Raw genomic sequence first — 121,332 nt, 5'->3', positions numbered from 1 at the left:
AATGCAGAAACTATCAGGCATCTTATCACTGGTGACTGCCTCAACACAACCACGCTGTGTTCTGGTGTAAAAAGTTGATTACTCCGCTCAGCGCTGGAATGCTGCGGTAGAATGGCTTACAATAATGAACGCACAACTGTAGTCTGTGTTGTCAAATGCCACGCGAAATAAACAATTAGAAGACTGCATACCTGACCACCCATATGGTTTACCCGTATTCTTGTACAGGGAAATTGAGTTTTCAGGTCCATATGGCGTACAGCTGTTTCAATACGGGAAAAAAATAATATTTGTGTTTCTCCCTTGTGATGGGACTTTGAAGGATGAACGTTAAGATTTTTAAGGGCGACCAATAAGGTCTGAATTGTTCTAATAAGGTAGGCACTGATAAGGGGTTGATCGGTATGAGACATTATCAGTGGTTATAACTATTCTTTGGGTCTTTCTGTAAAGTCACGTAGATGGGTTTAAAGAAAAAAAAACTACGACGTTTCGATCGCAACATAAGCGGTCGTCATCAGGAAAAGGGGGTTAGCCTCTAAAGGCAAACTGTTTATAGAGGTTTAAAGATGGGTGTAGCCCAAGTGTGTCAGCAGCATGGGCGGGGCAGCTAATGTCAATGTAGGGGAAAACAAACGACACCGACAGTGGGTCTCCAATCAAAGGGCCGCCAGGCAAACATTGCACCTCGCTCCACACTCCGACACTGCTGACGGTGGAGATTGCTGCGAGAGGTGATGGTAGTAGTGGGCAGTGATAATGCTGGTGGTAGGCTTCCACCAATTAAAGGGCTACCAGGTCTAACATGGAAATATTACAGCCAGTTATGACTTAAACTGGTTGATAACTGTGAAGGATGTGATCCCTGACATGCAATACCCCGGCGTCTACAAACTAAGTTGGTTCTGCGGCAGTAGTTACATTGGGGAAACTAAGCGACATGTCTCGGACTGAGTCCGTGAACATAAAGCAGATCTGATCTGAAACACGGTAGGACCAATACCTCGGCCGTGGCTGATTATTGCTTTAATGTGGTGGGCTCACACGAAATGGATTTCTCTAAGGCGAAGGTACTTTGCAAACCCACTGGCTATCAACGAAGATTTGTTCATGAAGCCATCCATATATACAGACATGGGGCCGTCCATAAATGACGTCACGCACCTGGGGGGGGGGGGGTCCAGACATTTGTGACGATGTGTGACGAGGGGTGGTTTGAGAAATGTGACGTCACATCAAAATGTGCAACTTTAAATAAATATAGACAACACGTTCTACTGAATTCGACTTTTTAATAAATGTTTTCTCCTACAACATCAGAGTGCAGCGGCACATTAATTACGCACTACAATGACAATAGTTTAAAGCGATTTGAAGCATGTTTTATTTTTGGGGGGGGGGGGGGGCAGAGCTTTGTGACGTCATATTTGAGGAGGGGTCTGACTTTGTGACGTCGTGTGACGAAGGGGGGGGGGGGTCAAAAATCGCGTGACGTCATTTATGGACGGCCCCCAAGCTTTAAGTCAAGTGGTGATCACCACTGTGGTGGTCACGTTTAAAATGCTAGTACGGATGCGCATAGAGACCCAACCGTGACAACGTAACGCGGAGTCTTGTAAATCGTAGTCTGGATTGGCACGCGGCGCTCACGTGACTCGCAACATGGAGGCGCCGCGCGTCTCGCTCTGAGGAAGCCTCCCAGAGCGGCGGGCGAGGAGGAGGAGGAGGAACGCAGCGCGGGGAGACGGAGAGAGGCAGGGCGAAGGGGGAGAGATTCCACTCCTCGACAGCGCAATAAGGGACACGAGGTGTGGGGGGGGGCTGTTCTAGCGCCTCTGAAGACCCGCAGCTCGGCTGCAGGCGGGAGCTGCGGTTTCGCGTCGCGCCGTTGCCAGGTGACGCGGAGAGACGGTGGGGGGGGGGGTCGTTACCGTGGGGGGGTAACGGCGTTACCACGCGGAGGTAATGGCGTTACCACGGGGTAACGGAGTCGCGGGGAGGTAACGGCGTTACCACGCGGAGGTAATGGCGTTACCACGGGGTAACGGAGTCGCGGGGAGGTAACGGCGTTACCACGCGGAGGTAATGGCGTTACCACGGGGTAACGGAGTCGCGGGGAGGTAACGGCGTTACCACGCGGAGGTAATGGCGTTACCGCGGGGTAACGGAGTCGTGGATAGGTAACCGCGGGGGGAAGGTAACGGGAGTTACCGCAGGGTAAAAGCGTTACGCTGGAGTTACTGAATGTTGCAGTGTCCTACGGCGGGGTAACTGCGTTACAGCGGGAGTACAGAGGGTAACGGTGTTTGTGCAGTGGGGTCATTGCAGTGGGGTAACGGGAGGAGGGGTAACGCCGTTACAGAGAGTTGGAGCAGGGTAACCCGGCCACCCGGAGTGTGGCATTACCACGGCACCAATCAACATCCACGGAGAACCATGTCGTCCGTATATTGCACGGTTGCATTGGTTAACTAATACAATATCAAGCGCAGGTTTCTACAGATCTATATAATCTAAACGTATGCTCCTGACATGAGGACGCTGACGTGATGCAATTTGCTCTTTATTCCCCTCCCTTCCATGGGTACAGTTGTCATGTAGTATCTCACCATAGCAAAGCAACTTATTGAAGTTTGTTTTTTTTGTTAACGTCTTCTCATTGAACAGTTACTTGGGGAAAATGCTGGTGCCCATCTTCACACTGAAACTTGGTCATAAGATCAACCCGCGCATGGTGACGCTGGGATGCTACGATGGGAAGCACCCGTGCCTCACTGCTGCCACCCAAGCTGGAAAGGTGCCCAATGATTGCAATCGTCTGCAAAAGTTCATTCCTTCCTCTTGTCCACTGGATCGATATCTATAACACAGGGAGAGAGGGTCATTGCCTCCAAACATCTTGCAGTCCACCAGACGCAACAAAAAAACGTCTCGGAGTGTTGCTTTTATTGAACCAATAATGCTGAAAGAAGGCCATGTGGCGATGAGATGTTTAAATGATTTACTTTTTGATTTGGAGGGACAGATATTGGAAAGCGACGTTTTGTCTGCTTACTTTGTACACTGGTAATTTCGCTTTAGTTATATTTACATTACTTATGTAAAATAAACAATTTACTTCCGAAGGAAGACATTTTATTTTTGTACATTGATAGAACGTGCACGACTTCCAGTTGGCAGTTGACTCCGCACTCACCATTACTCGAAAATCTGTGCTTGGTTCACGCATTCATGCCCTAGGAAGGATTGGCATGAATTAACATACTCTTTGGTTCTTTCGGTAAAGTTACGTAGGGTTAAATAAATAAATAAAATGGATTAACATGTGACGGCGCAATTAACTTCGCAGGTATTCATTCACAACCCTCACACGCGGAGTGTGGTGAGCGGTCCCCGTGCCAGCCAGGTGAGCTCCGAGTCAGACATCACGCTGCTGAACGTGAACCAGGCGGTGAGCTGTGTGGCCGCGGGCCGCCTCGACCCCAGCCTCTCGTGGGATGTCTTGGCCGTGGGCACCCACAGCAGCCTCCTGGCCTACGATGTGCACAACAACTCTGACCTCTTCTATAAAGATGTACGGAGCACCACGCATTCCCCCCACCGTTAGTATTACGTGAATCTTCGTGCACCTAGCATTGTGGATGTTGAGTCCAACAAGTGAAAATTGAGCGATACCACATACTCCCGCTGTGTGACTTAATTTAAGCTGGCAAAGCAGCAGAAGTACGTTTTAGTCGTGAAAACATGTGCTGTGTTGATCTCATGTTATAATGTAATTTCTTGGCATCACATTCGAGACATTAAAAAATGCATTATCTCGTGTAATTTTTATCTTGGGATTAGATATTACATATCACGAGCCTATTGCCATTGAAAACTCAAGCAGCTTTATTGTGATTCTCTCGTCCTATGCCTGGGCTAGCACATATCCCCATTTTCTCTACTCAATGCCTACTTTTGCATTGAAATATCCCAGAAACAGGAGAACATTAAGCTGATGTGTTTTAGGAAAGAGACACTGCATTGTCTAATTACAATGCCTACAAATCCTGCTTAGCACAATTATCAAGTCAAAAACTTGGTGACCCACATTATTACTCGCAATCGCTACCCATGATTAATTATGTTACCTGTCCTTTCACCCACTATATCCAATGGTGTAATACTCTCATTTGCAGCTCCTCTGAATGTATCCATCTTGTTTTACCTTCCCACAAATTATCTCATAACGAAAATATCAATATTGTCAATGTTGGTTCACATGCAGGTGGCAGATGGAGCAAATGCTGTGGTGATTGGAGAACTCGGCTCCATTGCAGCTCCTATGGTCATCATTGGGGGCACTTGTGCCATTCAGGGTTTCGACTGCAAAGGAACAGATCTCTTCTGGACAGTAAGCATCTCTCACTATGTCAGCTGATGTTAAAACCACTGTCAAACCTCTTGAAGCCAGACTGGGTAAGCCGGAAAGGCTAACTACGTCAGTAATGCAATTAACACTGGCCGATTAAGCTGCACTTCAGTCAGGGTCGTGCAGTACCATTTCTGATAAACTCTTAAAACCTGTGAGAAGGGGCCTCTGTTTCTTGGGTTTAGAATCTGCCTTTACGATCATGGAACGTAACCTGTATGAAACTATGCAATAGTATTTTTTTAAAGTTGTATTACTGTAAATTGTAAATATTAAGTTATATGTTATTAAGTGTCAATTAATTGTGTTCTGTATTACGTGTAAATATAATTATACCTAAGTATTCAATTAATTATTATTTGCATACCTGATGCACCTCATAGTCAAAATGATAAAAATATATATTTTACCAGGTAAGTGATCTGGTCACAAATGACAGCTCAACGAAGTGGCTCATCATGTGGAAATTTATAGGAACCAAATACTCTAAACGTGTGTTTCTAAAATGGGAGGAAGCACCGGGGACACCCGGAGAATTATCCACACGGCCATGGGGAGGACATGCAAACTCCATACATACGAGTGTCAGGGACGGGACCAAACCCACGACCTGCATACCAGGCAGAGATATTTTATTGCCTTCTGTTCTGAATAAGGCCCATTGAAGAAGGGCCTTCTGAATATGTTCCCATTATATTAGATGTGACATTTTTAATTCTGTTCCAGGCTGTTACCACATTATAGATTTCAACTGGGTGCGAATGTTAACTTGCTGTGATGGCCCTGTGCAGGTTACTGGAGATAACGTACGATCACTCGCGCTGTGTGACTTCAGTGGTGATGGAAAAAATGAGGTGAGGCTTTTCTTCACTGCTCCTCTTGCTCTCAGTCTTGAACATAGGATCCATCGACAGTGCTCTCTTATTGGTTGTTTTTCAGTTGTTGTAAGTTTTACTGTTAGCTGCTATTACAATACATTCAGATGTGTTTTAATTTGAATGCCATTCGAGTTTTATATTTTTAGAAATGCAGCATATGCAGTAGCGACTCATGCAACAGTCATCGAAGGCTTTGTGTATGTATTGTATGTTGAACTTCTTTTGCACCGTACGTAGACAACCATGCTAATCAGAAGTGCGGGAACGGGACAGTGCTAACGTGGCCTCTCTTCTGACCTTGTGTTCAGGTTTTTTGGGGGTAGGAGGAGAACGTTTGTTGTCAGCCAGGCTGACGTTGAGTTGTACGCGCCCACACCTTGTGCCCACGAGCCATCGAAAGAGGCGGCCTAGTTGTGTTTGCCTACTTTGTTTTCCCCTGCGCCTACCTAATCCGCCCGTGTGAGAATTGTGGGAGTTAGGAACGACTGCACCCAGTGTCGTGCCTGCCTCGACACGAGACGTGATTTGTCGGATTGTCCCAACTGTGCCTCTCGGCCTCTATCTCTGTCGTTTGAAATCACATCCTGAGAAGGCAGCCGCTAGTAGCACGATGTAGTAGTTTGTTTGAATGATTTGCATTGTATTACACAGCTTTTGGTGGGCTCAGAAGATTTTGACATCCGAGTGTTTAAAGATGATGAAATAGTGGCTGAAATGACTGAAACAGAGGTTAGTACAGCACATCGCACACGCATGCTTACTCAATGGCCCACATGCTCACGAATGCACTCTCCATGTTCGCTGTCACGCACGCATGTTTACTCTCCTGCATGTTTGCTCACGTATATGCTCCTCACTCACATGCGTACTCACACGTTCGCTCACTTGCACGCATGCAGTTTGAGTTAGGTCAACAAAGCTCCACACTCACTTTTTAGTATGAATATTGTATCACGGTAGTTTACAAACTGAGGATAAAAAAAAATCCAGAATTTTTTAAAATATTCTTCACAATTTCTGCTTTTTCACAGACAATTACATCTTTGTGTCACCTGCAAGGCAGTCGATTTGGATACTCGCTGGCTAACGGGACAGTAGGTGTCTACGATAGAACGACTAGATACTGGAGAATTAAGGTAAGATTTATTTAAAAGCTGTAATTTATCATTTAATTCATACCGTTATGCTTGTTTGAACTCTTAACAGTTTTTTTTCATGCTGGTAGTCCTAATGTCTGCTTCAAGCTGTCATTCACTTCCTCCTACTCGTTGTTATGGACACCATGAGTATATTTATAAACACGCAACTCTTATAACCTAGGTTATCACGAGTGAGCGATATTTATACATTGTAAGCTCTATTGAGCATGTCTGTCGTGCATTTTCTACCGAACTCATTAAATGTCTGTAAAGGGTCTCGAACATCATACAGTAGTGAGTTCCAGGACGATGGACCGCTGAGTAGGTGAGTGGGTGTGTGAGTAGGTGAGCGAGTGGGGTAGGTGAGTTTCAGGCCAATGGACTGCTGACCGCAAAGCTGTCGAAGTTCACGGAATGGTCAGGTCACTATGCGCTGACCATGATCACTTTAGCCTCAAAAACTCCTACACTGTATAGGTGTCTCTACCCTTCTGATTGAGTCCCATGAATACATTTCAGATCTGCATAAAAGGGACTGTTGTCTTTTCAGAATGTGCTTAAATTTGGTGTTCTACGGTCATATGAATTAATTTATGAATCTCAACCGTATTGTAAAATGTAATTATTATATTAAAGGAAATAAATAGTTGTAATTTTATAGATCAAATTTTAGGAACAGTTGGTTTTGAGGTATGGTCTGGTAATATTTCTCCCAAATCCAATCCACAGGTGTGTAATTGCAGTGCTGTCACCAGGGTGGTTAACATCTAATATATGGGGTAATAATAAAGCCATGAAGTTTATCCCCTGTGACAAAGTCAGCAGATATCCAATGACTTGTCAAATATCATATACAATACATAGTCACTACACATGTAATTGATAGGTGCCCTGTTTACCAAATATCAGCATGTGACTGGTGCCAAAACGATAATTAAAATATTTTTTATATATATAATTGATGCTTAACGTTAATGGTAATGTCATCAATAAACATGCATACTTTCACAATGGCTTGAACATTTCCTCTTTAGCTATAAGAAGATAATTCTGGCATGGCATGATTTGTCGTAAGACTAAGAGTGGATTTTCTAAAGGTCTGATAGTTCCAGTCGAATTAATTGTACCACTTTTATTATGTAGAAAAGTAGTTCCAAAATAATATTTATAGGATGTTATGACAATTTAATAAATAATTATTTAAACGTTTCTACTATTCCTTGTACTAAAACTCATCAATGAAGCAGAAATTATATTGTTGTGCTTTTTTTTAATTTATTTTTCTAGTCAAAAAATCAGCCCGTCAGTATCCATGCCTTTGACTTGGACTTGGATGGAGTTAACGAGCTCATCACCGGATGGTCCAATGGAAAGGTAAAACGTGTGCAGAATTCACCCAAAGTTTCAAATGGCGATACCTCTCGGATTCTGTGTACCCCAATTGTAGCGCAGAGTAAGATTATACATTTAAGTTCACACAACGTGTTTTCGCTATAATGCGGTCCTTCTATTGGAACACTTTTCACAATGCGGAACATGGCCCGTCATAACGCCGATCACGCCTGTTATAACGCGGTTTACAACTAACTACTGTGTTGAGCTGCGCAGCTGAGTGGTATACTACAGTACGTGGAATGATACAGTACGTGCCAGCGTACCCTCATTTCAGATGCTTGTCTTAACAGTTCTTCATGCTTTCGGAGTCCCTGATTCTGCTTACAATCATTAAGGACCTTCATGATGGTGGGCAGGCCCGGATAAAACTACCTTGGGGTGTGACAGGGACTGCCCTCTGGCTCCCACATTATTTAACATTTTTAGACCACGTAGTTCGTGAAGCTGCCTATGGCTGTACTGGAGGAATCTCCATTAGGTACAGATACAATGGGAGGCTGATCGATGCCTGGATGCGATCAAGGGATGACTCCCTATTGGTCAACCATCTTATGTATGCTGATGATTTGGTGATTGCTGCTCACTCAGAGGATGAGATGGAGGCGCTGCTGCTGAACCTGGAGCATGCCACTAAGATGGAGCCTTACAATCAGTCCCACCAAAATTAAGTAACTGCCTGGGTATTTTGTGCCATCAAACACTCCACTCCCTTAACTCCCCCATTGGTGATGGGGCAGTTGTGGAGAGTTTTCCATAACTGGGCAGTGTACTTATGACCAGCTTCAATTTGACAGCAGAGGTCTCACTCCGAATCAGTCAAGTGGCGGTATCTTTTCATCGGCTGTGTAGCGCTGTGTGGAAGCTACCCGGTTTATCGCTCCACATTAAGCTTCGGGTCTTCTCAGCCACGGTCATGCCGCCCTCCCTTCTCTATGCTTTGCGAAACATGGACCCCCCGAACGGAACATCTTCGTCAGTTAGAAACATTTAGGCTGGCCTGCCTACGATCATCCTGGGTTTAACCTGGCTGGATTGTGTGAGGAAGCTCACAAATCCTTGAAAGATCTTGACAAAGTCCTATCGGTGAGGTCCTCCGGCATGCAAGGCTGCGTTGGCTAGGTCATGTAGCCTGCATGCCCATCCAATGCATGCCTTAACAGCTTTTGTTCGGCCGGATAGAGGGGGCTAAACAGGCATGGCACAGGCTAGAGAGGAGATGGAGTGATGTGGTATGAGAGGACATGGAGCTGAGTGGACTTGCCAATGACTGGTACCAGCGATGTCAATATCGGCCTCTGTGAAGGAGGCTCGTGAAGGACGGTACTGGGCAGTTGGAGGTAGTCGCCCTCCAACAACAACGGAGGGCAGACGAGTGACGCTCGCAACAATGAGCGGAGTGCCGGGCGGCTAAAACAAGGAAGTTGGCACAGGTGGCGCATCGGCCAGTCATCTCAGTCATTCAACCAATCGCACCTGGGTCTGTCCCGTGACTTCCTGCTAGCGGGCGTTTGGCACTTCACGTGGCCTTAAAGTGCATTTGGCCTTGCACAGGCGCCTTGGTGACATCACCGCCACTTCGTGGCAAATGGCGATTATTGCTGTTGCTGACTATAGGATAATTTTACAGTACAAACGTGATTCAGATAACGCATTTTTCGCTTTTAATGCGAAACTGTTCAGGAACGTATATACTCCCGAGTTAAGTGAGGGATTGCTGTACTTAATGAGAATCATGCCTCCGACATCATGCAATAGGCAACGTCACTTTCTTCTGTCAGATTGATGCTCGCAGTGACAGGACTGGAGAGGTGGTCTTCAAGGATAATTTCTCGTCCTCGGTTGCTGGGATTGTGGAAGGGGATTACCGCATGGATGGCAAGACGCAGCTCATTTGCTGTTCTGTTGACGGAGAAGGTAATCTTCGGCTCTGCCTGCATTTCTTTCCCTTGAGACTCTGCTCAATCCTGGGGTATTGTTCAGGTTTTGTTCTCTATATTATTCACATGTTTACAGCTGCTTTTAGAGCAATGTGTGTACATCAGTTTATTAATGATTTTCCAGGGATACCTTTCTCATTCTTTCATGACTTCATGTGTCAGTTATATGTAAACATACATTAAGCACTTGTTATTTATATGGTACTTTAAAAAATACAATTTTAACACTTATTGGTAATATAATACCACCACAGAATAACATTTTGTGTTTTTGTAAGCTTATACTCATTTTATACATATATTTACCATATATAATTTCCCACATCTGTATTGAAAGTTGAATGTCGATTCAGGATGTCGTCTCTCAGCCATAGGTTTGAGCGGCTGGGAAGACACCGATGAGCACGTCGCGAATGAATGAATTCCGCGTGCGGTGTGCGCAGTGCGTGGATACCTCCCCTCGAGCCGCGAGGTGAGAGGCAGCCTCATGGACTCCAACACCGAGCAGGACCTGCTGCGAGAGCTGAGTCAGCGTAAGCAGAATCTGCTCCTGGAGCTCAAGAACTACAGCGAGAACTCAAAGGCAAGCCTGGTGCTCTCGCCGATTTCTCTTCCGCACAGGGAGAGCGGCTGAGGGGCACGGAGGGTGGTTAAAATCGCTTGTTTTATTTTGCGTTTCTGATAACCGCGTATAAATGTCTAGCGATTAACTGAGAAATGAAGGGAGCTGTCACAGTGGTGCATCATGGGTTAGCAGCAGCACACTGGACTTTCAATCCAGAGGTCGACGATTCGATTCCATCTCCTAAAGTGGAAGTTGAAACAATGGGACAAGTATTTTTGAATTGCTCCACCACTCACCGCCTCTTATCCACCCAGCAGTGTAAAATGGCAAGGTCCCATATGGTGGTGCAAAATGTGGGTACTATCTAATACGTGGCTTACTGGTAAAATAACACATACACAAATACAAACATAACTTTTTCTACAAATGTAAGCTTGCAAAAGCATGAACTAAAAGTGCAAAGAGCTAAGCTTGCTTTGCTCTAATTAATGTACAGCATATGTATTCTTATTAAGTGCCGTGACCAGCTTGGTTACTGCTGTAATTGTTCCCGTACGTGTTCTCTGTGTGTGAAGGTTGGTCAGAATGCGAATGCAGGGGATGTGGAGAGTCAGGCTGGGGCCATCCCTGCCAACACCCAGCTGCAGACCTCGCTGACAGTCAACCCAGGCAGCAAGACGCTGCCACCACATGTGGAGCTGGCCATCTCCACCTCAAATAGTGAGCACTCGAGAGCATGGCTGTGACTGCTGCTGCTACTAATATTGTTACGCTTTGGATGCCATGTTGGCGAGATATTAACTACCTCACCTGGTATACAGGAGGTCATGGTTTTGATATTTAGGGTTAAACCCCCGATATAATAACGTTATTTTATATGTATTTATGTTGAACTTCTTTTTCACCGTACGTAGCCAACCGTGCTTATCAGAGGTGCGGGGGAAGGACAAAAAACTTAACTGATAGAGCATCACTGCTGCAAATTTCATTTAAATACTCTGAACATTGCGAACCACATTTTGTTGAAGACTGCTGTTGCTAAAGTTTGTTGTGGTCATGATTGTCAGTTTATACCTGTCAAGTGTCTGTGACAAGCCTCTTAAACGTTTATTATTTTCTCTTATGATGCCAATTTTGTTTTGAAATACCTCGGTAAATGTTGTTTTCTGTTTAGGTGTTCATGCATTCTGTGTACAAACTAAACTCTCGTATGAAAAGTCAGGTATATTTATAGACAGCAATATTGTTGGTTTATTAAGATAATCCACACTGTATTTACTGCAGTAAAGTTGTTGCTGCGCATTTAAACTCTCCTATATAGTTATGATAAAAATGGCCATAAAACCACTGTGTGTGTGTGTGTGTTGGGCGGTAATACAGACACAGTGATCCGGGCAGTGCTTATATTTGCTGAAGGCATCTTTGAGGGCGAGAGCCACGTAGTGCATCCCAGCGTCAACAACCTCAGCAGCCACATGCGGGTTCCCATGATCCCACCCAAGGATGTGCCCGTGGACCTGCACATCAAGGCTCTTGTTGGGCACAAGACCAGGTGAGGGTGTCCAGCCGTCACTGCAACCAGAGCCACGTTCACGAGGCTGCTCTGCTGTGCTAGAAATCGGCAACCACAACATGTGGTTTTCACATCGAGCTCTTGTGCAATCAGTCATAATGTATGCATTGTCATTGTCAGTTTCTTTGAGGATCGTCAACATGTATTTTATATCATTGGCACTGCCCACGATGCCCTTTTGCCATTAATACCACACACTTACAATTATTCCCTGGTGCTGTGCCTCGCAGTATGCAGTTCCACGTGTTTGAGCTGACCCGACAGCTACCTCGCTTCTCTATGTACGCAATGTGCAGTCCTGACAAGGTGCCTGACCCTCAGAGCTATGTCAGCTTCTCTGTCAACGATCGCATACAGCGGGTAAGAGCTCGGCACACACTGACCATCTTACCTTGGTTCTTGCCTTCATTACCGGACGCTCAGAGCATTCCAATGCACTTTTATAGTGCACTTTTGAATCTTAATTGAAAACTCATTTCTTTGGAACTGCTTTTTGTGTTTAATTTGTTTTTCTTCCCTCGCACCTCCGATTAACACGGTTGGCAACGTATGGTGCGAATAAAGTTCAGCATACATACATATATTCGAATGCCTGTCTCGACAACAGGCCTTCCCGCTTTTCTCCGCACTCAGACCGATCTGTCTTCTCTTCCAAAGTGGCTTACATAGCCCATGAAATAATCTGGCCTCTTGACCTCCTTCTCACAGCCCCTGCATTATGGACATTACTGGCTAAGTACACAAATCCTCGACCTTGTCCACCTTCTATACCCCGACCGGGACTTGCGATCGTCCAGCGAAGGCAGCTGAGGCTCTCTCTAGGCCTTCTGTCTCTTTGGAAGCCGCCAGTCCTGATTCTGAAGCCGTGTACCCAGCAAATGGGCCTCCTGTAGCAGAGTTGGAATGCGCTGCTGATGAAGCGAGCTCATGGTGGTGTGGACAATTGGGAGAGCACATAGTGACCCAAAACATTTATATTTAAACTAATTATTCTCTAATGTGAGTGCAACATAGGTGTTGTGACATCGCGGGATGTCACTGTGTAATGCCGGCCCGAGAAAGACACGGCGTGCGATGTAACGACATCGCGGACACCACTTGGATGTGGGTGCAGTACCGCCCCTAGAGGGGCTAGATGAGCGCTGACTGACAGTGCTGGATGGCACCACGCTCTGCGTGCAGTGCCGGCCCCTACAGGATAGAGTGCAGGAGTGCCGGCCATGGAAATGGGGTTACTGAGGGCAATGGCACTCTGGTTGACCCTGGAGGACACATGACCGGTTAAGTCAAGACAGGGCCCCCAAGTGGGGGCTAGGGGTGGTCACGTGTCAGGGTCGAGATCCTGCTCGAGAAATTCTAGAAGGTGATTGTGACTAAGGGCGGAGCCAGTCACACCATAGAGGATATAAGCCGGGTCCCCCTGAGGGACCGGCTGCTGCTGTTCATCCTGAAGAAACCTTCGTCAACATTCTAAGTCCTACAAGAGTCTCCAACACGTGGACCTGGACCCAAGCTGTGGTCTGGTCCGTTGTAGCTAGTTACATTGTAATTAGTGTAGTTGGCCTGGTGGTCACCACCATAGGTTGTTATCCCGTTAACCCGAGTGTTGGTGTTAATAAATGTGTTGCCTCCAAAAGTATGTCTGCGACTCAGTTGAACCCGCTACATAGGTATAACACATGGTTTAAAATACTACAGCTAAACGTTTGAAATTGTTGAACGCAACTACTATTTGTTTTGCAAATGTGCGGAATATAATTGTCGCCATATTTAACGTCTTGCATGCATCTCTGTAATACTCTGGCAGGTTATCCTGTGGCTGAATCAGAATTTCCTGCTAACGGAAGAGTGTGAATGCTGAGAGCAGCTTCCTGCACGTAGCGTTCGAGTCGCAGCGTGGGAATGGTCCTCTCGTTATCACCATGAAGCCCAGTGGAGAGGTATGAATTGCACAGCAGATCCTGATCACTGTCACTGGGTTTATACAAATCATAAGAAAGTTCTAAACAGCAATGTGGCCTTGTGTTTAATGTGCCATTGTTTGGAATTCCACATTCCTATCGGATTCTCAAGGACAAGAAGTCAGATGGTGCAGTAGCAATAACCAGAATGGCCTGGATTCGATTCCTGACTCGAGAGCTTTTCTGTGTGAAGTGTGTATGTTTCTCCCCCTGTTCTGCATGTGTTTGCTCCAAGTTCTCCCATAGCTAGTTAAAAACATACCATGTAACTGGTGTTGGCCAAACATCCCAATGCTGTAGAACTGTCTGCAAAATACTCAATTGTAATTACACACAGCAGCAACATCACTCCTAAAAAAGAGTCTTGAGACTCTGTGAGGCATTCTTGGGTAAGTTAGCATAATAATACTGTAGTGACTGAATTTGCCTAGATTTAACGCAATTTTTTTTGTACAATATAAAATGGTGCAGAAACCATTGCACGGTAACAACTTTCGATGATAATTGCCTTAAATTTCTACATCGCCTTTACCTCCTAAACATATGTGATGTTTCCCCTGGCAGGTGTTGATCTACACGGATGATATGGACCTTGCAGGAGACATCGTACAATCACTCGTGGCTTTCCTGGCAATAGAGGACCTGCAAGTAGAGGCACACTTCCCTGCTGAAATGGAGGAGCTGAGACTCACCCTCATCAAGGTACGTTTGCTGTCAAAGCCCCACATTTTGTGTTGGTTTGTAGCGGTGAGTGGTTCGATTAAAATTATTTGATAAAAAAAAACAAGCACAATCTACGTATGTATGCATATATGTTAAACTTATTTTGCACCGTACGTAGCCAACCATGCTAATCAGAGGGTCAGGGGGACGACAGGAAACTAAAGACAAAAAGCAGTTTTAAAGAAATTAGTTATCAATCTAGTTTTAAAATTGTATAGCGGCAGTGACCATCTTTGTCCCATGGCTAGCCAAAAGCCGCTGCGATGATGACCGGAGTTCGCTTGGTGATTTGTAACTGGTATCAGTAAAACCATCCAAATTCTGAAAAAATACTGGCAAATTCCTTAATTGCCATTACATGCAGCAGTAATTGCCCCCTAACAAACAGACTGTGTCTGTGAAGCATAGCACCTTCGGGATAGCCCTGCGCTATAAGAATGGTATAAATACTAAATGTACTCGGTTATTCATCTGAGCTCAGTCGCCTGGTCACCCTTTGAGTGGTATAAGTGAATACCGCTTCCGCTGCTGCTGTTGTTGTTGTTGCCGACCTTCGTAGGTGGACGAGTTTCACTCAGTGCACCAGAAGCTGACTGCAGAGATGGCTGACCACTCGAACATGGTGCGCAGCATGCTTGTCAGTGCCGAGGATTCTCGGCTCATGGGCGACATGTAAGCACACACCTGTTAACACATGCAAGACCTATGAATTCGCATCACAGAGTAGCCAAGCAGACTCAGCTTGCTGGAATGCTTGGCGCTGGGAACAGTATAGTGTATAGCATTCCGTCATTATTCACGAACCTTGCTATTCACGATTTTGGCGATCCGCGAATCGCATCTGGAACTCTACGTCTATTATTTCGGAGCGTTAACGACATCACAACGATCATCATCGTCATTGTCGTCAGCATCGTCATTGCATCGTCATTGCATCCTTGTACTGCGCAGCATCATCATGTACGTTAATTTATAAACGACTAGCTTTACTACTCGGCTTTGCCCAAGACTTGGATTCTTGTCTTGGATTAATACACAGCCTACGCAGAGGGTGGGGGGGGATGCGTGACGTCAGCAGGCACATTGCGGGATGCTGCCGCATGCGGGTGACATCACAGATGTGACGTCACCACTCACTTGCTGTGCAAAATATATCCATTATTGCGCCCCCCCCCCTCCAAAATACAAAGGTCTATTTTTATACTTTTTGCATTGTGTGTAGTCTGGAAGCTGCCCATATGCCAAATTACAAGTTTGTTGCATATATAGATTATTTCATACTTCAATATTTATTTGTATTTACTTTGTTTATTATAACAAAATTTGTTTTGTTATAATTGTCATGTATTTAATAGCTTATTGATGTATTTATTTGCTATTCATGAACATTTCTGGAACGTATCCCTCGCGAATAACGAGGGAATACTGTATTACATTGATGTGTTTTTATTATTGTTAAGACGCTTGTTATCCCTCACTGAGTCCCAAGACTCTTTTACAGGAGGGTCCTGTCAAGTGTTTGCAGGAGGCGGGTGATATTGCTGCTGCTGTATGTAATCCTAAATTAGTGATTTGTTCTTTTTAGCATTGGGATGTTTGGCCAATACCAGTTACATTGTGTATATTTAGCTTATGAGGAAACCAGAAAAAGAAACCCAGAGGAAACCCATGCAGAACAGGGGGAGAATTTAAAATCTCCACGCAGTAAGAGTTGGGAATCGAACACAGGCCATTCTTGCTGTGAGGCACAATTGTCACCACTGCACCAGCATGATGCCTAGTATGAAGCTAGTTTCAGTATTGAAAACGATCATTTTGGTTAAACTGTCAATTCAAGTGTTGTGATACTCGTTGTCTTTGCTTGAAGGACACGTGTGTACGTTTAATACCCACGCCTTTGTTGATTTCCAGAAAAAATATGAAAAAAGGCTACACACAACTCTTTAATTTAAACAAAGATCTTATAAATGGTTACAAGATTCGCTGCAACAATCACAACGAGCTACTCGGCTGTTTACGGACAGTCAACCAAACTATCCAGAAAGCTGGACGACTCCGAGGTAAGAGCTTCTAATCATTCATCAATATATAAGACATCAGGTCGGGATTGAATCCACATCCTCTTCCAGGCGAGGTAGTTAACATCTAGCCACCAAGGCGTATACAGTTAACGTTCGTCCCGTTGAACCGGCAACATTAGACAAGGTGCTTCAGTCATTCTGGGTAAGCTCATTAACAGGTCGACCCAGTACCGTTTTTCTTTTCATATAAAATTATCCTTCATGAAATTTTGCAGACCCTATAACTACCTTGTGCACGGTGTGCTCATAGAATTACTATTTGCTTTGACAATAGTAGTGTTTGGAGTTTTAATCCTGCCACAAGCTTGTTCGAGTCATTAGTTACTTGGTTATAAATTACCATGCAACTCCCCTTACCCATATACCTGTTTTTCACTGTTCCCATCATGTATCCATGTAACTAAATCTGCAAATGCTATCTGTAAAATTATTCAATGGATACATATTGTGCAATGCTCTCACAATCGTATATTTCCTTACTCTAAGCTGGGAAGAATGGCCACTGTGCAAAACAAGAGTTTATATATTTTTTAATTAGAAATGTTAATCAATGTGGTGGGAGTATTTTCATTCTATGTGACTGTTTTTTCTTCGCAGCGGGAAAACCAAAGATGTTGGTGATATCTGCCTGCCGTGAAGCTATCAAAACGAACAATGTGAATGCATTGTTTAAAATAATACGAGCGGGGACAGCCACCAGCTAGAGCCGCAGCACTGGCTTCTTCAATGACAACCGAATCGGCAATAGCTTTAGCGTGAACAGATACCACTATTGACAGCACGTTTTACGATTCAAACATGGTATATCGTTAATTTACAATTATTACTTTTAAACCTATTCAGATACGTTATGGCATTATATAGAGTATTCTAATGCAGGACTTTTAGAACTTGTTATATTTTCAGACAGATTGACCTCTGATTAACAAGGTTGGCTACGTATGGTGGAAAATAAGTTCAAAATTCATACATATTCACAGCCTGTCTTCACCCATTCAAGGCCATTTATGTAAGTCCCTACCAAGTAGCCAAACTAGGTGACCATGATGCTGCAGATAGTGGTGTTAATTTATTCAAAACTTAATATACATCAAGCGCTCGTGTATTTGAGACCGCATGAGAGCAGCATGCACCACTTCCTATTTGATGCTCTACGATCTCGCTCAATCTCAACTATGAGGTGTGGACATTGCAATGCTGCCTTATTGTGGGGAAATGGTCAGAGCCCCAGTCGATTCTCAGGGTTTATGAATATCTACTTCAGCATAAGTTCTAAAACATTTTCCAGTTAAAAGTGCAGCTGCTAGGAAGGATGCTTTTGAGCATCAAATGGACTTGCCATGCCAAACAGACATGGCCTGATCAACAAGTTGCCAGCTTGTGCAGATTACAACCCCCAGAATAACGCAATGTTCGCACTACAGTCACTGACTGCTCTGAATGGTCTCACTTTTGTCCCCTCGCATGGATGGGTTTACTTCCACATTGGCTGAGAAAAAACTTCAGACTGCACTGTGGTTCCTCGTCGCACCTCACTCCGAATGAGCGTACGCCGTGGGGTGCATTACAAGTTGAAATTATTACTTTCAAAGGCAGCATCATGGTCCAAACGTGTGATGTGCCAGGGTCACAATTAACTGTTGTAAAGGGGTTGTTGGCATCAGACGTGTATGGTCTTGTTCACTCGGGAGTTCATTGAAGTTATGGCACCAGCAATTAATTCAAAGATAGTTTAATGTTGTACAGTCATTTTGAAACCGTAACGGTTGTGCTATTTTTTTTATAGATCACCACATATATGGCTCGTTGCATTGTTGGAAACGTTTCTGTGACAGTGCAGGAACAATATTTTTTATCCCTGATGTAATGTTATTTTCTGGGGCATTAGCAATATTGTAATTACTGTTGTCAAGTCAATTTTATGTTTGCTTAAACACGTGGCACATTTTCTGGCACATCTGCCACCCAAAGCGCCATGACATTAATACTCGTTAACATAAAAATAGACATTCTATGTGCAGTCAACAGAATGTGTCATGTTACAAAACTGAAATTTGGAAGTTTTTTAGTTTACCCAACTGAATGTAATAAGCTTTTATTTCATTCGTGTTTAAGAACATATTGAAAATATTAAATTAGCAGCAAACCCGTGTGAACGTGTCAGAAACAAAACACAATGCGTGCCTGATGACTTGTGCCCTGGACGAGCCTCGAGTCAATCATCCTGGGGTGCCGTGGTGGGGAGATGTTGTCAACTACCTTGCCTGGTATGCAAATCATAAACCCCGACGCCTGTGTTTGGAGTTTGCATGTTCTCCCTGTGGTCACGTGCACCATGGGTTATGGAAGGGTTAGGGGTTCCTGAGAACGATCCGTAACCCAAATTTTCTGTATGTCGGAAACTGAACAATTTTCCCCCAAAATCAAGATGAAATCCCATCGCCGAAAACAGTTGTGCCTCCCCTACCCAATTACTAGTTCGTTTTATCTCTTGCATCGCGCTGTCGTCCGTTTTCAATCACTACCTGTATCGCATCGCTGTGCATACCCTCTGCACTTCCTAGGATTCATTTAATCGAATATCTACCCCAACACTACCCATAATTAAACTAATGGAACATATACTGTATCCAATTGTTTCTAAATACCACGAAACATTTTTTTTATACTGTTAACAGAAAGCAGTCACTTCCGAATGCCCGTTTACCGTGCATTAGGCTAGGCCTAGACTTCTCTGATCGCTGTTAGCTAAGACCATAAGCAATCGAAGTATAATTGTGTTAAATAAGGTACATACAGTAAATAACTCGTGAAATAAACTTAAAATGAAGAAAATTAGCAATACAAACATGGGGAAAAGATGGTTGTAAGCATATAAAACAATTACATAATGCTACAAAACATTCCATTTACCTCGGGGCTCAGTGAAAGCTGCGCACTTTGGTGTAAATTGCTCCGGAATTCATCTGCAACCTCACCGCCCTGCACTATTTGCGCTTAAGAAACGCGAAAAATTCCACATGTTGATTTTTTTTTTTTACATAATTTATGTAAGGTCGGATTTCCATCGGGGACTTACTGTATAACTCAGTGGGCTCTATCTTACCTGGTAAAATAAAAAGTTTACTTTAATGTTTAAACCTTAATTCATACAAACTAAATGGCTGGTTGCTTACATAAACATTTTCTGAGAATAGATGCATTTAATCTTTATCCAAGTCACCAGTAATAATTATACAAGGAGTTTAAGGTGCTATTTAACAAATGTTACAGTTTTAACCAAGTGTTTGAAAAAATTCAAAAATTATTTTACCATACTAAAACTACAAATCAAATGCTGATTTAAAGTCCAAATACAGAAAAGTAATATTAATAATACTTTTTCTCTGAACAGTTTAAAACAAAAATTAGGAAGCCACAGCACACATCCCAAACAGAGCCTTTGCTTTAAAGGCACATACTGAGATTCTCAATACACATTTTTATACAGTAAAATAACTGAAGCGTGGCAATTGTAAATTAACTGATGTTTCAATATTTGCTTTATTTAGCTATGTACTTTGTTACAAATTAATTATTTGTCCAATAAAAAGTTGTTCATTTTAGACAGATTTTTTCTTAAAATGTGATGCACGGTGAATTTACATTATCTCCACAAAATTTCTCCAGAGACATTATTTCCCCCCCTACCCCAGTCATCAGCAACACTTCACCCCAAACCCAATACACAGCAGCATCCCCGTGTCAAACAGAAATAATAAGCACTTGTTTCTTGGGACATTGCACAAAGACTGGCGGAGGCTCGATCAGTTTTCACTGCAGGTGTTCTCGGAGTCCGTGCCGAGGCAGGACGGCCGCACGTAGCTGAGCAGGGCGTAGGGTGAGCTGCGGTCTTCGTCCAGCAGAGTGGACACGGTTTCCTTCCAATAGCTGAAGTTTATGCAGGAGCTCTGCACAGGCACACGCATCAAATCTATATGAACAAACGAAGCAGATACCAATCAAGGATGTTGACTGTGAGGGACCCAAAACTTGGGTAACTGGGTTCTCATAGCAATTTGTTGACCACTGCACTACCTCTCCACTCACCCACCAACTCACACATCGATGCATTTATATAACCGCTCATTCACACTCTCGTTCAACACGTGGCTTGTCGACTTAATGAGGGCATACGTTCTCGAGGGAGGTGCTGTCCTTGTCTTTGTTCAGGTAGTGCGTCTGCCAGAACTGCAGCAGAGAGTGGAAGTTGGTGAGCACGTGGCCTGGCTTGTTGTCAGCCAGCTCCTTCTCCCGCAGCGCGTTCAGGTAGATGGGCAGCCCCCCTCGCCGCAGGGCTAGCATCAGGAACACGAGGCTCGTGTTCAGGCAGCTCACGTTCTCCTGCAGCCAAAACCGTAACAGGGTGTTAAAACTCACTGGAGTTTTGTTTCTACACGAGGCTGATGACACCACATTTTGTTACACAACGTCACAGGAGCCTCTGCAGTGGCATGAGTTTTTTCGAAGTGGAAAAATATTATTCTACTAATTATCCAGAAAAGCCTTCACCGAGTGTCACATTTTCATGAGGCTGTGCCAGGTTTTCAAAGTAGGGGGGGGTAATATTGTTACGTGTAATACCAATTGAGCAATTTGCAGATTACTTTTCAGCATTGGCATGTTTTCGTCAACACCAGTTTCGTTAAATATATTAGCGATGAGAGGAAATTGGAGAACTCTGAGGAAACTCAATCAGAAGATTCAAGAGCTGAATGGCTCACAGGGCTATACCTAATAAATGAACTTGAAGAACAAGAATTCAGAGATGGTATCTATATATACACAGTAAAAGGGAAAAAAGGGAAGAGGTGGAGAACATACAAACTGAGCAGTGCGGGAATTGCACATTGCTAAGGTGGGGGAAAGTCTATCCATAGACAACCACGATTGACTTCCCCACAAAGTAGTACAGCAGTCCCTCGGTTAACAGTTTAATCTGTTCCACGAAAACTACTGTTAACTGAAATAACTGTTAATCGAATATAGAAAGCATAATGTAAACAAAGCCAGTCAAGGTCTAAATGCTCGTAAATGGGCGTCGCTGATTGGCTAGGGCATGCTCAGCCCACTGACAAGCGCTCGGACTGGCATGCATAGCGTAAACATACCGTTCATCAAAATGTTTACGTTCATTGAAACCATGGCGTCCTATGGGAGGCGGAATGTTAACCGATGTCACTTAACCAAGAAACTACTGTACTAATATCGACCTTGGAGGGACTATGGGCTGAGCCAACCCCCAACTAGGATTTAAACTCACAACTTACCCGTTGCAAGATGCTTACTCTACTGCTGGGCCAACTACCAGGCGCATTGCTTGCAATTGTCAAATACTTTTAAGTGCAAATGCAACGCTTCTGTTGAGCGCTCATACCTGAGTGAGTGTCTCCACCTGGACAATGCTGATGAGGCGCATCAGGATGGTGAGCTGGTTCTCCACGCTCGCCATGTACGTCAGCAGACGGCACTGCAGCATCACCTCCGCGACTGAAGAGAGATATACGCGGGGGGGGGGGGGGGTGGGCATTAATCACACAGCTGATGACACCGATTTAACCCGCGTGAATTTTGGCTGTAACACGAGGCTCTGGGTGTGCACTGCCATGGCTCCGTGGGTGTGCACTGCCATAGGCTCCGTGGGTGTGCACTGCCATAGGCTCTGTACCGGTGGAGTCGTCGGTCTGAGAGAAGCGTTCCAGCGACAGCACGATGCAGCGGATGAACATGTTTGAGTCCACCAGAGAGCTGTTGATCTGCACCAAGAATTTCTGAAACTGCAGCACATCAACCAACACGGGTCACATTTCATTATTCATTAGGATAAAGCCTGTTGACTTTAGACATGGAATTAACATAATTGACCTAGGCCGGAGTGCATTAAAAAAAACACTTAAATAAAAAAATTCCTTAGTTTCCTATGTAAATGCGAATTTAGGTAAATCTTGTGTTCGGTTTATGCAACCAGGCACTGGGATGTATATGGAGGTACCTGTTACTGTTATTTTTAAAATTAAACCAGGGTAAAAGACTGATTCTCATTCGAATTATTTGATGCACGTATTACAAATTGATGCACCATTAGAGTTGCGTCAGTTTACCTTTTCTTCAGTGTCTACGCATGTGTCAAACATCTTGAAGGCTTTGACGTTGAACTTCATGAGCTCTCCGAGCAAATCGAAGTTGCTCTGCAAGATGTCCCTGGATGTGCTTTCGCTGTCGATGATGCAGGACAGGATGTGCTGTGGGAGAGGGAAACAGTGAAGTAGGATCCTGACAGTATGGAATGCGTTGCATTCTGTGGGAAACTGATAACATTACCATTCATAAACTACCATTGTGTATGCAAGGCTGATGAGACAACCTCAACACCGGTTCAGAGTTTGTAAGCATTAAACTAATGTAATTGAAAAATATAACTTTTAGAATACCATGTGGCTGATAGGATGTGTAAGAAAAATTGCTTTAATTTTGTGCAGAGATATATGGGAATGTAAATATATGGGTAAAGTGTAGGTAGAGGCACGTACCTCTAATAACCCTCGTCTGAGAAGGAATATCTGATCAACATATGAGGTAGTACCACGTAGGAAGCTCTCAACTGCCCTTGCTAACCAAAATCTGAAAGAAAAAAAACGTCAAACATCAGAGACAGAGCCAAAGATGCAGCACAACACACGGGTGAGTTTCTCACTTTTACTTTTCTCACTTTTATTTAAAGTCGGGTGATAATCAAGCTATGACGTGCACATTGTAATGTTGACAAGTGAAAATGTCACAATGAAGTCAACATGAATCCCAAATGCACCGCAAAGTGACCCCCAACAAACCTGAACGAAGACTCGGGGGGCTCCTCCTTCATGACCTCGATGAGCTTGGAGAGGAGCCCTTTATCCCCTAGACACACCAGCCTCCTGGAATGCAGTGCGAGTGTCAAAATGGCAATCCAGCCAATCAACGAGCGTTCACAATATCAATGAAAATTCCTCCCGGCTGCTCTAACAGCCCATTCCACTGTCCATCAAGGTCGCCTAAAATTACAGGCAGCACGTTACACAACTCTTAAAAAGTACCACTTGTGAAAACCTGTATGCCGGACCACAATCATGCGTGTCCAAGAATTATGAAAATACATAACCACATATATTGTATGACGCAGCGGCAGTGTTTGGACACTGAAGGGCAGTATCATCAGCAGGACGACATCTCTGCTGTGGATACAGGTGGCCACGGACCAATGTGGGGTGATCCGTCAGTCATCGCATGGATAGCCACTTCATATCACCATAGCAACAGTTTGCCCCCATGTGTTGGAAGATACCCAGGGGGCACACGCATTGTCCACGACAACAAGTAGGCTTCACCGCAGGGGAAGTTCCAACCACAATGACTCGCACGGGAAATGATTCACGTCTTGTTGTGAAAGACAGTACCCAGATATGAAAAGGTATTCCTGTTTGTAATACTGCAGAAACACCTATTTTTCTAAGCATACATTTTGCAGGGGGAAAGCCACAAAAATGAGTTAACTAAATATTATTTTGTTCGTTTAAACAAAGTGCAATATTCAACTCTAATAACATGGTAAAAATATTGCTGTGCCATCTCAACTGAGTAATTTGCAGGCAATTCTTCAAATTTGGCAACTTTGGACCATGACACCAGCACACAATGGCCTGCACTTTTCGAATGACGTGCACTGTGGAGCAGGCGGCACGAAGTATTTCACGGTCAACACTCCCACAGCATTAACCAGGATCACCCACCAGACTCGAACCGAATCTCTGCAACAAGTGGCAACCGTGCTACACCTGGACCACATCACTGCCTAACGATACCGAGTTTTGTTTATGAGCTAATGCAGGGTTCGGAAAATGTGCGACTCCGGAGCCACGTTGCCGCTCCTTCAGGGACTGCTTCGTGACGTTATTTATTAAGGACCACCGGGGTCTCGTATTCACATGCATTGTGGCTCTTGAAATATTGAGGGTTTTTTTACCGAATTCTAAATAAATGGCTCTTGTTGCTATTTTGGTTGCCGACCCCTAAACTAGGGGGATGGCGGCACTTGCTGGTATCCTGACCGTGTGTCGTTACCTGTTTGTGTTGACCACCGCTTTGGTTTCTGAGACTTTGGCTTCGAGCGCAATGGCACCGAGCTCCATCAGCTCCAGTCTATTCAGAAGTAAATACTTATTCCTGCAACAAAAAACACAATATATGATCAGGCAATCATTCCCAATTTCATTTCGTATGTGTGTTGAACTTCTTTCGCACCGTACGTAGCCAACCGTGCTAATCGGAGGTGCAGGGAAACGACAACAAACTAAACACAAAATGCAGTTCCAAAGAAATTAGTTTTCAATCTAGATTTAAAAGCACATAGCTCCAGTGGCTTCCTAATATCGGAAAATGTCATAATTTGTATACACATATAGGTAGTTTAGCATGATAAATTATCACATTTTTGAGTCTGTTCCTACACAAAACATTTCGGATTTCAACCAGGATAAATAAAGATTCCGATTCTTATTTCATGCAAGAATACGTTATTTCTCACAGGTTAAGGTTGCCTAACGTGAACATGAAACAATTTTAGTGAAGTGCAATGCGTGTAGGTACTCGTGATGGTCGCTGAAGCTGTGCAGGAGCCTCAAGAATTGGATCTTCAGAGCCACGTCCTGCAAAGGACATTAAGAGGGTGATTGGTTGATACTGGCAATAATAATCCGTGAAAAAACCCCTTAAGACTCAGCGAAAAACCCCAGGGTAAAACAAGTGTAATAATAAGAGGGTCCTAGTCTATCCAGAGGGAGGCAAACAGAACGATAATTATGGTTCACGTATTCACCGATTACTGCTCTCAGTGCTTCACTCACTGGGCTGCAGTCGCAGTTCTGGTTAGGGCTGTGCAGCCGGTGGTTGTGCGAGCGGTTTTTCCAGATGAGCTTCTCGAAGAGATCATTCAGGCCAGGAATCAAGCGGAACTCTGCCAGCAGCTTGTGTACCTTCACAACAAAGACACAGCCTCACATTCTCCTAAAGCAGCCTTAACAACAGTGTTATCATGTGACCCTGATTTTATTCAGAGACGAATTCTGTTTCCCTACTCTGAACACACAGATAACATTTTTAATCATTAAACCCTGAAACTGAATCAATCCTTAAAACTCGCATAATGATTAAACAATGGTATTACTCTGCATTATTTCTCCCAGCCCTGTACGTGAAAAATAATGGGGCAAGGTTCTTAAATCCCCCCCACCCAGCAGTAGGAATGAGTATACCACAGTCGGTGGGGTAAAGTGGCTATGCCCACCTCTTGCAAGGGAGGGAGGGAGGGGGCCCCGGGGGGCCGTGGGTAGTACCTCGTCGCGGTGCTTTCCCGTCAGCAGCACGCACAGCAGGTAGAGCACCTCCACCTTGTACACCTCGTGCATGGTGAGCGGGAGCTGGTCAATTATAGGGTGGTCACTGTACTCCATATCTGACATCGCACAAGTTCACACGCACGCACTAAACTTAAAACTTTTCATTTCACCAGGTAAGGCCCACTGAGCTATATAGCGACCTGACCACAAATGACAGCCCAACAAAGTAGCTTATCATGTGGAAATTTATAGCAGCCAAATACTCTAAACGCATATTTCTAAATGTAGAGGGAAAAACTGGAGGACTCGGAGAAATATCCACATGACCACAGGGAGAGAGACATGCAAACTCCCATATAATACAGGCATCAGGGTCGGGATCGAACCCACGACCCACTCTATACCAGGTGAGGTAGTTAATGTCTCGCTGCCGCGGCGCACATGGTCAACACTCGTCCTGTTAAACCTGCAGCGTTGTCACAATTAATGCACGTGCAGCCCTTTTGCGAAACCAACAACTGGATTAGGGGACTCCCCTGCTGCGCTGGTCAATATAATGTAATTTTTTTAATATTTGACCATGTTTTACCGCACTAGTCAAAGCGGGTACTAAGCAGACATTTAGAAGAGGGAGCATAGAAGTACAGTACAATAATCGCTTTTTCTGTACTGCCCACCGCACTGCTATCCCCGCACCCCATAATGATCTGCCTCGCATGGTGGTCGCCCATCCAGTCGCTGTCCAGGCTCAAACCAGCTTAGCTTCCGAGATATGACGGGATCTAAATGCATGATTATAGAATTTAAATTCTATAATTCAAAATCTTGTTATAATCAACTGCACTTATAACAATATTTAATGTAACATTTTTAATGTCTTTAATTTCAAATAAAACTAAAAAAATTATGGGGGTCACTAATAATACAACATGGATGCCAGTATAACCATGTGTTAATAATTATGGTCATTGCCCAAAATGTCGCCTTTTTTTTTTAAAGGCACCATGTTATTGACAAATGTGTTGAGTTTAAGTATGACGAGGTTACTCGTCTGGTACGTTCAGAATCAGAATATTTATTTTATTTCAGAATCTTTATTTATCCTGGAGGAATCCGAGGAGCTATGAAGCTCTATTTCACAGATGTCCAGTAAGGGGGCGGATCAGGCAAGTTACAATGAAAGCGTTGATGAAAGTGTCACGATATAATAACAATTTACACATCTAAAGCAGCTTTCACCTGGAGATCGCAAGGCGCTGAATATTGAAAAGTGTGAGAGCCAACCACCACACGGGGTGGTGCTTTCCCTTCGCTGGGTGTGAGAACGGAGAGGCGGGTTTACCCATGCTCGTATCCAAGCCGCTCTCGTCCACGATGGACGTGGTCATGTCCAGGGCGACGGAGTTGTCCATCAGGTTGAGCCAGTGCTCGAGCTCCTGCAGGAAGACGAAAGGGCTCTGCCTCTCGGTCGACTTCTGTGTCGCGAGCTCGCACAGTCGCTTCACGATTCCCGGGATGTTCAGCAGCATTGCTGGAAGATCAATCACAATGATGCTGTTATTAAGATGCTTGTTTTATCAAGGAAAGCCTGAGCATCAAGACCATTTGTCAGGAGAGTCCCTGCCAAGTATTTACAGCTGTGAGCAATGATTGCTTTTGTATAATCTAAATTTGGTAATATGCGTGTTATTTTTGAGCAAAGGGATGTATTGACCAATACCGGTTACATTGTACTGTTTTTCTCTGTAGAAGCCAGAGAACTTAGAAGAAACCATGCATCAAAGGGGGACAACATACGAACTCCACTCAGAAAGTCACTCGAATTGGAAACACAGGCCCTTCTTGCTGTGTTACCACTGCGCCCCTCTGCTGCTAAATAGCGCACAGTGGAATTCAAATGGGGGCAGCAGCAAGTAGATATATATCCTGACCAGCTTTCCAATAAAATATGACCAGACTCACCTTGGTTCACCTCGGCCGACGTGGGGTTGCAGTGCCTGCGCAGCTGCTCGTTCTGAGCCAGCAGCGTCTGGTTCTCGTCTCCCACTGGCTCCAGCTCAGACACCATCACCGAGAGCACGCGGCAGAAGTTGGCGAACTGGTGACGGTCGAAGCGGGCGACGAGCTTCACCAGGTCAGGGATCTCCTCCAGAAGGATCATCTCCTAGACGCCACACCGGTCGGGCACAACGTGCGCAACGCCAAAGTTCACACGTCTGCCGTGTGTAGTGCGACAGTGATGCAACGTCCTAGTATCGGACCTGTAAGTGCACCGATACTTGCAATGTCTTTGTACTATTCGCCTTTCTCTGGTCTAACACTGGTGTGTCTCTGGTGTAGGACAATCAGTTTCAAAGACAATGCATTTGTTTGCATGTTTTGCCACAAGTATGTGTGGTTAATGCAAACTTGATGCCTTGCAAAAAGGTATCTATTTGGTATTTGAACATGTTATATTGCCAGAAAGGATAAAACCTATTCTTATTAGTCCCAGCACACGATTTTGCTTAGTTTGTTGTCCTTCCCCACACCTACAATTAGCACGATTGGCTACGTACGGTGCAAAATAAGTTATACATATATACATCAAGCTCGAATAAAAACGATACAAACCTGCACCAAAATTAACCCGTTTCCATATGAATTATGACATATATAAAACCTGTCACAATTGTTGTCAATATTCACCAGAATAAGCAATTAAATTGGATTTTGCAAAGCAAGAGTAAAGGGAACAGGAACCGAGAATGGGTTCTCAGCGAGGTGTTTTATCACCTTTTTAGTGCCCAGCACGTCTTCCATGAGCGAGGCTGCCTGCAGGTAGCCTCTCTTCTCTGACATCAGCGTAAAGAGATACATGACGAACTCGAGCCGCTCGGAGAGACGCTTGGCCACGCGTTCCGTCTGCAGCTCACGAGAGGGCATGGGCGCGCGAGGGCAAGGGAACATGAGGTCAGGAGCACACGAGAGGGCAGGCACACAAGAGCGCATGGGCACACGAGAGGGTATGGGCACACGCGAGGGCATGGGAACACAAGATCATGAGCACACAAGGGCAGGGGCACACAAGATCACGAGCACACAAGGGCAGGAGCACACAAGAGAGCAAAGGCACACGGGGCAGGAACAAATTGGGAGGGTATGGGCACATGCGTGAAAAATCCGTTGAGATGGAACATCTCAATTGCAAGGGTTTCCAGGGTGTCAGGTTGCCACGTGCATAGCAAACACGAATAACAAGGCCATGGATAGTAACATGGGGGAGCCCTTCATCCGGTAGAGGACTTAACACAGCCGTTGATGACCATGATAATGACAAATGCTCAAATTATATTTAAACACATTTTCACACGATTAAATTTCTTTTCATTTTTCATTCGTGTACTCCAGTGTCATAACTAATGATATTGAAATTATTCAGGGACTTAGAAGATCCCAAGTGTGCCCTGTCAAATCATACTTACACACATGCAGACATTGTGTAAAACCTCCAGCACAGCTTTGGTCAGGTGCATTTGTACTGCAACACAAAAACAAGTTCACCAGGTCACAAATCCATGATGTCATATTAACACTTACACATGTGACATGAGTGCTCACACAGGGAATACTGTATTAAACATTAAATGGCAATGCCGCTGGAAGGAAGCATCAAAATAGGCATGTTCGGGGAGGTTTTCTTTTAATATTTAAATTTGTCCCTGCATCAGCAACTTAATTTTTTCTCATGACTAGACTATAAGGTTGTGGAACCTGAAAGGTAACATGTCCATTTAAATATTACACAACAGCAGCTATATTTCTGCCAGTGACCATATCACCCAGAATAAACTAACCATTTTTTTATTCTAGATTTGAAGCTTTCGTGACTGCAAGGATTCATACTCTTAGTTCTTTCGGTAAAGTCACGTAGGTAAAAAAATAAAATTAAAAAAAATCACGACGCTTCGGAGGCAACACAAGTCTCCGTCATCAGGTGGGACCGTCACAGCCAGATTTGCTGCATCTGGCTGTGACGGTCCCACCTGATGACGGAGACTCGTGTTGCCTCCGAAACGTCGTGATTTTATTATTATTATTTTATTAATTTTAATTTCATTTTTTACCTACGTGACTTTACCGAAAGAACTCAGAGTATATATAACCATTGTTTACTTTTACCAGGTAAGGCCCACTGCGCTATGTAGTTTGTTTCAGAAGGGACCTGGCCACAAATGATAGCTCAATGAAGTGGCTTATCATGTGGACATTTATAGCAGCTAAATACTCTAATTGAAAATTTCTAAATGTGGTGAGAAAAACCAGAGGACCCGGAGAAAAATCCACGCAACCATTGGGAAAGACATGCAAACTCCAAATATTCAAGCGTCAGGGTTGGAATTGAACCCACGGCCTCTCCTGTATACTCGGCGAGGGAGTTAACATCTTGCCACCGTGGCACCCCTGAATGTGCCCAAACTGGTCAGATCTCCCAAGAAAAGCAAGATTTGATCCTGGAGAGTGATTGGATGGGTGACCTTCATGATTACAACAAGTGTTGTAGGCTGCCAGCTGTATTTGGGCAGCAGAGGGCAATGCGTGGGAAATCCATTGCTCCCACATCTATGCTCTACACCTTCACTAACCTGCACACATCGTTCTGATTTTTATGATATTAATTTTTAAAATGCCATCTCCAAGGTTTTGGGGTGAGAGATATACGAGATGAAAGATAACAGGTGTGCAAACTCATTGTCAGTACTATGGGAACCTCATTTGCCAGTAAAAATATGATAATTGGTTCTTTACCCTTCTATCTGGCAACAAAAAAAGGTGTCAATTTTGTTGCCAGATAGAAGGGTAAAGAACCAATTATCATTGTCAGTAGTCCGAGTATCAGATTCACACTCAATATTTGTCACATACACACCCCTACTCCATTAGTCGCTTATGCTGTAACTTTCGGATTATTTAAACGAAATTATTCATTAAGTCCTGACTGCAAATGAAAGTGTGTACAATTTGAGCTAATTCAGCAGTTAATTTATTTTTGCTACTCTGTGCACTGAAGTTGTAAGAATAAATAACAAGCAAATTGCCCCTCATTATAACATCACGGGATAAAATCGAGAATAGTGCACGTATTACACCGTCATGTGATTGTTTGTTAACTGCAACATTTCCATCATTATCCACAATGGATTAACACATGGCTTACTTCTAAGCTTGCTTTGGTCCTGTGGGAGTAACGTTGGTCTCATCAGGACATCCACGAGCAGCTGAGAAGTGAAATACAAGGGAGACAATAGTTTAACACGACGTGTATTTTAGACGTATGTAAACATTTTTATTTTAACACATTTATTGAATACTAGGTACACAACGAAGTCGAAATTTACATTTCACAATCTGTACTCGCACAATTGCAGTTATTAAAACTGTAGGTGGAGACCAGACTCAGCCCATCATCCCTCCAGGGTTGATAAAATAGGTCTCAATGCGACAATTCCAGTGGTGACCCTATGGAGATTGACCTCTGCTTTTGGAATGCGGAATTTCCACAACTGACTGAGGAGTGGCAAAAGGATGTGAAGCTCCCCATAAATGTTTGAGCAGCGAGACACTTAGATTTTGACTCTCCGAAGACGTTTACATCTGTAGGTGTCTGTCATCAAACCTTTATCTCTGAGCATACCATAGACGAGTTAAATGTGTCTTGACATTCGCAATACTCAGGATATTACTAGCTGTGTTGCATGCCATATGGCCTAGGCTCTACATGGTTGCATGGCACATTAACCCTCAACTCAACTTGTAGTTGTCCAGTAGAGAGAATTGGGTCACCAGCATAAGACAGGAAATTCCACCACTGGTTTTAGTGGAATATTTATATATGCAGTGTAATCTGCACTACACACGTGGGATTGTGTTTTGTTTGTAAGGTTGACTCACTAATAAAAGGCCTTGAACAACAATGAAGATACTGTTGAACGACTCTATGGGTACATACAACTATAAACAATTTTCAATTTACCAGGTAAGGCCCACTGAGCTATATAGCTCTTTTCAGAAGCGAGCTGGCCACAAATGACAGCTCAACGAAGTGGCTTATCACGTGTAAGTTTATAGCAGCCAAATACTATAAACGTACGTTTCTAAATGTGGAAAGAAAAACTGGAGGACCTGGAGATAAATCCACGCGACTACGGGGAGAACACGCACACTCCAAATATACAGTTGTCAGGGTCGGGATCAAACCCACAACCTCTTGCATACCAAGCGAGGTTGTTAACATCTTGCAAACCATAGCTTTACATACTGATGGGATCAGTGCATACGATCGCCAAATTGCACAGCAATGCTCCTCAGAAACGATTTACATTCAAAATTACGCTATTTATCACAGTGGCTGAGAACTCCAGACTTGAGTCGCTGATGAGTCTACAGCAAATACAACAATAATGTACCACGTTCATAAATGCTTAATAATAAGTAATGAGTAATTAAGTACACTTGAAATTTGCGCTCTTCTTACAGTGCAGGGCTCTCACAAACGTGCTGTTTCACAGACAGTTATAGTCTGTCAGGAGGAAGCAATGCTGCTATGTGCAATCCCAACTTTGCAGGTAATTTTTCTGCATTGGGATATTGGCCAATACAAGTTACATTGTACTGTTTGTGTAAGCTATGGGAAAAACCGGAAATCCTGGACAACAGGAGGAAGTACAAACCCTACTCAGAAAGGCACATGTGTCAGGCATCGAGAACACAGGCCCTTCTTGCTACGAGACAAAAGTGTTAACCACTGCATCGCCTGCCTCCCATGAAGTTGGCCACCAGACTTGCTGTGCAATGTTCAGATGCGACTACAATGGGATGACTTAAAGGCAAACGGTGCACTGTTAAAATGAAGGGTAACACTATGCATGATTAGTTACATATGGTGAAAAAAATTGCATAAATTTCACCACTCAACCAGCATACTCACAAATTGCATGAGCAGAGAGCACACCAAAGAGGGCAACTGCTATAAAAATGGAGCGATGAGATCCGTTCATGTGAAGGAATGAGATTTATGCTGACATTGCAGGACCGTGACAGATGGTGACAGCATTAGTTTGACAAGAGAGAGAATGGCTGATAGTGGTGGCACATACCTCCACTCCTCCAAAGAGGTCAAACACGTCGGCATTAATGAACTTTGCTGGCTGGGGCACCTGCCCATAATCGGCACTGGATTCCATCCCTTCCACAGTCATCAATGAAATGAGATCCTGTGGACAACGGACAAGTTAAAAGAATAACATGTTATGCCCTGCATTTTAATTGGGTTTCATGGAAGATATTGAACAGCCTAAATTTAGAACAGCTACATGGGAGAAAACGTGAGGACCTGGAGGGAACCCATGCAGAACAGGGGGAGAACATACACACTCCACACAGAAACGCACCCAAGCGCAGAATCAAACCCAGAACGTTCTTGCTGTGAGGCACACACGTTTTACTATTGATACACCCTGCTGCCCATAATACTTGGTAGTACATGTAGCAGCAACCCAACAAAAACATTAAAGTAAAAACACCTCAGTAGTTGTGTTCGGTCGCAAGTTAGGCTATTACCTCGGAATTACAATCATTACGGCATGGATCATTTCTGAAAGGGGTACCTGGAGGGTAGAGATGCATTCTGTGTAATTGATGTTGTGTGGTTGACTGTTGTCATAGAGACGGCGAATCGACTGGGGAATGTTATTCCACTTGGCTCGCTTGTCTCGTAACTTCAGTACTGGTTCTGGCATCTGTAATTACAGAAGAATGTATGAGACCAGGCAGTGCAATACTTGTTGAAGTGACATGCGTCAACGTACAATCAATCACAACCACCTGCTAATTTTGAGAAACTAATTATGCAACCCAGTTCAATACAGGTATGCATCGATTTATGAATGTTGGGTTTATGACATTTTTCATTAACGCAATGACAAATTATGGACACTTTTCGATGAACAAAATCAAATTTCCGCGTCGACGAAATTTCACAAGGCACACGCCATGAGATTATCAAACAAGAAACATCCGGGAGACTGCATCATCCATCCACGATAGAGTCATGGTATTTCTGCAGTGCCACAGTAACGCCTCTACATCACCTTTCCAGTTCTTTCAACATGCAGAATATCTTTTGGTTTTAAATGAATTATTATTCAACCGTTTTAATATTTACATTCTTTATTATAATTTTAATATTGTGAAAAGTGATGTGGGTGTATATTTTGAGGTTAAGAGTAGTTGGAATGACTGTCCTGAAACACATGCTTTTTTAATTCAATTAATGGGAAAAGCCATTCTGATTTACGAAATGTAGTTTCACGCGTGTTTTCTGAAGAACGCATCCCCCTTTGGTAAATCGAGGTTATGGAGGTCACCATGGTCATATAAGTTTTTTATTTTTAAAAAGTTTGTTAAATATTGGAAATTGTTGTTCAAAACCATTCGGTTAAGCACTACCAACCTTCAGCAATTGGCCCACAGAGACACACAAAGAGAGGTAAGAGAAATGGAGATACAGAGGGAGACACGGAGATATACAGAGATAGGTAAATTGAAAGATAGATTTGTCAGCAACAATCAACAACCATGGATGGAACAAAAAGGATGGAAGGGGGTTAGGGTTTGGGTCACTGATTTGTGCAGAACTGTTTTAGAGCGGCAGTATTTCACTCTGCAGCAGCCTGTTTAATATGTAGTTTTTCAATAATTGGATTACAGAAAGAAAGGTACATATATAAATGGAGAAAATATTAACCACCACAGTTTTGCTGGCAACATAATTATTACACCAAAATGGAAATAAACTATTTGAAATTCTATATTTTATTAAAGGCTGCATGCAGTGGGTTACAAATAGAGGCTAAACAAAAGTCAGGTATAAGTTTGATAAACATTTAAAGATATCTGTCAAAGAACACAACTCGAAAGTAATTTTAATTACTTTTACCTAGGGCAGTGATTGAAGGTGGACCACAATACAAATGAAGAAATCAACGAGTTGGATGAGAAGCAGGTTGCACTTTTAAAGCAAAACTCCAATTAAAAATAAAAAGGAACAAATGTGGCTAAAGAATAACGTTTTTAATGAGTATATAATCTTCTATGACAAACACATTAAGAAGAAAATGCAACAAAAACGTAAAAGTGAACAAATAAACATTTGGAGGAGGGATACATGGAATTTCACTGGGACAGAGGAACAAATGGATTACAAAAATACACAAGTTAGTAATCACTTAGCGAAGAAACATTAAATTAGACAGGCCATGTGGCTCGAATAGATGATGGTTGGTGGCTGAGACTTACAATGGAGTGGCAGAAAAAGGAGGGATTGTGCCTGAGAAGACCTCTCTCTTTATGTGAAAGTGTCCAATGGACTGTTGCATAACAAGACTGATGGCAATAAATTGTACAACCCTTTATGCAGCAGTGAATTTATCATGCATTGAGATTATTTTTATATTATTTTGCTGCTATAAATTTCCACATGATGAGCTATCATTTGTGGTCAGGTCACTTCTGAAAAATAAGTTAATGCCTCACCGGGCTTTACCTGGTAGGATAAAACATAATTTAGTTCTATTTGTATATTTTTTATTTGTTTACATTTCCTAAACTTTGCACTCTGATCGTGTTTTTGTATTGTTTGTTGTTGTAACATTCTGATCCACCCCAACTGGACATTTGTGAAAAAGAGCTTTATAGCTCATCGGATTCCTCCAGAATAAATATTGAATTTCTGAGATGCTAATCAGTTTAGTCCAATGACTGCATCTGGTCCAGGAGCTTCCCTTTGTCATCCTGTCAATCAGTGCTTACCTCTTCAGGCGTGACATCTGGAATATGACTGCATAAAATTCCTCAATCATGATTTTGTGGCTTCGTCTAGCCCTCTTACTATGAGCGATGTACCTTAAACTTCTTACTGCATTTATGTTCCAAATGCATATTATGACATCTTAAATTGTTTTGTTCTCTCATTTCTCTATTCTTCCCAATGGGTTTACAGTGTATTCTATGCTTTGATATTTTCAGCACTTGTCACATCTTTTAGCAGGTAAAGCCCGCTTATCTATATAGCTCTTTTTCAGAAGCGACCTGGCCACAAATAATAGCTCAACGAAGTGGCTTATCATATAGAAATGTATAGCAGACAAATACTCTAAATGCGTGATGTTGATTCTAAATGTGGAGGGAAAACCCGGAGGACCCAGAGAAAAATCCACGCGACCACGGGGAGAACATGCAAACTCTAAATATACAGCAGGCGTCAGGGTCTAAACGACGACCTCTTCTTATACGCTAGGCGAGGTAATTAAAATCTCGCCACCGTGTTTTCAGATGCTTTGTCCGATTTTACCATGCACTGAACTTTCAGCGTTCGGCCTCTTACAACGTTTGCTATATAGTTATAATGGTGACAATTTGCTTATCTAGGAGATACAAGCGTATTGGCCTCGACCCAGTCTGATTTCCCCCTACCTTGTCTAGATTTTACACGTAAAGTCCGGGGGCACTGTCATCTGTTTGGGTGGCAGGGACTGACATGAACTCAGACCTGGTACGGCATTTTGTTTTCATGGATTTGTTTACCGAGAAACATGTCCGGGATGGGTTTGTAGAATAAGGTGGAATCCCCTAAACCCTGCTACCTCGCGAACTCAACGTCCACCGTCAACTGCCTCATATCGTCGAGTAAACGAGCTTCGCCCTTCTCTCTGGCCACGCTTGCCCCGTCTCGACTGTGACGAGGAGAAGAACAACAACAGCAGCCTCCGTGCCTTTTAATTCTGTTTCTCTTTACTCCGTTGGGCCTCCGGCATTGCGGTCACACCGGCCATCTTACCAAGGTAAAGGGGGCCCCACTTTTACTTGCGATGTTGGGTGACGCAAAAGTCGCACTCCGCTTACTCCTCTACACGAGCGGCAGCTACCCCCCCCTCTCCCCTAGCAACATGGCCACCGGCTTAGCGCGCCGCCAAGACGTCACCCGCGTTGGCAAGGAGGGCCTCTGCCCCGTCAACCCACACCCCCCTCTCTCCACCATTCTATCCCCGGCGTTACCTGCACCACGCTGGCGAGACGCTGCTGCCCGAGCCGCTGTCGCGCCAGGCTGTGCACCACGCTGCTGCTGCTGCTGCTGCCTCTGCGCGTCTTCTCCACGTGTGAGGAGCAGCCGGGCCGCGGGGACCCGGCCCGGGCCGCGCTCCGCGCCTCCTCCGCCATTGTCGAGTGCCTGCGGGGCGGCTCCGCGTCTCGCCTGCCCGCCACCCCCCAACGCGCCGCGGGGCTGTGCGGAGGAACGAGACGACGGCCGGGGGTAGAATCCTTCCTAATGCGATGGCGACGTGCGCGGCGGGGGGTGTGTGTGTGTGTGACGACGGCGCCGAGTTTCCTCGGGAGCTAAAATATCTGCGAGCCCTCTGCCCGTCCCCTACAGCTGAGCGCGGGAAGTGACGTTGGTCGACGTGACGCTGCGACGAGGTGACGTCATAAAAACATAGGCTCCCGCGTGACGTCATAAAAACGTCCTCCTGCGTCGAGCGTGGAATGACGTCGCGGGGTAAACACGCCAACCCGCGCGCTGTGACGTCATGGTGTAGTCGGCTGTATGAGGCACGAGCAGGGGAGACATGACGTCAGAACGTTAAAGTTAGCAGAGGTGACAGAACTTGGGAATATGAAAAGTGGAACCAGGAGGGTCTGGCTCTGGTTGAGAGCTGAGGGTTGTTTAAGCCAAATTTTGAGTGACGAAAGGGAGAGTATTGAGTAGCCAGGCTTTGGTAGATGTTTCACGTAACAATACAAAAAAACCCTATTAACACATTCGTCGATAACTTTGCAGAACCCTACTATTCAGGATGGTCCTACCAAGTTTCTGCAGTAGTGGGCGATGGTTCCTCTGTGTACTGTAATCCTAATTGATGCATTTGCACGGGAGGGGGTGAGCATTGGAACGTTTAGCCAATACCATTTACGTTGTATTGTTTTAGCCGATGGGATGAAACCGGATAACCCGGAGGAAACTCATGCAGAACAGGGGTAAAACATACACACTCCACAGAAAGTGCCTGAGTCGGGAATCGAACTCGACTTTTTGCTATGAGGCACAAGTGTTACCACTGCGCTGCCACCCTGCCACTCAAATGTATTACAGCAAGTTGATAGTCTCTGCCCAGACACCAACGATAACACTTGTCTACAATTAAATATGCTGAATTCAAATATGACAAAATAACTGATTGGATACTATTCCCAAGATAAATAAGTTTTTACATTTTACATCTATGTGTATTGTGTAGATAGAATTTTTTACTCATAAATTGTAAACCTAGGTATTTCATGTGTTTATGGTTGCTTTACATGATACCATGTCACCTCTCCTGTTCATGTAACACTTAAAAAAATCAGCAAAAGTATTATATAAATAAAATAATTTATGAAACAAAAGGCAAAAAACAATTACATATTTATAAGTACATAGTTTAGTCCAGTGGCAGCTCCTGCAAAATCTCTCAGGGGGGGCAGATGTCTGGATGATTGATAAGGATAAGGTCCACCCAAGCAATGGATAAATTAACAGCTTAAGCATGTAAAGGCAACTTCACTTCTTTAATATTAATGAAAAATAAAGTGACTCTTACAATACATCTTGTTTGTTTCTATACTCACTATTATTACAATCCACTCAGTTTCTTTTATTAAAGATTCCACTAGGTGGCGACAAATAATATTGTTGACTGAAACGTGCTTACGTATGATGACGTAAGCACGTTAGTGCGAGCCCTTCCGGAAGCCATACAGAATGCATTGGAGCGCCCGCCGTTCGAAAAAAAACATCTTTGAATGTAAGTCTATGGGAACACTCTGGGCGATTCTCAGCCAGAGTGAAGTCGCCCAAAAAGAGGCGGTACTCCACAGAACGTGACATGACGCTGATTGGACTACTGTATATCCAGAGGCACAGTAACGGCGAGCGTAACTCTGTGGTTGAATGACATTGGTGGTGCGTCGCCCAATCGCCCTAATGAAGAAACCGCCCCTGGTTTAGTCCTTATTCAGTGTCTACTCGGCGCTTCTTGGCTTGTCTCTTGTATTCATTAAATGGAGCATTTCTTGTCACTGTCCAGCAATAGTCTGTACTCATTGATGGGCTCCATTTGCCCTTATAGCGTTTCTCCATTGTTGCAACGTCCTGGTGAAATCGCTCGGCATGCTCGTTGCTCACTGCTCCGTAGTTCGGTGGGAAAAATCTAGATGAGAGTGCAAAAATGTATCTTTAGTGACATGTTGCAACCAAGGCTTTTGTATGCCTGGAGGTTTTCCACCAACGCTCTGTAGTTGTCTGCCTTGTTTCCGAGAAAATGTGTTGCCACTAACTGGAAGGCTTTCCACGCCGTCTTTTCCTTGCCACGCAGTGCACTGTCAAATGCATAATCTCAAATAAGTTCACAAATCTTTATCTTAGCTTCACTTCACTTTGGAAATTTTCCACGGAGGTACTTGAAAGCTGCTTGTGTTTTGTCCTTGGCTTTGACAAAGTTCTTCATCAGACCCAGCTTGGTGTGTAAGGGTGGTAACAAAATCTTCCTTGATTCAACAATTGATGGATGCTGAACACTTTTCCTCCCAGGCCCCAATGACTGTCGGAGTAGCCAATCTATCTTGATGTAGTGGGAATCTCTCGCACGACTATTCCATTCGCAGAGAACACAGCAGTACTTTGTGTATCCAGTCTGTATACCAAGCAAGAGAGCAACAACCTTCAAATTGCCACAAAGCTGCCACTGATGTTGGTCATAGTTTATGCACCTCAAAAGTTGTTTCATGTTGTCAAAGGTTTCCTTCATATAGACTGCATGACCAACTGGAATTGATGGCAAATCATTTCCATTATGCAGCAAAAATTTTAAGATGCATCTTCGATGAATCAATGAACAGTCTCCACTCATCTGGATCATGAACGATGTTGAGGGCTGCCATCACACCATCGATGTTGTTGCAGGCTACAAGATCACTTTCCATGATGAAGAATGGGACAAGATCCTTTTGACGGTCACGGAACATGGAAACCCTAACATCACCTGCCAGGAGATTCTACTACTGCAGTCTGGAGCCCAACAGCTCTGCCTTAAATTTTGACTTAAAACTTTCGTGACTGTAGGAATCTCATATTCTATGGTTCTTTCGGTAAAGTCAAGTAGATAGAAAAAATTACAACAATAACAAAATAATAAAAAGAAAGTGAATTATAAAGTATCACGACGTTTCGATCGCAACACAAGCTTTATTTTCATTTGTATTTATATAATTTGATTATTATTTTATCTATCTATGTTACTTTACCGCAAGAACCATAGCATATAGCTCTGCCTTACTCTTAGGTAGTTCCAAATCCCTGACAAGGTCTTTCAGTTCACCTTGTGTTATAAGGTATGGTTCAGAGGAGGTCGATGGGAGAAAATCTTGGTCATGTGACCTTGATGGTTCAGGACCAGAAATTTAATCCTCTTCCTCGTCTGACTAAAAAGTGAGAATGATTCTGGTGCATCAGGAATCGGCAGTCCTTCTCCGTGGGGTACTTGGCGTAAAGCTGATGGAATGTTTGGAAAATGCACAGTCCACTTTTTCTTCTTTGACACACCTTTCCCAACTGGAGGTGCCATGCAGAAGTAACAATTGCTGATATGATCTGTTCGCTCTCTCCAAATCATTGGTACTGCAAAAGCATAGATTTCCTTTTCCTGTTCAACCACTGGCGAATATTTGTTGTAAAGTGTTGAGGCATATGTGTGGGGCCCACATCTTGTCCTGATCTCCAATTTTGCAGCCAACATAAAGGCTTACTTAACCAGAGTGGCGATACTGTGCTTTTGTGGTGCCAACAGTCACTTCAACACAAACATAGCAGAAATTATCTGCTTTGTTCACACAAGTACAAGGCATCTCTGCTCACTTTGGCTAAACAGAAATGTGTCCCTTTGCAAAATCAAACACCGACAAATAAGAGAGCACGACACTGTATGATTTCTAGAGCTGATATAGGGCAATTTGTTCAGCAGAGGGATGTAAGCCTAGTTATGATTGCAATATCCATGACTTCTAGGAATGACATAATGCAATTCATATCATATATGATGCAATACCAGGTTCAGATTACATAATTCATTGTTTTTCTCAAAAAGCAAGTACTGTCCAAACCCAGTCATAGATTTATTCATAGATTCAGTCAAAGATGTATTTGAGTAATTTCTGGTTTAAATTGAGATCCCTTCCCTCCACTCAGCTCCACATCCTCCTGTACCACATCGCTCCATCTCTTTTCTAGCCTATGCCACGCCCGTTTAGCCCCCTCGATCTGGCCGAACAAAAGCTGTTTAGGCATGCGGTGGCTGGGCATACGGGCTACATGACTCAGCAAACGCAGCATTTCCTGCCGGAGCTCACCGATGGGGCTTTGTCCAGATATTTCAAGGATTTGTGAGCTCCTCACACAATCCAGCCTGGTTAAACCCAGGATGGATCGTAGGCAGGCCAGCCAAAATGTTTCTAACCGGCGAATATTTTCAATTAGGGGGGTCCACGTTTCACAAGTGTAGAGAAGGGAGGGAATGACTGTGACCGAGAAGACCTGAAGCTTCGTGCTGAGCGACAGACCAGGTAGCTTCCACACAGCGTTAGGCAACCGATGAAAAGATAATGCCGCTCAACTGATTCGGAGTGAGAGCTCTGCTGTCAAACCGGAGCCGGTCATAAGCACACTGACCAGGTATGGGAAACTCTCCACTCTCCACAACTGCCCTATCACCAATTGGGAGTTGTGGGGTTGGAGTGTCTGATGGTACAAAATTCCCAGGCAGGTGCTTAGTTTTGGTGGGGCTGATGGTAAGTCCACACATCTTAGTGACAAGCTCCAGGCTCAGCAGCAGCGCCTCTAACTCCTCCTGAGTAAACAGCAATTACCAAATCATCGGCATAAATAACGTGGTTGAGCACTAGGGAGCCATCCCTTGACCGCACCCGGGCATCGATCAGCCTCCCATTGTATCTGTACCAGATGGAAATTCCTCCGGTACAGTTATTGAAGGCTTCACGAACTACGTGGTCGAAATAGATGTTAAATAATGTGGTAGCCAGAGGACATCCCTGTCGCACTCACTCATTCCCTCTTAATTCATTCATATTCGCTCCCGCCCGGGCGATCCGATTCCTCGGTTGCGATTCCGTTGTGCGGCCGACGTCGCTCGCGGATTTTGGGAGGAATCGATTCACTGCGTCGCTAATCGCGTTATACGATTCCGCCGCGAGTTGATTCCTCACTCGTGCGGATAAAGCGGTCGCGCGGCGACACTGACAGTCCACACTGTACATCGACTGTACACGGACTAGTACACACTGTACATTGACTGTACACGGACACCGTGTACGCTACTCGTGCTACAGAGCTGAGTACGGACGACCATCACACTGTACGCGTCACTGGACAGTGCGTACTGTACGCAGCCTAACGTACTGTACACACGAGTCGGGACGCGCTGTAACAGTGTCCACGTAGGAGCTCACAAATCCTGATAACAACTTCATATATAGAGAACCGCAGAGCTCGGTCGATTGTTGATGGCCGCTCCTCACCGCGCGGCTGCTCCTGGATGCGGTTTCCACCGCGCGCCTCCGTGTCGTCTTCTCACACTCAGTGCATGCAACTTCTTTCGCACCGTACGTAGCCAACCGTGCTAATCTGAGGTTAGAAGGACAACAAACTAAACACAACAAGCGGTGAGCGAATCCTGTGCATTGGCGGCGCGTTACATACAAGTTGATATAATACAGCCTACCCGCATTACCTCACTACGCACTCTTAATACTGGTAGGAACCTCCTGGTTACACCAGCCCACAGGGGATTATTGTGTCCGTCCTTCGTGCATCAAATAATGGGAGGGGTGGGGCTGGGTGGAGAGGGGAGGGTGGGGAGGGGCTGGGTGGGGAGGGCTGGGTGGGGAGGGTGGGGCTGAGTGGGGGGGTGGGAGGGGTGGGACTGGGTGGGGAGGGTGTGGCTGGGTGGGGAGGGGCTGGTCACCCCGTGGTGCCCTTATAAAACTGAACGTTTAACCTACTCACGCCGGCTTGTGCCCGCCCTCACAGTCGGGCATATTTGCGGAATACACCACGCCGCCGTTGACCCTGCAGGCCATTGACCGAGCAACCCAACGTTCCTACCAGCTCCCTCTGCAGAAATGTGTTAACTCGCGCTGTGCATGCACTCATCAACCATTATCCATGCCCTGCTGGACGGCAGCCTCCCCAAGCCGTCAATATCCCTCACGATCCTGCTTTTGCCACAATCCATCGCCCTCTTGTGCATGAGCTTCTCCGGTCGCCCCATCTCCTGTGGTCATCCTTTCTGGCGCGTTATCTGCGTTGCCGATTATTCGCCACTCATCCATCGGCCATCCCTTTTGGTGAGGTGTCTAACCCAAGCCCATTTATTTCGTGTCTAATTTACAGAATCCCCGATTCCACGTGTTCCCCTGCTGTGCCTCGGTGTTATTCCAAGCATGCGCCTCCTGTCCTCGTACTTTTCAACCTTTTTTTCAATGCCCCTTTTGGTTTAATACGGAGGCTTTCGCGACCAATACCCATGATACGTACAGGTTTTTTGGGGGGGATGAGATCGACAAAACGCAAGCCCCATTCGGCGCGACGGGGCCGTACATAGATGGGCGGGGGAGGGTATTGGGCAGAGGTCGCAACCGGGTACCCGATACCCGTACCCTACCCGATACCCGGCTACCCGTACCCGGCCGGGTACGGGTACGGGTAGCCGTTTGCGACCCTGGTGCGGCCGGGTACGGGTACGGGTAGGCCGTGAGTCACTGGTGAGTAACCGTTTGTCGCTCATTTCGGGTAGGGTACGGGTAGGGAACGGGTACCCGTACCCGGCCGGGTACGGGTACCCATTTGCGACCCTGGTGCGGCCGGGTACGGGTAAGGAATCAAAACCCGTTTGCGACCTCTGGTATTGGGCCCGCAGACAAGTGGGGACCCCGCGTAGGGGGGAGGTGAATATGTACAGGGACGCCTCTACTTACGAACATCCAACTGACGAACTTTCAGAGATACGAACAAACGTCGAGTTGCCTTTACAACCACCGGCGCAATAGATTGCGGTGGTGCCATCTACATCTGCAGAACATGAAGAACCAGTGGCATATACATCTACGGGAGATTATGCAACCTTTAAAGCCATTCCCCGTGTTTAGTGTCCATGCTCTACAATATTTTTGGAATCGCCGGGAGGAAAGTTGGACTTACGAACAAATCGACTTACAAACAGACCTCTGGAATTCTAGATTTGAAGTTTACGTGACTGCAAGGGTCCATACTCTTTGTTTTCTTCGGTAAGTCACGTAGGTAAAAAATAAAATAAATTTAAATGAAAACAAATTAAACTAATGTATTTGTTTTCATTTTAATTTATTAAAACAAATACATTAATTTTTTTCATTTTAATTTATTTTATTTTTTACCTATGTGACTTACCGAAAAAAACAAAGAGTAGACCTCTGGAACCTAACTCGTTCGTAAGTAGAGGAGTCCTTGTATATGTTTATGTGGGGGGGTGAGAACAAACATACCAAGGGGAGACCAAGGATAGAGGGAAGGGGGGGTTATCCAATGCTCTTCATCGCAGCCTAAGTTCCCGTCCATGTTTCGGGTAAATGCACCGATTAAAAACGTTAATGAGCCACAACGGCATATACATACTTATCAGTGCCTACCTTATTACAGACCAATTCATCCTCCAAAGTCCCATCACAAGGAAGAATCAAACAAATAGAAAAAAAATTCCCCGTATTGAAACGGTTGTACAACGTATGGACCTGAAAACTCAATTTTCCTGTACAAGAATACAGGTAAACCGTATGGGCTGACAGGTATTCATATGGGTTTCGCTATACAGTGTTTCTTTTTTTTTCAAAAGCACTGAATCTTGCTCTTGCTAGCCCACCCGGTTCGCTTTCAATAATTGCCATTGATTTTCATGACACACTCGCTTGTGTTTTTCGAGCTTTTCAACACCCATTTTGTTGTAATTTTACAGGTTAAATGCACATGTCTGCATATACCGCGTGGATATATTAATACAGTTGAAGACTACAAAGCATGGTTCTGTCAATATTTGAGCTTATAGTATTTAATAAACACATGACTGAGAGACAAGTCGGTGTGAAAGATGGTTTATTGTCGTGCAGTGGTGCCTTCTCTGGTCTGCAGACGTCATTGCTGATTGAGACACGTTCTGGGGAAGGAGGAGCTGTCTCGTGAGGCAGCCGACAATGATGTGCCTTGAAGGTAATCTGCCCTTCACTGATACTCCTCTGATACCACGTGGCTTCCATTGATCACAGTCATTCACCGTCTGCCATGTATGCATGATGAACTTCTTTTAGCGCCGTACATAACCAACTGTGCTAATCGGAGATGCAGGGGAAGGACAACAAACTAAACACAAAATATTATGACCCTTGCAATCGCTGAATTTCTCAAAGAATAGGAAGGACTCATCGCTTCTTTATTACTAGCACATGTTTATACATACAGACTCAATGACCAGACATCATGAGCTAAATATTCACATGGCAATGCATTGTAATTGTAACAATTACAAGTTTATAAATGTTAATATCCCCTGGGATGTTGTTCAGTCACCTACAATATTAGCAATTTCCCATGAAATCGAACATTTTAGAAGGGAAATAAAGGAGGAAATGGGAAAAATACGTTTTTTTACTTTTCTTATGCTATTCGTTGTAAACGGTTGCACTTTATTTTGCGCGCGGTTGCAATTTATTTTGCTCAGTCGGTGTGAGCTGCTGCGGTCGTGACAGGTTTATTTTTTGTATTCCTGTTGCTCTATGCTCCCTGTACCGTTTCGGATCTACTGTAATGTGAACTGATGCCTACTTTATTGGTGGTGATATTGTCACGTAAAATAAAGATTGATTTATATACTAATACACTGCCACATGCACAGTACATCGAACATGATTGAATATAGAAAAAATCTCTCAAACGATGGTCTATGAAAGAAGTGCGTGTGGATTTTAAAAGATGGGATGGCCGTTGTATTGCACAGATGCGTACACAGAGCAGACACAATAATGCATCACGAATGTGTCCGGCTAAGTGAGATTCTACCTTCCTACAGACCTGGAGGTGGAGCTGGCGTGTGTGTCGTCTGAGCTGGACAGAGTCGGGACGCAGATCCAGGAGTTGGTGGAGCAGCAGGAGCTGCTGCTGGAGCGCAAGGCGAGCATCCAGAACAAGATCAGCAAACTCCAGCGCAAGCAGAGCAAAGAGCAGAGCGGCTCTGCGGACAGCGCTCGCGCTGCAGAGAAGTGGGAGCGAGAAGGTGAGGCCCACGTGCTCGGCCAAAAACTAAACTATTTTTATTTTATTTTACCAGGTAAGGGGCCATCCATTTAGTACGTATGCATGGAGGGGGGGATGTTAACCCAAATGCGTACACTTGCGTATGGGGGGTCTACTGATAATGTACGTATGGATAGGAATCGGGGTGGGGGGGGGTGGGTGAAGCCTCAATAATTTGTCTACATTGGCCTTCAAATGAGTTAGATAGTCCGGCAGTGGAATATATGTTTGCTTAAACACGTCGTTTCTGCGTGGATTAAATATCTGCCGTTTTATAGGAAATGGGGGGGGGGGGGGGGGGGGGGGGGGTGCGTCAAGCGTACGTACGCAGGTGGGGGGGTGTAAAAAGTATGCATGGGTACAGGGAGGGGGGGAGGGGTTAAGTTTTGACAGATTTTTGCGTATGTACTAAATGGATGGCCCGAATGCCTGCTGAGCTATATAGCTCTTTTGCAGAAGCGACCTGGTCACAAACTATAGCTCATTGAAGTGGCTTATCACGTGGAAATTTATATCAGCCAAATACTCTAAACGCATGTTTCTAAATGTGGAGGGCAAAACCGGAGGACCCAGAGAACAATCCACGCGACTACGGGAAGAACATGCAAACTCCAAATATACAGGCGTCAGGGTCGGGATTGAACCCATGACCTACTGTATATCAGTCATAGATTTATTCATAGATCCAGTCAGATGTATTTTCGTCATTTCTGGTTTAAACTGAGATCCATTCCCTTTTTAATTCACTTATCCTCCGCCATTCCCAAGTCAAGGGTCGTATATACTGACCCAGCAGCATATCTTGAAAACTAGAGCCAATCAAACATTTTAAGCATCATTTTCATTCTCAGTGACCCAGAATTAGTAAAGTTGGACTACATTTATTTCGGAAGCATTTTGGCTGTAGACCCGTGTAATCAGGCCACCATTTGTCTCTCCACATGAAATAAGTATTTTTTATTCAGTCAGCTGGTGGGATTTCTGGGCCAATATTATCCAGCAGCATTGGACCATTCTCAACCTTTTGGTTTTTATCCGTGGTTAGGAATGTTGAACAAATATTGGTGGATTGTCAGATGTGATGGTCAAGAGCACTTAAATCTTCACAAGAGGGCTCTGTAAAAAAAAAATAGGACTTGGGTATTGTTGTGGATCATAATGATAATTAAATAAACGGTGGACATCGTGCCAAACAACACGCAGCAAAACCCTAAACACATCGGGGAGAATTAAAGAGACCCATCCCCATTAAACAAACGTGATCTCCCAGCACCATTCATTATGCTTGGGCTGATCCTTTAGGGGATCTAAAGTGGAACTAGCTGCACAATCTATTACCTAATGCAGTAATGTCTCTACTAACCCCAACTGTTATCGGTGACTCTGTGCCAACTTGATGTGAATTGCAGATTTTTCGTGGTCAACCAAGTTGAAATGCACCCTGCGCGAAGTGTTCAAGATGGACAATTTTCGATCTCTGCAGCTGCAGGCAATGAATGCCAGTATAGCCGGCCACGATGTGTTTCTCATCATGCCAACAGGAGGAGGAAAAAGTCTCTGCTACCAACTGCCAGCACTGTGCTCGAAAGGTTAGCTGCTATTGACTAAGTGTGCATGGGTTTTTTTTGGCATTCACCAACCCACACTCACCGGATAATTTGGGCGCCCGTGTTCGTTCTGGTGAGATGTTAATAGCAACACAAGATTAACTGTTTACGTTTAACTTAACATGGCATTTGTTGCAGCCTTTATTATACTTCATAATATATTTTTTGGTTAGGCCACGTAATGGTCTGTCCAAATTTGTGTCGTTAAGTCCCCCCACCATACAACACAGCTAAACAAATGAATTGTCCTGTGTATCATTCTTTAACGCACCAATCATTATTATTTCAGCTTGCCGGTAAGAATAAGAACAATTCTCACAACTAAATGTAGCAATTAAGGTACAATTGCTCAATTTGATTGTGTGAATTGTTTACAGTTGTACTGTGCATGCATTGGATGTAAAATTTGCCTCTTTGCGCACACTCTTGTTGGCAGAATTTGTGGCCAGGAACCTGGCGACAAATAATAGCTTAAGAAAGTTGCTTATCATATGTGGGAATTTATAGTAGCAGCCAAATAATCTAAACGCATGTTTCTAAATTTGGAGGGAAAAACCGGAGAACCTGGAGAAATATTAGATTTGAAGCTTTCGTGACTGCAAGGATTCATACTCTTAGTTCTTTCGGTAAAGTCATGTAGGTAAAAAATGAAATTAAAATTAATAAAAATAAAACAATAAAATCACGACGTTTCGGAGGCAACACAAGTCTCCGTCATCAGGTGGGACCATCACAGCCAGATTTGCTTATTTTAGGCGAGGGAGATAACATCTTGCCACCATGGCGCCCTAACCACTTAGAGTTGAAACTAATGATTGAATCAGAAGGAGGACAAATTGTTACATTTCTAATATCACGAGTGACGTGATTGTTCACTGGCATCCTTCCGTGTTTATGTAGGATTCACTTTGGTGATTTCCCCACTCATCTCGCTGATGGAAGACCAAATTATGGCGCTGGAGCAACTAAAGATCCCAGCCGCCATGCTCAGTGCCAGTAGCACCAAGGTAACGTTGATATTCCATCCAATGCCCGATTTTTATCTCTGTATTATAGATTATGTTTATGGAAACCTCCCTGACCATTGTGTAGTGACTAACTCGGAGACGATAATAGTTGGAGGCACTTCTTTATTAACAAGCACCATCAGGGTTAACACTTTATAATTAGTCCGTCTATTGTCGGCGACGCTACTCAGTCAGGACAGTTGGTAGGCTGCCTGACTGGTGACGCCCCGAGATGATGAAGACGGAGACAATGGCAAGAAGGATGGTGTAGACGAGAAGAATGGTGACGAAGACGTCAGCAGCACGACGGGGATTCCACTCCGCACAACAGCCCCGAGGTCCCCTACAGGGGCCCTTCTTATACTCTCAGCGTGGCCGGGCTTTGCTCCCATAAGCCGCAGATCCCCTTCCCTGCCAGCAGCCAGCGCTATGCTGCTACATTACTATTCTATGCCACTCCATCACTGCTCCCCCTCCCCCCGTGAAAAAAAAACAGCCGTCCCGGCTGACATCAATCACCTATGTAAATGGGAACTGCACAAATGTGCTAACACAACAAAGCTAACATAGAGGAGTAACGAATTCTAGGCAAAATCCCTCGACAACGAACTTGAACCGCAAGGAAGTGAACAATGGAAAAGGGGCGGGTTATCGAAAGGAAACACTTTTCGAGCGGGTCCTCGCCGCCGAACCCCGAGCTGGGACAGGAATAGATGTGCTGGGGACCCCCGGGACAATACGCAAATGGCCTAACAGGCGCGGCCCCTCCCGGGAAGAAGATAGCAACTGGTCCGTCACCCCTGGTCTGTCCTTCGGAGGCGCTGCCAGTGGGTCTGCGGGCGTCAGGCGCTGGAATCCTGCGGGCGATACAATGGAATCCTTCTGAGGCATAACCTCCGGAGTTGCTCGCCCCAGCTCGTCGGCCACGTTAGACACCCGGCACTCCTAGGAGGAGATGAACTGTCCACACAGGGCAAAATATTTGGCTTCAACCGAGACGGGTGCATAAACCAGCGCCAGTGACCGACCTGTATACGCACGCATTGCGGCCTTTTAACCTCAATAATCTCAACAGGGCCGTGCCACGACCGGTGCAATTTTGGGGACGTACCCAGGGGCACCTGAGGACAATGCAACCACGCCTTGTCCACAGCGGTTCATGGGGTCCTGGACTCCCGTTGCCCTACAAGTTTTTCATTTGCGTCCTGTCATTTAGCCGAATTCCCTCGAGACGCTTCCCGCATCTCCGTCAGCCGCCTAATCGTGACCTGCATGGGCATGGGCATAACGGACTTCTTTTTGCCCAGGTCCATGCCTAACTGAGCCTCCATGGGGGAGGTCACTTTCCCTCCCATACATGAGGTAAAATGGAGAGAATCCTGTTGAGGCATGAGGGGCCATCCTATACGCAGCCAGGACACCTGGAATGTGTAAGTCTCAGTCCGACTGTGCCTCGTTAAACCTATTTGCACATCATGGACGTAAGAGTCCTGTGTAAGCGCTCCATCATCCCGTCCATCTGGGGATTGTAGGGCGATGTCCAGATTTTTTTCATTCCCAGGGAATCGCACACCTCCTTTAACAATTTTGAAGAAAAATGTTGCCCCTTGTCTGTAAGGAGTTGTTCCAGGGCCCCTGTGTCTAAAACGTACCCATGTAAAAATCCGTCCATAATGGATGCGGCCGACTGATCTGGCAGAGGCCACGGCACCAGCCACCGGGATAGGTATTCCACCCCGACGAGGAGGAATTTATTTCCCCTCTGAGTGGTGGGAAACGGCCCGAGGATGTCCAGAGCAACCAGCTCGTAAATACGAGACACCGCGATGGATTGTAACGGCGGCTGGACCTGCCTCGGCGGCGGCTTGCGTTGTGCGCAGTCAGTGCATCCCCTGACCATGTGGTACACATCATCCCGGGCCAAAAGAAGTCACGCTTCAGTGTCACTGCAGTTTTACGCACCCCAAGGTGCATTAATTTCACGTGGACAGCCCGTGTAAGTTTACCCCGCAGAGCAGTCGGCATTACAATGCAATGACGTTGCAGCTCCTCATCCCACCTCATCAACAGCACATCATGGAGGAAGGACTATGAGGGACATTCCCTCTGGCACATTTTTACTACTCCTTGTCCCAACGCGACGCCACAACTTTAACAAGGAGGCATCCTCTACCTTGAGGCATCCCCATTCAACGTGCGTGAGACCAATTGTGTTGTCACAAGGAGCAGTTGTCGCGGGTGGTGGAACATCGACGGATGCCACAACAGCACACAGCAATTCCGTAGCCGATGGTTTACATCGGCCAGCACCCATTAGACATGCACACTGGTCCCTCGGTGGTAACCGGGACAGCGCATCCACGTTGCAGTGACGTACACCCTTCCTGTAGGTGACCGTGAAGGAGTAGTCTTGCAAAATTTCTAACCAGCGGGAAAGTTGGCCAGAAGGCTGATCAATCCTTAAGGCATATTGAAGAGCCGCGTGGTCCGTACGCACGATAAAGTTGCGTCCGTAAAGGTACAGCCTATACTGTTGCACAAAGTGCACTATGGCCAACAATTATCTGCGCATCACGCAATAACGCTGCTCTGCAGGGGACGGCACACGGCTCCCATAAGCCACAACCCTTTCCGCACCATTCACGACCTGGAACAGTACAGTGCCGATTCCGGTGTCGCTGGCATGCGTATCCAACACAAAGGGCAGAGAGAAATTAGGTATCCAAGGGGAGGCGCATTGGCGAGGCCAAACGCGGCCTCCTCCCCCCACCGAAATTTCTGGCCCTTGGCAGTAAGCACGTGGAGCGGCTTAGCGATCATCGCGAACGTGGGGACGAACCGGCGATAATGCGATGTGAACCCAACAAGACTGCAGACTTCACCCACCGACGTGGGGGTTGGCCATGTGCGCACGCATGCAATTTTGTCGGGATCCTTGGCTATCCCGGACTCGCTAACAATGTGGCCCAAATACCGCACCGATGTTTGCAAAAGATGGCACTTCTGTGGTTTAAATTTGAGATTAGACGCTCGCACCCTGATAAACACTGAAATGTGCACCCGAACACAATAACGTCACCTAAGTAAATAAGGCACGAGTCCCATTGAAGACCTGCCAAGACCAATTTCATAAGCCGCTGAAACATGGCCGGAGCAGAGTGAAGACCCATCGGGAGGCAGTTGAGTTGAAACAACCCTTGTGGTGTTCGGAACGCGGTTTTAGGCCTGGATCCTTCATCCAAGGGCAGCTGCCAAAACCCCAACAACAAGTCGAGGGTCGAGAAAAAATACGCACCCGACAAAGCGTCCAAGGAGTCATCCATCCGCGGGAGCGGGCACGCATCCGCCACAGAAACTTTATTTAATTTTACGGACGTTGATGCAAAAATGCAGACTCCCATCCCGTTTTTTAACCAAGATAATGGGAGCCCCTCACGAACTGGTGGAAGGGGAGATAATGTCTGCGGCCAACATTTCTTCAACTGCCTGGCGAACGTGGTCCTTCTCCTTGGGACTGAGCCTGTACGAATTCTGCCATATTGGGGCAGCGTTACTCGTGTCGATGCGATGTTGCAATAGTGACGTGCGTCTAATATCAAATTTCCCCTGGCTAAAAATATCCTCATTCTCGGAGCAAGGCACGCGACTCGCCCTGCTGTTCCCCGGACAATTTAGAATTTTCCCCACACAACATGTCCATCCAAGCCCCATCCGACTTGCCTCCCCACTCCACTGTGGCAACGACCTCTGCAGCCCCCTCGCGGGCCTCCTCACAGCGCGCGGCCATCGCGTGGGCCAAAACTGTACCCGCTTGGACCACCGCAGCCCCCAGCCCAATGTTCAGCACTTGCAAAAAGCGGGTTCTTTGTGTGCCCCTTCTTTGACCTTTCCCTTAGATCCCCTTCTAGTCTATAACCTGGCCTGCTGACGTCAGGGCTGCCGTAAGCTGCAGATCCCCTTCCCTGCCAGCAGCCAGCGCTATGCTGCTACATTACTATTCCATACCACTACACTTGTGTGGCATCGTAAGCATGTTAAACTTGGATGTGGTTGGTGTGAGGTCACAAAAAGACAATGCAAGTTCGTTCTTGCTATCATCTTGTGGGGGAGAGTAAGAAGGTTTACCCGATGAATTTAAGTTGTAGCCTCAGTTTTTGAGAGAGAGGAGATGTTGAGAGTCAAATGTCCAGTTTTAATTATTCAGTGTGGTTTTGTTATATTCTGGTATTTAAGTCCGAGGAAGTTATTTAAATTTGGAATTGTATGCCATGTTCTAATGTGGAACGAGTGTTTCACTTTCCAAAAGATGTGCGCTTCATAATTGGTGTCATGAAATGCAACAGAACTACGAGACTTTCCATTGTGTCAGGTGGATTGTTGTTTGCTTGAAAGAGGCCCTTTGAAAACACTGGTTTTAAATTCTGACGGTGCTTTGTGTTTGAACGTCCTCAGGAGCATGTAAAGACCGTCCAAGCAGCCATGATTTCCAATGACCACGAGCTGAAGCTGCTGTATGTGACGCCGGAGAAGATCGCCAAGAGTAAGATATTTATGTCGAAGCTGGAGAAAGCTTACAAGGGCGAGCGCCTCACTCGCATCGCCATCGACGAGGTGCACTGTTGCAGCCAATGGGGGAACGACTTCCGGCCCGGTGAGCAATTTGTAATTATATACTATATTTATTTTCATTTCGTGACTTGCTTAGCTTTCTTATACATTGCACTCCTATCTGTTTATGTATTGTTTGTTTGTTGTAATGTTCTTACTCGCCCCTAACTGGGCATCTGTCAAAAAGAGCTTCTTAGCTCATCGGATTCCTCCAGGATAAATAAAGATTCTGATTCTGAGCGCACTCGTGTCCATCGCGACAACGACAGCCATTATTCGCCACTAAGTGGTGGTGATGTCACCACGGTGCTTGTGCCAGGCTAGGTGAACCTTGAGGCCACATGAAGTGTCAAAGGCTCGCTGGCAGGAGGTCATGGGACAGACTTAAGTGCCATGGGTTAACTGAGATGACTGGCTGATGCATCACCTGTGCTTCCCACTGTGCCGACTCGATGCGTATTAGCCACCCGGCACTCCGCTCCTTGCTATTTCGCTGTTGTTGGAGGGCGATTGCCTCCAACTTCCCACTAGCTTGCTTCACAGGCTTCCTCCAAAAAGGCCGATCTTGACTCCGCTGGTACCAGTCATTGACAAATCCAAACAGCTCCACATCCTTCTGTACCGCATCAGCTCATCTCTTCTCTCACGCATGCATACATATAGAGAGTCAGGAGAGGTTTCCGCTTTACCCCAACATCGCCTCAAAGATCCATGACCAGGGCTACCTGCACCACAGTATTCCTGCGCCATTCCGGACCATGCCCCACACCGCACACACGTGGCTGGCTGAAAAAATTATCTCCTTGAATTTTTAGCTGATGATAGAAACCTGTATGTATACATACATTGTATCACCAAACTTCAAGTTATATCTTCTTGGTTCTTTGGGTAAAGTCACGTAGAAGGGAATTAATAAAACAATAAAAATAAAACATAATAAAACAATTCTCACGACGTTTCGGCCACAACGCAAGCAGCCGTCCTCAGGTGAAGAAACAGGTCTGTCGGGAAGACAGCGGCTGAATGACACGCCCCAGGCTTGGAGCGTCTATTTAAGCTAGGTTGGAGCGAGAAGGAGCGCCTTAACAAAATAATTTGCATATCAATAGGAATTTAGCATATTTATGGGAAATGCAGATATGGGATTAGTACTACTTGTGAAGTGCGTAGGAGGTGGAAAGGGGGTTTTAAGTCATTATGCCCGTGCATTATGCAGGATTAACAGAATCAAAGGGAGGGGGTAGGAGTAGCATTAATGAAGTGAAGGAATGTTAATAGTATGTAGCTGCAGTAAATCAACCACCACGTAAACAACTAAAGTATAAATTACATAGTATCATCAGTATACTAAATATATTCTCCAATAAGCTGATCTACTAACAGTAAGTAATACATTATAATTATGTGTCGCAAAAATATAATGTGCTTCCAGCTAAACTTTATTCTCTTACATCACACGGGTCTACCCCCTGCTATATACTGCCATAGACAAACCCAACATTAAATGATATACTGTATTACTATACACCACCCTATAACTTATACATTGTATTATTCTACCCACCCTACTGTATATCACACCGCTGTATATTCACTATACAATTACGATACTATATATTACTTTATACATTGTATTAAACATTACAATGTTATACTATTTATTATTATACAATCCGCTATACACTATACCATTGACCGTCACGTGAAAGATACTAAGAGGAAGCAACGAAATATGTCAATGGGAGAGTGGTGGTAGGAGGCTTGCAGCGGAGCAAAGAATCCATTCCCTGCGGAAAATACAAGATATATAGTCAATGCCAGTGAGTGGACTGCGGCATAATGACTTAAAACCCCCTTCCCACCTCCTACGCACTTCACAAGTTGTATTAATCCCATATCTGCATTTCCCATAAATATGCTAAATTCCTATTGATATGCAAATTATTTTGTTAAGGCGCACCTTCTCGCTCCAACCTAGCTTAAATAGACGCTCCAAGCCTGGAGCGTGTCATTCAGCCGCTGTCTTCCCGACAGACCTGTTTCTTCACCTGAGGACGGCTGCTTGCGTTGTGGCCGAAACGTCGTGAGAATTGTTTTATTATGTTTTATTTTTATTGTTTTATTACTTCCCTTCTACGTGACTTTACCGAAAGAACCAAGAAGATGAATCCCTGCAGTCACGAAAGCTTTAAATCGAAATTCAAGTTATATCTTTAAACTTTAATTCTCGCACCTACACACTGAAATAATATAGCTTCCGCAGTATTTGGTCCGAAGATGGTCCAGTGTCTGAATTGTTTGCCTCCTAGAATAGCACGGTTGGCTACATATGGTGCAAAAGCAGTTCAATATACATGTATATTTAAAATGAAAATAAGTTAACTCTTGAATGAACTGCATGAATAGAATAACCTGGAGTCTAAATAGCTGAATCCAGTCAAAGACCCAAAGCCCTATAGTGGGAAAACATAAATCGGGATAGCGGCGAGCACAAGAACAGACCGTGGAGGTCGGTTGTCAACTTTCAATATCATGGATATACTCTTTAAAACGTTTAGCTTCATTTGAAATGCCAGTGATGTGTGTTTTTAAACACAATTGTTGACCACAGGCCCAAAGGTTCACAATGTCCAGCTGCCAGAACAAAGAGCACAATCAAAATTCGAATGGTTAAGGGTTCATGGAGTGACAAGAGGTTGGGAAAATAGATAATGAGAGGTAATTCCAAAGTGGAGCAGTGTGGTGCGTTAGTCAGTGCGTTGTATGTATGTGTAGTGTCGTCTGTCCATGTGGGTGGCGTGCGTCGAACACACAGTCGGCCGGAGATGAAGTGGTCGCAGGAGGCACCGCTCTGCCCTCTTTTATTCGTTGTTGTTGCCGAGCTCACGCCACCACTCGGGCCCCCTGTCTCTCTCACACACGACCCAGTTGCCGTGCGCCCCATCCCAAACACGACCCTGTCCACGTTGCACCGATGGCATCAACTGGGACAGCCAACCACTGTCCGGCCGCGCAATGATCGGGCGAAGGCGGCAGCGACGAGGGCAGCCTAGAGCTCTCGCTCCCCGCTGCTTATATTCACCTCGGCGCACCTTGGCACTGCCCTAGCCACGCCTCCCTTCTCGAATCCTCAAGAGGCTTACAGGGGCTTCTACACGAGGTCTATCATGACCCTTGTCCCAGTTCTTCTGCCCTGCCGGCACACCCGTGTATATGCTCAGCGGCATGTGCGCTAAGTGCCCACCTGCAGTTGCTGCTGCTGTCCAACAGTCAGCGCTATCTCACTACATCACCCCCCCTCCGTTAAAAAAAACAGCCGTCCCAGCTGTTAACATGGTAGCAGCAAATGCCGGCAGGCAGGGCAACACCCTTAACCCGAGGAACTTCAACAACAAACCAAAAAATCCCTCACAATCCCATTACAACCGCAACATATCCCGCTTCAACAACACATTCCACTGCTCCCCGGTGCCCCCCCAATAACAAACCAACACTTCCCTGCATGGCGTCCTCGAACTCGAGAATCGGCGACTCCCTGAGAGTCCCCCATCTGCAAATCGGTGATCCCCCATACACAAGCGGCGTCTCTGAATCCGTGAACCGGCGACTCCTTCACAGCCCCCCATCCGCGAATCGGCGACCCTTCCCACACACACGCGGCACATCGAGCTCGCGAATCGGCACATCGCCTCCGTTTCATATTTTACCCAGGCCCTTAACCCCAACACCCCTTCACCCCCCGAGTCCCCTCTCAGTGCAAGGGAGAGTCCCCCTAATCGGGGATGTAGTTCACGTGATCCGGTCCATGGCGCCGGTCACGCCTGTCCCAGCAGGGTCCTGCACCTCTGGAATCCGGAGGGCCAAGAGACGATGGAGACGGAGTCCTCGGCTCAAAGGGCGTGGCCCCTCATCGCTCGGCATCGCCCACCGGGTCCAGTCCCGGAGGCCTCCCACTTGGCGGTCTCGGTAGGCCCCAGAGACCCGGTCCGATGAGGCTTAATGAGCACGGGTGACTCTTCAATGTCACTTGTCACCCCGGCAGTCCGCAGCAGTGTGGCCCGACCGACCGCACACGAAGCACTTTAGCGCGGCTCTCGATGGCAGAGGGAGCTGCTCCCACCGCGGGTCAGGCGTGGTGCTGGCCACCCATCCCGTCTTGTGCCATGGCGGCCTTCATAGGTGGTCGCTAACAGCACTTGCCTCAACAGTCTGTTAAGGCTACATGGGGAATCTTTATATTTTTTGTGTTAGAAGCAGAACAAATTTAACTGTTTGGGTGTGTGTGGCTCGGTGGTATAGATTACAAGGTGCTGGGCATTCTGAAGAGACAGTTCCCCAAGGTGCCGCTGCTGTGTCTCACCGCCACGGCCACCAGCGTGGTGCTGGACGATGTGAAGAGCATCCTGGCAGTGCCCGGCGCTCTCTCGTTCACCGCCTCCTTCAACCGCCCCAATCTCCACTACCAGGTCAGAGCATTCATCATAAACAGTTCTCACAATTACGAAGTGGAGCGGTTGCTTTCGTCTGCTATAAACACTGCTAAAAAGCATGTTGTGGGTTTCAGTTCAATGGAAAGGTGTGAACATTCACACTTAGAAATGTAAACTTTTAGGGGTGCATTTGTATGAAAATACATTGAACAAGCCACCCGGGTGTGCTGTTATTAGAGGATTCAACACACAGGGTTACGGATGCGAGTTAAATTGCAATCATGAGTTGAGTCAGTCCATCATCGCTGCAAGGTCATTAAAATCGATGTATCACTACTAATGAGCTGGTAAGCACACACTAAGACCAAACCTTTATTTAAATTACCACAGCAAATTTCAATGAGAAAACTAAACCCAGAGAAAAGAACATTAGATTTTTTTGTACGCATGAATATGCAAATGTATTAAGACACAAAAACTCAGTATTGCCTCTTTGTGTGAATTCAATATTAGTTGCATGGATAAATTTACCTCTGCCGTGGTAATTATACAACTAAAACTATAAAACTATTTTCATATTACCAGGTAAAGCTCACTGAGCTATATTAGCTCTGTTTCAGAAGTGACCTGGTCACAAATTATAGCTCAACAAAATGGCTTATGTGTGTAAATTTATAGCAGGCAAATTTTTGAAACGCATGATTCTAAATGTGGAGAGATAAACCGGAGGACCCGGATGAAAATCCACACGACAACGGGGAGAATATGTAAACTCCAAATATAAAGGCGTCAGGGCTGGGATCGAACCCCCATGACCTCCTCCATACCAGGTGAGGGAGTTAACATCTCGCCACCGCGGTTCTCCAAATGTGGAATTTACCTCAGTGGCTTGGGTACCAAGAGAGAGACGAGTCATGCACTTCTATGTTGATTTGAAGCTTTCGTGACTGCAGGAATCCATACTCTTTGGTTCTTTTGGTAAAGTCATTATTTTATACCTACGTTACTTTACCGAAAGAACCATAGAATACACTTCTTTGTTTTTATTGCATTCACACTAATACAGAGGCATGGAGGTGTTTTAGGTGACAGAAGCTGATTAGATTATATCAGCATCCTTTGCATACCAAGATGACATCACGATTCCTGCAAGTGTTTTGCGTGCAGCCTGACAAAGCTACCGGCTTAAAAGGCCTGAACATGTGGCCTCATTTGTTTTGGGCAGCAGCAGGATAATGGTTTCATTTTTATTAGGACTCATCAGTACAGTAGAGCCGTTATAAGGTACCTGGATTACATTGGTTAGCTTGAGGTTTTTGGTGTATTTATTTTCTTCATATTTATTTCTATGTCTCCCAATTGTATTACAACTGTGCTATCGGTGTCATATCATGAGTTGAAGTAGTTTCCTCTGTGCAGTGTGTTTCCAATAAATAGTAACTCGCTGCTGTGAGATATAAAATGCTGCATAGCAATGTTCAACTATGGTGATATATTGGCTTGATTTGACATCGCAGGTTCATCGGAAGCCGACCAAATTTGAAGACTGCATGGAAAACATGGTCAGGCTCATTAACAAGAAATACAAAGGCCAGTCAGGTACTCATTGTGTCCCACAGCAATAGGGGTTGCAGCACACTTTATTTATATTGCCTTTATTTAAATCATTTGGATTTATCGTGCATATAAAAAACGGACAATTTTGGCAACATTGAATTCCGTGATGGCTGTAGGGCTATCACTTTGAGTAAAGCACAGAGAGCAGGCAGTTTCATAAGTTACGTGTATCTGAAGTGCATGTGTGTGTGTGTCATGCCCAGTGGGGAGCGGCAGTGTAGCAGGTAGCACGCTGTGCTACGAACCGGACGACCCGAGTTCCATTCTCGCTCACCGCCAACGCCAGTGACGATTATCTGAACCGGTCCTGGACCTCCCCTAGGTCGACTCAGCCTCAAACGAGTACCTGGTGTGGTTTGTAAACATCGCCACTTGGGAGACAAAGGCAGCCGGGCATAGTGCTGGCCACCTACCCCCTTGCATGCTGTGCCTGCTTTCATAGGGTGCTCGCTAACAGCACTTGCCCCAACAGTCTGCTAAGGATATACAGGGGATCTTTGTCTTTGTTGTCATGCCCAGGTATCGTGTACTGTTTCTCACGAAAAGACTCCGAGGAAGTGGCAACAGCTCTCACTAGTTTGGGCGTTGGTGCTGGCTCTTACCACAGCGACATACCAGCTGATCGCCGCAGCAGGTTGCACCGCCACTGGACCAGCAACCGCTTGCAGGTGACGATTACTCCGTACACCGGCGCTTCGGCAGCGTGCACCGCCAGTCAAAGACTCCACTTATCCTTACTATTTCTCGCTGGTGGCTTCCATACCATGCCACCTTCATCACAGGGGTAGGGACTAGGCTTCCCTTGATCCCTCTGGCCTGTATAAGACAGTCTGTAGATAGCCTGCAGGTCTGTATAACATCTCTACTGTCGCAAGACACCCCTGGAATTGAGCCTCACAGCTTATTGGGCATTTCCTGCTGAAATAAATATATTATCTTTATATAGATATATAGGTTGCCCGTGTAGGTCGGTGATCTCAATAAAGGGAGCAATGACCAATGACTTGAGTCAACAGCGTCACGTGACAGGTGGAACCATTGCGAGACAAAGCACGGGTGTAATGTGATCAGGAAGCGTTTGTTATTATTGCGTCACTTGTTATTTGTTTTTGTTTGTAAAGGATAACGTACAAGGGTGCACAGCCATGAAATGCACAGCCTGGTCACATGAACAAGAGTGAGAAATGCTCGGTGGTCTAAGCTACTCGACTTAAAATCAATGAATAAAAGGTTAAATTAAAGAAGTAAAATACGTGGTAAATGCTTCTGGAATGAAATGCCTCTGACAAAATGATGAACACTTGCTAAAGACGTAGGTTGTGAGGCCTGCATATTTTGCTTATGAAGCAATCAGAAGTACAATTAGTCCAATCAGAAGTACGCTTAGTCCTGTACTTGAAACCTGCATACACGCTTTTTAAATTAATGTTCGAATCTGTGTTTTATTTTATCAGGTAAGGCCCACTGAGCTGTATAGCTCTTTTTCAGAAGCGACATGGCCACAAATGATGTTGCAACGAAGTGGCTTATCATGTAAATATATAGCAGCCACTACTCTTAAACACACGTTTCTAAATGTGGAGGGAAAAACCGGAAGACCCGGAGAAAGATTCACACGACCACGGGGAGAACATGTATACTCCAAATATACAGGCATCAGAGTCGGGATCGTACCCACAACCCTGCTGTATACCAGGCGAGATAGTTAACATCTCTTCACATTGGCGCCCGTGCTCAGAACAGGTTCACAACGCCAAGCTGCCAGCAAAATACAGCACTATTGAAGTTCTAATAGAGTTAATATGTGTTTTGAAGTAGCACAATAATGAATGCCGGCGTTCATGCCTTGGTGGTGGGGGTGATGGTGGTGAGATGGCACCAAAAGTTGCACCAAAGCTTTACAAAAAAAAATCACAGCTTTGATGTTGCCTTTATTGACCAGTGAAATGCTGTAAATGTGTAGTGAGTCCAACTGAGTCGCAGACGTTGTCTTGGGAGCAACACTATTTATTACATCAACTCAACACAACATAACGTAACCTACACTCGGGTGTTGAACGCCCGTCTAACCACGCTACGGCAGAACTAAACACGGTCCCGCAATCCCGGTCCGGATCACGAGCTGGGTCCCGGACCACGTGGCTAGAGGCTTCTTCAACCCGACGTGGATCTTCACTCACACAGTCAAGAACCCCGAGCCCCACACGGGGCCCCCGTTATATCGGCTTGGGCTGAGGCTGGCTCCACCTCTCGCCCCGCCCACCTTCTCGATCTCTCTGGCCCTTTCCCGAAGGCTCCCGAAAGCTCTTCTATACCACGTGACCACCCAGCGGCCCCTGTCCACCGGTGGCCCCCCTCCAATATCATCCGGTCACGTGTCGGCAGGTCAGCCAGCGTGTCATGCCCCAACGTAACCCTGGCTGGCTGACATTCTCTCTCGCTCCCTCACTGGGAGCCCGCACCGCACATTGTACGTGGTGCCTCTGCGCAAACCAGCGCTCACCCAAGCCCCGCTAGGGCCGGTACTACGCCCAGTAACCGGGCTGCACATAATGACAACATACTATTCGCCAGTGGCCTCGCAAGCCTGGTACCACACAGTGACATTCACAGTCACTACAAATGTTTTAATGGAGTTAACTTGCTTTGAAAGTGAACTGTGACACTTTGCTGCACGCAGGTTGTGGTGGCAACCGTGGCCTTTGGCATGGGCATAGACAAGCCGGATGTGCGCTTTGTGATCCACCACTCACTGAGCAAGTCCATGGAGAACTACTATCAGGAGAGCGGCCGGGCAGGTGATGATGCATCTCACTCGCAACCCCTCCTGCGGGCCGCCATGTATACCATTACGTAGACTATTTTTTTACCATACCGTACGATATAAATTTGTAACTACAATATCAATGCAATACCAATTTAACACTACGACGATTATCGAGATATTGTTTTCTCGTGAGGTTGTAATTGTACTTTATGTTTGTATCGGTTTTGTGCTTTGCTGTACTTCCGGTATAAATAAATGTTAATCTTATTTGTTCTTAGTAGTAGTGCCTTCTAGCTGTTCTAAATAAGGCCATCATAAACCACGCTTTCCCATCTCGACCTGCAGGGCGGGATGGTGCCCCAGCAGACTGCGTGCTTTACTACAGCTTTCAGGACGTGTTCCGGCAAAGCCAGATGGTGTCCATGGAGCGCACGGGCCAGGAGAAGCTCTACGGGATGGTGGCGTACTGTCAGACCTACAACAGGTGCCACCTCGAAAGTCCCTTTGCTGTGATGTCCTCAAACTCACTCGTAATCTTACGCTCAAATTGAGAGTTACGGACATGAGCTGGATGTGAGCCCAGTGGCTCACAGGGCTAATTCTATGTCAGAGCACTGAGCCAGTACTCTTCTTGGTTCTTTCGGTAAAGTCACGTACAATGGAAATAATAAAATAATAAAAAGAAAACATAAAATAAAGGATGGAAATAATAAAAATAAAACTATATAAAATAATTTTTATTTTATTATGTAAAATTTTTATTATTTTATTATTTCCATTGTTTATTTTATTATGTTTTATTTTTATTTTATTATTTTCATTTTACGTGACTTTACCAAAAGAACCAAGAAGATGTATCCCTGCAGTCACGGAAGCTTTAAATCGAAAAATTGAGCCAGCACTGTCGAGGAACCGAGGTTCAAATCTGGGTTGCCAACCATGATTGAACCAGATCTTAATTACAGTGAGTCTCAACCCAGTCATCAATGACTACACACACAAAAAACTAATTTAATGTGTTTATTCACGTCATTTGGCATGTTTCTACTGAATATAACACACTATGTTGGCATGAGAGGAACATATCTCGACCAGGCCACTTGACAAGATGCAACGTTCCCAGTGATGATAAGAGCCAACTGAAGTAGTTTGTTGATATCACACGGGGTGATACTCTGCTTTCGGCAAGAATTTTGAAAAATAACTTCACATAATAGCAAACGTGATAAAAACAAACAGGTTCTAACGTGCAACAAGACAGTGGTAAATTAATGAACAGCAGATATGTAATAATGCATATAACACAGTAAAAACAGGATTCAGCAACAACAGTAACCAAAACTAAGGGACAAACCACACGATCAGGATTTTGTTCTAAGGATGCTTCGCAGAGTTTCCAGCAAAACGTTGTAGCCAATTGTTGAATTAAATTCAGTTCACAAGTGCGTTATATGCTCGTACCCTTGACGTCATTTTGTTTGCATTTTCGGGTGGTAGAGGGTCTTACGACCCAAATGTCCAGTTCAGAAGTGGCCTAACCTAAAATGTATTAATTAAAGTAAAATATTCAGATACATAAATAATATTCCAAAATGAAAGAGTAACACAACTGGAATACAATTTAAATCTCAGTGATGTGGCAATTTGCGATTAGATTACATTTTAAGTTTATTTTTTATCTCAGTTCCATGGACATTGTTTGATAGTGACCGTGTTATTTTAACGGATGATGACAATGACGATGTTTGCACAGGTGTCGGCGGAGTCTGATCGCCGAGCACTTTGACGAGGTGTGGGACGCCGCGCAGTGCGACCGCATGTGCGACCATTGCAAAGGGGGTGTCGGTAGGCTCCCATTGGCTCTCGCTGTACACACATACACATACAAATTACATTTGTAATTTTCTATACGCAGACCTGCATGTACATCTGGCTACACATTTAAAATTACAATAGGATAGGTCTGGACTGATGTTAATATTGGATATTGGATCTGTAGTATGACAGCACTTGGGAGTTATGCAGCCACGTGTGTCAAGTCATGTACAGTACGTATAGACAAAGAACCCCCATATAGCCTTAACATGCTGTTGGGGCAAGTGCTGTTTGAGAGCACCTATGAAGGTCCGGCACGATACCCGAGGGGGTGGGGTGGCCAGCACCATGCCTGACTGCCTTTGTCCCCTAGTGGCAATGTTTACACACCGCACCAGATACTCATTTGAGGCTGAGTCGACCGAAAGGAGGCCCAGGACCAGTTTAGATAATCATCACTGGTGTTGCCCTGAGCGAGCATCGAACTCGGGTCGTCAGATTTCGTAACGCAGCACTGCTAACCTTTACACTACCGATCCCACAACAGCATTTTTGCCAAGCCACTGCCAGATGAGGGCCTCCCCATAGCTCGTGAGGGTTATTTCTCCAAATTAAGCTGGTCAGTGCAGATTGTCGTGTTGTTTCGCGGGGAGTTCTCTGAACGTGTGAATGGAGTGGTGGAAGCGAGTGGCATGTTATGGAATATATTCGTTTTGTGTAGTGGTGGTGAGTGGCGTGTCATTGTGCATTCTCTCCACGTGTGTAGGAAACTAAACACTATAAGCTATTTTATTTTTTCACCAGGTAAGGCCCTCTGAGCTATATAACTCTTTTTCATAAGTGACCTAGCCACATATAAAGGCATCAGGGTCCGGATCAAACCTACGACCTTCTGTATACCAGGCAAGGTAGTTAACATCTCGCCACCATATAGTGATGCAGGTGAGTGGCGTGTCGTTGTGGAATCTCTCCACGTGTGTGCGTAGTGGCGGAAGAGGCGAGCGTGGTACGGCAAGCACGCGGCCTCATCGCCATCCTGCGGCACGCCCAGCAGAAGCAGGAGAAGCTCACGCCACTGCGGCTCCTCGAGGCCTGGCAGGGCCGGGGTGCAGTGAAGCTCCGAGTCTCGTCGGTGCCAACTCCGTCGTTCTCTCAGCAGGGCTGCGAGATCATCGTGCTGCAGTTGCTGATGCTTGGCTACATCAGGTAAGAGGGAGTGAGTTGGATTCGTGATTATTTCACTCCGGTTCTCTTTCGGACCCTGCTGCCGTGCACGGACCTGTTTTCCTGTGCACCCTTTTATCATTCAAACACGTTTTTTTACTCGTAGGTTTTCCCAGCCAATATTGAAATTCACTAGTTTTTTTGGGTTAAACCACATAGTAAAACCCTCCACCTAACTACGTGTACAAGCACTTAACACAACAATACGTTTCAGCTTCACTGGTAGGTTGAAGAACAAGCCTTACAACCACATTTTCAATTAGATTAATTTGGCTTTGAGAATTGTTTAACTTTGATGACAAAATATTAAATACATGAATCTCTGTTATACTCATTTTTGGTGCCACATTTGGTATGTTTGATAAAACAATGCAAGGAAGATCACAACTTACGAGAACGGCATATTTTATGAGGAACGAGATTGTCCTTTATAAATAAGGTGACTCAATAAAATGCTTCCTTTTGTTCCATCCATCTGCAGCTCGGGTGAGAAATGTAGCCTATAAAGCCCCCCACAAGATCGGTCGATGGGCATCAACATCTCACCTTGTTGTTGTTGTGCAGGGAAGAGTACAGCTACACGCCCTACTGCGACCATCTCGTACCTGGTGGTGGGTCAAAAGGCGCGGCTACTAGACGACCCTGACCATGCCCTCTCCCTGTGGCTTCCCAGTTCTACAAAAACTCCAGCCAAGGTGCCTTGTGCTCGCTCGTGCACTTACTCACTCACTCGCGGCCATTCTCTGGTTATTGAAGACAATTCCCATAGGGCATCGTAAACAACTCTTTAGAAACATGCGCTTAGTGCTTGTCCATATGATAAGCCACTTTGTTGAGCTATCGTTTGCAGCCAGGTTGCTTCTGAAAAAGAGCTATATAGCTCAGTGGGCCTTACCTGATAAAATAAGAAAAAGTTTAAAAGGATAGTTTTACAACTTTCCGCAGGTATTCTACCCTCTCATTTAGGCCTTCCGTCACCAGGCTCTCTCCTGGCTCTAGATGAAGGGAATGATACAAAAACAAATTCCAGCTCACAAGTGGAATAACTTTAATTTTGCCAAGGCATTTTATTCAAATGCAATACCTCAAAAAATTATTCATTTATAAAGTGATATGGCTTTTAAAAGCCTTGTAATATTAAAAACCACAATACTAACTCATACACAGCCTGTAATATGCACGGTATGTTGGTATTAAGATTTTGTTCCTCCCAGAGTTGTCCACTGCCCTTGCCTTCGCTTGCATTACCTGGATGACTTTGCATCCTCAAGAGCCAGACCTCCCTGCGTGTTGGAGGTCGGTGCGAGGTCTCGGTGTTTTAAGTAAATCGATCAAAGTGCGCTCGCGAACCCAGAAACGCTCATTCGTGATTCGCGTAACAGGCCTGAAGCCTGTGTGATTGTAACGGTGTCTTTACCACGTGTTTAAACAGGCGGACTCTGGTCACACCGCGAGCGGCCACAGCTAGCGGCGCGAAGAACGCGAGCGGCACAGCTAGCGGCGCGAAGAACGCGAGCAAACGCGCCTCTTCCGAGGGGAGCTGCGGCAAGCCCAAACGGAGCAAAGCCAGCGATGTCATCCTGCTGGAGTGATTCTGGATTCAGGCCACGCTAAAACTCCTACGACTGTAGCGAGAAGTCAAGTCACCCAAATGCTACCTTTCCAGTGTCCAGGAAGGTGTTATTTAAACCCATTTTTTTAAATATTGGAAATGTTAATTTTACATTGTTTTCAGAATAACCTACAATGGCGTCAGTTCTGTTTTTTTTTTTATTAAAACTGGAACTTTTTTCAAATTGAATAAGATTCACTTTTGTTTGCTTTGTACGTTCATCATTAAAATGTCAGTTGCTATTATTATAGCGAGACATTTGTGCTGCGAGTAAAAGCGTGTACGTTTTGGGTTATATACCCAGTGCAAAAGCAGCCACGTTACTCTTAAAGGGCAAACCAAATCCTAGTCCAATATAACACAAATCAGTGGCAGTGTCTGGCTTGGTCTATGGTAGTTACTGCAACATTCACAACAAGCATCAAGTAATGATACAGGATTTTTATTCCTTGTCAACAAACATTTGTCCTAAAACAGACAGCTTTGCGGTGTATGGCTGGCTTGGCGATCCCATTATGGCCGTTGTTCTTCTATGGCCAGATTTCCTTTTGGCCCCCGCTTCTTGAGGTCTGCTGCTATTGGTCCACACACTTCCATTGTGTTCGTCTTTGTCAACCTGACTCCAGTCTGACGGTGTGTAACCACCTGCATTATCTTTGGGCGCTGCATTCACAGCTTCTTCAAACAATCTCTTCAGGGTCAAAGTTTCGTCTTTAAAATGACTGCAGCAATACAGAGCCGCTGGGTCGATGGGGTGGGCTTCTGTGTTAAAGATGTAGCCCCCTGCGCCGAGGATGCATTCTCCAAAAGGAGTGGACACACTGTCCTGATACCTCACCACTGTTGTGTAAGAAGTTGTCCGGGTCGAACAGGAGATAGAGATATTTTGTGGTCTCGGCCAAGAAAAACGATTCCATTCGATTTTCCAGTCTTTGATCTTGAACATTTTTTACCTGCAAATAATCAAGACTTTTGGAACAGGCTCTCAAATGTACAAAGTTTACTGTTTGTTAACGGTTAAACAAATCACATTGTTGTTAAATCGGTGTATTTATGATGTGATGTTACTGTCTACGTGCGGTCAAGACTTTCAGAATAAAATTACATTTTAGCAGAAAACTAATTCGTGTTTATTCACGACTGATGCTCAATAGGTCGAGCTCGGCCGTGTTTGTGCTAAATACTCATTGGTAGCAATTCACACAACTTCATTGGGAACGGTTATGAACAAACACTAAGAATTATTCCAACTCACCCAAGTCTAATAACAATGGAGTCAGGTCCACGAAAACAAAGAAAAACACAATGGAAGTGTGTGGACAAATTGGTGAGTGGGGTATACAATTATTCCACTCACCAAGTCTAATAATGCACAACATCCTTTATTCTGAGTGAAGTGTTAAATGTATTCCTTCTATGCAAAGCCTTTGTGCATCTTTATTATTGCATCTGATGCAAATAACTTGATAGCAGGGGTATTTTTTGCGGTTGTCTTGCACTTGAAAATGATTATTGGAATAGAGGCAGTGATAAATCATATACACCCATTGGAAATGTGGTAAATAGGATTTCTGATGCACTTGTTCATGAGCCCAATTGTAACCAACATCCTGAAAGAAATCCTTTACCGTTGCATATCCACACTCCACGCGAGCATTCTTCTCAATGGCCTCCAAGATGTCCTGGCCCAAATCCAACAGAAAGGGGTCCTTGGTCGCTCGATAGAGGTACATGGCACTTTCCACAAGCTCTGCGGAATTAACACGAGCGCTGCAAACGATTAGCAACCACAGCACAGGCAGCAGGGGGTGTGCCGCCCTGAAAAGGTGGAGACAGATGACAGAGGCATTGTACTGTGGCTGACAATATTCTAATCGTGCTTCAAGCATCACGTCACGAGACAAAACGTCCGCTCCGAACTCTCGCTGCGAAGTACAATTCCAGTCGACACCAGCCAGCCCGTATCAACCGGCATCGCCACTGAAACGTATTACACAGACATCGGTGGTCGTATGTTTCACAACGGCGATGCCGGGAAGATCCACGGGCTCACTCTTCCTGCCTGAACGCCATGCGAGAATCCGGGCGGCATCAGGCCCATTGCACGAGCATCAGCACCGCATAAGCACGATTCTGGCTGGCTGGAATTGTCATGAAATCACCATTCTGGCCAGCTTGAATCTGGAATAGTTAAGCTAAGAATAGCTGCAGCCTAGATAAGATAGTATTGCACGAGTCAAACATTACAGACCACCTCAGACTCTCATTCAAATGGTCAGAGCCTTTTATCATGGGAATCGTACAAAGTAGAATCTGAAACCGTTTTTTCTGTGTTATTGCCTTTCAGAAGCTTGGGAATTGATGATGCAATTTGAACATGTTTTATTAATTTATTTAAGGGGCATCACGGTGGTGAGATGTTATCTCCTCGCACGGTATACAGGTCGGGGTTTCGATCCCGACCCTGATGCCTGTATATTTCGAGTTTGCATGTTCTCTCCATGGTCGTGTGGATTTTTTGTCCGGGTCCTCCAGTTTTTCCCTCCACATTTAGGAGCATGCATTGAGATTATTTCCATTATTTTGCTGCTATTTTGTTGAGCTATCATTTGTGGCCAGGTCGCTTCTGAAAAATAAGTTAATACCTTGGTGGGCTTTGCCTAGTAGGTAAATCGAAAGATGGTTTAGTTGTATCTGTATGCGTTGTGGGTGATTTGTTTACCTATCTTATACTTTGCACTACTGTCATGTTTGTATTGTATGTTCTTACCCACCTCTATTGGACATCTGTGAAAAGGAGCTTTATAGCTCATCAGATTCCTCCAGTATATATATTCTGATTCTGTAATTCCTACAGCAATGGTCCACCATTTAAAGTGACGTTAATTAATCAGCCCTCGTTACATGCAGAAGCAGCCAACCCCGTGCTCACCGGGGCGGAGAGGGTACCCCTCCCGCTTGTCGACGGTGGTGCTGTGTGGGATGTTGTAGAACTCTGGGAGGCCACCAAACTGCCTCCACACTTGATGGTAGTTGTGCAAAGTTTTCATGGCACTGTCGATATTTCCCACCAAACTCTGAAAATGGGATACAAGCCGTACATACATTTCTCACCAAAATTTTTTTTTTTATCACGGTCAGCACAATGGAGGTTTATTCAATTTTATTCATTTATTGGGAGACAAATTTTCTGTGATTTTTTTCCAGAAAAATAAACAGCAAAAAACATTGGTAATTGTCTTGCCTGATGTTGTTATAATCCACCTTATTGCACACACACACAACCTGAGCCCACGAAGTATCGTACCCTGGACCTCGAGGAACGAGCTCTACAAGGACCAGTGGGGTCCCACTGTGATGAAGAGTGTGCGTACCTGTAGTCCTGGCCAATAGGCATCCAGCGACTGAAAGACTGGCATTGAGACGGTCCCCTTGCTCATGTGAACCCACACATACCAATCATCATGCTTCATGTACTTCTCAATTGCTTCCGAATACTCTGCAACGAAACGCATGCAAACCATTGACTGTACTGTTCATTGATAAAAAAAAAAATTGCTGGGTATAAACTACACACATCGTGAAGAGATTTAACCAAAATGTAAAAAAAATAAGTAGATCATCTATTATCCGGCAGCTTCGGTGGGAAGGAGGCGACGGGTTTTCGAAATCGCCGGATAATCACTAATCATTATTTAAAATAGCTTATTTTTGCACATTCTTGTATAGCATTGTTTTTAGGTGTTGTGTGTATGGTTTTAGTGTTTTACATTTGTGTACAATATGAAATTGGCATAAACATACAAATAGACAAAAATAAATATCCTACTGTAAAAAGTTACTGTATTTACTGTAACGTACTTACCACTCCAATCTCGAAGACTCTGCATGGGGTGATGTACGTACTACAACGCTCTTGTTTCAACAACTTGTGTTTGACGATCACCGGACTGATGCGAACGTCATATTACACACACTTTGACGGATCGCACTGTGTATTTTGTTATTACTGTAGTTATTAGTCATGAAAAATCTATATACCTGCAGTATTTTTAATTGTTTAAGTTGATGGATGTTGTTTATAATGTATTGTATCTCTAAAATCAAGTTTCAAGCATAGCTACTTTTTTTGTCACGCACATGGTGCCAGTGCCGATCGCCGGACTGGGTACAGCCTTTGGAGCAGTTTTGCCACATAGGCCTGGGACAGACAGAATGATGTTGGAAGCCAGATAATCGCGTGCCTGATTATCGATGATCAACTGTTGTCACAATCACTATAGCATGCCCAAAGTATCGTGTTCATTCCTCCAGTCGCCATGGAAATACCTTTGAACATTTCCATGTACTCTGGTTCATGCAGCAGGATGGCCCCTTTGACTAAGTACTCAAAGTATGAATCGATTCCAGCTCCAATCCCCGCATCCTGTGCGACCCAGGCCGACGTCTTCACATCGATGTGGTTGCCAACCTAAAGGTGATAAGAAATAAAATACACAAAGGCCATGTGTGTTGGCTGCAAAGACGATGCAAGGATGCATGCATATTTTGCAGCTTCGTTTTTTTTTATTTACTTGTCACGTGCATATCACGGGTGGATTTAGACTGTATCGTTCCGTCAGTAGGCCACAACTTTTATCTTCCAATGATTCATTGAAAGTGGTTCAAACTGGCCGAAGTCTGTGCAGAAAATGCAAATGAAGGAGGTTCGCTACTGGCTTGCACCTTCTCTGCACCTTTTTGGACAAGATATTCCGTATAGCAGGGGTCCCCAACCCCCGGGCCGTGGACCGGTACCGGTCCGTGGCCTGTTAGGAACCGGGCCGCACAGCAGGAGGTGAGCGGTGAGTCCGCGCGTGGCCCGCCCATTATTTTATTTACTACTTCCATCCGCGCCTTTTTCCCGCACTGCGTACTTGTCTCAGTCACAGTTTTGGTAAACCCACAAGCTAACCTCTAGTCAAAATGAGCCAAAAACAAATGTCACTGGAGAGCTTCTTTGAAAAGGGGGAAAGACCCAATGATGAACCCCCCCCTCCCCGGTCCGTGAAAAAATTGTCTTCCATGAAACCAGTCCCTGGTGCCAAAAAGGTTGGGGACCGTTGCAGGATGCAGGTTGATGTCAGGACAGGAGGACATGGGTAGGGGACACCTTTTTGCAGTGGTCAAGCACAACCCGAAAGAAAGTCCCACGTGTTCTAGAATGTGAAGCGGCCATTAAAGAGAAGCACTTTTTACCATAAACATCTGCACAATGATTCTACAGTGGCTCACCACATAATGGGAAACTAAAAATCTCACACGGAGAGACGCACTCGTGACGAGAGCGGATGAAAACAACCAGAGCAGCGCTCTCATAGCGTGGGTCGTGACTCCAGATGGGTCCCTCAAGTTATCAAAAGGGAGTCAGGTCTGTTGTATGATACCACTCCCACTCAGAGTTTTCTGGCCGCATAAAGAAGCACTTGGCAGTAGCCTTATTGAGACATACAAACAGGGCAAGGCCCCTTCATGGTAGCAAAGGTACGAACTGGTGGCACAACCCAGAGTAGGGTCTAAACCCCTGCAACCTAGACACAAACCTCTTCTCCGGTGACGCATTCGTCAATAGGTGATAGAGTGTGATGTGCATCAGCTGCCACCGATTCAGAGAATTAAATTATATACTTTATTTTTTTCATGAAAATTCAATTCAGGTAAAGCTTATACTTTTTGCATTGTTTCTAAAGAAAGGGGTATTTGAAGCGGAAGCACTCATCTGTATTTCTGTATTTATCAGAGCTGGATGCTAAGCAGCTCAAAGGAATAGTTGTTGGCATTTGAGCACAAATGCCTGAGACATATGCTGTGAAATGCCGGGAAAGAGAACACAGCAGGTGAATGTTGTCGAGATGATTCGACGTAAAAGGTTGGCACTGGGTGGGATACGCATGTGCAGGATGGGGGAAGGCCAATTACCGAGACAGGCATTGGAGTAGTTTCCACAAATCTGGCAAACCAAGGAAAAGACTTAAGACCATATGGTCGGATGAGACTGTCAGGGCAGAAGTTGGAGGTCACTGCGTGCCTACTGTGCAGCAACTGTGGGATCCTGCAAAGGGTGAAAAGCGTTGGCAATGAGGTGCAACAGTGGTGGTGACATCAACGGCTTTGGCCATAAAGGCATCTCTGTAATCCATAAAAATAAAGTATCGCGGTTCAAGCCACAAAAAGCGGAGCGGGCACCCACCAAACCGATGTCTGAGCGTGTTGTCCACAAAGAAAGCAGAGCTGTGCGAGCGGTGTCCTCAAAGACGGGGTCTCCGGTGAGCCGGCTGAGCGCGGAGAATTCCAAAATGAAGGTTCCCACGCCGGCCGTGCAGGTGACGCTCGTCTCAGTGGGGTGAACGCCGTGCCGCAGGTTCACCGTGCCGTATGGCATGCCCGTCGCCGTCTGGAACGCTGCACATGGGGATGCAAGCCAGCGGCGTGTGCTGCTGTGTGTGCCGAGGTTGCGTCTCTGTATGATGATGGTGGGTGACCGGGCCTCATAGTGTGGCCCCCAGGCTGTAGAATTCACTTCCACCGGATCAGTATTCTTCACTAATTTTCAGAGGGGGGGCCCACATCAGTGTGAGGACCGCCACACATTTGAAACCATTGGGTTTGATGGCACGATGGGGCTGTTTTCACATTTGTGTATTGTCAGGCGCTGCACATCAGGGGCTGCACTAAAGGCCACCAGGGGCCGCCAGTGGCCTGCAGGTCTTGCAATTAAGAACACTGCTCCGGATGTTCGCTCCGCTGACTCACCCCCTTTTTTCTCAAATTGCGCCTTAAGACGCAAATAATTCTAAGGGCCTTAGAAATAATTTGCTTTGTTTTGTGGTTGGAATTCTTTGTTTGGGGGTTGGAATTGATTGGTGTGAGCCTGTGTGTGTGCGTGTTTTGCAGTATTATTTACCCGTCACACCATGAGCCAAAGTCCAAAACATTAGTTCTCTCACTCTGGGTTCGTGCTGCTGAGTCTTGTCTGTAAGTAGGTATATGAGTTCTACGATTGCAATGAAAATCCAGCATCCCTCTTACAAATCCATTTCACGCCACATTCTACTGTAACTTGCTTCCAGCGTCTCGACTCGCGAACCCACACGTTTTCACTGCTTTCAATAATTTTTCCACAGCCCACTAAGTTCAGTCACAGTTTAGAAATCGATCGCCTGATCTGCAAGATCAGCAACCTGCTGACCACGGTTTGTTTGATTAAACAGGTGCTGCTGGAAGATATTGATCCAGAGGGGCCCATGTGCTGATAAAATTGTACAGACCTTTGTTAATCCACCATGCCATGTATATCGACTGATTGCATCGACATAGTAAATAAAAAAAAGTTTATACCTTTTGAAAACCGGTACATGCAGAAGATGCAAGAAATGTTATGGCAGAACAGGGTTAGCAGACTTGGGACATTTAATGCGGCACAAAAAAGTCGAATATGCATTCCGGAGGTAGTTGCGATGGCTGGGCACATGTTCAGGATGGTGGAGGGAGCGGGCTACTGAGACAAACATTGCAGTGGCACCCAGAGGTCATTGCCCTAAGATGTTGGGAGAATGATAAGAGTGGACCTTTGAAGTGGAACAGCAGCTGGGGATTTGTGTTTCACGAATGAACGGACGAAAGCTTTCCACAAAACGCCTCGCTCGCACGTTTCAATATTCACAAAACTAGGACCGTCGCTGTAACAACAGGGGGTTTAAACATTTGTGGCGACCTTTCGACATGAACGGGTTTCAAAACACCAAATTATACCTGGCAGGAGTTTTCTGGCGACCTGCTCAGCCATGCGGAGGAGTGGCCCTGAGCAGGGCCATCCGTCCTCCAGCTCCACACCCGCTTGCTTGGACAGCAGATGTGCAGACAGCAGGCCACCCACCACTGCCGAGAAACAGTCGGCACCAATAAGAGGCAATCCAGGGCGTCCGCCGCTACAGCAACACTCCTCTTCTACACGCTTATATGGGGGGGGGGGGGGGGGGGTGGTCTCTATCGGTGTTTCACGCATCACTTGCTTTTTAGCAGTGTGGAGGACCGCAGGTTAAAGCGGAATGATCGGACAAATATGCTACCACGTGAAAATAAATGTACGTACTTCCAGGAGGCTACCTCCAGATAAGCACTGGTCATGGGGAACCCCGATAATAAGTACGGATACTATAGAGACGATAATAGTGGAGTCAATGCACTCACATTATATAGGATCCCGCTTTCTCCAACCGCACCTCCGATTAGCACGGTTAGCTACGTACAGTGGAAAGAAGTTCAACATACATGCATACATTCGCCACTCGGGCTGTGTGTGGCTGTGTGTTCTGCTTTTAAGGCACACAACGCATTAACACCACGTGGACACATCTACACATCGCACAGCTTGGTAGCTTACCACGGATATTTGTTTCAAAAACGGACACGTTGACATCTTGATTAAAGTTGATTGCATCCTCCAGGAAGAGAGAGACTCTCTGGAACTCGGTAGTGTTTCCCAGAACCTACGCGGCACAGGGGAGAGTGAGGGGGTTCAGCAGATGAGGAGGTACAGGGCAAGAAGATAAAGGGGGGTGGGAGGGGTAAGAGCATACGTTTTTGTGACACTTATGCATAGGTGAAACATGAAAGCAATTTGACGCTGGTGCACGGTCAACCGAGGTGGTGGAATTTTACATCACGCTCGCTAACCAGCAACACTAACAGCTGTAGCTGTATAATTGTCTATTAATTACACTACCGTCACCTTTAATCATAAGGTAACTGTGCAGCACCGTGATGAGCCAGTGTTTTTCAAAGTTAAAGCGAAAGGTTACACCAACGACACGCTGCGTACGGGTGGATATTCCTTACCAGAAGCGTGTCCAACGCGTCAATCAAAGTGAGAGAAAACCTACAAGGAAGACAAGAATCAATTATTGTACATTACTGTCTGGCTACCAGACAACCCTGTCACTAGTGAGCGTGCATGCGAGCACGCAGCAAGACCGACATTAGATACCATCGCAGCAGTTTGAAGGATACGCAATTTGACTGCAGTGTACAGTTACACTGACATATCGATACCAGATAAAACATCGACTTTATGTTAAAACCAATTTAGCGTTGATATAACTGAATGTCAGCTTGTCAAGAAAGGTGAAATTATTTTTCAAACTGACATTTTGTAATACCGAAGTGGGTCCAATTGAAATTGACTGGTAGATGAGCAGAATGCGTTGAGATGGTAAACCTCAATTGTTTGTAAAACACTTTGGCAGTTAGTCAAACCCTCCAGGCACTGGGCGAACCGAATATCGCACACAACTGTTCCAAGTTAAAATGCTTCATGCATGCGTTTCAGAATCACAATCTTATTTATCCTGGAGGAATCCGATGAGCTATGAAGCTCTTTTGATGTCCAGTAGGGGCGGGTCAGCAATTTTCATTCTTAATATCAGAATCAGAATCTTCGTTTGAATAAGTGTCCAGGAGGGGCCTGCTTAGCAAGTTACAGCAGCAAACAATAAAAAAACGATAGGAGTGCAAAATAGATATAAAAAACGTGATCACCAGGGCCCGTTTGGCTCTGCTGCTGCCAACGCCACACTCTTAAATTTGGTGATCGTAGCAAAAGCCCTCTCTCAAAAGCGTGAGTGACAGTACTTGTCACACAAAAACAAAGATCCCCCGGAAAGCCTTAACCGACTGTTGGGGGGCAAGTGCTGTTAGCGAGTAGGATGGCACATGAGGGGGTGGGTGGTTAGTACCACGCCCAGCCATCTTTGCATCCCCAGTGGCGATATTTACAAATCGCATCAGGTACTCATTTGAGGCCGAATTGACTTATGGGAGGCCCAGGACCGATTCAGATAATCGTCACTGGCGTTGGCCGTGAGCGGGAATCGAACTCTGCTCGCAGGGTTCATAGTGCAGCGCGCTAACCGCTTCGCCATCGCTCCCCACACGAGCACCTTCCGTGTCCCACAACTCGGCGTCGGCCGTCGCTCACGCCCCGACACGTGGACAGCACAGCAAGAGGCACGGATGGGCTTTCAGGACATCTGCGAAAAGAAGCTTCAGAGGTCATCGGATTCCTCCAGTCTAAATAAAAGATTCTGATTCTGAACTACCAACAACCATCCCCGCCCCCCACCCCATATTAAGCGCAACCATCCGCACCTGCCCCAGGTGTCTTGTCCATCGCACGTAAGAGGTCTCAGCTCATCGAAGGGCATGGCGTTGTGCATGTAGTTGTCGTACGCGTGGTAGAACATTGCCTTGACTCGCGACCTAGAATACACGACAGCAGTGCAATTGTGACCTGTACGGGTTTCTGCATCTCTTATGAACGTGTCTCTATGTATATCCGAGTCTATGTATCTATGCGTGTATCTATGGGCTTAGTCCATTGGTCCACAGCATGGGGTTGCAACATACCCAGACTCTACCCCACCACACGTGGCGTGTTAGGGGCCGTCCATAAATTACGTCACGCGATTTTGTACGATTTTTGACCCCACCCCGTCACACGGCGTCACAAAAAGTCAGACCCCCCTCAAATATGACGTCACAAAGCTCTGCCCCCCGCCCCCCAAAAAACATTTCTATTTTGAAAATAAAATATGCTTCAAATCGCTTTAAACTATTGTCATTGTAGTGTGTATTTAATGCGGCGCTGCACTCTGATGTTGTAGGAGAAAACATTTATTAAAAAGTCTATTTAATTAAGTGGAACGTGTTGCCTATATTTATCTAAAGTTGCGCATTTTGATGTGACGTCACATTTCTCACCCCCCCCCCCTCGTCACACATCGTCACAAATGTCTGACAACACCCCCCCAGGTGCGTGACGTCATTTATGGACGGCCCCTTAGCTCACTTGGACTTGCAATGCAGACGTGCAGGTTGGATTCCATCTCCCACTCTCTCACACACCCATTATCTGGACATCTACTCGACATCTGTGACAAAAGAGCTTTAAAGCTCATCAGATTCCTCCAGTATAAATACATATTCTGATAAAGGCGAGCCACAGTAGCAAGATCGTGGCCATGCAACCCAAACCACTGCTGTGGGGTACACGCTCCTTAAACTGATGAACAGCAAAACGACGACGAGCCTCCGTCTCCTTGAAGCCCTTCCCCTCTCCCACTCGCCGTGGCCAGCCGCAGGCCACCTCCACATCGAGATCGCGACCCGAGCGCCGCTAACATCAAGCGCGCAGCAGCAGCAGGAGCAGCAGCAGGAGCAGCAGGAGCAGCAGCAGCAGGAGGAGCAGCAGCAGGAGGAACAGCAGCAGAAGGAGCAGCAGCAGGAGCAGCAGCAGCAGGAGCAGCAGCAGGAACAGCAGCAGGAGGAGCAGCAGGAGCAGCAGGAGCAGCAGCAGGAGGAGCAGGAGGAGCAGCAGCAGCAGGAACAGCAGCAGGAGGAGCAGCAGCAGGAGGAGCAGCAGCAGGAGGAGCAGCAGGAGCAGCAGCAGCAGCAGGAGCAGCAGGAGGAGCAGGAGGAGCAGCAGCAGCAGCAGGAGCAGGAGGAGCAGGAGGAGCAGCAGCAGGAGGAGCAGCAGGAGCAGCAGCAGGAGGAGCAGGAGGAGCAGCAGCAGCAGGAGGAGCAGGAGGAGCAGCAGCAGCAGGAGGAGCAGGAGCAGCAGCAGCAGCAGCAGGAGGAGCAGCAGCAGCAGGAGGAGCAGGAGGAGCAGCAGCAGCAGGAGGAGCAGCAACAACAGCAGGAGGAGCAGCAGGAGCAGCGGCAGAAACAGCAGCGGCAGGGGCAGGAGCGGCAGGAGGAGCGGCAGCGGCAGCAGGAGCGGCAGCAGGAGCAGCAGCGGCAGCAGGAGCAGCAGCGGCAGCAGGAGCAGCAGCAGGAGCAGCAGGAGCAGCAGCGGCAGCAGGAGCAGCAGCAGGAGCAGCAGCAGCAGCAGCAGAGGCCTCGGGGTACCTGTACGAGTGGAGGCGCGCGGGCAGCTCGGCCTGCGCGCCCAGCGCCGCCGTCACCGCCGCGATGAGCAGCAGCAGCAGCGGGAGCAGCAGCAGGTGGAGGCGGCGCGGGGGGTGGAGGTGGAGGTGGTGGAGGCGGCGACCGCACGGAGAGGAGACGCCCGGAGCGGACCGCGGGTGCCGCCGCGCGGCGTCCATCGCGGATCAGGACGCCGCGTCACGTGACCCCTTCCCCACCGGCCGCCACTTCCGCGTCTGCTGCTGTTGAGCGCGAGGAGACCACGTGGTTGTGTGTGCAGGCCACGTGGTTGTGGAGGGGACACGTGGTTGTGGGGGGCACGTAGCGCGTGCCTCGCAGTCGGTGTTCGATTGACTTCAATTTGTCAGCGTGTAGTCGTGGTTCGGAGTCGTTGTTTAGTATCTAAATAAATATGCGGACGGACAATACGCCGACTTTTTACATGAAGATAACATTGTGTACACAGTACCCTTTTAAACTGGTACAAAACTGACACCTTTATTCAAGGCATCATGTTTGCAATAACCACAACACAAGTAGTCAAAAAAGCAAACAAAAACAAGCAACTCTGATAATGACTAAAGCACAGCAATTTGGCACAGTAGGGGGCACAGGTTGTGTATCAGCCAGTCTTCTTGTCAGTCGACCTGTGGCAGCTGAGTCTGCCCAGTGACCTCCTTGCCAGCGGGCGTTCGACACTTCACGTGGCCTCAAGGTGCACATAGCCTGGCACAAGCGTCATGGTGACGTCAACACCACTTAGTTGTGAATGGTTGTTGTCTTTGTTGTGCGAGTCAATGTGTGTGACAGTCGCTGTGTTTGTGTACATCCATGTGTGTGTGTGCGGTGTGTATTTACATCGATGTGTGTGTCAGTCGATGTGTGTGTGTAAGTCCATATGTGTGTGCGTAGTTCCATGTGTGTGTGAGTCCATGTGTGCGTGTGTTAGTCGATATGTGAGTTTGTGTAAGTCCATACGTGTGTGTGTACGTCGATGTGTGTGTAGGTCCATGTGTGTGTGACTCTATGTATGTGTGTGTTTAAGTACATGTGTGTGTAAGTCGATGTGTGTGTGTGAGTCGCTGTGTGTCTATACGTCGATATGTGCGTTTGTAAGTCCATGTGTGATTTGTCGATACGTGTGTGTGAGTCCTTATGTTTGTGTGTGTGTAGTTCCATGTGTGTGTGAGTCTATATGTGTGTGTGCGTCGATATGTGCATGTGGAAGTCGATGCCTGTGTAATAAAGGACTTCGCCATGCACTGCTTGGTCTCCGTCACTCTTTATTCGGGTTAACACCCGCACGCGCTCTCTCGTCAGTCCTTCACGCTCCCCCGCTCCGCACACCGCTGGCCGACGGTGTGCTGAAGCTATTGCAACCACGTGGCTGATGGCGCGGATCCCCTCCGGCCACCCAACGTGGTCCAGCTTCTTAACTCTACCAACTGACTCGGAGCCCTTCCGGGCTCCCACCTATGTCCCCTTCACCACGTGATCCTGTCTCCTCCCTCTCACCACGCCCTTCCGAACCTTCCAGGTCTGGCCTCCCCATAGCGCCCTGCTGGGTCCGCCCCTAAGTTCCGCCCCCACTCACCTCGCATACTGGCTCCGCCCCCCAATACTCCGGGCCGTATGATTGGCCCAGAGGACAGCAGCGAACCCCGCTTACGCTCGCATTACACCTGTGTGTGTGAGTCGATAAGTCAATGTGTCTGTGTGCGTCTTTGTGTGTGTGTGTAAGTCGATGTGTGTGTGTGCGTCAATATATGTGTGTGTGTGAGTCGATGTGTGTTCGTGTGAGTTGATGGGTGTGTTTGTTAGCCGATATGTCTGTGTGTTTAAGTCCATATGTGTGTGTGTAGGTCCATGTGTGTGTCAGTCTATGTATGTGTGTGTAAGTCGATGTGTTTGTGTAAGTCGATGTGTGTGCGTGGGTCCGTGTATGTATGTAAGCCCATGTGTGTGTGTATTGCCGATGAAAGATACCAGCGGTGTCAGGATCGGCCTCTGTGGAGGAAGCTCGTGAAGGACGCACCTGGGCAGTATGAGGCAGTCGCCCTCCAACAACAACGGAGGGTGGAGGAGCAACGCTCACAACAACGAGGGGAGTGCCTGGTGGCTAAAGCACAGCAAGTTGGCAAAGTAGGGGGCACAGGTGGTGCATCGGCCAGTCGTCTCAGTCAGTCGACCTGTGGCATCTGGGTCTGCCCCCTGACCTCCCAGCGGGAGTTCGACACTTCACATAGCCTAAAGGTGCACATAGCCTGGCACAAGCGTCGTGGTGACGACACCGCCACTTAGTGGCGAATTGCGGTTGTTGAATGGCGGTTGTTGTGTGTGTAAGTCGACGTGTTTGTGTGTGCGTCGATGTGTGTGTACGTCAGTGTGTGTGTGTGTGTGCGAGTCGCTGTGTGTGTGCGTTATTCGATGTGTGTGTGTGTCAGTCAATGTGTGTGTGTTGGTCAATGTGTGTGCGTGGTGTGTGTGTGTGTGTGTGGAACACTAATATCTAACAATTAAGTTAGTAATTTTTACATTTATAATGTGTGTGTTTAAGTCCATGTGCGCGTGTGAGTCGATGTGCATGTCTGCGTCGATGTGTGTGTGTAAGTCGATGTGTGTGTGTACATGGAGAGCGGTAGTGTAGCGGTTAGCGCGCTGCACTATGAACCTGGCGACCTGGGTTCGATTCCCGGTCACGGCCAACACCAGTGACAATTATCTTAACCGGTCCCGGGCCTCCCCAAGGTCGAATCAGCCTCAAATGAGTACCTGGTGCGATGAGTAAACATCGCCACTGGGGAGACAAAGGCGGCCGGGCATGGTGTTGTCCATCCACACTCTCGTGTGCCGTGCCAGCCTTCATAGGTGTTCGCTAACAGCACTTGCCCTGACAGTCTGTTAAGGCTATACGGGAGATCTTTGTGTAAGTCGATGTGTGTGTGTGTCTCCATCAGGGTTGCGATTTCCGCACCAATTTCCGCAAACATGCTGTTTTCGACCGCATTTTGCGGTAGTTTCTGTGACCCTCTTCCGCACAAATTTCCGCAATTTGCGGTGATTCCTGTGAAGACTTCCGCAAATCGTGACTTCGATTCCCGCCTTTCTCGGTGCCGTACTCGCGCGGTTGGCGCACATATCTTGCGTATGCCCATTTGGCTCTGCTGACTTCTGGAAAAAACGATATGTATATATGAACTATGGATTCCTGCATTCAGACAGCGTTGTTGGTGCGCACGAACTGTGAAAAAAATCAATGAGAGCCGCGAGCTCTTGTGCGTCGAAGTACTTGTCGATGCCGTCGATGAAGCACACTTGCCACAAGTACACGACGCCACCGTTGACATGTTTGTCGCCGATAGGAATCCCTACGGTTGCATCTTTCCGGATCGACGCAACCCCCGGCGCTGTGCTCAGGGCCTTTTGCCCAGCCCCATGATGTCTCCTAGCGTCTGCCATTCGGAGCCCTCGCAGTACTCGTAGCGACAAAGGAAAAACAATAAACTGTAGCATTTTCTTTATTCATATTCTGTCGATATGCAAAACTATTAATCGTCGCTCAGATTGCAGCGCATTGGGAAATCCACTGGTAATTTTGGCCAAGCGCTCAGATACCCACGCTGTTTTCGATACGCTCAGATACACACGCGTTTCCGCTCAGGTAATATCCTCGTCCAGCGTACGCTCATTTGCCTCTGTCGTAGCTACTTTATACCTCCTGCGAATATATACACTTTACTGCTAACGATTAAAACTTTGGCGCACAGGTCGGTCGGCTGTGAGAGGGCTTTCTCTCTGCAAAACAACATCAAGCCCGAGGAGTGGTTGCTCCTCTCGTGCAAGCAGTTGAACGCGCTTATAGTTTGCGCCCGCGACAAGCCAAAACTCAGCATCTTTCACGCCGAAGACGACATGAAGTGCTGGAAGAATGCGAAGAAGTGAAAGTACATGTGCTCGTAATCACGGCTCCGCATTTGAATAAAGTATGTGGTTCTTGTGCGGAAATGCGGAAATCATATATTCATTCCAATCAGTAACTCAAAGCCCTACGTGATGCTGGGCCTTGCATGTATCCTTTCCAATAGAACGCATTAACGTGTTGTTAAAAGCGCGCGGTCATAGGAGTAGTCTTTCCACCGTTTGCGGTTGACTTTAGCAAAAATGCGGGAAAATTTGAACCCTCCTTCCGCATTTTCCATGCGGAAATCGCAACCCTGGTCTCCATGTGAGTGTTTAAGTCCATTTATTTGTGTTTGTGTAGGTCCGTGTGTGTGTGAGTCAATGTGTGTGTAAGTGAAAACAAAAATTGTGTGTGTTGGTCGTTGTATGTGTGTAAGTCGATGTGTGTGTGTGTGTGTAAGTAGATGTGTTTGTGTGTGTAATGAGATAGTGGCATCTCCTGGTTGGAAAAGAGAAGCACGGGTACAGGCACCATTATAAACATTATCCAATCCCCAAAGGGAGAGGTATCTAGGCCAAAGGTGAAGGGCAGGGCCGACCGAGAAACTCCGAGAATCAGCTAGAAAGTTCCACGAGAGGGCGTGGCCAGAGGCGGAGCCTAGCCGCGCCTGCGGAAATATAAGCGGAGGCGGAGGAGGACTCGGGGTCGGTGTGTGGAGTCTTGGGTCCGGACTGTGTCACTGCTCGCGGTCATCTCTCTCCGTCATTTGGCCACGTGGTGGATATCCTGCCGAGTTCCACCGCCCTCCCCGGCATGCCGTCAGCCAGCGGCGAGACCGGGAGCGGACGGGCGGAACCCGCCGTGTGATCAACCGTGTATGTAGTCTGTAGAAAATTCATATCTAAGTGTGAACTTGGAGAGGAGGCCGATAACGTTGGCCTGTGCTGTATGTGGAATAAAGAAGAGTACCCTCTACACGACTTGTCGCGGAAGTCGCACATTACATGTGTGTACGTCAAGGTGTGTATGTGTGGCAAAACAACCCCCTACCTCCTCGTGGTGCCGGACGGGCAATGCTGTCGTGTTCAGTGCTGTGGGGGAGATGGTCAATTCCGATTGGCCTTTCCCCTCATGGCGTTTGTAACCACCACAGCGGCCAAATGGGGGCTCTGGATGGGTACGAGGGGCTTCAATTAATTACCACTAAACCACAAATGAATTTTTTTATTAATAAGCTTTTGCCGGAGGCCCCGGGGGGACAGGCGTCTATGACGTCTCCTTGGCCAAACCCCATTTGGAGGAGCCAGCAGATTGAATCTTTACACTCGGGGCTCCTCCAGAAACAACAAAAAGCCACTACGGCCACGTGAAATGTTCGAACGCTCACTGCGGAGGAGAGGCTGCCACTCCTCTGTCACGAGCTAGACCACTACCACCTGGATCTCTGTGGTAATCAGGAGGTCCGGTGGACTGGCTCTGGCTCATGCCACCATGAGGGGTTGACAGTCCTCTACTCGGGGCAGGATACTACCAAACAACGGGGAGTGATATCAATCTTGATTTGAAGCTTTCGTGACTGCAGGAATCCATACTATTTGGTTCTTTCGGTAAAGTCACTGTTGTGCACATATGCGGGCATGAAACTCTCATGCAGCTACGGAAGCTCATTCATGCTAATCTCCCTCCCTAATCCCTCTCTCCCTAATCTCCCCCATTAACACAACTGACATGCTTGCGTCCGGGGGTAGAATTCCGTTCCAGCTCAGACCCCACTTGCTTGCTCATCACCACATATATAACCTTGTTGTAACTGCTCTCTCGCTAGTTCAGCGGTTCCACTGCTGGATTATATATATATTTCTGCCTGAGGATGACCGCTTGTGTTGCGATCGAAACGTCGTGATTTATTTTATTTTATACCTACGTGACTTTACTAAAAGAACCAAAGAGTATGAACAGGGAGTGGCTTGAATGAAGGGGGCATGGGAGCATGGCGGTGAAATGTGGGAAGCTGTAAGCCCCAGGCTACTTTGGACTCACCTTCTCATCAACCGGAGGTGAGGAGTGGTGGTCATGGTTACTTATACCCCGACGATAGATGAACATCCGTGGAGGGATGCACGCAAGGCCGATGAGTCAGATGCCTTCTATGACTTCCTGTCACAGGTGCAAGATAAAGTGGCCCCTCGGGCTAGAGTCATCTTGTTGGGTGACTTCAATGCTCGAGTTAGCCTATTATGCTGGTACCTGGTCTGCAGTGATTAGAAGGCATGGGCCAGATCAGCTCAATAACAACGGTAGGAGGCTGCTAGATTTGTGTGCAGCCCATTGCCCTGTAATTACCAACACGCTGTTCCAGCATCGGCGCATCCACACAACATCATGGATGCATGCCGGGTCCAAGCAACAACATGTGCTGGACTACATAGTGACGGACCAGCGGATGCAGGCCCGTGTCCTTAACACCAGGACCTACCATGGAGCTGATCTGCCCTCTGACCATCGACTAGTCATCTGTAAGATGCGCCTGCCATTCTTCCACTCCGGTGGTAGGTGTACACCCTGGACCCCATTCAAATCTAAGTTTGCCTGGTCTCAGCTAGCTGATGAAAGTTGCAAGCTATAATTCATCATCTCTTGCGGCTGGGGTTCACATCGTCCCCAACTCCTCCAGATGTTGAGGGTAAATGGGTGAGGTTTAGGATTTTGACTCAGGCAGCTGCAATGGCTGCTTTGGGTACACAGTCAAAACCTCCCCAAAGACCCTGGCTGACAGAGGAGGTGTTCAAGCTGGCTGAGAAAAAGCAACAAGCGCACTCTAATCGTCTACAGCATCCCACATCAGAGAATGATAAGGCTTACCGCAGCCTTCACTCGGAGGTTCGGAGAGCTGTGAGGCGCTGCAAGGGTGGTTGTCGCAGGTTGCTGAGGAGATGGAGTCTGCCTCAATGGCCCGCGATCACAAATCCCTATTTAACTCCATTAAAAAAGTAACCTGCAGCGCCATACCTATTACCATCATTAGGGGAAAAAGGGTGATCCGTTTTCCGACCCCCAGGAACAAGTTTGCAGATTTGCTGAGCATTTCTGTGAAGTCCTGGGGAGGGGAAATCCCTCGACATGGAAAACATCGTGGGACAAAGTGGGGATGGATAACCCTGCTGAGGCTGCGGTGCCTCAAATATTGGAAGAAGTCACCCCCTGTGAGTGGCTGGCTGAGGTGCCATCTATTGAGGAAGTACTAAAGGCGATCCAGAGTCTGAGACCAGGAAAGGCACCGGGAAGAGATGGTCTCCCAAGCGAAATGCTAGGGAGGGTGGCGTTTGTGCACAGACTGTCTATAATTTTAATGGTAGGTTTATTTGAACAGTGAGAGACATAATAACAACAACAAAATCCAGAAAAACGCATGTCAAAATTGTTATAAATTGATTTGCATTTTAATGAGGGAAATAAGTATTTGACCCCCTCTCAATCAGAAAGATGTCTGGCTCCCAGGTGTCTTTTATACAGGTAACGATCTGAGATTATGAGATTAGGAGCACACTCTTAAAGGGAGTGCTCTTAATCTCAGCTTGTTACCTGTATAAAAGACACCTGTTCACAGAAGATATCAATCAATCAGATTCCAAACTCTCCACCATGGCCAAGACCAAAGAGCTCTCCAAGGATGTCAGGGACAAGATTGTAGACCTACACAAGGCTGGAATGGGCTACAAGAACATCACCAAGCAGTTGGTGAGAAGGTGACAACAGTTGGTGCGATTATTCGCAAATGGAAGAAACACAAAAGAACTGTCAATCTCCCTCGGCCTGGGGCTCTATGCAAGATCTCACCTCGTGGAGTTGCAATGATCATGAGAATGGTGAGGAATCAGCCCAGAACTACACGGGAGGATCTTGTCAATGATCTCAAGGCAGCTGGGACCATAGTCACTAAGAAAACAATTGGTAACACACTATGCCGTGAAGTACTGAAATCCTGCAGTGCCCGCAAGGTCACCCAGCTCAAGAAAGTACATATACATGCTCGTCTGAAGTTTGCCAATGAACATCTGAATGATTCAGAGGACAACTGGGTGAAAGTGTTGTGGTCAGATGAGACCAAAATGGAGCTTTTTGGCATCAACTCAACTCGCCGTGTTTGGAGGAGGAGGAATTCTGCCTATGACCCCAAGAACACCATCCCCACCGTCAAACATGGAGGTGGAAACATTATGCTTTGGGGGTGTTTTTCTGCTAAGGGGACAGGACAACTTCACCGCATCAAAGGGACGATGGACGGGGCCATGTACCGTCAAATATTGGGTGAGAACCTCCTTCCCTCAGCCAGGGCATTGAAAATGGGTCGTGGATGGGTATTCCAGCATGACAATGACCCAAAACACACGTCCAAGGCAATAAAGGAGTGGCTCAAGAAGAAGCACATTAAGGTCCTGGAGTGGCCTAGCCAGTCTCCAGACCTTAATCCCATAGACAATCTGTGGAGGGAGCTGAAGGTTCGAGTTTCCAAATGTCAGCCTCGAAACCTTAATGACTTGGAGAAGATCTGCAAAGAGGAGTGGGACAAAATTCCTCCTGAGATGTGTGCAAACCTGGTGGCCAACTACAAGAAACGTCTGACCTCTGTGATTGCCAACAAGGGTTTTGCCATCAAGTACTAAGTTATGTTTTCCAGAGGGGTCAAATACCTATTTCTCTCATTAAAATGCAAATCAATTTATAACATTTTTGACATGCGTTTTTCTGGATTCTGTTGTTGTTATTCTGTCTCTCACTGTTCAAATAAACCTACCATTAAAATTATAGACTGATCATTTCTTTGTCAGTGGGCAAACATACAAAATCAGCAGGGGATCAAATACTTTTTTCCCTCACTGTATATATTGCACATTTTTATTCAAATCTAAACTGTGGAACACTGTAAAATATCCATGACAAACGGGAAAAAAACAGCGGTTAGCTTTACCAAAGTTTCCATGGGCTTATAAAATGCCACACGAATTAGCATAAATCGCTTTATCTCGAGTCAACAACGGCCACCTGCCGGTGCTGGTGGCCAACGGTGCTGAGCCTGGGGGGTCGCGTGTGGAGGAGTCGTGGGCGCGCGCTGCTCGTACGCGGCTCACAGCAGCTGCTGTTGTTCTCCTCACTTCGCCTCGGCTCCGCCAAAGGTGAGAGCCTCGCCACTTCCCCCGTTCCCCTCTTTTTGACGTCCGACCGTCGTCAACGCAGTCGTTTGTTGTTGTTGTCGTCGTAGTTGTGTTCTCCTGAGCGTGTTCGACGACTACAGGTAAGCAGCTGAGATTCGTGAATTGTGTTGTCGCGGTATTTGCTGGCTTTTGCTAAGCTATTCATTTTGCCTGCACAGCACGGTACTGCATTTAACATTCACGGATTTGGTGGTGTCATTATTTTAGCACGGTTGGCTACGTACGGTGCGAAATTAGTTCAACCATACATACAATGCTTAAAATCCATCAGCAAAGAGGAAACATACTCTCACAGGGAGAGAGCACTGCTGTTGGACACGTTAATATGTTGCGCTGGAAAGTATGAACATTCATAGCGGACTGCCATACAATTGATGTGTCTAGCCTAGTTGTACCTCCTTGGGAATCCAAATGTTATCACTAATCTTGATAAAGTCACGTAGAAGGGAAGTAATAAAATAATAAAAATTAAACATAATAAAACATATTTTTATTATTTTATTTTATTACTTCCCTTCTACGTGACTTTACCGAAAGAACCAAGAAGATGAATCCCTGCAGTCACGAAAGCTTTAAATCGAAATTTAATCTTGATAAGTTCCTCACAACCACTGTTGGTGATGCCACCGTGCCCTCTGCACTGTGGGGTGGAACCAATCAATACACGATGTTTTTCCATTGTCTAAGCATCAGCTCTTCCTACTATCCTATTAGCTCGGGGTGAGCAGCTACATCATGAAATATATTTTGCCAGTATTAAATTATGATACTGGGTGACATGATTCCTTGCCAAGGTTTCAGTTTGGTGTTTTAACATCTTAACACCTGTTTTATTGCCAGAAAGGGGAAAACCCTACTATCATAATTTAATACTGGCAAAGGAGGTGTCATGATGAGTTATTTTCAATCGAGATCTATTATTAAAGCCCGGCGTTCCGTTTGTCCGTCAACTAATTTATAAGAGAGCCTTTCAGAAGGCCTGAATCTCCACATCTGGGAATGTGGGGGTTAAACGTTGATCCAACAGGTTTACAACAATTGTCGACCCCCACCAATACATTTTCACTCCCCCCCCCCCCCCCAAAATGTGTTTTGTAGGCATATTTGCATACATACAATCGAGACAGTAGGATCTGCACACATTTGGGAGGGGGGAGAATAGGACATCAGTGAGGGCGACGGGCGATGGACGAAGCGCCGAGAAGCCCACCGCAGGAGCTAGAATAAGGCGGCTTGCAGGCCGCCGAAATTCCAGGAGGATTGAAATGCCCCTTGTGACTTTGGCTGACTGCAAGAGGTTCGCTGACTCGTGGATAAGGGGGAGCTCCATTGCAGATGCTTTGCTTGTACGCATCGAACCCTCACAACGCTGCACACACCAAGCACGGCACATTTAGCATGATAACGAATGCTGAACGTGCGACATGTGATTAATGATATCTGATTAGAGGTTATATTACGTAAAGACCTATAACGTAGCAGAGTGCTTGTGGCCCAGCACAGTCTCGGGAGCGTCGAATGCATTCGTGTGTCAGGGTGGATGAGCTGGGGTTAAACAGGTCAAGGTGCTGCCCTGGAATTACTCGCTCAAGCCACTGCTGTGGGAACGGCCTCCCACGAGAAGGAGATCGAGAGATTATTTGGCCTACTCTTCCATGCTTGACAACACGTGTTGGAAGAGGTGAGCGTACCCACACTTTACCCCACCACACGCAACCTGCCAATCACTCACTGTCGTGTACGCCATTGGCATTTAGCTCGTGAACAAATTGCCATCATGCGCAAGAATAGAAGAGAGTGCTGACCATGACCCCACCGTGGCTGCCCTGAGCCAGGGACCCATCGCGATATTAAACCTTTCCGTCTGGATAAGGGAGGTTCCTGGAGGCATTTCCAAGAATATAAAGAAACAAACACTAACGAACATTTTTGGTTCTTTCGGTAAAGTGACGTAGAAAGAAATTTAATTAAATAATAGAATACGACGTTTCGATTGCAACACAAGCAATCGTCTTCAGGTACGAATGAATGAGAAAACAAATCTAGTAAACTTAGAAACAGGGGCGGTTTCTTCATTAGGGCGATTGGGCGACGCACCACCAATGTCATTCAACCACAGTCACGCTAGCCGTCACTGCAGCCTCTGGATATAGTCCAATCAGCGTCATGTCACGTTCTGTGGAGTACCGCCTCTTTTGGGGCGATTTCACTCCGGCTGAGAATCGCCCCGAGTGGCCCCATAGACTTACATTCAAAGATGTTTTTTTTCGAACGGGGGCGCTCCAATGCATTCTCTATGGCTTCCGGGAGGGCAAGCCCTAACGTGCTTACGTCATCATACGTGCTTACGTCATCATACGTAAGCACGTTTCATCCAACAATATAATTTATCGCTACCTAGTGGAATCTTTAATAAAATAAACTTGAGTGGTTTGTTTTAATAGTGAGTATATAAACAAACAAGATGTATTGTAAGAGTCACTTTATTTTTCATTAATATTAAAGAAGTGAAGTTGCCTTTACATGCTTAAGCTGTTAATTTATCCATTACATGGGTGGACCTTATCCTTATCAATCATCCAGACATTTGCCCCCCCTGAGAGATTTTGCAGGAGCCGCCACTGATTAGAAATATAGTTCAATACAACAAAGAGAGTCGGCTAACATAACAGTCAACACCCTACCAAAGATTGTTAAATTATAAGTTAACTGTAAAATTTGAGAGAGAGACAAAACACAGACACGGAGACACACAGACACTCTATGCGTTAATTGTGTGTTGACCGACTCTCTGTGTTGCATTGCATTATATTTCCAAATTTTACGAAGTTTGTTTTCTTATTTAATTCATTTTCTTTCTACGTGACTTTACTGAAAGAACCTAGAGTAAATCTCTCATTGACATGCTAATTTCTCTACCCCCCCTCTCTTTCTGCCCCCCCCCCCCTCTCTCTATTTAAGGCCTCGACACAGAGGCGTTGTTTCTCTGTGTCCCCATGTGTGTGTCTTTGTGTATCTGTGTTGTCTCTTTCTGCTTATATATCTATGTGTCTCCGTGTCTGTGTTTTGTCTCTCTCTCAAATTTAGCAATATTTGGAAGAACGTAATCAACCAGGTAGGGTGTTGACTGTTATGTTAGCCGACTCTATGTGTTGTATTGCATTATATTTCTAAGTTTACTAGGTTTGTTTTGTCATTCATTCGTACCTGAAAACGATTGCTTGTGTTGCAATCGACACGTCGTATTCTATTATTTAATTTATTTTCTTTCTACGCGACTGTACCGAAAGAACCAAATTCCTGCAGTCACGAAAGCTCCAAATCAAGTTTAAAACTCTAACATGCATTTATAATCATTTTACTTATATAGGATAACCGTAAATGTTTCTGAGGAATATTTATGTTTTCATATTCATTACATTTCAAGGTACTGGTTCAATGTTAACGTAATGTGCCCTACTGCTGCTACGTGTGTGTGTGTTATGTTAATTGCGCTAATGTGCATTTCTACTGTTGTTAACTGGACGCTGTTGTTTTTGGAGTGTATGTAGTCTGTACATGAATTAAATCGACGCTTTATTTATTTTCAGATTCATTAAACATGTTGTTCCTGGGATTATGCTGCACTTGTGGCGTTTATGTTCATTTCAAAAGGTAAGTTGTGCTTCCATATCTGCGTTTTACGTTGGATGGTATTTAAAATTAACGCGTCGCAGCAAATGGTTGACCGCGTATGGATCGTTGCATATAATTAAATTGCACGTGCAACAGCATTGATGGGTGTGTAGGCTGTGTGTAGGCTGTCTCGGCGTGGTCAAGCTTTGAGTTTGACCTGCGTCACCTCCCATGTAGATGTCCTTCTCAAGGCCTTGTGGCTACGCATGCAAGACATGCACATCCACTTCAGGATTTGTCATTTTACAGCATCATTTGAAATTCAATGTCATTGGACATCGCCATTGACTAGCACATAAACTATCTGCTAAATCAAGGGTGCACAACTAAATCATCAATCGATCCAATTGTGTTGTCGTAGTCTTCAACATTGTAGTCATCGTTTCCATCGTCACGAACAGGAGGAAGTAACTGATGCTACATTTTCAGAAAAGGGAAAGCTCCTGGACTAGATGGAACAACTTGGCATCATCAAAGAAGCAGCAAAAATGTGTAGACTTAATAACGAGAGCATAGAACGATGCCACAATTATTCTTCCATTTATGAATAAAGACGACACCGATTTTATGAATTACAGGCCCAGTGTCGTCCTCGCACACACATGGAAATTGTTCACCAACATCATGGCGTGCAACATTGTGGACAACGTAGAGGCCAACCAAATCACTAGAGCAAGCCGATTAGGGAAACGTGTTTCTACTCTCGATTGCATGCATCCTGGAAATCGGATCCTAGAGAAGTCTTTAAGCATGGTGGTGGTGGATGCGCTGGAGAGGATTGTGCCATGACGGCAGCAGTGGCAGTGGACAAGTATTACGACTAATCAATGTGTTCGCTCACTGACCATTCCCCTGTTAACGACTGGCTGTTGTCGGTACATTAAATATGAATTAATGCATTTATTAACCGTGTTTCTTTTAATATTTAGTGTTTAGAATGTTGTTAGTATCTTCATATTCATTGTTTAAATATTATTAAGTACGTTCTTTTGGGTGAATAAGGGTAACTTTCGATGCTTTCGGAACGAATTTAACCTTTAACGTGTATTTCCCTATACTCGCTTAACGACCACATCACTTAACGACCGGCTTCGTGGAACCAATTGCCGTCGTTAAGAGCGGTTCTACTGTAATTACGGCTTTGCAGAATATTTTAACAGTGATGGAGCCTTTAATCACCGTGAGCACCCTGGTTCCTCTTACACAAAGACAAAGAGCCCCCATATAGCCTTAACAGACTGTTAGGACAAGTGCTGTTAGCGAGCACCTATGAAGGCCGGCACGGCACACGAGGGGTTGGGTGGCCATCACCACGCCCGGTCGCCTTTGTCTCCCCAGTGACGATGTTCATACACCGCAACAGGTACTCATTTGAGGCTGAGTCGACCTAGGGGAGGGCCCACAAATAATCGTCACTGGTGTTGGCCGTGAGCGGGAGTCGAACTCGGGTCGCCGGGTTCGTAGCGCAGTGCACTAACCGCTACACTACCTCCCCATTACACACACACACGCGCATCTATGCCATTTAATCCTTTCAACAAAACTCTGATGAGCACTGTCCAATCAATCAACCAATATTAATTTTACATGCCAATATCGACCCCAATACCAATAGGCACCAGTGCACATTGTAGCAGAATGGGAGCGGTACAGTGAATAGGAACGGACCCGTCACGACCGCAGCGGCGAGCACCGACCGAGCAAAATAAATTGCAACTGCGCGCAAAATAAAGTGCAGCCGTGCGCGATGAATAGCATAAGAAAGGTAAGTAGAAAATAAAATAAATGATAAAGAAAGAAATTATTTGGGTGTTTCGGTAAAGTCACGTAGATAAGTTCAAAGAAAATAACAAAAAACTACGACGTTTCAGGAAGATGACGAACGCTTGTGTTGCGATCGAAACGTCGTAGTTTTTTGTGATTTATTGTTATTTCCTTTGAACCTATCTACGTGACTTTACCGAAGGACCCAAAGAATATGTATTCCTGCAGTCACGAAAGCTTTAAGTCAAGAATAAAAAAACAGTATCTTATTTGAGATGTTATGGGAAGGCGAGTCTGAATAGGTTCGTCTTGCACGGACCACTGAATTGAGACACTCGGCGCGTTTTGGACGTCTGGTGGCAGGGTGTTCCAGAATTGCTCCAAGCCATTAACCAGTTGTCCCTGGAATGATTGATGAACGCACCCCTCCAAAGTTGCCCCACACTATTCCCCTCGTAGGAAACGGTCGTGCATGTTGACCTTCTTTCGCACCGTACGAAAGCCAACCGTGCTAATCGGAGGTGCGCGAAATGTAAGGAAATTTGTTAGTTTTGTAACGAACTTTCCCTACTCAGCATCTTTGTTAAGCAGTTCCTCCAACATCTGTTTAACCTCAAAAGTAAATATATCGGAACTTAGTACAAGTTTCATTTATAGCCCTGTGAGCCATTCGGCTCTTGAACCGGGTGCAACCGCAACAAACACCACTTACTCTGTCTTCACAGGTTTTACTTTCCTTCATATTTTATTTAAATTTACTTTTACGCCACTCCCCGATACTTCTTAATGGTAAAGGGTAAATAAGTTGCAGACACAGCCTCCTCTGCCTAGACAATAATAATAGAGTAGATTGGTAATCACGCAATTCTTATAGTGCGGGGCTATCATGAAGGAAGGCGCGATGTTTAACAGACATAGCAGTGCATATTCTTTGGTTCTTTCAGTAAAATCACGTAGATAGAAATATAAAGTGAGTACAATTAAAAAGAATAAAATAAAAAACTAAAAAAACACTAATGTTACAGTCTACGTTATAGACGGCCAGTACGCTCACCGAGGTGAAGAACCAGGCTCCAGTCTACATTATAGACTGCCAGTACACTCACCCAGCTTAATAACCATTGCTACAGTCTACATTATAGACTGTCAGTACACTCACCAAACTTAATAACCAGGCTACAGTCTACATTATAGACTACCAGTACACTCACTCCGATTTAGAACCAGGCCACAGTCTACATTAGTGTTTTTGTTTTTTATTATTTGAATTTTATTATTTTTATTCACTTTAGTTTATTCTTATTTTTATATTTACTTGACTTTACCGAAAGAAACAAATAATATGAATTCCTGCAGTCACGAAAGTTTTAAGTAAAAATTTAGACATAGCAGTCGTTTCACAGTAGGGGGCGATGTTACTGCGTGTAATCCTAATTGAGTAATCTGCGGATAATTTTAAGAATATTGACCTCCTCTTTTCGAATAACGTCACTGGGATGTTTAACGTCCGCTGTGAAGCAGACAGCGCATTATTTTTTATGGTTAATACACCGGCAGTAAGAATGAGGGCTGCTTGCTGGTCTCGAACCGCAAACCTCTGCAACAGGCAGGGAACACCATTGGGCCGTGTCACTGCCCCGACTCCTTACTGTTGAAACTATTCAGAGGAAACTTGGGCATCGAAACGCCGCAGGTTCAGTGATGTTGGAGCAGCGCCCTGTCCATGGGGCTGATTGCTGGATTGAATGTAGTATTCCCCAATCCAGGATGCTCCCAATCCAGCTTTCTTTCCATTAAAAATACTCTCAACCCAGCTCCTGATCCAGTAATCCTCTGATTCAGCATGGCCTGGTCCAGCTCCCACCTTACGCTGGGCCATTTGATCAATGGCTGGTTGTATCGAACGATATAAGTGGAATATTATCCCAACGTGTGCTGATTTAAATTACAAACTAAGTGAAAAAGTCAACAAGGCGTTTAATGCAACTGCCCACTGCTCCTCAATTGACGGCGTGATGTCGCACATGCAAAGCCTAATGCTAAAATATCTGACGGACTTTGCTGGACGTAGTGGCGACTTCCACTCCTGCGGACGTGTGTCGCGCGTACCTGACGTTGACAGCTGAGATGAGTTAGATGATACATTCATTATCGCTGACAAATCAAAAGTATTTTACGTCGGTTACAGGAAAATAACTTGTGTCTTCCAATTCATCTGTCCATTGTCCCTTCCCCCACTACTGCTAACAGTAGTTTCGCTCTATACCAACGTTAAACAGTTACTGCATTCATATATGTGTGTCCCTAAATTAAATAATAATCTTACAGTATTTACATGGAAACTACATGACAGTTGTATCTGAGTTTTTTCATTTCAAAATCCATATTGGTTAAACATATAGATACCACCTTTACCAAACAGTTTTGTGGAATATGATGGCGCATAGCAGGTACAAATAATAACACTTCATTACTCCTTCACGTTTGTAAAATGCGCTTTATTTTATCACAAAAATGTTGCCCGCAAACCCATCGCAGCGTCTTGCAATGCGCACGACATTCACATTCACAGTAACCGCGAAAGATAAAACTTCCGTGGTGACTTCTCTTGCTCAGAGCGGCCGAGCTCCGCTGTGATTCCTCACGGGAGGAACGCAACGGCCTGGTCCGTCATCCGCCAATTCCTAATTTTAAAGCAGGAACGGAGAGGTTTATAAATCAATTACAGGAAGGTGTCGATGTTGCTTCATTCTTTGTGAAATAGAAAATGTGTGCGTTACATCAAGCGTGTTGCCCACGATCTTGCGGCTAATCGATTGTTGCAGGAGACGTGTGAATTGAAAATAAGAGCTTATTAACTCATCGGATTCTTCCAGTATAAAAATACAGTCTAATGTGGAGTCCATGACATTGTCACACACATCCAAGGTCAAAGTGTCTCCCGACTCCAATAAGTCGGGGTAGTGCTCACTCCTGTCGGTGGCCCAGAGCCAGTGGTGTGATTTTACACATTCACATGGCAGGGCCCAGTATATCCCTTAGCATAACCCCCCCGTAAAGACATCACACGACATAGTGCCATTCACCCTTCAAATGGCTTGCTGTGGTTGTACTCTAACAAGATTGATAACATCACATGAATCATTTACTATGGACATCTGCATATTATGTTACTTCGTGCCATTAATAATGTTTAATAACCAGGATCAATACTGCAATAAATGCAATCCGTGTCTCGACACGTGCCATTTAAGAATGTTTAAATATCAGCATCCATACCGCACAATTAATACAGTACGAATCTCCACACACACGTGGGCCGTGCTTTTGAAACCTGGTGCAGCCAGGCTTATATATCGTGCATGTTACGCGCACCTTCATTATCTAGCTGTCAGATACGGTTAATAATACATCTTACAATTACAATTCCTTATATAGGAAACATACTAATTAACTGATTACTAATCTATTATATAATTACAATAACCCCCCTTCCGCCCTTGATCTCTGCACCTGATGGGGTTCAGTGATGAAGTCGTGTTGCTATATTTAAGACCGGAAGCGGGTGGATTGCTTCACTATTCTGGCAAATCGCCCGATGATGTTGGTTGATGTAATTACCAGCGAAACGGCGTACTCAAATTGTAAATGTTGTGGTTTTACTCTCCAACACACCGTTGGGCTGGAGTAGTAACTCATTCGCGTTTTACTAATTGGCTGTGTCGGGTGATGGAGAGTTACGACACATTTATACTTATGTGATCTAACCCAAAAACACTTAATTATGAATAATATTGGTCGCGAAAGACTACGCGTTAAACTACAGCTACAGTTACACCACGCAATGAAAGTTCTACTGATAAGAATCGTATGCACGTTAGTGGCGTTTGTTATGGCATGAGCTGGAAATGTTACGGTGATTTCACATTGGACTCTCATTCACAATCACTCCACACGATGCCGTTTATAGCGACAATGGAGGGGATAATTCTACCCCTGATTTGTCTGCGGACAGAAGTCTTAATGAATCGATAAATACACTTCATATATACAGTACATGTATGTAAACAATATAAATGTGTATGTAAATTTACAGAGCCCTACATTATTATTTTTTCATATGCTAAATATATTTTCTCCGGTTAACGTTAATAACATACCAGTTTTCGATCGCCACCCATTCGATCTACCGCTGATGTCCGCGTGTTGACTCGATGATGTCAAGATAACGAATGTGGTTGTTATTGTGTTCACCAACCCTTGCTCCCCCCGACTGTCCCCTTATCTATCTCTCCACCCCGACCCCCTGTCCCGCCACTCCTAGGCACCGCAAACGAAACCCGGGACATATTGGTGACCGAAGGAGAGCAGGTTGTGCTGCCCTGTGGTGTTGATGATGGCTCCTTGAAGAGGTGACGCAGAGGAGAGTTGTGGTGTACGATACACGTACGGTGACACGGAGAAAAACGACTTCAGAGTGATTGCATGGACACCGGAGAATGGCGCTTTTGGATATTTGGGTTGTTAATGTGTGGATGGGAATTGTGCGTCGTCAATCATTTGCGAGGCTCAAAACCATTTCTCTTTGCTGATACCTGTCTTTCGTATTGAGAATCTGGGGTTATACCGCTGCCTATACACTACGGATGTTTCTAAAATCATGCAGAGATTAGAATATCAACTCATCATGAGAGAAAAAGGTAAACACCAATGGTGAACTGTGCAACTAACATCGGACTACGGTTTCGTTATTTCTGCATGGTGAAACGTTTATAGCTACGTATTTGGGATGAGTTTGGGATATAAATTCGGATGTCGTATTTGTAAAGACAATTTCACTCAGATCCTGTGTGTTCAAAGCACCTCCATTATGCACGAATGTAAAACATATTTGTGGAGATAATCGTGACGTGCCACGTGAAACTAGTATTGGCGGGAAAAGCGCGGCGCCGACCTCATGTCTGTGACGTCACTTCCGGTTCAAGGATTATTCCGAAATTACCTTCGAATTATCTGAAACTTCACATCCAGGCCTGATTTTTATTTTGTTTAATTGTTATGGGGTTAACACAAACATCGCAAGCATATTCCTACCAGCTGTAGGATAAATAGTAACAAATATTTGTTACAAATGCAAAAGAAAAAGGTAAAGATCCAAACACGAGACGAAGCTTTACGAATAATTATTTTATACTGAAAATAATTAGAAAATGTTATGGTATTGTCAACTACGTTAATATTTCTAAGTTATAAATATACACTATAGATTCCTCGCATATCATATGCATGTTTTAATTCAGCAAATTTCAACTTTTTGTCATGATTAAAATTGTGTAAATCCTCTGTATTAATATTAAAACCTAACATTTATTTTAAATTCGAAATGTTTACAGATATTTAACATATACAATATTTGAAATGAGTGATTTACGTTTGGTTGACCAATGTCTTTACAACTTTAATTCAAATAACATTTTAAACTCATCAATGCCTCATCTGTTTAATTAGAATGATGAGGATGGTGTGGAATCACACAATCAGAGTGGCCTGTATTGTTCCTAGCTCAGTGGTGTCATTAATGTTGTGACTAACGCTCACAGGGACCGAACCAGTTGGAAATGTCACCACGAATCCATCAAAATGCATCTCAGAGGTGGCCAGCTCTGGCTCTTCTGGCTGTGAGAACTCAAACACAACTCAAGGCACTGAACCTGACAACATAGTTTACCTCTATAAGATGCTATTTTTCATTGCCGTTGCAACGATGGCTGTATTGCTACTGGTGTTCGCATTGTTAATCTACAAACTGGTAATGGTCAAGAAAGGTAAGGAAACGCAGAACGTTGGCCATTCCTACAAGTGTTCAGTTGTTTGTGGGTTCCTATATATACTGTTGCTTTATTGTGAAAATAATAAGGCACAAACGTAATGTGTGATCAAGCCTTTGGGTCTTATTCAAGCATGTGAATAACATTGTTTAGACGAATCGTCATCATGAGCAAATGGCAGATGAAGTTTAAAGCATATACAGTATTACCTTGACATCAGGTCCCTTTGCCTTTGCACCTGATTGGCTCACAAGTGATAAATTCACATGTATCCCTCTATTTAAGACCGAAACAGAAGGATTTCTCCACAACTCTGGCTATCGCCTGATGATGCTAGTTGTATTTACTGCCGAAATGTCTTACTCGAATTGTACATGTTGTGGATTTACTCTCCAGCACATCGGTGTGCTGTACTCCTAACGAATTGACATGCTTTGTTTACGTGACAAATCTTATTAAGTGGCTGTGTCGGGTGGTGGTGGGTTTAACAACACGTTTATATTCACGCGATCTAACCCAAAAACCTCTATTATGGATATTATCGGGAAGATTATGAGTTCACGTCCTGGTTGCAGTTGACTCGGCCTATAAGTCTCCTCTTAGGATTGATAAACAGAGCACCGGTTTGTGCTGTCAACAGTGGATCAAGAGCCTGCCTGCCTCCATTGGAACGTGGAATTTCCACAGCTGGCTTGGAGCTATGAGACACGCAATGCACTGCTCATAGAAATGGGGGAATGGGGTTCATGGCCATGTTTATTTTGGCTCATTTCTGGGAAAAGGACACAAGTCTGTTTACATCTGGTCTGGATTCTTGATAAAAATATCAAGTTGGCTGTGCATAACTTACACGTATGTTAATAAAGTAAGTAAATTCCGAAATCTACTGTATGCGGCCATAACACAATCGATGCAACTAATTATAACACGGCCTAACGTTAGCACGTTCTGCCGCTTGTTACAAGAGAAGGCCATTGCGCTGTTGTCATGGTCCAACGTTGAAACATTACCTACGAGTAACTCTCTTGAAATTTATACATTAGAAATAAGCACGTGCCCTGAGGAAAACTGAACAGAACCCTCCTGAAAAAAAGAGTCATGAGACTCAGTGAGGCGCTCCTCGCTTAACAAGTGCAATACATCGCAATCATATTTTAAAGACATTACCCACTGCCTCGATGATGAAGCCCATCAAGTTAAAACATGCGTGTTGATAATTGTTTTAAAGCGTTATTAATGCTCTGTTCTCAAAACAGAATGCCTGTCATTGGTATCGCAACTGCAAAGAGTCGGCAAACTTTCTGCGGAAGGACACGCTTCGGTAAGTGTGACTACGCGAGTAACTATGAATACAAACGATAGTGTGTAGTACTCTTTATTGTAAATGTTTCCTTAACACTCGGTGGACTTGCAGCCTGGGTGGCAGGCTGGCGCAGTAGTAACGCTCATGCCTCACAGGAATAAAATATTGAATTCGATTCCCAACTTCGGTGTCTTTCTGCGTGGCGTTTGTATATTCTCTCCCTGTTCTGCAGAGTGTGTGTGCGTGAGTGAATGCGAGTGTGTTGCTCTTCCAGCGGAAAGCTGAGAGAATGTAGCAGAAAAATTAGTATAACAAGATATCTAAGAAAGGAAGATATGTAGACAAAATTGATAAGATGAACAGAAAATCGAGATAGACAGATATGGTAACATTTCTAAACAGTCACGGGGAGAGATACAGAGGCATTATTGGAGTTGAATATTAACAACTCATTAATTACGTTTGGCTGCACAACCTCTCCCATGGTTTGTCCAAAGCGCCACTTGGCAGCCTTGATGCCAGGCCCGTGCGCATTTCATAACACCACTAGGATGCCGCCTCACCCTGTGATTGGTCACCAGGATGCCGCCTCACCCTGTGATTGGTTAGAGCCACTTTGATATCTGTCTGTTGGATTTGCAGTAAATGTTCATTACCTCTGAGATGTGAACAGTGGGGGGGGGGGCAGACTGAGCAGAAATCAAACTTTTTGCCAAGTGCTTATGAGGATGCAGCAAAGAGCGGATGTGTCGCCCAGATGATAGGAATCTGTATGACACAGAAAGAGCTCTCTTGGCACTGGAAAACTACTGGTAGCGTTACAGACATGACATATCGGTGCTTGTCCTTTACATTCGCCTGTCTTGTGGTCTATGTACGTTGTAAGGAATGTGATAGCGGGGGGACTGCAGTCACACCTGCTGTCGTAACGGTTTCGAGCAGCCAAGTGGGATCTGTGTGTGTGTGTGACGGCTGTAACCGCACGCGGTGTGACTTGTCTCCTCCTGTGCCAGGATGCAGAGAAGGAGCCCCATTACTGCCCACTCCGATGGAAAGGGAACAACTCGGAGGTCTGCAGTTCTCTATCTCACCAGTAATTGGACCATCTCTGCTTGGACGATCATAACGTGTCTAATGAAACACGTGCTTTTCATATGTTCGAGTCTCTGTAATTCATGTTTGAATATCCAGGAAAATGCAATTGTTATATGATGGCAGTATATCAGGTATAACGAATTAGTTTAGATTTCGTCTCAAAATATTCAGTATTTACACCTAACTGTACAAAACGTTGATACATGTGACATTTCAACATGCCCCCGTGCTAAGAGTGATATCCTCGTGCTAATGGGATATGGGAATACCATTGGGGCTACAAGACGAGGGTTACGGGTCAATGGGGCTTGCGGCTGTGAAATGGAAACAGGAAAAACATAGGTCATTATATGGGGCAAAGCTACACACCCAGACAAATGAAGCAAAATGCCGTGTTTACTTTTTTGGAAGGCAAGACTTATTTTAAAGATGGCTTAAAATGCAGAAATAAGCCCGCAATACATATATGTCAAAAGAGAATTCATAACTGATAAATAGCATACATTATTTGATAAATACGGATAATTAGGTAAATTATGCATCCATGGGATAACAATTTAACTTTGTAATGTAGATAATTTTGAGCTTACCAAGTCAATAATATTAGCACTTTGTAAAATATAATCTCATCTCTTCGGTAAAAAACTCACAAAGTCGAATTCAACATGGAAGAAATACACTTTGTCAAAAAGATGTTTGTGTCACGGAAGATATCCTTCGGCTGCCCAGTGCTCCCGAGTGTTACCGTTATGCACAGTTTCCTCTTGGTTATGTGCTTTTGGTTGATTTGTGTGCGTTGTTTGATATATATTAAAAAATATGGCCTTGTAAACTGGTGTTCGTTGCTTGTATTGAATCATAAAGTGTGCTCACTCTATAAAAATGCATTTTTGTGATTTTGTGTTAAATAGTGTGATTGTGAGCTTGTGTAGATACTCTTAACTGGGGCTGGAAATGGGAATAAATTACAGGGAACTCATAAATGATTCCCTCAGATCAAGTAGACCGTACATTAGATCTGGGGAGGAGGTGGAGCTTCGCTCCATGTGTGGATCTGTGTATGTGGTCCGTCAAAACAACCCCCTACCTCGTTGGTGCTGGACGGCAACGCTGTGGTGAGCAGTGCCGTGGGAGGAGGGCCAATTTCGATTGGCCATTCCCCTCATGGCGTTTGTAGCCATCAGAGAGGCCAAACGGGGGCTCTGCATGGGTGCAAGGGGCTGGTAACCCCTCCACCTTCAAATAAATTACCACAATATCACGGATAAAATATCAAACGAAGCTTGTGCCGGCAGCCCTGGAGGGACAGGCGTCTATGACGTCTTTTGGTCAAACCCCAGTTTAGCGGAGACAGGAGACTGACTCCTTGCCCTCGGGGTTCCTCCAGAAGCAGCAAAAAGCCACTGCGGGTGGCCACATGCTCACTGCGGAGGAGAGGCTGCCACTCCTCTGTCAGGAGCTGGACCACTACCGCTTGGATCTCTGTGGTATTCAGGAAGTCCGGTGGACCGGCTCTGGCTCATGCCACCACAGTCCTCTACTCGGGGCAGGAGACTGCCAAACAACAGGAAGTGGCTCTTCTTCTGAACAAAAGAATGAAGGGGGCGTCGGAGCGTGGTGGTGAGGTGTGGGAAGCTGTACGCCCTAGGCTACTTTTGGCTCGCCTTCCCATAAACCAAAGGCGAGGAGTGGTGGTCATGGTTACTTATACCCCCACCAAATATGAACATCAGTGGAGGGATGTAGGCAAGGCCGATGAGTCAGATGCCTTCTATGACCTCCTGTCACAGGTGCTAGCTAAAGTTCCCCCTCGGGATAGAGTCATCCTGTTGGGTGACTTTAATGCCCGAGTTAGTCATGATGCTGGCATCTGGTCTGGAGTGATTGGAAGGCATGGGCCAGATCAGCTAAATAACAATGGTAGGAGGCTGCTAGACTTTTGTGCAGCCCATGGGCTTTTCTTTACCAACATGCTGTTCCGGCATCGGCGCATCCACGCAACATCATGAATGCATGCTGGGTCCAAGCGCAAACAACTGCTGGACTATATAGTGATGGAACAGCGGATGCGAGCCCATGTCCTTCACACCAGGACCTACCGTGGAGCTGATATGCCCACTGACCATCGACTTGTCATCTGTAAGATGCGTCTGCCATTCTTCCACTACAGTGGTGGGTGTACACCCAGGACCCCATTAAAACCCATAGTGGCCTGGTTTCAGCTTGCTGATGAAAGTTGCACGCGAGAATTTCATCATGCATTGCAGCTGGTGTTGGCATCGTCCCCCACTTCTCTTGATGTCGAGGGAAAATGGATGAGGTTTATTTCTGTGGCTCATGCAGCTGCAATCGCTGCCTTGGGTACACGGTCCAGACCTCCCCAGAGACCCTGGCTGACAGAGGAGGTGTTCAGGCTGGCTGAGAAAAAGCGACAGGCCCACTTTCATCGTCTACAGCATCCTACAGAGAATGAGGAGGCTTACTGCAGCATTCACTCGGAGGTTCGGATAGCCATGAGGCGCTGCAAGAATGGGTGGTGGTCGCGGATTGCTGAGGACATGGAATCTGCCTCAGTGGCCCGCGATCACGAATCACGCTTTAATTCTCTCAAAAAATTAAGTTGTAGTGCCACACCTATCAACATCATTAGGGGAAACAACGGTGATCCAATCTCTGACCCCCAGGAACAGGCTTGCAGATTCGCTGAGCATTTCTGTGAGGTTTTGGGGGAGAGAAAATCCCTCAGCCTGGAAAATATCATTGGGCAAAGTGGGGATGACCCTGCTGAAGCTGCGGTGCTTCAAATATTGGAAGAAGTAGTCACCCCCTGTGAGTGGCTGGCTGAGGTGCCATCTGTTGAGGAAGGATTGAAGGCGATCCGGAGTCTGAGACCAGGAAAGGCACCAGGCAGAGATGATCTCCCAAGCGAAATGCTGAGGGAGGGTGGCGTTTGTGCACAGACTGCCCTATATGACATCATAACAACAGTCTGGACCACTGGAGGGGTTCTGCAGGATTGGAAGGATGCCCTGGTGGTCCCCCTCTTTAAGAAGGGGGACCGCACAGACTGTAACAACTACAGGGGCATCTCACTCCTCATTGTGTCGGGATAGGTCCTGGCAAGGATTATTCAACATCGCCTTGCTAGGCACGCTGAGAAGAGGCTAGAGGAACCCCAATGCGGTTTCAGGAAATGGCGGTCCTGCACAGATGCCATATTTTCTGTTCGTCTGCCTCAGCAGAGGTGTAGGGAATTCCAGCAGGACCTACATCTCTGCTTTATTGACCTGGTCAAGGTCAATGAAACCATAAGTCGGCCTGGGCTCTGGGTTGTTCTTCGTGCTTTCGGAGCCCCTGACTCTCTGCTTACGATCATTAAGGACCTTCATGATGGTGAGCGGGCCCGGGTATAACTACGTGGCCGGGAGTCGGAGCCATTCCCTGTTCACCTTGGAGTGCGACAGGGATGTCCTCTGGATCCCACATTATTTAACATCTATTTCAACCACGCAATTCGTGAAGCCTTCAATGGCTGTACCGGAGGAATTTCCATCTGGTACAAATACAACGCCCGGGTGCAGTCAAGGAATGGCTCCCTATTGGTCAATCATGTTATGTATGCTGATGATCTGGTAATTGCTGCTCACTTAGAGGAGGAGTTGGAGGCGCTGCTGCTGAACGTGGAGCGTGCCACTAAGAGGTGGGGCCTTACCATCAGCCTCACCAAAACTAAGCACCTGCCTGGGTATTTTGTACCATCAGACACTCCACCTCCACAACTCCCAATTGGTGATGGGGCAGTTGTGGAGAGAGTGGAGAGTTTCCCATACCAGGGCAGTGTGCTCATGACGGGCTCCGGTTTGACAGCAACGGTCTCACTCCGAATCAGTCGAGCGGCATTATCGTTTAATCGGTTGCGTAACGCTGTGTGGAGGCTGCCTGGTCTGTCACTCCACACGAGGCTTCGGTTCTTCTAGACCATAGTCATGCCTTCCCTTCTCTCTACGCCTGCGAATTGTGGACCCCTCCTGGTGGAACATCTTCGCCGGTTGGAAACATTTGGGCTGACCTGCCTACGATCCATCCTGGGTTTAACTGGGCTGGATTGTGTGAGGATCTTGCAAATCCTTGAAATATCTAGACAGGGTCCCATCAGTGAGCTCCTACGGCAGGCAGGGCTGCATTGGATGGGTCGTGTAGCCCGCATGCCCAGCCACTGCATGCCTAGGCAGCTTTTGCTCGGCTGAATAGAGGGACTGGGTGGGCATGGCACAGGCTGGAAAGGAGATGGAGTCATGTAGTCCAGGGGAACGTGGAGTTAGGTGGACTTGCCGATGACTGGTGCCAACGGTGTCAAGATCGGCCTCTGTGGAGGAGGCTCGTGAGGGACGCTACTGGGCTGTTGAAGGCGGTCGCCCTCCAGCAACAGTGGAGGGTGGAGGAGCGACACTCACAACAACGAGCCGATCGCCAGGTGGCTAAAGCACAGCAAGTTGGCACAGTAGGGGACACAGGTGGTCCGTCGGCCAGTCATCTCAGTCAGTCGACCCATGGCACTGGGTCTGCCCCGTGTCCTCCTGCCAACAGGCGTTCGACACTTCACGTGGCCTCAACGTGTACATAGCCTGGCACAAGCGCCGTAGTGACGTCATCGCCACTTGGTGGCGAATGGTGGTTGTTGTGTCTGTGGGTCAGTGGGGAGCGGCAGTGTAGCCGTTAGCACGCTGCGCTACTGAGCCAGCAACCCGGATTCAATTCCCGCTCACGGCTAACACGAGTGACGAATATCTGAACCAGTCCCGGTCCTGGGCCTCCCCTAGATCGATTCAGCCTCAAATGAGTATCTGGTATGGTGTGTAAATATCGTTACTGGGGAAACAAAGGCGGTCGGGCGTGGTGCTGGCCACCCACCCCCTCATGTATCGTGCGGGCCTTCATAGGTGCTCGCTAACAACACTTGCCCAAACAGTCTCTAAAGGCTATATGGGGGATCTTTGTCTTTGTGGGTGAGTTAATCCATGGCACCACCTGGATCTGTCCCGTGACCTCCTGCCCGCGGGCGTTCGACAGTTCACGTAGCCTCAAAGTGCACCTCGCCTTGCACAAGCGCTATTGTGACGTCACCGCCACTGAGTGACGAATGGCGGTTGTTGTGTGTCTGTATCTGTGCGTGTCTGATTTGAAATTAAGAATTGTGTTATTGTAAGTGATGTCGTTGTTTGATGCAGTGAAACAAGAGGGATTAACAAGAAGGGGTTAGGATAGACTTGGTCGTAGCTGGGGGAATGGGGAGGGACGATAGAAAGCTGGAGGGCTGAAAAGTGATCAAGAATCATTGCAGTTTAACACGTCGGCTTTCGCGACCAATAACTAACTAATTAGCATATTTTGTAACTAATTGGCATGTTTTGTTTACGTGAAAACCTTATTAATTGGCTGCATCGGGTGGTGGAGGGTTCTAAAGACATATTTATATTTACGCGATCTAAGCCCCCCCCCCCCCCACCAGCCAAAAAAACCCCTCTATGAAGGCATCATTGCATAGGGAAGACAAAGGAGGTCGGCAACGGGTGGGAGCCAGGAGAGGGAATGGTCCCTCCGCGAGCATAGTCCCCCGCACCCCCGATCACGTCCGCGTCGTCAGCGCAGCAGCGGCAGAGTCACGGTCGGGCCGACGACGAGGCAGAACGCGTAGTGCCGACCCGGCTTGCTCGCCATGGACGCGAAGCTCCCTGCCGTGCCCAACACACCGACGCGGCGAAGACTCCCCCTGGCAGTCTGTGGGGTTCTGTGCGTGTCTGTGAGTTCTCTCTGTTAGTCTAGGGGACTAAAAAGTGTCAAATTTTGGGAATTTTTTTTCACGAACATTAATTGTCTGGCACAACGAGTCTGTGTGGAAAATGTCAGCTCGATTGGATCACGGGAAGTGGGTTAAAAAACGACCGAAAGATTTGCACGGTCGTAAGCAAGCAAGCAAGCATGCGAACTTAATATAAAGGATTTAAAATATATATATTCGCCTGTGGAGCACGCGGGGATCGATCCCGCGACCTTTGGCATGGGAAGCAAGGGCGCTACCAACTGCGCTACTCTGCCACAGCCTGTGGAGGGGTTACGCTCTGGGCTCTTACATTCTGACGTTCAGCCAAAGCCATGAATGCGTTCTATTTGAATATATGTAAAATAATTTTTTTTGCCTAAAAAGTGTAAAATTTTGGGAATTGTTTTTCACGAACAATAATTGTCTGGCACAACGAGACTGTGTGGAAAATGTCAGCTCGATTGGATCACGGGAAGTGGGTTAAAAAACGACCGAAAGATTTGCACGGTCCTAAGCAAGCAAGCAAGCACGCAAGCAAGCAAGCAAGCACGCGAACTTAATATAAAGGATTTAAAAAGAGACGAATCCTTGATTGCTTTCAGAACGCAGTCACAGGGTTCAAAATTTCACTCACACCACGGCGTTCCGGCCCATTTCCACCACTGCTCTTTACATCCCTCTTAAACTACAGGGTGCTTCAACAAAATGTTAACACTTATATTGGACTATTGTTTTTAATGGAAAAAGAACAGATAAGTAAAAATGTAACATGATAACAAATGTATGTTAATACCTTCAAAAAGTCAAAGCATTTCCACTTGTTCGCCATCATTGTCAACACATGCCTGGGATCTTCTCCAGGTGGCCTCCAGAGCCCGGAGGCACATTTCTCGTGGTATTGTTGCAAATTCTCAGAAGTATTAAAAACATTTTAAAGCAACCTGTATTTTACTGCGCCCACCTCCCACCCTCCTCCACGTATACGCTGGCAAAGACCTACAATATTTGCTGTATTTACTTACCATCATAATGACATTCATAATTGTATGAAATTTATAATACTGATACGTTTTTGGATCTGGAACACGTTTTTTTCAGGGTGGCTGACCCTTGTATATGTGGAGTGAGCAACTTCCGAGACACAACGTGCAGAGGGCTTCTTATTTATTCTTACACTTCAGGCACAATCACTGGGCGACATAAATATATATACATGGCTAAGCATAGCTGACCCATCTCCACAGCCCCATTGTCGGCGTCTAACCATGTAGCTGGCTGACTAATATAGCAACGACGACGATGGTAGCCGTGCAGAGGATCGGCCACGCGGCTGGATGATGAAGAGAGAGATGACGGTGAAGACAGTGGCGGCAGTCAAGACCCGGGACCCCACGACAACCCCGAACCTTTGGTCACGTCCCCCTTATATACTTCCCGGCGTGGCCAGGCCCCGCCTCGGGCCACGCCCCTTCTAGAACCTTCGAGCAGGTTCCTGGAGTTTCCCGACTGATCCCGCCTTTTACCTTTAACCCAGTTATGCCCCTCTTCTAGTTGGTTATTATATAACGGACCCATACTCGTGATTACCACTCCTGGTCAACAGATGACACCCTGTCATTACATACGTACTGTATGTTGACCTTCTTTCGCCCTGTACGTAGCCAACCGTGCCAATCGGAGGTGCGGGGGAAGGACAACAAACTAAACACAAAAACCCAGTTTTAAAGAAATGAGTTTAACAATCTAGATTTAAAAGTGCACAGGTGGACTGTTGGGGGCGTGCTGTGGCGTGGACTCAAACCGACTCGGGAGACCCGACTCGTAGGGGGGGACGCCAGCTTTTATCTTCGATACGAGCTCAGCCACCCAGTGTGCAGAGGAGCAAATAGCCAGTCCAGGTGGCGACTGCAAAGGTGGTGTACAAATAGAACGCCCCTTCCCACCGCCAAACACAAAAAACACTGTCTCTTCTCCACAGCTGAATCACCACGCATCACAGCCCACGCCACACCTTTGACCAGGAGTGCACACAGCCCTGGGGATGCGAGATGCCCTTTCTGAGGGTGCGAGACATGCTAGATTTTTGAGAAGGTAAATAATTGAAAGGACAAATTAAGCATAGGCACGTAAGTACAACTACTTTGTTTAGTCAAACCTTATGCATGTTTTTACATAATTTGTTTAACGATTGTGAACCGAAGGGGTGCAGGCTGCAGTACATTTTAAGAACCACAAATAATATAAAGTATAACGACTATATAATTGTAAGTCAATTATACATTTACGTTATTTCATATGATTAAATTTTATAAAATACACATCGTATATGTGCTTGTTTTTGCTGCCGTTTCAATTTGTTCTACGTACGTTTATTGCTCTACGTATATTGTCTCTTGTTGATAAAAACAACACCACTCAATAGACAATGGTAATTGCCGTGTTCCATGATAACCAGAACGGCATGAAGCATTTTCCACGGCCGTCTTTGGATGATGTTCAGCCCCGCAATGCTTCACCATTGCGCGCGGTGGCTATTCGAATCACCAACGCTCTCTACATATACCATACGGTACATGGAGGGGGTGGCAAGACGATGTATGAACTGGTTGTCACTGGCTTTGTACAGTGCGCGGCTATATCTATCGTATGATTTATATATGTAATTAAAACCTGTCTGTTCCGAATACAAATCCACACCGTTAAAGCTATCGCCACCAAACTTGGCAGGATATTATTTTAAAACCCCGAGAAAACCCTCACTTACATGGCGAGCCAACATTTTATATAGGGGGGGGGGGTAAAGCCCCCCAAACGGCACCCCACACGCTCCCAGTGACGTCACCATCCCGAACCCAGCACACATTCACCTGGCCCCGCACATCTAACCGTCACACAAATCACCCCCTCCTCCTCATCAAGGTAATCTCACAATTGCCGTTGATTGCATCACCTAAAACCCCGTTGGTGATTACAATTAATGGGCAACCTCCGTGAGCACCCACGCCGTCTTTCCGTGGTGAGAAAAACAAAGCGGCATCAATAACGCTTCAAGACAAAGCTTCGCTATATTATTTCGTAACGTTATATTACATTTTATTACAGGCCCCATTGCACAGCAACATCTTAACAGTTGCTGTAACGCTATGGACCCCCTTCCTTCTGATCACAGTGATTGAGCCACTCTACATTCACAAAAGATAGCCGCAAGTACCCGGGCAATGCCGGGTAACTCCTTCTAGTGTATGATAAATGGAGGTGACACCACAACGCGGAACTGCAGGGATGAGACTCCCGACTCGTGGTTGCTGAACGTGGACGTTATGAGCACCACTCAGAGGACAGAGCCCCGCTTCTACAGTTCGTGCGTGTTCGGTGGAGAAGGATCGGCGGGCAGCTACGAGGCCGTTCGTTGGGGCAGTTAACGGGCAGCCACGAGGCTGTCAGTTGAGGCAGTTAACGGGCAGCCACGAGGCTGTCGGCTGGGGCAGTTAAATGATATCACGAAGCAGTCCTTAACGAGCTGCATGCGGCTCCGGAGCCGCAGGTTGCCGACCCCTGGGCTACATTCATTTAACTTCTTTCGTATGGCTGACGTAGATGCAGAGCAACAACTACAATTTAAAATTCAGATGGTCAAGCCAGACAAACCGCGTCAGGAGTAGTGGAGTGTTAATCGCTGTGATATCTCCTTCGTATTTGTGGATCGGGCATTGCATCGTTATATGTTGTCCGGTCTGTTCTGGATGACCGCAGTCGCACCCTGGAGAGTTTTACGCATCTGCCATGGTTTGTGCAGTGGATTCGATTTAGCGTGGACCATAAGCTTTGTGGAAGATAAAATACAGGGATCTTCTGCATTGGGTATTTCACAAGGTGTGTGCTTATGAGTTATTTTGAACTCCAGCTCTCCAAGCTTGTGGCTTAAGATCAGTGATGAGGGCAATTTATCTGGAGCACGGCTGGAGTGACGACTGGGGGTGCTACTGGGATTGCTTGTTGCATCAGAGGCTGGTGCAGCCACCTCCAAGCCAGCGAGGGAGGTGGTGAAAATACGATGGTGACCAGCAGTGGTCGCCTGGAAACGCTGTGGTACGACTGACTATCCTGGGGTTATGCGTGCATGGGAATCGGTGCACTACGGTGAATGGTGGGGGAGGGGCCTTTCGCCTGTCCTTCCCCCACAACTCGTTGTGCAGTGAACGACATTATCAGCTCAGGGGGTGCGGAAATCGGTCAGCTGGGGCCCCCAATATTTGATTTTGCACAAATTGAGGTAAGACGTTAACCGCTCTAAATAAATAACATAAAACGTGGACCGTAACTGAAGGCATTTTCAAAACAAATTTCAATTAAAGCCGCGTTTTAAATAAGTATTTGTGTTCTCTTACACCGGTGGTTTTTAACCTTTACTGCAGCCTTGCACCTCTTTGGTTCTCAATCATTAAAAACATGTATACTGTTAATAAATTCATAGGTTTGATTAAACAAAGTAGTTGTACTTACGTGCCCAATATGTGTTTCGATTATTTACCTCCTAAAAAAACTGTCTCGCACACTCAAGGGGTGCATGCACCCCAAGTTAAGAACCACTGGTCTACACTGTTGTTGAAACCACATCTCATTGTGGTTGTCAAGGGGGCTCCAACTCGTAGCTTTGGCCACAAAAAGGAGGGGAGGGCAAGGCACCCCCAGGCTCTTTACGCTGCTGCCCACAACGCCCCCACCAGCCCTTTCACTCCTGCCTCACAGTCATCACCTAAAGTATTTGTTTTACATTGCATGTGTAGTGACGTACACTGTCACTTGACTGTAGCACCGGGTACTGGAGGGACACGTGACTGGGGGTCGAGAGCCCTGCCCTCATACAGTAGGGGGTGAGGCCGAGGGCGTGGCGAAGTCACGGCCAGGGAAATAAAGGGGAAGCCCCGACAGAGATCAGGGCTCGTTCTGTGGGATTCAACTGGAAGCTCTTCGTTCTTCGCTCCTCGTTCCTCTTGCAGCCTGGACTGGGATTCGTGGGTTAAGCAGCATGTGTGTACGGTCACGAACACAGGACCGGCCACGGAGGAGGGAGCACCCACAGCAGAGCGGCTTCTACAGGCCATTATTTCCCATCCCAGGGCACAGCGGAAGGGGTCAGAGGAACACCACCTGGGCGTACGAGACCAGCCGAAGGGGGGTTTTCCCTCGCCCGAGGGACGGCCCGATCATGTGTTTCAAATGCAGGCTGCCAGGACATGTGTCCATTGGGTGCTGCGCTCGACGGGGAGGACCCCCAATGCCGACGTCGTCTTTCGGATCGTCACCCCTTCTCTCAACTAAGTCCTCAGGTGAGTCGCGGCGCAACTCACACGCAGCCCTTTGTCTCACCTCAGGCATCTGTTTTGGAGTCGCGGGTCGTGGAGTTGTGTCGCGATGCATCGGGGGCCCATCGGGGTTTTGCGGGCAAGGGTTGGCCACAACGCCCCGTTCAATTGCTGGCCCTGACACGCCACATTGTCGCGGCAGTGGATTCGTCCGTGGTTGTCGGGACCGTCGAGGGTGTTGAGGTACGGGTCCTTGTCGACACCGGCGCGTCTGTGACCATCATTACAGAATTGAGTGCTTGCCGCCAAAATCGCGCGCCATTATGCCTGTTTCGATTCCCTGTTTTTGGCGCGGATGGACAGTCATTAGGAATTATTGGGAAAATTTCGGCTACAATTTGCGTAAGTGACATTCGTTTGACGAGGCCGGTGCTCATTTCAAAATCCCTAGCCATACCCTGCCTGTTAGGGACGGATTTTCTTGGTAAAATGCCGCTCAAGATCCATGTAGATCAGGGCTGCATTGAGTTACCGTCGGACCACAAATGGCGTTATCATCGCCGACTCTGTTCCGCACAACGAATGTTTCGGTCCCTGCGATGGCCAACAAATGGTCAAAATTCCTCCCGGTAAACAGACGCTAATTCCCTTGCATCTGAGGAAACATCTTGATCTCCAATCATTTCTGCAAGGGTTGTTGCTGGTCCCCTCCACCAGGGTGATTCGCACCCAAAATGTAATCTACGCGCAGATGTTGGTGGCAAGCGATCGACAACCTTTCATTCAGTTTTTGAACGTCGGTCCGGGTGCGTCGGTGATCCAGGAGGACACTGTCTTGGCTCATGTGTCGGCTGCATGTTGCAAGTGGAAAAACGGCGGGAATATGGGTGTTGCAGCGGCTGCGGGCAGGGTGAGGACTGTGACGGGGCATGGTTGAATACGCTCTATTCCGAGAGCAAAGATTTGTCAATGGCACAGAAGCTCGATCTGCATGCACTCTTAACGGAATTCTCTGATGTCTTTAGCAGATCCAAATTCGATATTGGCTGCACGCCTCTGTTGCGCCATCACCCTCATTCGTAACAACCCTTATCGCCTGAGTCCTAAGGAAAAAAACCATGTGCGCCAGGCGGTTGACGAGATGTTGGCTGCCGACATTATCTTCCAACAGTCCATGGAGGGCGCCCATCGTTTTCGTTAAAAAACAGGACGACAGTTTGAGTTTCTGCGTGGATTTCCGCAGACTCAACAAGGTCTCTGTGGCAGATGCGTACCCACTCACGAGGATGGACAACTCGTTGGACGCTCTGTCGGGGGCATGGTTCTCCATGCTTGATTTGCTGTCGGGATTTTGGCAGTTGCCTTTAGATGACAGCTCTAGGCCAAAGACTGCATTCCGCACGCCCCAGGGCCTTTTTGAGTTCAACCGGCTTCCGATGGGACTTCACTCAGCCCCGGCCACATTCCAACAACTGATGGAGCTGGTGTTGGCAGGCCTACAATGGGACGCGTGTTTGATTTATCTCGACGACGTCATCGTGTTCGGACGTACGTTCGAGGAGCACCTGCAGAGTTTGCGGGCTGTTTTCCTCAAAATGTGTGGCTGCTCAATTGAAGTTTAAGCCGCAGAAGTGCCACTTGTTGCAGAGATCGGATAAGTACCTAGGCCACATCATAGGTGAATCCGGGATATCCACGGACCCTGGCAAAAACTGTGTTGGGTTCGCCTCTTATTATCGACGTTTCGTCCCTGGGTTCGCCACGATTGCTAAACCGTTCCACATCCTCACGGCCAAGGGTCAGAAATTTCGGTGGGGGGAGGAGGAGGAGGCGGTGTTTGCTGCGCTGTGTGATGGCCTGGTCAATGCGCCTGCCCTTCGTGACCCAGATTTTTCTTTGCCTTTCATCCTTGATACAGACGCTAGCAACACGGGTGTATAAGCGCCGTTTTGTCCCAGGTTGTGGACGGAGTAGAGCGGGTGGTTGCGTACGTGAGTAGAGTGCTATCTCCGGTGCAGCAACGCTACTGCGTTACACATTGTGAGTTGCTGGCGACCGTTTATTTCGTCCAGCAGTACCGGCCGTACCTCTATGGGCGCAAGTTCGAGGTGCGCTCGGATCACGCAGCCCTGCAGTATGCGCTGCGTGTTGAGCAGCCATCCGGCCAGCTGTCCAGTTGGCTTGAGGTCCTTCAGGACTATGTATTCGTAGTTTCTTATAAGAAAGGTGTCCTCAACACAAATGCTGATGCATTGTCATGTTTACCACCTGGTGACAAGTGCGTGTGCATTTCGGGCACGGGACAGTGCAGGCCCGCCAAATTCAGTTCTGCCCCATACGGTTGTCGCTGCAGCTGATGTCGCGCACACGGACGCAGCTGACATGCGTGACCACACGCTCAGTCTCACACACACACACATGTGACTCCGCGGAGGACGAGAGCCGACGGGCGTTGTCCACAGTGATCCTGCGAGGGGGCCTCCTGATGTGATGGGACGCTGAATTACTAAAGTACAATGTGGTTGTTCCCACCATCCTACGGGGCAAGTTGATTTGGGCAACGCACAAACGCTTTATGCATTTAAGGATCAAAAAGACCATGTCCACCCTTCGCCTTAACTATTTCTGGCCCGGCATGGTTGCTGACGTTCAGAATGTGCTGTGAGGGTGCACTGCGTGTGCTCGCCAAAAACCCCCACCAAAATTGGCATGCCCCCCTCTCCAATTGATTTGTGTATCTCATGTGAATGAGCTCATCGCGCTCGATATGCTTGGTCCCTTTCCCACCACCCCACGGGTAAACAAGTATTTGCTGGTGGGCGTGGAATACTTTTCGCGGTGGCCGATGGCCTGGCCGGATCCGGACCAGTCGGCTGCAATGATCACGGACGCTTTTCTCCACGGGCACATTTTGGATAAGGGAGCTCCGGAACGCCTGCTCACTGATCAGGGTAGAAATTTTTCATATAAGTTCCTCAAGGAGATGTTTGACCTGTTGGGCACCAAAAAGATCCGCACCTCGCCCTATCACCCGCAGACCGACGGCATGATGGGACACCTTCATAGGACCTTGACATCCATGTTATGCCAGCAGGTCAATGAGGAACAAACAGACTGTGACCTACATGTCCTGGGTGTTCTTGCAGCTTATAGATTGGCCCCACATGCATCCACCGGCTACTCACCATTTTTTCTCATGTACGGGAGGGAGCAAGATGTGCCTATTGATGTTCAGCTGAATTTGAATCTGGCTCGAAAGAAAATGCCCGATCCTGTACGTTTTACCCTCCAGCGCTTGTCAGAGGCTAGAGAGGCCTCCCGAGTAAATTCGGGAGGCCGAGAGCAGCGGGTGGGTACCCGGGAAATGGGGATCAAGTGGGCTGTCTGGAATAGGGCGTCGCTTCACTGCCCCCAAGTACCCGTGGGGATGTCGCCTAAGCTATATAAATTCTGGCGGGGTTCCATGGAAATTGTTGAGGTAAGAGCCCCCAAAGTGTCCGCATCCAATTCGGTCGCAGGCGCTGGTTCGTGCACTCGTCACATCTTAAACCTTTTTGTCCGCCTGCCGGCATCTCTTCATCTCCAATCCCTGAGAGCTGTGTGTCGGGTACGCCCGACGAGGGGGGTGTGCGTCCGCGGATGTGTTGCCTCAGGGGGACTCTGCCTCTTCCTCCACAGGGCCCCAGTGCCTAGGGTCGGCGGAGCAGCCAGCTATGCCGCCGGGTTCGGCTCAAATGGGGGAAGTGCATCCGTCGCCCACTCCGTCTTCTCAGGGCAGACAGCCTCCTCCTTCTCCACCTCGGGAAGGGCCGCGGCCGGTGGGTTACTGTCAACCCGGCGCGGGATCCGAGGAGGAGGCCTGCCCCACCCTGTCCGGGGGCCCAGCGACGAGGACCTGCTCAAGAACTGTGCGGCTCAAGTGACTCGTTTCAGCACGGGCTACTATCCCATTCCGCCTACCTGGTTGCGGGGTTTGCGTGGGTGCGTTCGGTGCCCCATGCGTGGTGACTGGTTCCCCCCCCCCCCCGTGTATTTGCTACTGTATTGTTCTTTGTTGCCGTTGATATCGCTGTTGGTTGTTACTTGCGGGGAGGGGTTCGCAGTCTACCACCACCGGGTGGGCACGTTCGACGTGCCAACGGGTAATTTGTTGTTTTTTCTTCTTCGAGTTTTTTTTAGTTGGTGCTCTCGTCGCGCCTTATGTTTATTGGTGCGCTCGCAGTGCCTGGTTATCGCCCCCTTCTACGTTTTGGTGGGCGACGCCACAATAGGCATTTGGCGCTCTTAGAGTGCCGGGCTTTACAGTCCCCACCACCCCCCTTTCACAGCCTGGGCTGGCTGTCCACAAAATAGAGTTTTTTTCTTAACAATTCTTTCTCCTCTGCCCTAACTTATGGAGTTTTTTTGGTGAATTTTTCTCCTCTAGTTCGGAAGTTTTTTTTCTCCTCTCCCCCTCGAATTTCCGGATTTTTATAAAGGGTGGGGGGGGGGGGTAGTGTAGTGATGTACACTGTCACTAGATTGTAGCACCGGGTACTGGAGGGACACGTGACCGGGGGACGAGAAACCTGCCCTCATGCGATTGAAACGTCGTAGTTTTTGGTTTTTCTTTCAGCCTATCAACGTGACTTTACTGAAAGACCCAAAGAATATGCATTCCTGCAGTCACGAAAGCTTTAAGTCATGATTATATAGGGACTTCACAAATGGGAACTCAGAGAGAAAGATTGAACTTTAACATATTACAGAAAATATTAAAATTAGTAGCAGAGTTGTATGCAGATCGCCTATAGCAAGAAAATAATATCCAAATAATTAAATAGTTTTTTTTTAGGTGAAGAGTAGGAGTTCACACTTGAAGAAGTAAACTCTGCCAGGATGCAATATATAATCAACGATGTGAGTGATGATGGTAATTATCATGATGATTAGGATTACTGTGAGCGCAAGAATGATGATGCTAATTGGAGGAATTTTATGTAGATCTGTCATCATCATTCAAGGTATATCCCCTGCTAGACAAAGGCCTCCCAAAGTCACTGCCGCCTCTCATGATCCTGCCATGTAAGAATACACCTAGCAACTGCACACAAACTGATGTCATCGCTCTATCTGAACAGTATACGTTCTCTTGGACACGTTCCATTCCTTGGCTGCTACTCCATTATGAGTCTTGACCATCAGCCATCATCCCTTCGAGTGACGTATCCGGCCTGAGCCCGCTTGCATTTATAAATACTGCTGCGTGAATGCCACCATTGCTCGTTTGAGTAGTGAGGCATACAGAAGGAATGTGTTTGTGAAGAAGTTGAACAAATGACTCATATAATCATGAATTAAACAATTAGGATGACGATGTAGATCACGTTCGTAATATAAAGTACTAGATATTACCGGGTAGGAACATAAAAACAAAGAGGTGTTCAGAGCAAATTGGAATGAACAAAATATAACCATTAAACCAGGGCGTTGGGAGGAGTGGGGCTCTACGTGGATAAGACGAATTTCTCTGTGCTGATACCCAGTCGGGAAACTGCTCTCGGCTTGCCTGGGGAAAATATTTTTACTTTAAATGTTAAAGTACTTGTCTGTTTCTCAGATATTTCAACAAAATGTAATTGATGCAGAGCAATGCATGTGTAAATAACTTCTGTATTATAAATGTATGTTTCCATTATCATAATTACTGTTGATGGCTTAAACAAAACAAAAAAAATCAAGGAGTCCATCACTAACCAAATTAATTTACACACCCTCTTCAAATCAATTCCGATGATAGTGTAATACTGAAGCTTACAAACAAAACTTTTAAGTCTTATAATCTATTTTCACAAAAAGGGATGTTTTGGATTTGAATTACAAGTTTACTTTGCCTTGTTCATCATAGCTGGGGTCATGGCCATTTGTTTAAATGAGGAAACATTCCATAAGAGAATGGGTCAGTGGGTAGCATCATGTCATATCATGTGAACATTCCCATGATGAAGGCGTCACCAGTGTTACTGATACGACCACACCGAGCACTCCTCTTCCTTCCTTCTGCTAGATCTGGAAAATGTTGCAGTCAGAACCCCACCTCAAAAATCTGCTCTTACAGTATCCCACAATTTGGCTTCGAGTATAGCCTCTTGCCAGATTTGAGTAAGACAACATTCTGAAACGTCGAATAGTATTTGTCCCACGAGGTGGGGTGTATTTTACAAAAATAAATATTTGCATTTATCAGTGAATACGTGCCACTTTGGAGAATGGTGTGTGCTATGAATCGTACAGTACATGAGCTATGTCCATTGAGCCAAGTGTATGCCCGTCCCCCGAAGAACACAAGCTGAAGTGCATGCAGAAAAATAACTTTGAGAGACGCATGCTTGGAATTGCATTGAGAGACAGAAAGAGGAACACATGTGTAATAATACTCTGGAGACGGCTTGTGGAATCGGTCCTTTTATTTACTTATCTCAGTTCACAAGCACTCCCGTTGCTGGCAGGCAATGGGAAGTGGGCAGACAGATCGCAAGAGACGCACCGCCACGTGGCACTCGGAGCCCCGCTCGCGCGTGGCCCCTCTCTCTCTTCGTTCCTTGTCTGACCACGTGTTCCTCGGCTCTTCCCTTATTTAATGCCTGGGTCACGTGGTACGCTCCAGCCAATCCTTAATAGCCTGCGCTGAATGTTCCAGATTCCCCCATCAACTCCCGGGACCACGCCCCTGACTTGTCTTCCCATTGGCTGAGGCCAAGACCAGCAGAACCAATCATCCTAGCTGACATCCCTCGATCACGCCCGGGCCATGCTCCCAGGCTCTCCCCCATTGGCTGTAGAGCAGGACCGGCAGAGCCGATCACCACGTGAGCCGGACATAGGCTCTCATTACATCACCCCCCCCCCCCCCCGGTGAAAAAGTCAGCCATCTCGGCTGGGAAAAGGGTGACAAGCCGATCCCATAAAGTTGCTTATTAGGGCATCTAAGACGCATTAACAAGGAAAGGGGTGAAACAGGCGTCTATGCGCCGAAAACAAAAACAAAATCACCCATGAACAACAGACTGACATTAGGGCGCCCCTGCAGCGCAGTAACAGCAGGGAAGGGACTGCAAGGCAATCAATGCTATCGAAACGGAAGAGATTTCGACCGCGTACGCGCCCCGGGACCCTCTCCGCTTCCTGCACATGGTCGCCTTGCCACCGGATCTGCAGGAAGTGGTTGACGTGAAGAAGAAGAAGAAGGAAAATGTTCGGTTTCGGTCGTATCCGGGGTAGGTCCCATTGGAGGAGGGACGGCGGGGGTCTCATCAGCCCTCAAAACCTGTTCATCTGCGGGGGGCACAACACAGTCCCGCTGGGGATCAACGGGCGAGGCAAGCGGCATATTCGGCACAGCAAACCCCGGAAGGTCAACAAGTGGAGATGAGGGGTCGGCACGCGGGTCAACGTAGGGTTTGAGTCGCGACGAATGGACGTACCACCGACGATTTCCGTATTGGATGCGAACACTCTGTGGGTTCCGATTGTCCACCAACGTCACAGGCCCCCGCCAAGGCCTGTGCAGTTTAGGGGATGTGCCCGCTGGCACCTGAGGGCAGTGGAGCCATGCCAGATCGCCCACCGACCAGGGAATGTGAGTACGCGATCGACGCACACACCTTTCGTTCCTTGCCTGCGTACGGGCCATCGCACATCTGGCGGCCTCTCGCGCCTCTGTAACCCGTGCAAGCGAGTCCCGTACGTGATCAGGCAAGGAAAGGGACAGTTGTTTACTTGGCGTGCCCAGTTGCACATCAATGGGGGGTGCATTCTCACGGCCATACATCAGGAAAAATGGCGAATATCCCGTGGACGCGTGCGAAACCATGCGGTAGGCCGCTAGGACGCCCGGTATGTGCAAGTCCCAATCGGTCTGTTTTTCACTCACCGTGTGACAAAGCATAGCCGAAAGGGTGCGGTTAAATCATTCCACCATGCCATCCGTTTGCGGATGGTAAGGGGAAGTGCGGATTTTTTTGGTGCATCTAAAACATCCTTGAGCAATTTGGAGGAGAAGTTACGTCCCTGATCTGTGAGCAGCCTCTCGGGTGCTCCTTTATCCATGACATAACCGTTCAAGAAAGCATCGGTGATGAATGCGGCCGTTTGGTCAGGCAGAGGCCAGGCCATAGGCCATCGAGAAAAATATTCTACCCCGACCAGAAAGTATTTGTTGCCCCTAGCCGATGGAGGGAACGGCCCCGGGATGTCCAGAGC

General features: G+C 46.3%; 4 protein-coding genes and 2 long non-coding RNA genes across 9 annotated transcripts; 4 read left to right on the top strand and 2 right to left on the bottom strand.

Annotated features, from left to right (window-relative positions):
- Positions 1-1,650: 1,650 nt before the first annotated feature.
- BBS2 (Bardet-Biedl syndrome 2) lies at positions 1,651-18,813 on the top strand. The gene is given in 19 exon segments (XM_061572138.1): positions 1,651-1,895; positions 2,668-2,797; positions 3,350-3,574; positions 4,268-4,393; positions 5,203-5,265; positions 5,941-6,018; positions 6,321-6,425; positions 7,716-7,802; positions 9,602-9,737; positions 10,204-10,343; positions 10,901-11,045; positions 11,706-11,877; positions 12,129-12,258; positions 13,706-13,747; positions 13,749-13,838; positions 14,424-14,561; positions 15,142-15,254; positions 16,494-16,642; positions 17,261-18,813. Coding segments are annotated over 18 exon segments (2,163 nt in total). The 5' UTR covers positions 1,651-1,895; positions 2,668-2,680; the 3' UTR covers positions 17,368-18,813.
- A 1,374-nt stretch (positions 18,814-20,187) lies between these two features.
- On the bottom strand, positions 20,188-37,573 carry TRPC4AP (transient receptor potential cation channel subfamily C member 4 associated protein). Its single transcript, XM_061572137.1, has 19 exons — positions 37,168-37,573; positions 33,720-33,851; positions 33,210-33,326; positions 31,271-31,331; positions 29,538-29,593; positions 28,849-28,977; positions 28,036-28,237; positions 27,416-27,604; positions 26,071-26,189; positions 25,582-25,710; positions 25,325-25,383; positions 24,800-24,901; positions 23,533-23,616; positions 23,233-23,323; positions 22,804-22,944; positions 22,371-22,479; positions 22,080-22,192; positions 20,840-21,046; positions 20,188-20,613 (listed from the first exon to the last, which is right to left on the bottom strand). Exons 1-19 carry the CDS (start codon positions 37,327-37,329, stop codon positions 20,470-20,472), a joined length of 2,346 nt encoding a protein of 781 aa, XP_061428121.1. The 5' UTR covers positions 37,330-37,573; the 3' UTR covers positions 20,188-20,469.
- Positions 37,574-42,416: 4,843 nt separating this feature from the next.
- On the top strand, positions 42,417-67,291 carry LOC133354953 (ATP-dependent DNA helicase Q1-like). The gene is given in 16 exon segments (XM_061572179.1): positions 42,417-42,879; positions 45,380-45,457; positions 46,314-46,517; positions 47,947-48,126; positions 49,045-49,151; positions 53,604-53,802; positions 58,059-58,225; positions 59,707-59,788; positions 60,326-60,474; positions 62,487-62,604; positions 62,919-63,057; positions 64,327-64,418; positions 65,375-65,594; positions 66,177-66,201; positions 66,203-66,307; positions 67,045-67,291. Coding segments are annotated over 15 exon segments (1,839 nt in total). The 5' UTR covers positions 42,417-42,879; positions 45,380-45,441; the 3' UTR covers positions 67,081-67,291.
- A 98-nt stretch (positions 67,292-67,389) lies between these two features.
- On the bottom strand, positions 67,390-79,407 carry EDEM2 (ER degradation enhancing alpha-mannosidase like protein 2). Its single transcript, XM_061572180.1, is given in 12 exon segments — positions 67,390-68,050; positions 68,052-68,177; positions 68,853-68,974; positions 70,157-70,301; positions 70,599-70,723; positions 71,554-71,695; positions 73,454-73,665; positions 75,016-75,141; positions 75,647-75,752; positions 76,102-76,141; positions 77,410-77,520; positions 79,168-79,407. Coding segments are annotated over 12 exon segments (1,836 nt in total). The 5' UTR covers positions 79,365-79,407; the 3' UTR covers positions 67,390-67,666.
- Positions 79,408-88,133: 8,726 nt separating this feature from the next.
- LOC133354905 (uncharacterized) lies at positions 88,134-102,783 on the top strand. 4 transcript variants are annotated; one of them, XR_009756647.1, is made up of 6 exons: positions 88,851-89,645; positions 89,835-89,980; positions 91,890-91,953; positions 98,063-98,438; positions 99,339-100,887; positions 101,883-102,783. It is a non-coding gene; the product is annotated as an uncharacterized LOC133354905 (long non-coding RNA). The 4 variants fall into 4 exon arrangements; XR_009756645.1 differs by lacking the exon at positions 88,851-89,645 and adding an exon at positions 88,134-88,260 and having other exon boundaries at positions 98,063-100,887; XR_009756646.1 differs by lacking the exon at positions 88,851-89,645 and adding an exon at positions 88,255-88,379 and having other exon boundaries at positions 98,063-100,887.
- An 8,528-nt stretch (positions 102,784-111,311) lies between these two features.
- Positions 111,312-119,321, top strand: LOC133354841 (uncharacterized). The gene is made up of 3 exons (XR_009756640.1): positions 111,312-111,874; positions 112,906-113,115; positions 116,770-119,321. It is a non-coding gene; the product is annotated as an uncharacterized LOC133354841 (long non-coding RNA).
- Positions 119,322-121,332: the final 2,011 nt, after the last annotated feature.

The sequence above is a fragment of the Lethenteron reissneri genome, chromosome 49, assembly GCF_015708825.2.
Source record: "Lethenteron reissneri isolate LAM-NWPU_2019-01 chromosome 49, ASM1570882v1, whole genome shotgun sequence".
NCBI classification, from domain to species: Eukaryota; Metazoa; Chordata; class Hyperoartia; order Petromyzontiformes; family Petromyzontidae; genus Lethenteron; species Lethenteron reissneri.
This window is presented reverse-complemented; position numbering and strand designations above follow the sequence as displayed.

Excerpts from the sequence above, each read along its gene's own strand:
- TRPC4AP (XM_061572137.1), bottom strand. The coding sequence starts at position 37,329 with ATGGCGGAGGAGGCGCGGAGCGCGGCCCGGGCCGGGTCCCCGCGGCCC. Across the intron at positions 28,978-29,537 it reads TACACAATGTCTGCATGTGT|ACGGAACGCGTGGCCAAGCG; the intron begins GTAAGTATGATT and ends CGTGAGCTGCAG. Across the intron at positions 24,902-25,324 it reads AGCTTCAGCGACCATCACGA|GAATAAGTATTTACTTCTGA; the intron begins GTACCTACACGC and ends TTTTTGTTGCAG.